The 110,553-nt window shown below is 35.0% G+C and overlaps 5 protein-coding genes across 7 annotated transcripts; 2 read left to right on the forward strand and 3 right to left on the reverse strand.

Annotated features, from left to right (window-relative positions):
* Nucleotides 1-7,128: 7,128 nt before the first annotated feature.
* On the reverse strand, nt 7,129-20,904 carry LOC127837464 (mitoguardin-like). Of its 2 annotated transcripts, none has more exons than XM_052364591.1 (14): nt 20,802-20,904; nt 19,919-20,035; nt 19,434-19,571; nt 18,378-18,554; nt 17,754-17,845; nt 16,842-17,060; nt 15,875-15,987; nt 14,510-14,582; nt 13,156-13,242; nt 11,907-12,005; nt 9,809-9,943; nt 9,126-9,179; nt 8,614-8,730; nt 7,129-8,128 (listed from the first exon to the last, which is right to left on the reverse strand). In XM_052364591.1, exons 2-14 carry the CDS (start codon nt 20,007-20,009, stop codon nt 7,982-7,984), a joined length of 1,542 nt encoding a protein of 513 aa, XP_052220551.1. In that variant the 5' UTR covers nt 20,010-20,035; nt 20,802-20,904; the 3' UTR covers nt 7,129-7,981. The 2 variants fall into 2 exon arrangements, with proteins under 2 accessions (XP_052220551.1, XP_052220552.1); XM_052364592.1 differs by having other exon boundaries at nt 20,842-20,871.
* A 4,894-nt stretch (nt 20,905-25,798) lies between these two features.
* On the reverse strand, nt 25,799-33,536 carry LOC127837465 (uncharacterized). The gene is made up of 4 exons (XM_052364593.1): nt 33,400-33,536; nt 28,126-28,547; nt 27,488-27,637; nt 25,799-27,176 (listed from the first exon to the last, which is right to left on the reverse strand). The coding sequence occupies exons 1-4, from the start codon at nt 33,426-33,428 to the stop codon at nt 26,983-26,985; spliced, it is 795 nt and encodes a 264-aa protein (XP_052220553.1). The 5' UTR covers nt 33,429-33,536; the 3' UTR covers nt 25,799-26,982.
* A 1,266-nt stretch (nt 33,537-34,802) lies between these two features.
* LOC127837463 (hepatocyte growth factor receptor-like) lies at nt 34,803-56,570 on the forward strand. Its single transcript, XM_052364590.1, has 19 exons — nt 34,803-36,193; nt 38,056-38,208; nt 38,421-38,543; nt 39,185-39,325; nt 40,243-40,382; nt 40,858-41,031; nt 41,605-41,701; nt 43,673-43,832; nt 44,200-44,321; nt 44,545-44,712; nt 44,956-45,206; nt 45,542-45,666; nt 46,086-46,187; nt 47,258-47,335; nt 48,650-48,834; nt 50,738-50,847; nt 53,367-53,526; nt 53,986-54,122; nt 55,169-56,570. Exons 1-19 carry the CDS (start codon nt 35,135-35,137, stop codon nt 55,380-55,382), a joined length of 3,699 nt encoding a protein of 1,232 aa, XP_052220550.1. The 5' UTR covers nt 34,803-35,134; the 3' UTR covers nt 55,383-56,570.
* Nucleotides 56,571-63,576: 7,006 nt separating this feature from the next.
* LOC127839064 (alpha-tubulin N-acetyltransferase 1-like) lies at nt 63,577-81,107 on the forward strand. 2 transcript variants are annotated; one of them, XM_052367230.1, is made up of 11 exons: nt 63,577-63,803; nt 65,768-65,837; nt 66,347-66,438; nt 68,107-68,278; nt 69,251-69,398; nt 69,888-69,944; nt 72,549-72,575; nt 75,371-75,573; nt 76,627-76,673; nt 78,335-78,658; nt 79,375-81,107. In XM_052367230.1, exons 1-11 carry the CDS (start codon nt 63,712-63,714, stop codon nt 79,526-79,528), a joined length of 1,386 nt encoding a protein of 461 aa, XP_052223190.1. In that variant the 5' UTR covers nt 63,577-63,711; the 3' UTR covers nt 79,529-81,107. The 2 variants fall into 2 exon arrangements, with proteins under 2 accessions (XP_052223190.1, XP_052223191.1); XM_052367231.1 differs by lacking the exon at nt 72,549-72,575.
* A 7,769-nt stretch (nt 81,108-88,876) lies between these two features.
* Nucleotides 88,877-101,890, reverse strand: LOC127839192 (calcium channel flower-like). Its single transcript, XM_052367459.1, has 5 exons — nt 101,711-101,890; nt 98,478-98,550; nt 97,538-97,663; nt 95,410-95,517; nt 88,877-92,512 (listed from the first exon to the last, which is right to left on the reverse strand). The coding sequence occupies exons 1-5, from the start codon at nt 101,805-101,807 to the stop codon at nt 92,395-92,397; spliced, it is 522 nt and encodes a 173-aa protein (XP_052223419.1). The 5' UTR covers nt 101,808-101,890; the 3' UTR covers nt 88,877-92,394.
* Between the last annotated feature and the right edge of the window lie 8,663 nt (nt 101,891-110,553).

Here is a 110,553-nt window from a genome sequence, read left to right on the forward strand (position 1 = left end):
TGACCATTTGATTTCGTTTTTGTGCTTACATACGAAAATCCACGACAGTTGGCGGCCGACGAAAACTTTAGGTTTCAGTCTATATTCATATTAATTAATAGTATAGTTATCCTGCATAATGTTTACAAACAAAAAATTGAAGAAGAACGACGAATAATATATGATGTAATATATGGCAGATTTATATTTTTAATTTTGGCAAATAATCCACGAATGTTACACCTTAGTTTTGTTTGTATACATCTCGTCATGTTTCAGAATTACGTCAAAGTTGGCCATGACGCTTCAGAACACGCTGTGCCTATTGACAGTGGTGTTGGATTTAAATAATACTCATAATGGTACTGCATTAAACAAAAAACATATTTAAAACAAGCATGTTTCCATACGGAACGGATGCCCCAACATTCCACTTTTGTCTCAAAACTCCACTAATGCGAAAAACAAAATGATGAACGCGGCATGGGGTTTCCTTTTGGTACGCTATTTTGAATAGCATCATAAATGACAAAATTACAGTCCGAACATGCTCTGTGGCTCAATTATACCTGCGTACTCTTAGTGTCACCTTCACCTTAACAAGAAGGGCGACGAGTGTTACACGCGACATGCCGTCTCCACTTGCTGGTCATTACTGGTACGTTGTTTGAGTATTTATGATGAAAGACACAGTTACAGTCCGGACACGTGTTTTATGGCCAAAAATAACAGTTGACCTCCAAATTTGACCTTGACCTTTGAGGTAAGGAGACGAGTGTCGTCGTCTGAAGATAGTTTATATTTTAAATTTGTAATTCCAGCCATAAATGGCAAAAGCTTGCAACGATTTCAAATGTTGCTCAACTATAAACCATGGTGAAGCATGATGTAGATTTTAGGTATATGCATAAAAGTTGTGCCAGAAGAATTTCATCAGCAAATAAATTCAAGATCTCGGTTAAGTAAAGAAAGAAATATACATTTGATTAATTGAATTTCCGATTTAGTTCAGGTATTTATTATAAACATAAAAACACTTTTATAAAATAATATGTTTATTACCACATATAATAAACAAATTTTTTGTTAACACTCAAACACAAATACGTAATACCCATCACCGAACATAGTTTTACATATATACATACAAAATAAATTAAATGTACAAAAACTAATTGATAACGTCTTTAAAGAAGCTTTTTTGCATTTCATTAATGTTAAACGGTTTGAGACAAACATAAAGTATCGTTCTTTATTAATCACGCCCTCGATGACCAGTGTCCATGCATGCAAGGAAGACACGTGGGGGCGATGATATCTATAGCACAAATCACCTCAATATAATATTATGACTCACAGAACTTTAAGACCATTAACCCATTTATGCCTAGCGTCTAGAAAAAAAGGCCTTGGCAAACAGCGTAGACCCAGATGAGACGTCGCATGATGCGGCGTCTCATCTGGGTCTGCGCTGTTTGCTTAAAGGAATTTCTGTAAGAAATATTCTAAATATAGAAATAAATATACTAGACATCCCTAATTTTGGAAATAAATTGATAAAATTTAGAAGGATGGGAGAGTCCACAAGGGATAAATGGGTTAGTGAATGGGCCCCGTACGCTCGGCCAACTTTAAACGGAAAGGAAATAAAAAGTAGTCGACTGAGGTAGACATATAAAGATGATAGAGTTTTCAAATATTGAAAATTAGCTTATTTGCAAATAACCATGCAATAAAATTAAGCACAGCATCACAACATCATCATATTAGCGTTCAACGTAAAATCATAACACATGGACGGATTTATAAGCGTGCATGGTTTAGCAATACAAAAACATTTAATATATATCCTTATACCATTATATACAAATAAATATCACAGATTGTGCTGGTGAGCGTATCAGTTTCAGGGATGTGAAACGTGATTAATTTCGTTATATACAAGGTACAAAAGTACAAAAGTACATATTGTAGCGAATACAATTGACATGTGGTATGTTAGTATAAATATCACATAATTTCTAACATTTTGTAAAAATCACATACACGTATGTCAAGTTAAATTTTAAAATGAAAACTTCAAAAATTGTGATAAATTATCATTAATTCTAAATATAAAAGTACCGCAGTTTCTTAACCGAATATGTATGTAAACGAAAGATGTATGCCGACAATTACAGATAATACATAAAAGATATGTCGACAATAACAAATAGTAACATAAGATGAATGTCAACAATGAAAAAAAAATAACATAAGATATACGTCAACAATAACAAATAAAAACATAACATATACGTCAACAATAACAAATAATAACATATATTATAGGATCTGGCACGATGTTGTCATATCCTACCATATTTTATTACACAAGTTCAGGAATTTGCCGAGCTTACTAACGAATTTCCTGGACGAGTTTAATAAAATATGGTATGAAATGACAACGAGTGTCAGATCTTTTTTATCACATGCTTTCAAATGAGCAAATTAAATAAATATTTACGCAAACATAATGATAAATCCCGAATGTTGTTTATATTTCGTGAAGTCATTTGACGTTGCAACGTCATTTCAGCAAAATAACAAAATGCGATTGGTCAATCGAAAGAAAATAAGCCAATGAAAACGCTTAAAAAGTATATTACACATGTGTAAGATATAAATATACGTAATGGTTATATTACATGGGAATCAGGATATGGCATGTGATAAAAAAATATACGTCAACAATAACAAATAATAACAAAAGATATATGCCAACAATAACAAATAGGGATATAAAATATAAGTGAATTATAAAAAAAAATAACATAAGATATATGTCAACAATAACAAATAGTAACATAAGATGTATGTCAACGATAACAAAAAATAACATAAGATGTACGTCAACAATAACAAAAATAAACATAAGATATATATTATGTCAACAATAACAAATAGAACAATTAGATTTATGTCAACAATAACAAATAATGATAACATAAGATATATGTCAACAATAACAAAATAATAATAACATAAGATACATGTCAAAAATAACAAATAATAATTACATAAGATATATGTCAACAATAACAAATAGTAACCTAAGATATACGTAAACAATAACAAATAATAAGATAAGATATATGTCAAAAATAACAAATAATAATAACATAAGATATATGTCAACAATAACAAATAATAATAACATTATATAAATGTCAACAATAACAACGAGCCGGGCAAACCGGTTTTATTAGCATCAAACATATTATTTTCACATTCTTACTGTACTATTCCGTAGAATCTTGCGGCTTATTATACCCCACCCACTCGCACAACCTCAGCTGTGGTCTTTTTCCATGTTATTGATCTATAAAACAAATATATAAATTGTTATCCGATGATATTGAAAAACATGTGAGGTTCAATTAACAATTTAACAGTTATTTATGTTATGAAAGACATGCCAAAACGTTAGATGTTTTAAAATCCCCTTAAAAATGAGCATTATAATTCACATTACAAAGACACGATTCTATTATAATATAATGCTTACCTCAGTATCTGTCGGCAATGCTTGCCATTTATATTGTTGACACGCTATCTGTTCCATACTTGCCATTTATATTGTTGACACGCTATCTGTTCCATACTGGTATGTTGACACGCTATCTGTTCCATACTGGTATGTTGACACGCTATCTGTTCCATACTGGTATGTTGACACGCTATCTGTTCCATACTGGTATATATTGTTGACACGCTATCTGTTCCATACTTGCCATTTATATTGTTGACACGCTATCTGTTCCATACTGGTATGTTGACACGCTATCTGTTCCATACTGGTATGTTGACACGCTATCTGTTCCATACTGGTATGTTGACACGCTATCTGTTCCATACTGGTATATATTGTTGACACGCTATCTGTTCCATGCTTGCCATTTATATTGTTGACACGCTATCTGTTCCATACTGTTGACACGCTATCTGTTCCATACTGGTATATATTGCCATTTATATTGTTGACACGCTATCTGTTCCATACTGGTATATATTGCCATTTATATTGTTGACACGCTATTTGTTCCATACTGGTATATATTGCCATTTATATTGTTGACACGCTATTTGTTCCATACTGGTATATATTGCCATTTATATTGTTGACACGCTATCTGTTCCATACTGGTATATATTGCCATTTATATTGTTGACACGCTATTTGTTCCATACTGGTATATATTGCCATTTATATTGTTGACACGCTATCTGTTCCATACTGGTATATATTGCCATTTATATTGTTGACACGCTATCTGTTCCATACTGGTATGTTGACACGCTATCTGTTCCATACTGGTATATATTGCGCTCTGCAATACCGTTTTGGTCCTGAACGCCAAGGTCCCGTCTTTGCCCGCACTTAAGCATGACGTTCGATAACAGTAAACTAGAATGCATTCGCTGTTTTCTGAACTTCCCCGTGCATTTAGGTTGACTTTACTGAAATTGAATTGGAAAAACATGTTACTATTTAATTGATCGTTTTATTCAAATGTATCGTTGATTGTTTAATAATTATTGTGTTGTTTTTTTTCTTAAAATAGTTTTCGTAATCAGTAACGTTATCAAAAAATGAACAGAACAGAACGAACAAACGAATAAACGAAAGAACAAATACATGCAGAACAGAACCGAACGAACGAACGAACGGACGGACGGACGAACGAAAAAACAAATACATGCAGAACAGAACAGAACGAACGAACGGACGGACGGACGAACGAACAAATACATGCATTAATAACAAACAAACAAACACAATAAATAAAAACAAATACCTTTTTTGAGGCCGAGTTAATCAAGTTGTTTCACACCATTTCCGTGCCCTAGAGGCCTCTGTACCATTCTGGTCGAGCGATGCCAGTAGTATGAGGTACATTTACAAGACAATAAATATATATACAAGATAGTCTGAAGCATGTACGTTCGTGACCGCGCTTGTTTGTCACGTGCATGATTGCTATTGCTTTCTATGTATTGTTTTGAGCGAAACGTGTTAAAGGCGAGCTTAAATCAGTTCAATATTTTATAAGATACCAATCTGTGAAAAACTATAATCCCCTTGTTAAAGATTATTGTCTTTGATAGTATCATAAGATACTTTTTAGGGGTGTTGAGAAGAATTAAAATATGATGAAATACTCCTGTTAACACCATTTCAAATGCAAATTCTGCCTTAATCCTCTTAAATCTTCGTGTGTATTAAAAGCGTCTGAACGATTAATTTCACGTATACATTTTTTCTCCGAAAGTTTTATTAGTCGTCCATTGTATTGCAGCGCAATGGAAATAAAATAATACAATTAAACAATTACGCGGTTGTTTAATTATATCGACAAAATGCAAGTGGCGACATAAAAACAGTCGATTTTCTATGCAGAACAAAACCGCCGCCCGACTATCAACACTTCTGATTTAGTAGGAATAAACGAGTTGTTTATTTCAACTTAAAACTGTTTCATCATGATAATGCGTTTTATTTTTGTATTTCATAAAAGTTGGGTTTATGACTCTAGACGCGACATTTTTGTTGGCGTATTTAATTTAATTTACATTTCGTTGATGTCTATGTTCTGTAGAAACAAATCTGCGTAATATGTGGTCTAGTTTTCGCAGTTTACGTATTTGAAACCAATGATTTCGTCCTTATCGAACTAAAACTGTATCATCGGTATAAAAAGTTTGATTTAGCATCGGTTTTCAAATGTACTGCTCGCCAATATGAACCTGAAAAGAGCAGTCCAATTATGGAGCGTACGTCCACGATTTCGAACGGGAATCAGATTCAATAGGTATTAGTCCCATTCTGGGAAAACGGGGCTTACTGCATGTGCGTAGTGTCGTCACAGATAAGCCTGGGACGACACTTCACGCTTTTATGATTTTTTTCCATTCTAAACGAAAATACAGTCAAGGCGGGAATTGTCGTCCCTGATTAGTCGGTGTAAACTACACAAGCTAATATGGGACGACACTTAACGCATTAAACAGAGCGGTGCTCATACATGAATAACCCATCAACTTACTAGATTTCGACGTTTTCCTGTGAAACAAGAGCTTGTCACAGCGGTTCCAATTCCCTGCGGAAATGTGTTTGCTTGTATGAAAACATTTGTTTCAGAGAGTAGAATATTTATAAAACATGGCACCTGAAAAGCTAAAATATTTACTATGAAATTCAATTAAAATAATAAATTATAAATAAATAAATAATAATATTAAAAAAATAAAGGAAGATAATTAAAAAAGTAAGGAAGATAGAGTTATGGTTCTTAGTCACTGCACTTCTCCTACTGCCATCTGTTTATATTTAAAGTTTCAAGTAAATCTCTTCAGAAGATTTCGAGTTATGCTGCAGACCAAAATTTACTTTGAAATTAAATAAAGGGAGATAATTCAAAAACCAAGGTAGATAGAGTTATGGTTCTTAGTCACTGCACTTCTCCTACTGCCATCTGTTTATATTTATAGTTTCAAGTAAATCCCTTCAGTAGATTTAAAGTCATGCTCCGGACAAAAATTTAATTTGAAATTAAATAAAGGGAGATAATACAAAAATTAAGGCTGATAGAGTTATGGTTCTTAGTCACTGCACTTCTCCTACTTGCCATCTATTTATATTTAAAGTTTCAAGTAAATCCCTTCAGTAGATTTAGAGCCATGCTCCGGACAAAAATTTAATTTGAAATTAAATAAAGGGAGATAATACAAAAACTAAGGTCGATAGAGTTATGGTTCTCAGTCACTGCACTTCTACTTGCCATCTGTTTATATTTAAAGTTTAAAGTAATTCCCTTCAGTAGATTTAGAGTTATGCTCCGGACAAAGTTTCGGACGGACAGACCGACGGGACCAATTACTATATTTTTTGGCGGGGATAACAAGGGCACGAGCAACACTGAGAGAGGATACGAAACAAGTCAGGCTTGTGATTAATGCCAATAGAGATCATATACGTCACTGTAACGTCAGGTGCGTATTGGTGAGTTATACCGGACATTAACTTCGTGCTTTCCTCAGCATCTACGTGACATATTATATACGGTTCGAAAACGCTTTGTAGACAGTTGAAAAACATTCAAGGTGAACAACCTTTATATATATTTTATTTCACGACTTCACATTACCCTGATTAAAAACAAACATTCTTGTACAGTTGGGTGTCATTGTCTTATTTTTCGTGTAACATAATATATTCACTGTAAACACTAGTATAATAACTGTAAATATATGAACGAATGATACGTTTCTATATCAAATGCATGCAAATCAAGATTAAATATAATAATAGTAAACACACTATTAAAAGCACTTCTATGTCGTTTATGACGACATTCACACACATAATAGATGTCTTGTTAATCTCTGCTGTGGTTTTTAAGTTTTTATAACACCAACTTGAAACTATACACACTTTTTGACACTTCTTTTAATTAACATACTAGTATACATTAGCAATAAGGTAGGTATTTAACATATTATGCAGTATAAAAACAGCTAAGTTTCTTCTTTTGAAATCAAGTACAGCTGCCCTTCAACCCCACTTGTGTGGGACCAACCAATAGATCATGTTCATTAAAAGACCTTAGATGACAAAAACTAAAATCAGTTGAGTTGTTCGCTTCCATAGAAACGACCACACATGAATTGTCAATGTACATTTTAAAGTAATAAAACACTGAGAAAAACTAAATATCACACGTTTTCGTATACATAGATACAAAAACATGCCACCTGTTTATTTAAAGACCCTTGCAAACAACAACAATGGAATATCACATTACAGCTTCTTTCTCAAAGAAACGAACACTTGTCAATTTAATAAAACCACACTAGAAAATAACAACGCTCGAAGATCACTTGCAGACCACTGCTTCCATAAAAAACTTGAGTTCTCCTTAATATAAAATTTAAGGTCCTACACCCCATTAACGGTTAAATATCACCTGGGGTCTGCACTGAGTTTGCTAAGGGCTTGGTCCATACGAGTGGTTGCTAGCAACAAGATGTCACTGGATAGCGCCTCAAGGGATGTATAGCGGGCCTTCTCGAAACTGAACATGTCCCGTATTAGGCCCAGGACTACGTCCTGAAAATAGGTACTCAATCATTTATTGATGACATATTGTCATGAAAATGGGCACACAAATAATCTTGCATATTTTTTATAAAGCAGTGAATTAGCATGAAGATTACCTGAACATGGATATGTTGTGAACACTCAAAAATGCAGTGATGCACTAACATGCGACAGTTATTTTCTTTTGGTCTTAATGCATGTGCCTAAAGTGTCGTCGCAGATTAGCCTGAGCAGTCCACACAAGTAAATCAGGGACGACACTCTCCACTTTTATGGTATATATAAGTCTCTTCTCAAGGAAAATCCACTTGTGTTGTCCCTTATTAGCCTATGCAGACTGCACATGCTCATCTTGGACCACTTTGTATAATGCACCTGCATTAAGCCTAGACGAACATAACTGTTGCATGTCAACGCCTAAATGCCTCCTAGAACAATGCGTATAATATATGAAGGATAATTTACACTGATGTGGAATTAAGCATTTGAATTACCTTGAAATAATAACAGAGGTCTTTCATTTTGGAATCTGGTCCCAAGAATCCCCATGCTAGGACTGGGCTTACAGACTCAGAGATGTTGTAGAAACGGCTGATAAACCCATCAGAAAACTGAAAATATAGGCTTGATACTGCTACCATGGTAACCAAAATTTGGTTTTACCAAACTCTATATCCCAATATTAATATGTCGTGAATGTTTGGAAACTTTATACAAGATTTAAATATGAAGAATTCCGCTAAAGTTTATATAATATAACAATGTCTTGAAATGGAGGAAAATTTACATAATACTTATTAGTATTTTAAATACACATGAAGTTCACAATGTTTGATATTCAACAGTATGACTTATTAGTTATTTTTTAATTTAAGCTGTGTAATTTTACAAAAGTATAGTTATACATTAGGTACAAAGAACTAGATTCTATAGTGTTCAACATAAGTGTGCACATTATAAACAGGAATGAGTTTGCAAGTTTCATAGACTCAGAACACTCACATACCTTGAGCAATCTCCGCTTGGCTTTCAATACTGACCACACTGCTGTCGACAGGGCCTGAAGTCACAAAGGGAGAGTATTAAGCCCTGTTCTGGGAAGACTGGGCTTAATGCAAATAAAGTGTTATTCCAGATAAGCCTGATCAGTCTGCACAAACTAATCAGATACGACACTTTAAGCCTGATCAGTCTGCACAAACTAATCAGATACGACACTTTCCGCCATAAGTGGATCTTTGATAAGAAGAGAAAATACCAAAAAGTGGAAAAAATCGTCCATATAAGCCTGCACAGGCTATCCCTGGGCGATACTTGACCATATGCATTTAGCTGCTTCAGGAGAGAACATATGAGCCTAATTCTGGGAATTCAGGGCTTAATGCATGTGTGCAGTATCGTGCCAAATTAGCATTAGTATGGAGTTTGCACAGGTTAATCTGGGACAACACGTTCTGCTTTTATAGATTTTTTTTACTTGAAGTCTCTTTCAAACGAAAATCCAGTTAAGGCCGACAATTGAATCCCTGATTAGCCTGTGCAGACTGCTCAGGCTAATCTGGGAGGACACTTTACGCATGTGCAATAAGCACAGAATTCCCAGAACGCCGCCCATATGTTGACAAGCATTAGAGCAATATTAAAGATGAACAAAGTACATGTTTACATGTATAAACAGCCTTTGTGTACCGTTTCTTTGAAACCATTTGACAGCCAGCGGTTATTGACAACAGCTGTCACAGTGGAGGGAGGGTTCTCCAGGTCATCAAAGGCGTCCATAAGAATGAAGTCCAACACAACATCATAGAATGTGAAGGTCTTAACCTGCAATCAGAATAAAGTCCAACACCATGTCATAGAATGTGAAGGTCTTACCCTGCAATCAGAATAAAGTCCAACACCATGTCATAGAATGTGAAGGTCTTAACCTGCAATCAGAATAAAGTCCAACACAACATCATAGAATGTGAATTGCTTAACCTGCAAGCAAAAGTATATAATACTGTAACACCTCAAAAGTGGTGGCATCCTTCAAAGATAGTGAATGTGAATATAATTATATGTTTTGCATTTAATATAGTATGATATACCAGGCATACATTTGTTTAAATAAGTACCATTCATTTAAAGAAATTCTTTCACCCATTTTGTTTAGTGAAAGAACTTAACACATTTAAAATCTTATTTATACAGATACATCTTTACCGGGTAAAGACACTTTTCAGTAACAAGGAAAATTCCATACTTATACTTTGTTTTGACTTGTTACATATATAAGATACTAGGCGCATTATTTAGATCAAACACAACAAACCACAAACTGTGTAAGTTTCCCATCTAAAATATTTACTTTACTTCTTATTTTTAAGCCAATATTTCTGCTATTATCATGAGATGATCTTGGCTTGAATACCATAACATATTTTTGTTTTGTGTGTGACCTGTTAATTCTTTCATTTTTCCTAACATTTTGATTTTAGCCTTGAAGCAGCAATATGAATTACAAACACTTTCAACATAAATGTTTTGATGATTTGTAATAAGGGACCTTGGTTTTCCAATTATTTCCCTCCACTGATAAGTCTAAGGTAGACTAAATTATAGATTTGTCAAATTATTTGGAATCCTCCATGTTTTTACTGTTTTCATTGTGATACAATTATTTGTTTATTATGTCAAATTAATTAACTTCATCATGTAGCATTATTGTTTTTTTTATAAAGATAAGTGTTTAAAGCATATATACAAATGTACTTGTAATCTAATGACTAAATACATTGCAGAGATATTGGAGATAAAAGTGCACTTTGTAGCACATAAGGTTCAATTATAAGGCATGAAAGCCCTAAGAACATGGGGAGAGCACCGGGTACATGGGAAAACAACAGATTGCAAATCAACATCAACATGGCTTACGGTGCTATGATTTCTTTAAGAGAAAAAACATTGGCATTCTAAGTATGACTATCAGCGATTTCCAAACCTTATTGTTTCGACTGTAATATGGCGGCCAGTCAGTTGTGATTGGGCTATAACAGACCCGTCTTAGTGGCACAAACACATCACATACCCCTCTACCCTTGAGTTTTTCCTCAAACACATCACATACCCCTCTTCCCTTGAGGTACAAACACATTACATACCCCTATTCCTTTGAGGTACAAACACATCACATACCCCTCTACCCTTGAGTAGTACAAACACATCACATACCCCTCTACCCTTGAGTTCTTCAAACACATCACATACCCCTCTACCATTGAGTAGTACAAACACATCACATACCCCTCTACCCTTGAGTAGTACAAACACATCACATACCCCTCTACCCTTGAGTTCTTCAAACACATCACATACCCCTCTACCCTTGAATTCTTCAAACACATCACATACCCCTCTACCCTTGAGTTCTTCAAACACATCACATACCCCTCTACCCTTGAGTTCTTCAAACACATCACATACCCCTCTACCCTTGAGTAGTACAAACACATCACATACCCCTCTACCCTTGAGTTCTTCAAACACATCACATACCCCTCTACCCTTGAGTAGTACAAACACATCACATACCCCTCTACCCTTGAGTTCTTCAAACAAATCACATACCCCTCTACCATTGAGTTCTTCAAACAAATCACATACCCCTCTACCCTTGAGTAGTACAAACACATCACATACCCCTCTACCCTTGAGTAGTACAAACACATCACATACCCCTCTACCCTTGAGATACAAACACATCACATACCCCTCTACCCTTGAGTTCTTCAAACAAATCACATACCCCTCTACCCTTTAGTTCTTCCTCCATTTTGGTCCAGTTATCTGGATTGTTCACAAAGTCCAGCATCGACGAATACGCCATAACAAAATCATCTGTATCCTATAAGAGTCATAGGAAACTGTTTGCATTATATTAAAGAGAGCCCTGTTCTGGGAAGACTGGGCTAACTGCATGTGCTAAGAGTTGTCCCATATTAGCCAGTGCAATCTGGGCTTAAAAGAGATGACACTTTCCACTTTGGCTGGATTTTAGTTTAGAAGAGGCTTCCTTTAAACAAAAAATATAAGAGTGGAATGTGTTGTCCCTGATTGGCCTGTGCAGATTTCACACATGTATTTTAGCCGAGTTTTCCCAGAAAGTTGTTCAAGGCAACATTTAATCAAAGTGAGGTATTTCTGTAGCCAAAATGCATTGTTAGTCAAAACTATCATTAATTAAATTTTGTATTTCCTGAATTGTAAATTTGTTTGGAAAAACATCACAATCACAATTTTTTTATATAAATAAAACAATGATTAAAATTGCTGGTATTTTGTTTGTAACTGTTATTCGTTAAATGTACAAACGATTCCATGAGGTCAGAGGGAATATCAACACTTCTATCAAAACACCTCTGCCAACATCATGTATACTTGGCTATCAACATAATGTACATGTTGCCAGGTGGTGATAAGTGTGTATCCAGTCCAGGACTTGAACCCAGGACCTCCCGCTCATTTGGCGAGTGAGCTAACCAGGCCGCTTACACATCTAATCACTAACCCCGCATAAGTTGTGTACAATGACATTCTTCCCTGTCAAGTTGGAACTTGTCCTCGAAATCGAGTAATATGGAAAAAGGTAAAACTAAACCCGACTAAGCCCCGTTTTAAAAGAATAAACAAAAGGCAAAGGCCCTATGGCCTCTTAAAACATACTGGAACCATTTTTTGCTTGGCTGAGATATCATTAGGAAAAAGTTCTAAGCAAATTTCATAAACATTGGAGAAACAAATGTGACTAACTTTCCCCAACACCTGACGGCCACATGTTTTAATGGATGATTTTGTTTTCCTTCAGATATGATAAGAAAACATATTATGAGCAAGCATGATAAGTGGACAAAACTTGGACTTCTAGTCAGTTCCCAAGCTTTACCTTTAATTTTACCTAGTGACCTAATTTTGGACCCCAAGTGACCCACTTTCGAACTCAATGAAGATATCATTTGAAAAAATGATTTGACCACTCTTTTTCCATGGCAACTTACTCTTTCTGCCTGCAGAAGAAGGCTGCTGATGATTTTCTTGCCCATATCAGCAAAATATTCTCGGTTTTCTTGTACCGAAAAGATTTCCTGAAGGGAATACATAAACACATCAATCACTTTATGGCAATGTGGAGTTTTGAATTTCTGTTTTGAGCATGATCTGCAATTTCCGATTCTTTGAAATACTTTAGCATGAGGAATAGATAAAGATTCAAAATTGCAAATATACTCTGGTCAATTATGCAAATATCAAATAAAGAAAATAAATATTAGTAAATAACACATAACATTCATTAAATCCTCTTTTAAAGACAAAAAAGAGTCAAAAGTATTCTTCAGTCTTTACTTCAAGTCTTATCAGGGCTGTCCCAAGATTGCATGCTCAAATACATGTATTCCTTCATTTTGATAGCTTAATGTCAGTCACCTTATATACTGACCACACAGACAAATTTGATATTTAATATATATATAGCAGTTGTATAGTGCATGGAAACAAAAAGATGAATATTAATAAACTAAACAAATAAATGTGACCCTGCCAAAACACCATATTTTAAATGTTTTACCAAGAAATGTGATTACGCCAATTGAGAAATAAGATTTTCAAAAATTTGCCAAATAAATGAGTATGTAAATAAAATTAATTTAGCAATCAATGTCAGCATATAAGCTACATGTACCTACACCTGGTTACAGCACGAAACCTCCCTCTAGACTTAAGTTATTGAGCACAAACAATACTTCTATTTTAAGTCACAGTGACCCAGACCCAACTGACCCAAAATGCAATTCCAACCTCGGTCTGCAAGTACGCTACATACAGACACAATAAAAGCATAATAACTCCATCCAAACTCAAGTAAATGAGTTGAAACCGTTTTAATATTTTTTTGTAACAAAGACCTTGACCACATTGGTTCCAAATGCGATCCCAACATATATCTGCATGTAACCTATCTACACACAATTACAGAAAAATACATTGATCCAAACTTAAGTTATTGATCGGAAATTCTTTACATATTCTTAGTGACATTGAACAAATTGTCAGCAAATTCAGCATGTTAAATACCAACACAAAATTTCAGCACAAAATCTCCATCCTAACATAAGTTAATTAATGTAAGTGAATAAATATGTTTAGCAAAAGTGTTAGATAATGCCATCAAATGAAATTTACATAACATTAAACTTCTGAGATCCATTTGGCTAAATTATTGGCGGATAGATGGAGGAAAATAAGAAAAAAACACTTTAATATATAATCAATTGAGTGTGCAGAACTAATAATCTGACCTCAAAACTAAGCAGTTTGATCTGTAAATGTATCCATTATAATTTAAATACTTACATTCATGGCAAGCCGAATGCAATGCAGTTTGGCTAAAAATTCTGTATCAGACATGCACTGGGTCATCTCTGATCTGCAATGACACAACAGTCTTCACTAATAGTTGCTTCATTAAACAGTATTTTTCATTTGATTGATTACCAGTTTTCGAAGGGACAAAATGTTTAAGAGCAAGCATCAGCAACCACGATGTCAGCTTACATTCAGTCTATTATTGATCATGAAATCAATATGGGCCGTGCTCTGTAAAAAGGGGGTTTAATGCATGTGCGTAAAGTGTCAACCCAGATTAGCCTGTGCAGTCCGCACGGGCCAGACAGGGACAACACTTTAAGCCTAAACTGAATTTTTGCTAAGAAGAGACTTTCTTTAAACAGAAAATATCATACAAGGGTAAAGTGTCTTCCCTGATAGGCCTGTGTGGACTGCACAGGCTAATCTGGGACGACACTTTACGCACATGGATTAAACCTTCTTTTTACAGAGCACGGCCAATATTGATTTGTTTTTGTTTGTCATCAGTCTTTACCTGATGTTTATAGGATAAACCTTTCAATATAATATTTTACTTTATTTATATCACATGTAATTCTCTTTTACATCAGCTATTCTCTGTTCTTCACATTTGCCAGACTGGGACATATCAAATACTCATTTGTGTATCCATTATACAATAAAGGAGCCCTGCTCTACGAAAACGGGTTTAAATGCATGTGCATAAGTGTTTTCAAGTTAGAATGTGCAGTATACAAAGGCTTATCAGAGACAACTATCCACTTTTATGGTATTGTTCATTTAAAGAGAGACTCTTTTTAACTGCAAATCCTGTTTAATGGGAAAGTGCTGTCCCTGATAAGCCTATTCTAACTGCACAGGCTACTTTGTGATAACACTTTTACGCACATGCATTAAACCATGTTTCCTCAGAGCAAGACTAAAATATAACATGTCAAAATAATTACTAAATGCACATACTGTTCTATATACTACATTGAACCCAGATGTAAATCACATACATGCCATTATATTGGTCGTCACAATTACTAACCTGAGTGTTCTACACGGCACGGACCCATACTTCAGCTCCATAAGTCCAGACTCATACAGGTACATGTCATTATACTGGTTGTCACAGTTACTGATCTGAGTGTTCTACACGACACAGACCCATACTTCACCTCCATAAGTCCAGACTCATACAGGTACAGGTTACTGACCTGAGTGTTCTACATGGCATAGACCCATACTTCAGCTCCATAAGTCCAGAATCAGACAGGTACAGGTTACTGACCTGAGTGTTCTACACGTCACAGACCCATACTTCAGTTCCATAAGTCCAGACTCATACAGGTACAAGTTACTGACCTGAGTGTTCTACACGGCACAGACCCATACTTCAGCTCCATAAGTCCAGACTCATACAGGTACAGATTCTTGAACAGCTCCCTGTGCTGGTCCAGGTCAGACAAATCTGCAAGCTACAAAAAATGAACAACATGCCTAAGAGAGGAGCATCCAAGGACTCCTAACTATTTACACATGTAACCATTAGGGTAATTGCAGCTGTGAAAGTGTTAAAGGTTTGAAGAGTTAACAAAGAAGTTATAGCTGAGTTGAAAACACACAATTTTGTGACTTTTATATATAATGGGGGAAAAAAACAATTCCATTATTCCTTCAAAAATTGCCACAACCTCAATTCCTAACTTTGGGATCATCTACAAATTAAGGGTATTCAACTAAGAAAGTTTCAAGAAGATCCTCCCAGAAGGTAAAGATGATTTGAAAACACAGGTTTAGAGACAAAGACACATACTGACATACATACAGATGGACTAGCACAATGCTTAATGCCTCCCATTCCCTGGAGAGCATTAAAATTCAGCCACCTTTTAAACTACAGAACCAGTTGCTTAAAGTAGCACAAGTCAAACAGTCCTGCCTTTGAAAATCTATATTCAGATTTGATTAGATTCTCAGTTTTTAACAGCATGCTTGTGAAATTGTCTTGGCCTCAAGTATTTATATAAGAATTCAGGAAAGCTCAATCAAACTGCTACTCTTGATGATTTCAGACTAATAAAAGAACAACTCTGAGAAAACTGGACTGAATGCATGTGTGCAAAGGCTTATCAGGGACAACACTTTCCGCTTTAATGGAATCTTTGGTTTAAAGGAGGTTCCTTTTGAACGAAAATCCAGTTTGAACAGAAAGTGCAGTCCCTGATGAGCCTGCGTGGATTACACAGGAAAATATAGGAAAATACCTTACATACATGCACTAAGCCCCGTTTTCCCAGAACAAGGCTAAAATACTGGTTAGAACACTTACGTCAGTTGCTGACACAAATGACTCCAGATCTGAGGAAGATCCCATACTCATGGTGCGAGACCTCGCTGCATTCTCTGCCTCCGTGAATGCTGCCAATGCGGTGTCAAACACCATGTGGTCTGTGGCCCGCACCACGTCCCGCTCGTACGAGTCCTGCATGTGGTACGCCATCTCCAGCAGGTGCTCTAGACGATGTTGAAGCGACGCTGTGTCTGGATCCTGGGGGAACATTTTGTTTGAATAGTAGAATAAGAACTCACAGTTCAAATAAAATCTTAACTCTTTACCACTTAGATACACATTTTGACGTGTTTGTAGTCAATTAGAAAATCAAATTAAATCAAAGACCTTTCTTAATAGATTCAAATTTAAGGGCTTCATATCCAACCTTAACGCATTGATGAGCAGCATACAGCTTAAAACCTGAACAGCCTGGAAGTTTCTTGCGGGCTGTTCTGGTTTTATGCTGAATGCATATAGCTGTTTTAAATTTGCTTATGAGCTGAAAAGTTTAATGCAAGAAATAGGCTCTTTTGTACCCAATACCTATAAATATTCAAGAAATGTGTATTTATAAAATGTATGCTCATGAGTATTTGCTAAATATATACAAACAAACAAAGACACAATCATTCAAGCAAAAAATAGGCTCTATGTAACCAATATCTACAAATATGAAAGGTACATTGTATTTGTGTCTATTTAATTAATTGACATGAAAATTTGGTACATCAATACACACAAACAGTCACTTAAATGATACAAATGGAATTTCTAACAAAAATGGCTTGCATTTACTCAGTGAAAGACTTATGTCTATGTAATGACTTTAGCCACCATTTGTTCACTCTTTGTCTATAATATTTTTAATACTTTCATTCAGTTGAGAAAATTGTCAAAAGGTCTGCTCACAGTAATTGCAGGTACAGGATTGTCATCAAGGTAGCCCATCTTCATCACAGCGTCTTCCCAGTAGCTGACAGCCTGGCTCAAGGTCTCAAGGCCTAAAACAGAGGATATAGTGTGGCCTTACAAATGAGTCTTGTTCAGGGAAAAATGGGCTTAATGCATGTGTGTCACAGTCCGCACAGGTTAATTGGGGATGAAACTTTCTACATTTATAGTATTTTTGTTTAATGTAAGTCTCCTCTAAATGAAAACTCAGTTTAGGAACAAAGTGTTGTTCCTAATTATTGGACTGCATCTGCATTAGCCAAGTTTTCCTAGAACAAGGATCAAATATTCAGTTTGGCTTTAATTCTGCTGAAAAAATGGTTTAAAATACTGATAAATGACAGTGTTTTTAACTGAAGCAGAATCACGTTTTTTTTAAGCAGGCATTAAGTTCTTATCCCTTTTTGACTCCAGCAAAAAATCTGCCTCCCCAAAAAGCTTACTTAGAAGGAACTATTAATTTGTAAATAAAAACAAGCTGTACTTGTTTGTCAATATCTGACTACAAATCTGAATTCCAGCTTCAACTAAAAGATTCAAGCAGTTGGTCATTTGACTACTGATTTTCAAAATCAGACTTACCCAGGTCACACAACTGCAGTGGAGTCATATCAGTAGTATCCACAGTAGATGTTGGATGTATGATGGTTGATGTGGTGCTGGTGGAGACTGCCCCTAGACTTGCAGTCGACCCAGACAGGGACTTCTCTCTAAGAAGGGATCTAAGGGAGCTGGGACTGCGACTTCTGTAGGGGAGCTCTAACAACGGAAATGTATTAATAGATTTAATCAAGCCTTTGTCCTATTATGCAACGATGAACAATTTGGAATTTAACATGTGTCACTGACCAAACCTAAGTGGGATAAGTGAGTTGCTGTGTAAGAGGCCCGCTTAGCACTTGCCTTTTAAGCAGGACCGAAGTCCCGGGTTTGAGTACCAGTCTTGCTGCACACAGCGACAATGGCGTCTAATGTGGGACCAATTCACTTCAGTTCTCCATGGAACATGCCTGTGGGTTTATCAGGATCAGTTATAAACTGTTCCATGTGACTCAAATTCAAGGAGGAATTCCAATTTGGTAAGAGAGAATGTCACAGTTCCGAACTTAAGTGAGGTTGGTTATAAACTGTGTAGACAGCCCCGTTAGCTGACTTGATAGAGCACTTGCTTGGTAAGTGGAAGTTCCCAGGTTCAAGTCTATTTCTGGCTACACACTTTTTATTCCCCCCCCACCCCCTTGCACAAAATATGTAAACAACAATAGTTATCTTTACAATATCAAAAGATAGGTCTGCTTCAAAGTTTTGATAAGAACACAAAATACATGGAAAAGTGTCTAAGAGATTTTCATAATTACATTAGTTATTTTAAGATATTGCAATTTTTACTGGAATGTTAAAAGGCTTTAGTTATCTTTTTTTAAAGATATATCGTTATATCAAAATAATATTTGATGACAAATTAAACATGGTAAAAAACAAGTCAAAATTGCTTTGTTATGACTTCAAATAGCTCTTGGATTTGATAGTAGAAATTAAGTTCTGTAACAATTTTACATAAAAATTTCACAGTAAGTAACTTTTTGCACCATTTGAAGACCTTACATTATTGTCATTGATTATGAGAAGTATATTCACCTCCATTAGGGCTTGTAGCAGTAAGTGGTATTCTTCCACTACGGTTCCTTTGCTTATTGTGAGCCCCTGTGCTTTTCTTGCTAGACTTAGCACGTTGTCGACGCAATAAGGAAGTTAACAGCCATAGAAATGAAAAGCCTAAAAAAGGAAATGAAAAGTTAATAATTTATTTAAAATCTTAACAAAGCGAAATATCAGTAAAAACTAAATCAAAACTATAAGGTCCATCTTTAATAACATGTGACTAATGGTTGAATTTGGACACATGACAAAAACACTTATAAATCAAACTGGAGCCACTGCCTTGGATTTTGGAATGGTCTAAAACATACCTTTACAATTTGTATTCAGAATCCATTATATAGCAGAATCAGTCAGCATTTTAATTGTATGAACAGGTAATGAAAATTGAGCTACACAAGTTTGCAGCATAAGATTTGCTACTTTTTCAGCAAAATATGTATGTTTATACTCAAGTGTCATACCAGCTGTAATTCCAACCGTGATTAATTTAGTTCTCTGAGAGACGGATGCAAGCTGTGGTAAAGCAGGAAATATCCCTGTCAGTTTGTCCATCCTTATGTTTTGGTTTTACATTTGGTCTACAACAATAATGCAAACTGTAATATGGAGTGAGTTTGCCACATACTTAGATAAATTGAAAAATTTAACATGTACAAAGGTGACAAACAATAAAAGAATCAACTTAGTTAAACATTTCCATTTTTTAGATCAGGGGCTTTTATCTGATTTTGGGGAAAGGACCTGGCCTTTTTTTGAGGTGAAAAAAATTGCGTGAAATGCCTGATTTTGGGGAAAAATAAGGAGTCTTAAATAATCAATTTAATATATTTTACTGTTTTTAAAACAAGTTTAATTCAACGGATAATTTAATTATGAAATATTTGTCTATTTTCTACACTGGATCAGGTTCTCTGATATATAGTTAAATGTTTAAAATTATTTTTTTATATATCATTGTTTTGGGGAAAATCTTTGTAAGAGGGGAAAAAATCGTCTAGGGGAAAGCCGAAAGGGCCGATATTTGGCGGGTGTCAAAGAAGGTAATAAGACACGGGCCTGATCCCTGTAGATTGATGTTAAACCACAAAATAAATCAGTGCTACAGAAAGAGATAAAGCTTAAGATTTCTACAAGTCAAAACAAATCAATAACAAGATATAGTGACTGTGTACTTTTTAAAATACTAAATATATATCCGAATATTCATTATATCCGATTTTACTACCAGTATGAACTATGTTACGATTTATTATTAATCTTTATACTATTTATTATAAGAGTGATATTGTGTAAATATCCATAAAAATGATTATATTTTAAAGACATATGAATAATTCCATTTACCCTTTTTATGCTAAAACAATAGAAAGTTTGAAGGTCTAACTTTTTATTTATCGGAGGTTTGTGTTGTTGTTGTTGTTGTTATTAAACATGGTTACGAACCACTTACCGGTACATTTAAAAAGGCCCCAATTCCTAAAGAATGTTTCACAATGCTCGAACCCTTGTAATTTTAAGGTGAATATGTCTTACCTAGGTTTGAAATTGTATCAACAGCCAATCAAATGTTGGAGCCATGTCCCCCTACAGTAGAAACGAATTCTACTACTGCATGTGCGCATTTGAAAATTATAGTGATGCTTCATTTGGTACAACGATGCTTGCCGAACGTTGAACGTGAAGTTATTATATTTCATAGAAATAAAGAGCGGGTACAGTTGTTTTACACTCATCTCTCCACATCAATAGATCGTGTGCGTGTTCCACGTGAATACTTAGAAGCTGTTTTCTAACTTTTAACAATCATTTTCGAGTTTATTGTTTGCAGTTATAGCCTATGTTTTAGATGATATGAGTCACTATTTTAGACTAGAATTAAGCTTTATTGTTATCTAAATAAATTTATATATAAATCAATATTGACAAACAATTATGTTAAATTATTGGTTTATGCCAGGGACCTATACAAACTGTTTGTATAGGTCCCTGGTTATGCATAAGCCATTGTTTATGTAAAGGATATCAAGGTTACTCTCTGGAAATCGTCTCTGAACGCCAAATAGGCTACCGAGATTTGCCCATTTTTTTATATGAATAAACACAGACTGATATGATTTTGTAACGATAACATACGACAGAGCTCGACTCTTTCGTCATATCGGCAGCCAACCGATTATGGACATTTAAGTTACTTGAGGCGCCAGTGGCGTAGGTAGGCCGTGCTCCAGTTGTTCGAACATATAATACAGAGACGTAATTTGATTGTTTGATTGATTAACGATGCACTTGAATTGTTAAAAAAATAGTTGGGTAGGTAGGTATCATGGTGGCAGATTTCAGTCATTTTGCCCTGACGTATTAAGTGGTTTGAGGGGCGATATGGCAGAATTAAATCATTCATCCATAAAGTGACTAAAGTCAGAGCTCACAAGGTACCAAGTAAGTTCTAAGTAGTGGAGACTTCGAAGACGCCCCGGCCTGTCCCAGAGGTCTTTTAGTACGAATTGTAAAGCATCTAGTACACTTTTCGGTAAAACGTCTCATGCGAAGGACGAGTTCGAAGGTTATGTTTTCAAAGATTGCATCTTGCACACCATGCACGTGAACGGACACACTGTTACGCGTTTAGAAAAGACCTTTTAACCAGGTCGCGAATATGAACTTCGTTTTCTATGCAAGATTTAGGGAGTTATTCTCGCGATAAAAGCACGAGATGGTCGCACAATGGCTTTTATGCAACGTTTCCACTTTGACACCACCTAAGCAAGACATTTGTATGTTGAAAGAGTTCAGCTAGATAGTATAGCGATCTGCGTACGAAATCTATTCCACAATAAACAAGTTGAAAAAGTGTGACCGATTGTCCGTACCGCACATGCATAAAGACGCGTGTATTCCAGTTTCGAATTCTATTTTTACCGGTGACATGTATACTTGTATTGAATATTATACAAAAGGTTTGAATAGCATAACCCAAATGTACGACCATCGTTTAACAGTGCTTGTAAGCAATCTGGTTAGGAAAAATGTAGTATCACCCGTTAAACAATAGGATGCATACGCGTCAGAAAAGCCTCTAATATCCTCTCCGCGTGTGGGCGACTTTCAATTGTCAAAACGAGAGAGTAAAACTAGTTTTTCCATTTGTGTACCTCAGACGTAACGGTCGTTCGTGTTTGTATGTTGTAGGGTACCGATACGACACATCGCTCCAGACGACAGGCTTAATTAATTGCGCCGATACAAAAACTATGCCTATCTATGCCTATGGTATTTTTTTTTTCTACACCAACAGTATGAGAACGACGATTTTATGCGACGATTAGAAATAGAGGATATTTGTTCATGTCAGTGTAAGTTCGTTTGTTATGACACGAGTGATCATAAAAAAAAATCTATGATCACGAGTGAAATAACAAACGATCTTACACTGACATGAACACATTTTCTGTTTCTTTTCTGTCCCGTTTTCAAGAAAATAATTAACAGCTGTTTCCTTTTCGCTGAAAAGTTACCCTTTCTCCCATCGCGTGCCTCAATACATTTCAGTACACAAAATGACGTCATTATACCAGGGAAATTCTCCGGTTAAACACTTTTACAATGTAAATAAACGGTGAAAAAAAAGCATAAAATAAAAAGGAAATTTGTTGGACTCGATGGAATATCGTTTTAAATTCACTTGTGATCATAAAAAATTTATATATAAATCGTTAAGTAAATCTTGATATGTTAATCTCAAAATAGAAAAAGTAGTTCCGAAAATGTGTTATTTTCACCGGTGAAAATAACAATTTATTTATTTTCACTGCTGTTATTTCACTGCAGAAATGTCATATTTAATCATTAGGTATGAAAGATAAATATTATATTTGCAGCACACCGTTCAGTTAGGTAACGTTCGCAAACCGTTGTTAACGTACGTAAACATTCGCTTTTACTGAACGCACAACTATTGTCCCTGCGTGTTGTCGTACTGGAGCCCTTCAAACCCGCAACAGACAAGAGAGATATAGCCAAAGCAACAACCATTCTTCTCTACTTTTATTAAAATTCCATTTAATTAAGCCCCGTACAAAATGAAGAGCACATTTCGAACGTCATATATATTAAACTAGGGCTGCATGCACAGACGGAAATTTGAACATTTAATACATATAACCAAGAATTGTTGCTGATGTCAGCAGATAAATTGAGCACGTACATCTTGTTAGAAATTGGAAGCAACAGACGAAATAGTTAAAACAATTTATTGCAATGCCCAAAAAATCCTTACACAAATATCTGATAAAGAAAAACAATCTATTAAATTTCGTACAATCAATAATAACTTGCAAAATAATGATAAAACAATACACAATAGTTTTGTTTGACAAAACATCTACCAATATATATATATGACTGCCTAAAAATAAGCTTAATTAAATTACCTATCCCACTGAATAACCAACAGTGACCGTAACTATGGCATTAACAGTGGCTTATAGCTTAAGCAACAAAATAACAATTATAAAAGCATAGACTTGGTATCAATTGCTTTGACTCTGAACAATGTGCACCTCGCTGATCATTCTTATCATTTAACGTCAAGATCTAAATGTTAAATTATTTTTTTTTTTGAATAAGCTTTGGACAACCAGTGTTAGTTTAAAAAATAGTTTACATACGAAATGATTTGACCTTAGAATATGACATTGTCCTAAACCATGCAAGCGAATGTCGTGTTCTTGACCTTTGAAATAAGCATGTTTGATGCAATAGCATGTTTTTCGATAATGGTAAATAATATTCTGAATTTGAATAAGAATCTCTCTGAGTACTCTGAAGTTAACTTACACGATCGTGCGACCTTGATTTATAACAATAAGTTATACATTGATTTTGTTTGAGAAACATCGTATACATGCGTATAGTAAATAAAAATAATAATAACAAAGAGTAATATTTTAATAATTCCTGTCAGAAGTTATATAAGTGTAAACGCAATACAAATACAAGTTAAATAACACTATGTGATGTTAATTTGTAACCTTGACCTTTGACATAAAAACACTAGACAACTACTCTGCAAATCTTCAAGGGATGGTGAAATAAACTCTGAATTAGCGGTAACATGATTTCACTAATCAGTTATGTTAGCGGATAGTAAATAGAAACTGATTTACACCTGACCATGAAATGTTGCATTGACCTTTGATGTTAACATACAAGTTAAACTCACATATAATTTTTCCTGTCTCGAAAAATAACAAGCTCAAGTTATATACATTTGAATACCTCCGACATGGACGGATGCAGCAACGAAATAGCGCGATCACCATGTAGACCACTATTTAAACCCCACTTGGAAAAATAAATAGTTTGCTATTGAAGGTTCTGTTGATCACACTAATCGACTAACCAATTATCCGTTAACCTACTTTAACACTGACCCATACTGTTACCCCCACATACCGCTTTGGTATATATGTAGGGCAATAAGTTGGCGTGTTTTGGTGACCTTTGACCTGAAGTATGACCTAGAGCTTTACGGTAGTCAACGTCCATGTGCTTGTATCTTGTATCATACAGGTTAACATCTGTGCACACTTGAAACATAGTCTCGCAATAACGTGCAATAGTTTGAATTTTTGACCTGGTGAAATTTGACCACGACCTTGAAGTTGGTGGTTACCGCACGAGACGCATATTTTTATCGTGTTAAACATGTGCCAAGTTATTTAAAAATCGTTCAATATAAAATACATTAGTTGGTTAGTCAAACATCCCTGCTTCCGCATTAAGTGTCTTATTTTCACCTTTGACCTCTTGCTTAAATTTGACACTTTAGTTAGCCCAGCAGTTTCTGGAGCATGAATTGGAGCACATTTGCTCATGTATAACACAAGCTGGTTCGATATTCTTAAATTATTGGATAATAATATATGGGGATCCAATTAGCAAACAAAGTGTTGAAGCTCTAGTTTTACGTTTGTCAAAATACTAGCTTTAAAGTAGTTACGTGGTTTTTGCACTTGATACACCATACCTTCTAAAATCCTTCAATGCAGAGCTTAGTTAAAGTACAGACAAACACTTAATCAACAATAAATTGGTGCATTTGACCTTTGATTTCAATCTAAGACCATAATGATAAACGTCATGGCAAAGATTTAGTTATAAGGCGTGATACATGTGAATTAGACCAATGCATATGTAAGATATAGGCGCACATGTAAGATTGTGGACAGAACGACGGTCTATAAGACTCTTTATGAGTTAGTGCTTTTCTGTGGTGTATATGGAAATATTAGTGGTTTGAAACAACAACTACCGACAAAAAATCAGTAACAAAATAACAATACATAATTATTAATGTATTTCTCTTGGTTACATCGAATGACGTTGTTTTTATTAGTCCCGCAAAATTGTTTTTTTTTAATGTTTTAAAATGAAAATTAAGTGTGGAAAAAGCATCAAATGAAACAAATACTTTGTTGGCTTTTCGGTTGATTATCGATCACTATGCACAAGTGTTCATAGAAAATAAATATTTCCCCCCGTGGGCACTTCTTTTATTAAAGTATCATTTAATCTGAAAACTCATGCTTTGAAATCGAATATCTACCGAACCCAACTCATATACTTTAAATATCCACATTAACTCTTGTTAGTATGAGTACAAACAAACTATTTTAAACCTTATATACATAAATATGCAATATTTATCTAAATTATTTCTTAAATTCCAACAATATATTCTGTAGAACTATCTTTGATGGACAACTCATAAAAAGGTCACGCAGTTACCATTTACATTTGCAACATGTAAAATGTAAGATTTAAAAAATGTTATTTGAATAGCAAATGCCTAAAACATTATACAAATCAATTCAATGTCAATATGATGACAATGTAGCTTTTCAACTTAGCCACTGAACAACTAAAATTTGCACTATTGTGATAACTGTCATTAAGATAAGTTTTTTTTTCATGGCGTAAACAATAATAAAGGCATTGCCAGTATTCACTAATCTCAATTATACTACTTAACGTTAATTGCATTTCCCAATTAACTCCCTTTTATCGATGTTTTATATAGAGTTTTTTATACAAAAATATACAAAAATATATTTGGCTGAGGTTTTATAAAAGCGAGACCAATTTGTAATTAAAAGTATCAAACTAGTGAATAGCTAATTAGTAAAGCATGATCATAGGCATTTTGACCATATAAGATATGATTACATTTCTGACCATAAATTAAAAAAAAACCCTCATAAGCACAGTATGTTAAAAATATCCAAGGAAATGTTCTCATCTGATCACTAAACATTATCAAACTTGGTAAAATAAATACACATTATCATATTTTGGTAAATTAAATAAACATTATCAAATTTGGTAAATTAACTAAACATTATCAAATTTAGTAAATTAACTAAACATTATCAAATGTTAATTAAAACCTACGAATCAAAATATTTAAAGAATTGAGATTTGTAAATACAGAATAAGGCAAACGAGTGCAGCGCGCACGCGCCCTCTAAGGGGCCGGTCTCTTCCACGTGTAACACGCGGCAGGCCTGACAGGGGTTTGACACTCTTCCCTCTGCCACGCGTAGTGGTCCCGTCCCCACGTGCTCGACTTTTTCTGTTCACATATGTAGTCTTCTCTCTGCCAAACGTAGGGGTTTGCCTGCCAATGAAAGGCGTCTATCTGGATGCCACGGAACCGAGCTGAAATTTCGAAAGGTCTATATGTTATAAGCGGTATTTACGCACTGTAATATTTCGCATTTAGCACAATAAAAATGCACATAATATATCTACAGCTAACAAAGTGTTTTAAATGGGTAACGAATGCATTTAACTCCTAAACTTGAATGTAAATACGAGTTCACGTTTATTTTTTTAAATTTATTACTTGTATATTAGACATATTTTAAGAGTACATGTATGACACTGTCATGCGCAACAGTTTTACTCGAAAATACATACATGTTAGGGATACCATTTAAATATGTACATGGAATGTTTGTGACTCATACCTGCAACTGTTAGGCGCAACTTGAGGCGGGCTCGCTTGGCGGGAGGCTCGTCCGCTACTTCCGGCGCTCCTTCGTCGGAGAGGGAGCTGCTATGGCGCTTACGCCCAAACCTTCTGTGAGCGAGAACGGGATAATCATTTGACGCGCCCTCTGATGGATTGAAAAAGAAAGTTATCAGTTATGATTTTTAATACTTATATCCAAAACAAATAACAGGGGATAAAGGTCCATACGAAAAACACAACACCGTTATATGTGTTTCGTGAATTGTGAAGGTAGCTTAACTAAAATGATATTTTAAGTAATTATATATTTGATAGACATGTACACACCATGAAAATTATTTGTTACTAGACGAATGCTTATACTCAGAACAAAAACAAAGGAAAACGGGCCAAATAAAAAAGGGCAGAATTTTGTTAACTTATGAAACGTTTTATGTTAAACTATGTATGACAAATGCATAAAGAGCACATGGAATTTATTGTTGTCTGCTTATTATTTAATTTGTAATACGCCATGTGTTCAGTGTTTTAGAATTACAAGTAACACTGAAGTAAAACTGTAAGCACATACAGGAAACTTCGTGAAAAATAGAAGTAGAATAGAAATGTTAAGGTCAGAATGAAGGCAGAAACCTGTGAGACGCGCGGAAGCCATAGGCACCATGATGGCACGTGACAAAGTGTGAGCCGGCACGAGAGATGACAGATAAGAGAGAATGGATGAACCGTTTCCCATAACCACACCACCCAGCTGGCGTCTCAGCTGATAAAAGACGGCGGCAATTCGCTGAAACCGAATGTTGGTTGACTGAGACATGGATTGCGCGCGCATCTCATTGAGACATTGGCGCAAGTCACCAGTCTGACCAACATAGCATCCGGTTTCAGAGCGTGGAGTGGCGTCTTCCACAGAACTGCCGGCCCGCGAGCGCCTCGCATTGAGGACGTTGCGGAGGTCGCCGGTGGGTTTTGAGACGACCACCCTTGTGTCGCCACCTGACGACTGCACGACCTGCCGCCGAAAGCCGTCAGAGACGGAGATCTGGAGATTCAGGCTGGAGAGAATAGAAAGAAGATAGCAGATAAAGAAATATTTAGAAAATTATTATAAAATACCAGTACGTATTGAAATCTTGGTATTGAACAGAAGAAAATGTCTATAGTAGATATTGAACTACGTAGAGAAATAATAACAATAATGAAAGTAAACATGAACAGAGTATTGGAGAGCCAAAATCAACTCTATAGGTAGATATCTACCGATATATAGAGATTCTGATCAAGATCACGTGATTCAGGCTTAAGAAAGCTTAAGTAATTCCAGAGAACTTTGCAGGCAGGAAAGTAAGAGAGTATAATGTATACATAACTTGCAATCAACACGAAATTCTGTATCAAAGGAAGATGCGCATATAGTAAACTGAAAATACTGTTTAAGAGGCTTCAACGAAAGTAAAACAGAGGATGTTTGTTAGTTTCGGCAGCCTGCACATAAGCTATTGAGAGCACTTGTACGGGTTGTCGTGTTATGTAATCAACGTATACAATGAACTACTTGCCCTTCCATATAAATTTAAACTACTATTTTTTCAGTTCATTTGTCTCAGGCTCCGGGCAAGCGGGTTAGCGAGAAGACTGATTCGGTAGATGATCCATTTTAATCAACGGATAATCAAATGAATAAATACTTTTCAAAAACAAAACATTGTTTTATTATGTAATGTTTTTCCAGCGTTGTTTACATTTTTAAACGAGAATTAAAGCGTATTAGTCGTTATATAACGACATCAGTTTACAATTAAAAATTATTGATTGTTTCATAGTTACGCATTGTCTAGAACAGTAAATTTCTAGCTTAAAATCATTTATTTTACACTAAAATACACATGAAAGCATAGGATAAATTTAAATGTACACGTTTAATTTTATGGTATTGAATCGATGATTGTACGAAAACAAAACATGCGAGCACGAGCCAGAAGGATGTAACATGCCGACATACGTAAGGGCATAAAGTTTCCGAATTAAATAAGCACATGTTTGTTTTGCGGTTGTTTTTATTAACTGTGCGCATTGGTTTGTTTTATTAAAACAAAAAATATTGTCGCTTCCCTTTTTGTGTAAGTGTAATGCTTCCCGCTTTTATTTAGAATATTTTTTACAGGAATTCCTTTAAGCAAACAGCGCAGACCCTGATGAGACGCCGCATGATCATGTTATATCAATCGTAGAAGAGCTACATGCTCTACAGTTTAATGACATCACATTTATTAAACTAAAACTTTAAGAAAATAAATCACGCAACATAATTACTCAACGTCCAAAAGTGGTATTCATCGAACGCTCTACATTTTGTCGTTGTATACAATTTTAGTTTCATGTATTGATGAATACAGTAATAAAACGCCGAAAAGAAAAGAAAACATATTCCGTTAAGGAAAATGTCACCCCACCCGGCAATGCATATTTCTATTATTGAAAAAAGCACCAACAGAACGGACTTTTTTATGTATTTTTTTTTACATAAATGCGCTTTAAATTATGTACCGTTTGTTTTCATATCTTTCTTGAGCCATTACTGATGCAGTATGCTTTGTTTTCTGTTTGTTTTTACGGAGCTCGTTACTGCGTTGTCTTTTGTTAGCGTTTGCTATAAACATTTTACGTCACAAGCGGTGTCTTGACGTGACGTCAAAAATATAAAACATCCGGGTACGTTTTGGCGGAAAAAGGATATCTTTAAATAATACAAAATATGTAAGCATCTTATACTAAATGTCTTTAATATTAATGCATCAGTCAGTAATGGCGTGCGAAAAACGCAAGGTTCAGACTGGCGGAAATTTGGAGAACCCGTCATAAATGTATTTTAATGTAAAACTGTTCCACTTTTTTAAATATTTTTAAACGGGAATAACTGCATAGTGATAATAATATTACGACATCAGTTTTCAGGGAAACTTATCGATTGTTTGCAGTGTTATTTATTATTTGGAACAGTAAATGTCCAGTCTTCAGTCATTAAAATTCACCAAAATAAACTGAAAAAATAGGATAAATTAAAATGTACACGCATAATATTTTTTTAATGAATCGATGATTGTACAAAAGCAGACATAGAGGCAATTCGTGTGGATCGACTGATTTACGTACAGTCAGACAGTAACAAACACGCGGACATACGTTAGATTAGAATATTACCTAAAAAGATAGGCACACTTTTGTGTTGCTGTTGTTTTATTTCTTTGTGTGCATTTGGGTTTTATTTGCTTAAATAATTGTATTTGTTATTGCGTCCTTTGATGGTAAGCGTCATGCTTCCCGCTTTTAATTTTCATCTCATCTCATCTTCGCATGTGGTCCCGCCAACCAGCTTCCTCCAGGTGTCTCGGTTCTGGACGAGTCTCTCCAGCTGCCCCCATGATTGGCCCATCTGCTTAGCATCTGCATCCAGGTCACGGCGCCAGGTGTTTCTAGGCCGCCTTTTCTTGTTTTTTGCCTTGAGGGTTACAGGTGAGGTATTTCCGTGTTGCATTGGATACATGCTTGAGCCAGAGTGTGGCCTACACTGTATCTACCCCCAATATCTCTAAAGGATATCTTCTTCAACTGACTGCTGCTTTATTATTCTCCATCGTTCTTTGTTGGAGGTCTTGTATGGTCAATGGATTTCGAAGATCTTCACGAGGCAGGTGTTGATTAAGACCTGTATTTTCTATATGGTGGTGACAGTGGTTGACATACAGGGGCAAATCAACCCCAGGGATTGTTCCAGAATGATGCGCAGGGTTGCTATCTGATCCGTGCACGATCTCTCCTTTCGAAAGCCGGCTTGTTGGGTTCAGCAGGATGCTATTAAACACCTTTCCTGGGATGGATAACAGCAAGGTTCCTCGGTAGTTGGAGCAGGAACTGAGGTCGTCTTTCTTGGGTAACTTGATGAGGTATCCCTCTTTCCACTCTTGGAATTTCTTCTTTTTCCCATATCTTGCTAAAGAGCGGGTATAGTAGCTACACGTCTCGACGTCAGCCTTAAGCGCTTCTGCGGGAATGCTGTCAGGTCTTGCAGAATCGCCGTTCTTCAATTGTTTGATGGCGTTGCCGATCTCTTCCTTTGTAGGAATGTGGCTTGAATGGCAGATCGCTTGCAGCTGGCGAATCCCCGGTGAGTTCGCAGGAGCTGGGATGTTGAGTAACTCCTGGAAGTGCTCAACCCACCTCTTCTTCTGCCCTTCGTCATCTGCTATTACTTCTCCATTTTTATCACCTACTGTCTCTCTTGCTTGGCAAACTTTCCTGCCAATCTTTTGGTGATGGAGTACAGATCCATGGTTCTGTTCTGATAGGTTTCCTCTCCTGCCTTTATTGCAAGCGTCGCTAGGTAGCTCCGATTGTAGAGACACTTGACTGTTTGCTAAATTAAATTCAACGTCTAGTTGCTATTATTGTAATCAGTTGTATCAGTAACTGTCTTTTCGCTAAGAATAGGCTTGCTTTAAACGAAAAGGTCCATAATGCGGACAATGTCGTCCGTGATAAGAATGTGCGGACTGCACAGGCTAATCTGAGACGATACTTTACGAGCATACATTAAGACCCATTTAATTAGGGCTTGGTGAGATTGAATTGGTTTACATGAATATCGATTCCTCGTAAAATAAACAGTACACACAAAGTGCACTTAAAATCATATTTTAAAAATACGCGACGTACGGAGCGGAGCGTAAGAAATTTAATTGCGCACGGAATCTTCTACACAACGTGGCAAAAGTATTGTGGGCTGGATTGCACTTAACCGGTACGCAGTTGTTTACCACTATCGAAAAGCGGGGGTTTGGGGGCGGTAGCACCCGATACAAAGGAAATATATAGGATAAAAATGATTATTAGGTGTTGCGTAAGTTGTTAGGTGTTGCGGGTTAGGGTACGCTTTTCTGTTCTTTTTATCGTACCGGTAAAGTGCAATTGCCCCGTATTATGTTTTAATAATTACTGTTACCAATCGATCTTTGGAAGTACACATTGTCCCATCCTTTATGAAGAATACTCTTAGATCTACATTTCATGAGATTTATTCTCTCTTTCAGTTAGTTTCTTCATTTCTACAGATTCGAGCGACTCACTATTTGGCATAGTAAAGATAAAACTTTATTTATTTATCTTTATTTAGAAGTATTCAATCGCATAGATGTTTTTTTTTTGTTTTAAAACGCGTACATTTTTATTTTGTTTGGAAAAAATATAATTTTGGTAAAACTTATCCAATTTAAAGACACATGTTGTGCAAATGCAAATTCTTTTAATAATATTCCTTATAGATAGTACGTTGGTGTTTATTAGTTTAGAACAAACGTTCATGATTATATAAAACATTATAACAAATTTTGAGTACTTTTCTACAAAAATGATGACTGAAAGGAGTGATAGGAAAGATCAATCAAATCGGGATTGCTAGGGTTTGTTTCAACAATTGGCTTGTTACAATATATAAAATATGTTGTCTTTTTTGTTGTTAGGATAAAAGAAACTAATCACATACGTGTATCTTACTTTTGTTGAAATTGTTATTATTCAGTATGGAAAGTAAAATATATCTTAAGTGGTCGAATATAAAGGGAAAGAGGCCGAATACAACATACAGAAAAGCAAATCACGCAACATAATTACTCCATGTTAAAAAGCGGTACTCATCGAATGCTCTGAACTTTGTCGTTTTGGACGCCTATGATTTTAGCTTAAAATATTAATGTGAACAGTAATACAAAGCCAAAAAGAACAGAAGTTATATACCGTTTTCAAGGAAAACGTCACCCCACCCGCCAATGCTTATTTCTATGACTGAAAACAACACCAAAATTAACGTACATTTCTTACAATTTCGAGGTAAATGCATTTGAAAATATTTACCTTTTGTTTTTATAAATTTCTTGAGCCATATTTGACGCAATATACTTCGTTTTCTGTATTTATTCACGGAGCTCGTTACTGCGTTGTCGGTTGTTAGCGTTAGCTATAAACAACTGACGTCACAAACGTCGTCTTGACGTGACGTTATTAGTTCAAACCATCCGGGTGCGTTTTGGCGAAAAGGCAACTTAATCTAATAAGAAAGTATTTCAGCATCGAGTTCTAACTATCATAAACGTTAATGCATCTACTTGCGCAAATTACAAAGGGCTTTAGACTTAAGAAACATTGGTATTCGAGAGAAGACCCCGTTCCGAAACAACGTTTGAAGATTATCAAAATAAGTACAAGGACCATCAAAAAAGCTGTGAAGCAGCTAAATGTTTTTTTATTCAATTTTTAATTTAAAGGCAATCATATAAGCCTTCGATATTCATTTTTTCATGTGTGGCTTAATGGGCCACATTGTTCCGAAAATACATTGCATGATATTTTATGAAAATTGACAGTTGAACGGAACAATTATACCAAGGACGACACTCTCCGCCTTAATTAACTGGAGTTTCGTTTAGATGAGACTTCCTTTACACGGAAAATTACATAAAAGCGGAGCGTGTCGTCCCTGAATAGCCTGTGAGGACGGGACTGGCTATTTTGGGACGAGACTTTACGAACATGCATTAAGACCACTTTTCACAGAACGAGCTTCAAATAATGTTGGGTTGTGTGTTGTATTTCGACGTAAAATAGTATGCCAAGGGTGTTATTCCAGACGCATCTTAAGTTAAAATTTATTTTTATCCTTAAATTGGGAATTTTTCTTAATTGTTTTATTTCATACTGCAATAGTTAGGCATTGAAAACGACATCAAAATAACATCATTATGTCAATGTGATTTAAGGAATACCAAAAAACAACATGCATGTCATTATTTAGTAAAGAAATGCAAAACATTGTAAGTTTGAACTTAAGTGAAAATATTTAAGAAATGACTTAAGATGTTTCTGGAATACGACCCCAGTCCAGGATCTTCTCAACTCGAGTTTCATCCAAAAATATCCCAAACAGGATGCAATTCAGCTTTGTATCACACGAAGCTCTCAATGCACGATTCACCATTGTCGCACACGGGATTATCTTACGGTACTCAAACCAACCGACAACTTTATAAGTACGCAAAAGCGCGTTCGCACTTCAGTCACAACAAAGTTGTCCTTGTTTCCGCGCACAAAGACCCCAGTGATAAGTCTTTTCTACGCACTCAATAGCATTGCTTCCGGAAAGACAAGGGGTTAACAGTTTATGGAGATGTTTTCATTTTCGATCTGCTGCTGAATCTGGGGTTCCTTTTATGTATTTATTTATTTTTCATTTATTTATTTTTTAGTGTTTGATTTTACTTTTAATAGGTGTTTCCCACAGATCAGCATATGAACAATTATCTTGCAAATTTGTGTGTGTTGAAGAACGAAACAAACAAGTAGCTGTTAATTCACTTTGAGAGCCACTTGATGAAAAAGTGTAGTCAGTGACTTCGCCACTTTTCTATCTAACCCACACTGTCGAGTTTAGCTTGAAACGAAAGTGTTTTCACTTCGCACTATTGAGTTCACAAATTAGTTGTATTTTTACACGTTAGTGTAACATTGTGTTTCCTTTTCACTAGCCGAAGGATTATTTTGTGTGTGTGTAAATATTCAAACGAAAGTCACATGAAAAGACGACTCCTAAAATATGACTTGTTTTAGCATTTTTATGTTTATTGTGTCAATGGTTCTCAATGAAACTACGTGTGCGTCGGTCACTTCGTACGTTGCCCAGGATGTTATTGCCACTGCTTTGTTCAATACAAATGACGGGACGCTCATCATTGGGCATGCAAATGTTGTCAGTATATTGACGGCCGACTTAAAGTTAATCACAAACGTATCGCTTGGCAATCGGACTGAAATGGAAGAATGTCAATATCCAGAGTTTAAACCGTGTGATAATTACAACAACAGCATAACTCTTTTGTTGCAGTTGACTACGGAACCACAACGCACATTCGTAGTTTGTTTAGCGCGTGGGCAGACTATTTGCTATACGCTGTCAGTAGATACTGGAAATAATATAACAACGAGACGAATGGCAGGACATATGGGTGAATTCAACGGCACCAACGCACGATCGGTTTATTATTCCTTCCAAAATTCTTCATCAGAATTCGATATGGTTTTGGCCAAAGACGTTGACCTTTCGTCTTTCTCTTCTGGCAGAGAATCAGTGGTTTTTGAAAAACGAAACATCCTTTATCATCCAAATGACAACAGTTTGGCAGCGACTATTTCAGAAAGGTCGCCACAAAGGTTGCTATTGAAATTGCACGCATCGTTCGATTTCAAAGTTTTAAATAGTTTTAGCGAAGATAAAAACATTTTCGTTTTAGTGAAATACCGAACAAAAGTATATGTATTGGACATGTGGGTGTTTTCTTTTATACAATTAAACGCAACAACGGGGAGTCTTTACGAGATGCCAATTGCTGTAGAGCACGGAGTCACGTTAGAGAAAGCACACGTGTTAGTTGAAAATACCAAACGGATACTATACATCTTGGGAAGTCGTGCGCTTCAGGGCAAACAACAAGGTTTTATTGTATACAAAATGGAGGTCGAACATTTGGAAACGGAGTTGAATATGATCGGATATCGTTGTCGCCAAGAACCGTTCAGTGGCTCTTCGCCATATTGGATTGACAAAATTCCAGCCTGCACAATTAGTACGACACATGTTTGCACATGCATGTTGCTGGTAAGACATTGATGTGTTTTCCATTGTCACATAACAATAATAATAATAATAATAATAATAATAATAATAATAATAATAATAATAATAATAATAATAATAATAACTTTATTTCACGAGGATAACACATTAAGAAATAGCATATCTTTTTTACAATGTGGTCTTCAAAAACACACTATGTGAAAATATAACTCAACAATGTCTATCATACTGCAATCAGCCTTAAAATAATTTCTAAAGCATCATATAATGAAAATAATAATACTAAAACAAATAATATTAATAATATAAAATAATAGTAATATAATTACAATAATAATAATAATAATAATAATAATAATAATAATAATAATAATAATAATAATAATAATAATAATAATAATAATAATAATAATTATTATTATTATTATTATTATAATAATAATGGTTATTTCATTATTTCATAACAACAGACAATCACAAAGCAAAAAGAAGAAGAATAAAATACCCAAAGGCGGTATTTTAATCCATACAGCCCACAATATCAAAAAAGGTTTTGCGTTTGTAGCAAATGATTTTTAAGGTGCCGTTTAAAGGAAATAATTGTAGGTGCTTGTCTTATATTATTTGGAATAAGGTTCCATATATTTCTCGCACAAAAGGAAAAAGTACGCTTTCCGTACTTCGTTTTAAATGCAACATACGATAAATCGTTGTGGGTGGTGGACCTAAGGAAATATGTATTGTTATTTGATACAAAAATAACGTCATCAAAATAAGGAAACATTGAGCCATCTAAAACTTTGTACACTATAGTCCCAACAAGAAATTTACACCTATTTTCAAATGACAACCAGCCCAGTTCATTGAAAATCGGAATTGAAGGAGAGTAAAACGGCTTATTCATTATTATTTTTGCAGCACGTTTCTGTATCGAAATTACCTTCTTTAAATTTGATCTTGTGGCTGAGCACCATATTGTACAACAATAGTCCATATGTGGTAAGATGTATGAATTATAAAACAACTTCATTGTTTCATTATTTATATAGGGTTTAATGCGTTTTAATAAGGCTAGCTTTGAGTTGAGCTTTCGACAGACGTTATTTATATGCAGTTTCCAAGTGAGATGTTTGTCAACAGTTATACCAAGTAAAGTAACTTGATCAATAACAATGTTGTTGATTTTAAGTAATAAGGTGTTTGCAGACTTATTAGCACTGGATAATAGCATGCATATACTTTTGTTTGGATGTATTAACATATTGTTAAAAGAGCACCAATTTGATATTATATCTAAGCCATTTTGCAAAGTACTTTGAATACTTTTAATGTCAACATCAGCTACATGTAAGGTAGAGTCATCTGCATAGAGATCTAACGCTCCCTTTTGAAGGAAAAACGGCATGTCAATAATATATATAAGGAAAAGAAGAGGGCCGAGAATAGATCCTTGAGGTACCCCGGCTTTTATAGTTTGAAAAGCTGATTGTTGTGTTCCGACTTTGACGCATTGTTGTCTGTAAGATAGGTACGACTGCATCAAGGTAAGCACACTCTCAGAGAAATGATACATAGAAAGTTTTTTAAGTAAAATATCATGATCTACTAAATCACAGGCTTTTCTAAGGTCAAGGTATACTGTCCCTACAATTTTTCCAGAATCTATGTTTTGTAGCCAAGAATCTATAAGTCGAATCAATGATAACAATTAATTGTTCTGCTGAGTCTACTGTATGATCGCTGAACGTTGACGTAATACTCAACAGAATACTTAAAACCATAAAACGAATGGACATTTTAATATTTTAATCCCAATATTGTTGAAATGGTGTGTTTTTATGGTTGAATTGTTTTAAAACTAGCAAAATTAAAATTCATTTCAGCGGGAGCACACATTGGTGACGTCACCTCGTTTGCTGGATCTTCAACCGGTTACGTTTCCGTTCACACTCAGTGATGGCGTTTTTGATTTCATTTGTAGCGTTCAGCGCGAGATAGTCGTTATGTTCATACTTGGAAAAAACACTATTCAGAAGGTAAGCATGTTGATACTGCATTTTATCAAATGAAAGTAATCATAATGTGTGTATTATTGAAACAAATAGAATAATAAAAAAAATCAAATATTAATCCGCATGAGTTCATTTGATCCATTTGTGTTCAATTAATCGTGGTAACCTGACATATCGGAAGAATGAATTGCAAACAATATTGTCTATTTCATACTCGGAATTATCTTCACATCCAGATGACGCTCGGGTTATTCCCCGATAGTATTGCTACGTATAGCTTGCGCAATACGGGAGTTTCCCAAGGAAGGAGTTTCATTTGGGCGTTGCAGGACAGGCTTTATGTCCGCCAGAGTTCTGAGGTAAGAGATCACGAGCAGAACCACTGGGCAGTAGCCATTATGAATATAAGCGGACTGTTGCGCCAGTGCATTGGATTTTGTTTTGTCGTATCCGCCCCTCGTGTGACGGAGGCAAAAGCGCAAGCAATGCTTTTGCATACTCTTGCGTAATATTCTATTTAATATACCTTCCCATACGTTTATTTTCTGAAAATGTGTTCAGGTGCATTAGATATCATATCTCATCCCATCTATCAGTCCAAAATTAATTTTATTCCTTTTCTTAGTACCTTCTTGTTGGCCAAAACTCTCAACACAACAAGTATTTATTAATGCTTAACATAAAATAAATGGTTATTGTAAATAACTTATGTATTGAACCTACCTGCGCTCCGTTCCATTTAACGTCTAGTCGTTGTAATATGATTATGATACGTCTAAGTACAAGTAATTAGACGTGATCTACCGATGTATATCGACCTCATATTTGTAGGAATAGAGACCTCTTCAATGGAAAAGAATTAATATAGCGTTGCTTATGCTTGTTTTAAATCCGGTTTGAATTATGCACTGTAAATGGGTAATGGCAGACCATGCTACAATTGTCATTATAAATAAATACGTTTAAAATTTGCTAAAACGGTAAGTCGTTATCGTTTCAGATCTCCATATTGAACACAACAACTTGCGGACACAATGAAAACATCGAGTCTTGTTTACGCGATACTAATGGTTGTGTCTGGTGTATGCCGGGACAATGTGCGACCAGGACAGCGTGTAGGCTTGAGTCCATCATCGAACATGTAACGTGACATATTGATGCTACGCAATTTTACACCTAATTTTCTGTTTAAAAAAATATTTTTAAAACCCGAGTTGAATATATTTTACTTGTTATCTTAAACCTATTTTCTGAAATTTAATTTAGATATTTTCTGAAAAATAATAATAAATATTTTTTGCAAATTATTCAAGACGACAATTACAATTTTATGGCAACGTTCAGTTCTAGTTTAAGGGATGTGTGCCCGTCCACGATATATTCAAAACAGAGTTATGATTCATTATGAAATATTTTATCTTTATCTTTATCTATTCTATCAGCTGACTTACCAACGGTATTGTTTCCTACACATACGTGTATTGTTCAATGCGCTGACCCCAGTCAGATGCTTGTACAGAGGGATATACTTAAAGGGATTTGAATGGAGTTCCAATAATGAAGTCTTCGACAAGGCCTTTAAAAAATCTATGCAGCAATGTCAAAAATTACCAACTGAAAGGAAAGCTCCATACAACCTTAGCACACTAGATTATTTAAGAGCAAGGAAATATCAATGCAACAAACTGTAATCTCCAGAGAAAAATACGTATCTTGAAGGACAACGACTTTAACACGGTCATAAACTTATAAGATATGTAAACGTAGTCTAAACATACTAAATATGAGTCGTATTTTGAGAAAACGTTGCTTCATGCATGTGCGTAAAGTGTCGTCCCAGATTAGCCTGTGCAGTCCGCACAGGCTAATCAAGGACGACACTTTACGCATAAACTTGATTTTCGGTAAGGACGGACTTCATTTAAACTAAAAATTCCATAAAAGCGGAAAGTGTCGTCCCTGATTAGCCTGTGTGGACTGCACATGCTAATCTGGAACGACACTTTCGCACATGCATTATGCCCAGTTTTCTCAGAACACGACTCATATTTATTGAAGGGTACGCCGCCACAGGTCTCTGCAATCGTATGTCCACATTCCCTGATGTCCGGAGCTCTTGTAGTTGTACATGGACAGAATCTTGACATGGCAAGAAATATAACCGTCACAGTAGCGGACCGACATTGTCAAATGAAGAGGTTTGTTATGCTGAAACAGAACTTAATAATGTGTTAAAGACAGTAAAAATCACAATTGATTAAACGTTTTTTCGCCACAAAGATTATTATTTATAGTTTAAATAAATATTAGTTATTAGCAATACTTTTGGGTATTTATTATCACAAAAAATGCTTAGCACGAAGCTTTAATACACTGTCTTTTGTTATTAAATGCTTAACTTTATTCTTTTGGATTTTCAAATCGATCGAATACAGAGACCTATCACGTGATCGTATACAAGTTTTACTGCCTATGAGTCAGTAGTCTTCTATGCGCAATTATAGTTTAACACAGTATATGATGTACGATATTAATGAAGTACAGATGTAATCACAATATAGAATCCCGATTTTGAATAAACAGACACCCTTACAATACACGTTTTTATGGTATTAATTTTTCATCTGTTAAGAAATATCGAAGGTCTAATGTTTCATTTACTTTTTGTTTCAGAGAAAGTCTTAGCTCAACTAAAGTGATGTTTGTTGTTCAAGACGTCATATTCACCACAATGCCTGAGTTGGTGGCTGTGCAGGCTTACGTTGACGAAGTTACTTTTAATACCAGTTGTAACGCCTTCGCCGGCAGCGTAACAATATCCAACAAAAATCTGGCGTCTATAGCAAGGTAACTTCCTCCTAAAACTTTATAGTGTATTGTAGTATTGTGTCAAAGTAAATAAGTTTTAGTATTTTATTTCAGTGAAGTATTTTTTTGCATTTAGTACAATCAGCAAAACAGTATCCGTCATTACCGTCGATCACATATAATTATAGTTACTGTTATTATTAGTACTGTATGAGTTTATTATAATACATGTAAACAAATAATACGTATAATAAACATGTGCATGGACGTTTGTATGTACAAGTAATCCGACGTGTGACATTAAATTTAATTGCTACTAAAAATGCGGATGACCAAATTCACTGTTTGCGGTCTGACAAAACATCAACGCCGTCAATATTATGTTATTTCTGTGTTGATATAGATGTTGTTTTTGTTAAACAGAATATATAACGCGCCATATAGAATTCAAGGTTCGTCATCATATGTGCAAGGTTTAATAACGAACTGCGAGAATCTTTCCGCGAACTTTTTTATTACTCATTGTATTAAATAATCATACCACAAAGTAAATAATTATTAACAGGCATAGTGTTGTGAGAAAAGTGCAAGAGCTATGTTTTAATATTTTAGCGGCGGTACACTTCTGAATATTTCTGGCGATCAAGTGGAAACCTTGGACGGTGTATACCCCATATACATTGATCAGAACGGCAATGTTGTGGCAAAGGTATTCAGGTTGAACACAGTTCTGGTGCTATCTTTCATACATGGTATTGTGGTATTGCATCGAACACCCCACTATTTAACACTTTTACAATGAGAATTAAAGGGATCTTTTCACGCTTTGGTAAATTGACAAAATTGAAAAAAGTTGTTTCACATTCGCAAATTTTCGTTTTAGTTATGATATTTGTGAGGAAACAGTAATACTGAACATTTACCATGGTCTAATATAGCCATGATATGCATCTTTTGACGATTTTAAAACCTAAAAATTATAAAGCGTTGCAACGCGAAACGATTGAATAATTTGGAGAGTTCTGTTTTTGTCGTTAAATTTTGTGAAACTACGAAGATTGCTTATATAAGGTATAAAATACTTTGCGTATATGTACTCGGCGGAATAGCTCAGTAGGCTAAAGCGTTTTTACTTCAGGACTCTGGCAAAACTCCAGGGGTCAGTGGTTCGAAACCTGGTCCGGGCAATGTTCTTTTCCTTTTTTTAATTTTATTCTTGATTTTTTACTGGAGCTTTTACGATCCAATGTTTACATTTATCGATATAAAGCATTTAATGAATAAGTTTAAAAATGCCAAAATCTGTGAAAAGGCCCCTTTAATATGCATTGTTTAATCAATTCTTTAAAAAAAAGACTGGCGATTTTATATTATTTGAATACCAAAACGGTAAAGTGTCTGTATATGTCGTGTTGTATCATACTGTTCATTTGATAGTTTCATGTAGTGTTTTGAACGCATGCCTTAGCTTCATTACCTTCATATGAGTATCTTGTGAGTGGGTGATGAATTATGATTCGATGTTTATTTAAAAGCATGTAATATAAGTTGCAGCAAATTTGAATTTTAACTTACCACCTCTCTATAACAACGACTCCAATATATTATATCGCACGGAACATTCCATAATGAACCTAATAATGTAATACTAGCATGTCAAAGACAATACTTATCAACTCTGTATTTGTTTTTTTTCCATCAATTGCACTATTGCACTAAAATTTTGAACTATAAGGACAGAAGCTCGCGTATTTATATATAATTGAGTTATTGAAAAATGCATTTTTTAAACGATTTAAAATTTTCAAAATGAGATATATTCAATAAAAATACAAAAGCGGTATAAAGATATTTGGATGGAGAATATGTAACAATGCTTGTACATGCGCCTCGCTTATTTGGGACGACGCTGAACGCACATGCATTCCCAGAGCACGGCTCATGTGTCTGTTCGATGCTTCGTTAATACATACGATAACACATAGTTTAGGAAACAGGCTTAAAGGGATCTTTTCACGCTTTGGTAAATTGACAAAATTGAAAAAATTTGTTACATATTCGCACATTTTCGTTTTAGTTATGATATTTGTGAGGAAACAGTAATACTGAACATTTACCATGGTCTAATATAGCCATTATATGCATCTTTTGACGATTTTAAAACCTAAAAATTATAAAGCGTTGCAACGCGAAACGATTGAATAATTTGGAGAGTTCTGTTTTTGTCGTTAAATTTTGTGAAACTACGAAGATTGCTTATATAAGGTATAAAATACGTCATAAATGTGTACTCGGCGGAATAGCTCAGTAGGCTAAAGCGTTTTTACTTCAGGACTCTGGCAGGACTCCAGGGGTCACTGGTTCGAAACCTGCACCGGGCAATGTTCTTTTCCTTTTTTTATTTTATTCTTGACTTTTTACTGGAGCTTTTACGATCCAATGTTTACATTTATCAATATAAAGCATTTAATGAATAAGTTAAAAAAATGCCAAAATCTGTGAAAAGGCCCCTTTAATACAAGGTCATTCTAGTCAATTCCGGATAACCCCTTGTACTGACGGATTGAAAACGTATTTTCCTATTCCGACCCTACGTCAGAAAACCCCAACATCTTCTTGGATATTTAAGCAACATTTTGTATGGCATACTTGTCAATACACATTTTCCTGTTGATTCTAGGGGTATAAGCCATGTAGTTCGTCGTATACGGGCGTCCTCTATTGCCGATCTCCGCAAGCACAGATGCGAAGTCAGTTACAGTTGCTTATTGACTACTCATCATTAACTGTCCGATTTACTTCTGAATCCGTGTTATCTGCCCATATAAGCCTGCTTCAAGGTAAGTTGGTGTTGATGATAGAAAACTCAACCTTGAAAACAGATAGAAAAAGTTAAAGGTTGGCAAAATAAACACTGGTTGGTCGGGTTACAACATGTTTACACCTCATGTTTACATATACTACTGTTATATGACGTATCTCATTTATTTATTGAAATATAATTATGACACCACATTAGAGAAACAAAGTATGACACGAACATTCACAGTGAAGACCACACTGAAATAAAAAGTTGGGTATAAGTACATCTACTCTTGAAAAACGAACAGACCAGACACTCTAAATATGTAATACAAATCGACTCCATTGGCTATATATAAATTCTGTTCTGAGACATTCTAAGAAAATGCGGTGTTTTATGAACAGATGTTAGAACGGAGGTCAACATTCTCGAAGACCCTGTCGTTCATGGATTCCAAGGGCCGGACGGACTGACGGTGACCGCGCACATTGCAATCGACACAACGACAGCAGTGTTTATTTTACAGGTACAGATATTTGTACGGCATACTAGCAATAAAAAACAGGCTTTGTACGGGTCAAAATGTTTTCCATAATTCAATTTTGGTGTTTAACGATTTTTTTGGACAGTTTCGAATTGGTTTTAGATACGTGATTGCCCCGTGGATTTTGTTAGTAGTGATACACAATTAACCAATCATTCAAACAAATACTAATTTATTACACGGACTCACACAAGTGTGTTTGCAGGGACGAGGATTTCAAAATGTGGACTTCAGTGAAATAAAAGTTATGATGTACAAGATCGGGGCAGCCAATTGTTCTTTGGTAACGGACGCCATCATAAACTGTTCCTTAGCAACGCATTTGTTGCGGGCATTTGATAGGCACTCGGTCCTTGAAAAGATTTATGTCACGGTAAGCTTTTTGCTCAATGTTACACACTCCTTTTTTGTTCATGAAAAAATATAATTATTATAAAATACTAAGATATTAGTTTTGTTACACATTTTTGTATAAAGCCATGGTACTAATTTAGTTTAATAATGTTCTTACTGTATTTTAAATAATACTGTCATCTTAGTGTTTGGCTTTAATTAAACATAATGCAATTATACATTCGTGTGGTTTTTCATTTCTCAATTTATGCAATTATTTCAGGTTTCGATAGGCGACAACCTTATTTTCCATCCCGGATATCTGCATACCTACGACGGTCGCCACTCGACCACGACTGTTTTACCGCCTTCTTATGCTGATGTGAACGTCTCGACCGCAGAGATCCTGACGCCTGAGGGTCAATCAAGCAAAGGCGTAGTCGCCGCAGTTGTTGTAGTGGCTACAGTTGTTTTTATCACGGGCATTATGGTTTTGGTAGTGCGTCGATTGATCCGTAATAAGAAGCAGTTCATGTAAGTATTAATATATTCGAAGTACTGCATTAATCTTTGGACGAATTTAAATAGCTTTATAATTAAATAATCGACCAAATTCATAGGAAATTTTAATGAAATGTCATCTACTTTATGCGGCGAAGCAATTTATAACTGCGTTTTATTATTGAAGAAGCAGCTTATTTTGCTTTATGAAGTTCATTTTCATAAGAACCCTTAAGGATGAAACAAACAATTCTATAATAACTTAACTACACTATTTCCTGACATTTGATGTTGACGACGACCTTGATGCTACGAGGCACCTCACCGCGCCACACATTACATACGTACGTGCTCTTGCATTCCTACAGACCAGGTCTGGACAGGGAACGCTCGTCTGTGGTGAGTTACCGAGGTGCGCGCGTATACATCGGTGACGTCAGCGGTCAGTTCTCGTCCAGCATCTCCGAGAGTTCAGTGGAGGATAATCTTCTAAGTGCGTACAATAATTTAGTCATTCCCCTTTCATTTATCGCCAATACATTGATAAGAAAATGTGGCAAATAAGCACAGCAGGGGGAAATCACTGAAACCTGTTTTACGGAAGTTAACAACTAATGTTCAACTATATACTTCAAGTACTGCGTATCCGTGGGTACGACGTATCGATGTAATCCGAAACATGCCAAATATCTGCCCCATAACTTTTTAGTGCCGGTACCGATTGTTTACAAGTTTTTCCCACGGTGCCACAAATGCTTTCATAAAGTACAGAATTTAAATTTAAACGAATGTCAACCACACGAAAGTTTGCAACTTTAAATCCAGGCAAAAAAAGCACGCATTAAGCAAGTAAAAAGATAGTGTGTTAAAAACAACTTCTGCAATAACTTTTCGAAAGCACATACATTAAAGGTACACGTGATGAGACGACCGCGGGTCTGCTGCAGAGGTTTGAAGACGATGGGCTGCTCGTGAAGAGAAGCATCCTATCGCTGGAGAAGATGCTTGGAAAAGGTATGACACGTGGTGCCAGTGATGAGATGCCAAACAACGTAGGTTGTAAATGTATTAATTACACACAGTTTAACCCATTTATGCCTAGCGTCTAGAAAAAAGGCCTTGGCAAACAGCGTAGACCCATATGAGACGCCGCATATTGCGGCGTCTCATCAGGGTCTGCGCTGTTTGCTTCAAGGAATTTCTGTAAGAAATATTCTAAATATAGTAATAAATGTGCTAGACATTCCTAATTTTGGAAATAAATTGATCCAATTTAGAAGGATGGGAGAGTCCACTAGGCATTAATGGGTTAATGTACTCCCCTTTGTGTAGTATCTGATTGTATCTGGATTGCGAAAAAGACGCAGGACGTGGTTTACGTTGGATATTAATGTCGTATTTGCATACAGTTACTCAGTCTTAAAAAAATTAAATCGCGGATCGGTCAACCCACGAAATCACCGAAAATTGATGTTTCAAGAATAGTAATGAATCCACAGTAGTATGTATTTTTAATAAAATTAACAAAATGAGAGACTTTAGCTGTACCCGCAGGAGAAACACTTTTATTCTACAATGCGGTTCTTTGTTAATGGCAAGGAACCATTAGCCAGACAGTGAGACACAAACAAATGCACAAGGCGACGTACATATGTGCTAAACAAATGCAATCAAGAACAAAACTCTGTTCACTGCATTGTTACGGTCAATAAAAAAAAACACTGGGGGTTTAAGCGGTTTTGAGGAGCTCTAAACCTCACACTTATTCCAGAACTATTCGCATAACTTTTTTTTTTAATAAAAATTAACCTCAAAGCGTCACGATTCAAATTAAACACCATTAAACATATTTTGCCCTTTACATGGATCTCGTTAAGTCAAATATGTATACATGTAATGTGTAATAACTTTTAAATCCTTTTCTCCAGTCTTAACTTCCATTCAAAGACCTATTAAATGTACATGTCGTCCGACACACCTGCCTGACATGCAATGCCGTATGACATAATATGGTTCAGAACAAATAATAATTACATAGCTGTAAACGTATAATGATATTTAAAGATTATATGTGTTATTGTCAGGCCATTTCGGCTCGGTGTTCAAAGGCTCGATGCTTGTTGGTGAAGAGAAAATTCCCGTTGCAGTAAAGACTCTAAACAGTAAGTTACTGATCCTGTTGTGTTTGAGATAAAATAACCCAATACCCTATTTCCAAACAGAATTGCCTTTGGGGGATGCACGTTTATTGTAGCATACATAACATGTAACGCTTTTCGTCCGTTCTGGAACATGCATTTCAAACTAAAGATAACAATGATGCTTTTAGTAGGTAGACACTAAGCAGACAAAAGTTGCACTGTCATGTTAATACTAAGGTGATGAAACATACAATTGTGTATTATGATTGTCCGTATATTTGTTAAAAATATATTTTATAAGCAAGATATAACGCAAAAAGTTATTTTCCGATGTAAACACAAATAACTAGTATATATCTTTCATATACAGTTCCACATTTTATTTAAATATTATTTCAGATAAATAGATGTTATGGTCGTACACATGCATTTATTCTTTTAATGATGCTAAGTCACAGATTGGGAAAATTATAAAAATTTAACTTGCGTTTAACATTCAAGAAAACAAGATACAATTAAATACAACTGGATGAGATAAGATTGTTGACTCATCATAAAAGTTCCAAACTACTTGGTTTTAGTCATTTGAACACACTTTTTGCGGCCAACGTCAACAGCGTCTCAAGAATCCAACTATTTATAAGTGTCAGGGGGCACAACTAATCAATCAATTTCAAGTCTGGAAGCCCCATTTTGAAAAAAAAACACAACAAAACGTTAAATATTATGATTTGTTTTCAACGTGAATGAGTTTAGTGTAATGGTGAAAGCATCCGTCTCTCACGCAGGCGACCCTGATTTAATGTTCATATATTATTTATTGTTTTCAATGGTAGTCAAATATTTGCCATTTATGTCCCAATTAGTTGTAAATTTGAGATGTATCAATCAATTAACAGAAATAAAAATTGCACCACCCTTACGTTCAATGAGCAATTAAGTTGAATTTTTGCATTACGGCTAACATATCAATTAACCCGTACCGAACAGTCCTAGTCTATTTTGAGAAGGGCTTTTCCTAAAATGTCGTTCAGTCCAATAGTATTGGAATAATATATATATATATATATATATATATATATATATATATATATATATATATATATATATATATATATATATATATATATATATATATATATATATATATATATTGAAAGGCGCTTTAGACAATCCGGGACGTATGGCATGTATGGAGCCTGATTCACTGTCGGGCCGCCAGACTGCATTGCATGAGTAACTTATTCCTGAGATATCAAACAAGTTTGTTTGGCATAACTTATATGCAATTCTCTACTTGTGACGTAACATCGTCAATAAACTTTTGTATAACAGAAAACGATAACAGAGACATGGACGTCCCGCAGTTTCTCAAAGAGGCGTACGTGATGACGAACTTTTACCATGACAACGTGATGCGGTTGCTAGGCATCTGCATGGACCGCGAGGAGACGCCACTCGTCATCCTTCCGTACATGCAGCACGGCGACCTATTGTCCTACTTACGCGAAGAGAAACATGTATGTGACTGTGTGTGTTTCGTATATTTGTTTTGAAATATGAACGATTTAATCATTCAAATGTATCTCATGAGTGAAATTGGATACAAGGTTCTTACTTTTTAACGCACCGACAAAAATAACGACATGCATACTTTTTTCAAGATCCTAGTTGTATTCATTATCTTGTCTACATCCAAAGCTGTTCATACTCCCACACAGGCCCATACAAGGCCCATACAATTTTAATTTTTGGTATGTAATATTATTTTTGCGGTCACCTACAGCATTTGTTAAATTACATCCCTGGGGGCAAAACTGGCAACGCTCAAGAGTCACATTTTCCCTTTGCACCACTTTCTAAATATCACGACATGCGGTGTTGTGAGGTACTCGTATCAACTATTACAAGCTCTAGTTTATTCTAATTTCGTATGTCCACGAACTGTTGATTTCTAGATACCAACAGTAAAGAATTTTGATGGCAAATTGCATTTGTTTTCTAGATAACAACAGTGAAGAGTTGGTGACGTTAATTGGCTTTTTTCTCTAAATAACAATAATTAAGAGTAGGTGTTGATGAATTGCTATTGTTTTGTAGATCACAACAATGAAGAGATGGTAATGATAAATCACTATTGTTTTCTTAATCCCAAAAGTGATCAGTTGGTGTTGTTAAATTACTATTGTTTTGTAGGTCAAAACAGTGAATAGTTGGTGATGATAAATTGCTTTTGTTTTCAAGATCCTACCACTAACAGAAAAGAGTTTTGATATTAAATTGCTATTGATTTCTAGATCTCAACAATGACGAGTTGGTGATAATAGATTGCTATTGTTTTGCATGCTAATGGGTTTTAGATGCCACTATTGAATGACTTCGTTACTTTTGCACGCTTATTATATTTTTAGATCCCAACATTGAATTACTAAGTGAGGTTCAAATGCTAATGGTTTTTAGATCCCAACAGTGAATGACTAAGTGACGTTTAAATGCTAATGGTTTTAAGATCACAACATTGAATGACTAAGTGACGTTCAAATGCTAATGGTTTTTAGATCCCAACATTGAATGACATAGTGACGTTCAAATGCTAATGGTTTTATGATTCCAACATTGAATAACTAAGCGACGTTAACATGCTAATGGTTTTAAGATCACAACATTGAATGACTTCGTGACGTTCAAATACTAATGGTTTTTAGATCCCAACATTGATAGTCTTAGTGACGTCTACATGCTATTAAATTTAAGATCCCAACATTGAATTACTTAGTGACGTTCACATGCTAATGGTTTTTAGATCCTAGCATTGATAGTCTTAGTGACGTCTACATGCTAATGGTTTTTAGATTACAACATGGATAGTCTTAGTGACGTCTACATGCTAATTGTTTTTACATCACAACATTGAATGACTAAGTGACGTTCAAATGCTAATGGTTTTAAGATCCCAATATTGAATTACTTAGTGACGTTCAAATGCTAATGGTTTTAAGATCCCAATATTGAATTACTTAGTGACGTTCAAATGCTAATGGTTTTAAGATCCCAATATTGAATTACTTAGTGACGTTCAAATGCTAATGGTTTTAAGATCCTAATATTGAATTCATTAGTGAAGTTCATGTGCTAATGGTTTTCAGATCACAACAGTGACGTTCACATGCTAATGATTTTAAGATCCTAACATTGAATGACATAGTGTCGTTCACATGCTATTGGTTTTTAGATCCCAATATTGAATTACTTAGTGACATTTACATGCTATTGTTTAGATCCCAAAGCAATTTACTTAGTGAAATTTACATGCTATTGTTTTTTAGATCCCAAAGCAAATTACTTAGTGACGTTCACAAGCTATTGTTTTTAGATCCCAAAGCAAATTACTTAGTAACGTTGATGTGCTATTGGTTTTTTAAGATCCCAACGGTGAAGGACTTAGTGATGTTCGGCCTTGACATTGCGCAGGGTATGGAATACCTAGCGGAGTTGAAGTTCGTACACAGGGACTTGGCCGCCAGAAACTGCATGTACGTAATACATGTGAGCCTCGCTCTGTGAAATGAGACGTAATACATGTGCGTAAAGTGTCATCCCAAATAAGCCTGTCTGTGCAGTCCGCAGAGGATAATTAGAGAAGACACTTTTCGCATCTACAGGGCTCGAAATTTACTTTTTTTCTACTTGCAAAACATAGCGAGCAGCTTTAATACCAACTCGCAAAATCAAAAACAGTCTCGCAAATTTTGCAGGAAACATAAAAAAGTTTGGACATTAATTTAGTACTATTAAAACAAAATAAAAGTACTTTACATGCACATTTCATTTCTGCAATCATACAAAGATATCAGTTCCTTGGACCATAAGGGTATTGTTTTCAAATATTAGTGTGTCGTGTTCACTCAGAAAACAAAGTTTAAGTGTCAATTTGGGATATTTTTAATGGGTTTTCAAATATTAAAAAAAAAATCAGCTATGACATCGTGTGTTGAGTGCGACATCACCAAAATACAAATCTACGGTAAACTTTGCTTTATCTTTCGTATTTTTATTTCCGTCTGTAGGCAAAAAGACACTAATTATGTTTGGCTTCGACGTCATGTCTTTTCAAGTTCAATGAACAAATGTGAATAGTCGACTGTTTCACGTTCTGTGTACTAGTACTATCCACGTATCTGTACTATAAGTATACCAGTCTTCATACAAGGTGCGCGCTTCCGCATACAGGTATTCAGACGTTCTATAAATTCACGAGTCGAGTGCATTTATATTACTTTTTTTTTCTCCACTATTTCTTTACTCGCAAAAAAATACTAGTGGCTTAAAACTCGCAATCAGCATTTTTCACTCGCATTTTGCGAGTATGCGAGTGCTAATTTCGAGCCCTGATCTATGCTTTTGAATAAGTATGTGTTAAACAAAAATCCAGTCTGGGTGGTAAGTGTCTTCTCTGACAAGCCTGTGCGGACTGCACAGGCTAATCTGGAATGACACTTTGCGCATTGGAACAGCCTATGTTACCGTTTAAAATAGGGATGGCATCGAATACCCATATCGGTATTCGAATGTTCGCAAATTCATTCAATCGAATATTCGCATAAAACGGCTGGATTGATTTTACCTTGTTATGTGTTAATTTCCATTGGTTTGTAAATTATATCCGTTTGCTAAATAGGAGGCTGTTTATTAACGTTGCTATCGAATTATTGTATCGCTGTTGACTAATACTATGACCGATACTGTGATCGGGCACAAATAGAATGAAAAACATCGTAACTTAGAATTTTATTTTTTAATGATTCCACAGATTTGTAGCAGGCCGCGCATATGTAAAACTAAGTTTACACACATTACACGTTGCGGTCTTCTTATCCACAGACCGTGTAAAGTATTCCATACTGCAGAAGGGGCTGGTGGCATTTTCAGATTTGAATTATGATTCCTTGATGATTGTTTAATTTATATCATCTGTAACTTTTGAGAAATTAACATATTTAAATGTCTGTTCAAACTGTGATCACAAAAACTAAATTAGTATTCGCAAGTAAATTGAAGCTCTTAATTGGTACCAAACAACAGTTCGGGCCCTTTCTTATAGTAAGTATATTGCATTGCGCGATTTGAGTAATTCACACATTTTAATGGGTGTACATACTGTGATCACAAAACTTAATTTTTATTCGCCAGTCAATTGAAACCGTGAATTGGCACCCCATTGGCAAACAACAGTCGGGGCCTTTCTTAGAGCTTGTATATTGCATTGCGCAATCAACACTGATACGGGCCGCGTTATCAGTTTGACACGAAGAACGTCACGTCAAACATGTTACTCCCAGGTGATTTCGGTTGCTTTTTAGTAAGCGGTTCGCAGGTCATTAAATATTGGTGAAATTACGTTTGGAAAAAAATGCGAATATGCGAATATCATTTTTATTATTCGAATGCTGACCATTCAATCGAATATTCGAATAATTTCGCCATCCCTAGTTTAAATAGCTTTGGTATAATGGTCATTAAATATCATTAAAATCATCTCCAGTCCGAACTTGCCATATTATTCGCTTACTGCATCTTATGACTTCAAATAAGGGGTAACGTCAGATGGCCGTTTATAGTACAAGATAGTTCTACTTTGTTACCACACCTGGGTCACTTATATCTAGTTTATAATCACTTATTGTTATATGACCGAGTTGTTAAGGTAATAGCCCTTTTAATTCGAAGGACACTGGTTCGAACTCCGCTGGGACTAACATTTTTATTTCTTTCTTAGATTATATTTTGTTATTATAATCGATCGCTACAGTTCCGTGGTTTAAATGCAGTTATTTAAGTCATTTAATGGAACACTTCAAACAATGCCGCGATCTTTGAACACCTACCTTTACAGAATAATTAACGAATAATTATGTATTGCGAAAAAAACTGGTTAAAGAAGGCATCTGCGGCGTCATGCGTCTCCTTTTCGATCGAACCAATTAAACCGGACTATTGCTTGGTGACTTGACGCACTTGGGCTATTGTAACAACCAGTCCTATCTCGTAACAGGCTTGACAACCGTACAGTGAAGGTTGCAGATTTCGGTTTGTCCCGTGACATTTACGAGTCTACGTACTACAGCAGCCAGACGAAGGGAACCAAGCTTCCCGTGAAATGGATGGCTCTAGAAAGTATCGCCACCGGAGTGTTCAACGAGAAAACAGACGTGGTCAGTAAAAAAATAACCATACATGTTCCATACATGTTTTTTGAAAGAACAGAAAAACAACAACAAATATTATGTTTTCTAAAGTCTGATTTTGGACAGTATTGTGGCAGCTAATTGATTTCATGTAATTGCAAGATTTTGTGTAAACTTACGTGTGTTCTATATATTTGCATATAGAACCTGGAATTAGCATTGTGATGATATGCATGAAGTATTCTGAAATTTTCATCAATGCAGAACAATTCTTATGGTTATTTCCGCTAAGACTGGATTTTCATTAAGAAGAGATTCCTTTAAACGCAAAATTACTTACGAGCTGAATGTTTCGTCCCTGATTAGCCTTGCAGACTGCACATGTTGATATGCGACGGAACATTACGCACGTGCATTACACCCCGTTTTCTCACAGCGAGGCATTTATACATTGCTTGAACTTGTACTGTGTGTCCGCTCTTCCAGTGGTCATTCGGGGTGACCCTTTGGGAGCTGATGACGCGAGGCGTTCTGCCGTACGCCACCGTGGACAACTGGGACATGGAGCGGTACCTAAAGTCTGGCCGTCGACTCCCTCAACCTATGTATTCCCCTACGCAATTGTAAGTCATAGGCACTTGTGATTGTGAAGTGAGTTAACCTTTTCAGCTCAGATACGCATTTTGACGATTTTGTAGTCTTTCAGAAATCACATTTAATTTAAGATGTTTCTTACTAGATTTAAGTTGTAAACGCTTTATTTTCAATCCTAAAATAATGGTGAGCAGTAATCACTCGCAGGTTGTTCTGGTTTATGCTGGTTTCACATAGCCATTTCACTTTGCTTTTGAGCGGAAAAGGGTTTAAAGGCAATTTGCAACTATAATAACATATTTAATAATTATGAATACCACCACGCGTTGATTATTGAAGTGATATATAGTTGTAAAATTATTATAACAAAGGCAATGACAGTTATACTAGCCAGTTGAGGCAGTTATAGCATTTATGATGTATTTATAAAGACCTATACGTTCATGGTTGTGGTGTCATTTAGTTGTCAAGTTATTCACAAATTGAAAAAAAATCGATGATTAAAGAGTCATTCAGATGGTAGTTGTAAAGTTATAAACAGTTGTAAGATTATTGACAATGGTAAATGTGTTGCCAGTTGTAAAGTAAAATGAATTTGTAAAGTCATTGGTCGTTAACCCCCCATTTACAGTTGTTATCGCATTAGCAGATGTACTGTTTTAGCCAACTTTACAATCACATATTTTTTAGTAATGGATAGCTAGATGCATGAAATAGTTACGGTAATATGTGATGACATGGCAAAATAAAGTCATATGAAATATATATGATCCGCGATTGATAGATGTGCGTAAAATGTCGTCTCAGATTACCGGTAGCCTGTGCAGTTCGCATTGGCTAATAAGGGACAACGCTTTCCGCTTTTAATGAATGTTTCGTTTAGTGGAAGTCTTTTCTCAACGAAAATCCAGTCAACGCGAAAAGCGTCGTCCTTGGTAAGACTGTGCGGACTGAGCAGGCTTATATTGGACGAAACTATACGCACATCTATAAACCATGTTTGTACAGAGCGAGGCTTATTGTGAATACATGTATATAGAAATCGCACTGCAAAACCTTCCTTTGACCGTTACAGATTCCGCCTGATGCGCAGATGCTGGCTGGTTGACCCCCAGGACAGGCCGAGCTTTAGCGAGCTTCGTGAGTGCATCGCCGCCATGCTGGAGAGGGTGCACCTACAGCTGGGGAGGGCGGACCGGATGAACATTGCCACGTTGTACGTCAACGTGTCCATGGGCACAGAGTGTCTCTACGAGAACCAGGACATGTTTGAGAGGACCATGCAGTGACATCTTGTATTCAAGTTAATCAAGAAAGTCATGCTCTTGGACAACGGTGCTAAATGCATGTGCGTAAAGTGTCGTCCCAGATTAGCCTGCCCAGTCCGCACACAGGGTTACCAGGGACACCACTTTCCGTCTTAACTGGATATTTGCTAAGAAGAAACTTCCTTGACAGGAAAAATACAATAAAAGCGGAAAGTGTCGTCCCTGATTAGCATGTGCGGACTGCACATGGAACGATATTTTACGCATATGCATTAAGTCCTGTTTTCCAAGACCGAGGCTCAGTTATATTCTATTGCGGAGACATGCGAAAATCCGTATGTCAAAGTGTAAGCATCTTGTTAGAAAGTGGAGCCCAGTGTGGTTAGACAGTGATCACGAGGATCTGGCAAAGCGGCCAATATGATCAACGGGAAAGTCTCAAATGCTTAAAATATAAGTGTGTTTGAATATGCATATATGTTGCATCGGATAGTAAAACGAACAAATCCTGAATGTGGATAAGCACAAAATAGTATGTTGTACTAGACAGTTGGTTCAATAGCATCGAAGTAACGCTATAACAACGACAACGAACGACGAATAACATTTACAAGTGGAAACCCGATTGTAATTAACATGCTACAAGGGCTTTATACCATGACTTGAACTCAATATGGAAAACGTATATCCATATGGCCGTGTAAAAATAACTTAAAACTAGTTAAACTGAGCGATAGAAAATACAATGCACGTGTATACTGTCATTATGTTTATTAAAGCTTAAACACGGATGTTAAATTATAATTACGTTCTCATCGATATGTTTTATTAGATCTGGATAACTTATTGATCATCAAATTGATATGCCATCAAATATGAAGAGCCTTTGATGACAAATGAAGCACTTGCATTGCCTTTAATGACATTTCAAAGGCCTTTGATCGACTATTGAAAATGGCTTAGTTTTAAATGTCGACAATATATTATATATCGATATATAATATCTTAATGTGGCTTTCTACCTATTTATCTGGCCGCATATGGCATAAGACCCATTTTCGCATGAGTCGACGCAGGTCATATGTAGAAAACATAGTTTTAATGTTTGTACAGGCATGTATACGAGAGTAAACATGTCTATTTCATATTTTTATTTTAAAAATCTTACTGTTAAGCATATTTAACCGTCGTAATAAAATTATAATTACATGTATTACTTTTTTTGCGCGGCATATGGCAGCGGCGTCATAATGTGATGAGCTCGGCCAGAAGCATATTGGGGTACCGGTAATATTTATCGTGCGTTAACAAACATTTAAACATATAAAAATACATTGACGCGGTGAAATTCACACAACGCGTTACATCAAAATTTAACGATGTTTTGATCTGTAACTGAGCATTTGGTTAGCATTTAACAAAACGTAAGGGATCTAATTTGACATTTATCTAAACCTGAAAGATCTTAATTAAAATTGTACTCAACCCGGAGGACCTTATTTAACATTTTACCAATCCTGTTGAATATTATTGAAAATTTTCCTAAACCTGGGTGATCTAGTTAAAAAATTTACTAAATCTGGGGATCTAATTTCACATTTTACTAAACCTGAAGGATCTCATTTTAAAATGAAAAGCATGACAAATACAATTACTTAGTATGGCTAATACTAATTCCTAATTCTATAAACGAATTTTCACACAATACCGACATCCATCTAGCATGAACACTTCTTAAAAAGGATTCGAGTAAGCATACCATATACAGGCATCCGGTAATCAACTCTAAGACACTCATTTTATCTGCGTATTCATTTAAGCCAAATGACATATATGACACGTAATGTAAACACGTCGAATTAAACCATATAGTAGTCAAGTACAGCCATAAAATGACAATTATGTGAGACATGTTTTTAGTATAAGTAAAGAAAAAATAAAACAGAATAAACATGTAAGCTTGTCGTAAGGTCATCCGTGTTGCAGCATACTTATTTTTATAATTAAAATATACTTAACATACATACCTGTAAATATAGGGACACAATTGCGGTACTATTTCAATGTCTATCCAAAATTTTGTGAGTCTAGTAGGTTACTTGGATAGGAGTGATATGACCTACCGTATTCCGGAGCCTTACATAACGCAGACTTAGACGCGGAAGGACATAGAAATCCACCTTCGAAATACACACAGGGAAAAATAATTATGTGATTTAAAATGTGTGTAGGTTTGGTTTCTGTTATTATTATCAAACGGATTCATGGCCAACGCAAGGTGGATGGTTATACAGTATAGTTGCTGTCTTTAGCATTATTAAAGGTCACATAACCCCAAACCGGAACTCCTGTTTACAGGGTTACATGCAGTCAATTTGATATATAGCACACATTGTTCAGTGAATGCTTCCTAGGATTTGTAAAATAGAATGCAAATGGTTGTTTGTGGTATTAATTTGAAGGTATATTTGTAAGCAATAAGAAACAAGAAATATCTTTTAAAAAGATATACGGCGTTGATTGTGGTCGATGTTTATGAACGATCAAAAGTTATCCCTATGAGATAAAAAGTAGCGGATGCCTTTTTTCTGCGCAGTTCTTAGCTACATCATAAGCAAATCAATTACGGGGTGTTGCGCCAGATTTCGTGGCTTATTTTGCTTTATGTGATATTATTACTCAGATATCTATATTTACAGAATAGAAAAACACAAGAAACATGAATAAACGAGTGCATATAGGTCAGCCGGCAATACTAGAATCTTATTTAATTGCATAATTATAGTATAGTGAATTATTGTGCTCAAGCTTAATAAACTGGTCTAAATGGATAAATATTTCTAATTAATTTTATCAAAATTGGTCCTTATCATGCAAATGTTGAAACCATATTAAAAATCGATGATTGACATACCACAATAATATCGCCGAATATCTTTATTTAGTATCTTTCTGATCAAAACAGACTTCAAGTGCACAAAGTTTACGAGACGGCGTTTATATAAAGATTTCTGCAACTGACCGCAAACTGACCTTGATACCTTGCGGATTGGAATGCAATGCATAACAGTCACTACGTTATTGTCAGTAAGACCGGTGTAACACAATGATCGCAACCCCTTCTGCGAACTCCGGTGATGAACTGTATATAAACTCTGACTTTCACAAATGGCCGCGAATTGACCCGAAACCTCGCGAGTTGAAATGCAATGCAAGTAAGTACTTAATATGACAACATAGCCTTTAGTATAAACGCTTTTGTGATGGTAATTCTCTGAAAATAAAAGGTGAACGCACAAACTGTATTTATGTCGAAAATTGATTGTAAAACTGTTCTATATATTGAGCCTTTTCATTAGAGATAAAATTGTTTCATTCAGTAAAACAGTGTTACAAAGACGCGGATATGTTTCCAATGTTCTGGTGTTATACTCAAATCAGCCAATGGAATAAATGAAGTGTATTCATTCGTACCTAGCCGCGGGAAATTTTATCTGAGTATTATTGGACACTTACAAAGGTCAAGTCAAGGTGAAAAGCTGGCGTAATACAGCTTACGCCGAAAAAGCCATTTGTGTGCTCTACTTTTTCTGCAGATGGTTCCCGGCTTTGAAAGTAGGTCATACTATTTGAGCCCAAAATGGTCGCCTGCACAGCTGTCGAAACCGGTTTGCCTATTCTAAGGTGAATATTTTCAGTTACAACGTATAGAATTTAATGACATCCATTTTTTTCAAAAAATTATGCAGTTATCTTCCTAATGATGTATGATGATATAGTGGGTCATTGCTTGATCATGGTAAAAATTGATATCGAACATCAACTATTTTATATGTAATATAGAAGGAAATAAATTGCGCATGCGTAACCATTAAGCATCACATACATCGGTTCTCTTTAATACCGAAATACACTCATGTGTTCAGAGATAATATGAGCTAAACGAGGTGTACAGAGGTGTACATGCCCGAGTATCATCATGCATGACGCTTCCGCATACTTGAAAATGTATCAATGATGAATAACGTTTTGCTCCGAAGAAGCTTTTACCTTCGCCCACCAGTCCGACCGCCAATCCGCCCACTGGCGGCGTCCACCATAAAATGTCACGATGTTATTCAAACGGGCGAGAAACAAATGCCAAGAAAGACATTTTGAGCAATTACAAATGCTTGTATTCCTAGTAATTTTGGCTCCTTGTCTTGTTCGACTTTACAAGATGGACATCTGTGAAACCTCTCGCAGCAAAAATATTTGTATAACTACTTTAACTAAAACAAACTTCTAAATGAGTATAAGTCCGCTTTTTGGCATGGCTTTCTATTACATGCCAACATATTGGTGTATACAATCAAATGTGTGAAGGATTTGACGCAAACAAAGAATGTGCGTGGTCTTTCCTTACATTTCAAATGATTTAGATCGAGTCTGGCATAAAGGGCGTATTTATAAACTTCGACAGTATGGTATATTGGGAAATATGGTTATGTTGCTTTTGAACTATTTAGCTAACATTTCAATTACGTCCAATGACCATAGATTTATTGACATTATTCTTAATAATCTTTTAATGCATACTAACAACTAGGTAAAACAACGACTTATTACTTTTAACCCTTTAACGAAATTTTCCTTTATCACTATCGGATATAACAAAGCCACAATTACTATTTAATTAAAACCCTTTATCTTTTGTTGAAGCCTACACGCCCCTACCAGGTAAGTATTTTATTTAGCCATGATCGCCTTTGCCATAAACACTTTCATAATATTCTAAATAGAGCATCCAAAATATTAGCATTCATGAGAATGTGTAAGTTAAGGCAAAAACGCCAAATTTTAAACCAAATTAACGAATCGTACTTACGCCCCATATTAGAATATGCATCAATTGTCTTGGACACGTGTACGCGATAAAAATATAAGAAAAACTTCAATATTTTGCAGAAAGAGTTGTTAGTGGATTAACACGATCTTTTTCAATAAATACTCTTTGAATGGAAATCTGTTAGGTTTCATTGGAACAAAGACATAACATTCAAAAGCTGCTATTTGTTCATAAACATATACATTGCATATTCCCTTAGTATCTTTGTGATACATCTTTCCTACATCAGTCCACGAACATGCTGAATACAATTTACGAAATGTTGGTAATCTCGCACTACCTAAGCGTCTTGAAATTTTCTCAAACTCGGTTATACCATCAGCTTTTCCTTTATGGAACGACATTAATTCTAATACACTAAACTCCCAAACATTAAATACAAATTTAACGAAAACTATAAGACACCATTTGTGCCGGCGTATTACCCACACGGAGAGAGAATGTATCCCCTGGCCTATGCTAGAATCAGGTCTAAATGTAGTGATCTGAAAGCACATCTCTGTGAAGATCACTTAATTTACTCACTTAATTGTAGTTGTGGTTTCAACGCTGAGGATGCAGATCAATATTTTGTCCCCTACCGGTTTCACCGGAGGGGACTTATGGTTTTTGCTCTGTGCGTCTGTGAGTCTGTCTGTCTGTCTATCTGTCACACTTTTCTGGATCCTGCGATAACTTTAAAAGTTCTTTATATTTATCCCCACGCTTTTTGAAAAAAAGGTGGGGATATTGTGGTTATCTCCGCCGTCCGTCCGTCTGTCTGTCCGTCCGTCCTGGCCACTATCTCCTCCTACACTAAAAGCACTAGAACCTTGAAACTTACACACATGGTAGCTATGAGCATATGTGCGACCCTGCACTATTTGGAATTTTGATCTGACCCCTGGGTCAAAAGTTATAGCGGTTGGGGTGGGGCCGCGTCAGAAATTATCACTCATTTTTTTAGGTTATTTTACATTTACTTCTTTATTTCTACACCGATTCACTTCAAATTGATACTGGACCTCTCTTATGACAATACGGTCAATCTCAACCATGCATGGCCCCATTCCCAACCCTGGGGCGCCCCGCCCACATAGGCCACACCCACCAAAAATTTCCATTTACTATAATTTTTTCATTTCTACACGGATTCACTTCAAATTGATACTGAACTTTTGTTATGACATTAGGGTCAATCTCAACTATGCATGGCCCCAATCCCAACCCTGGGGCGCCCGCCCACATAGGCCACACCCACCAAAAAATTCCATTTACTATAATTTTTTCATTTCTACACGGATTCACTTCAAATTGATACTGAACTTCTCTTATGACATTAGGGTCAATCTCAACTATGCATGGCCCCATAACCAACCCTGGGGCCCCGCCCACATAGACCACACCCACCCAAAATTGCCTTTACTATAATTTCTTCATTTCTACACAGATTCACTTCAAATTGATATTGAACTTCTCTTATGACAATACAGTCAATCTCAACTATGCATGGCCCCATTACCAACCCTGGGGCGCCCCGCCCACATAGACCACACCCACCCAAAATTGCCTTTTACTATAATTTCTTCATTTCTACACCGATTCACTTCAAATTGATACTGAACCTCTCTTATGACTATACGGTCAATCTCAACTATGCATGGCCCCATTACCAACCCTGGGGCCCCGCCCACATAGACCACACCCACCCAAAATTGCCTTTTACTATAATTTCTTCATTTCTACACCGATTCACTTCAAATTGATACTGAACTTCTCTTATGACAATACGGTCAATCTCAACTATGCATGGCACAATTACCAACGCTGGGGCGCCCTGCCCACATATGTCACACCCACCCAAAATTTCCTTTTACTATAACTTCTTCATTTCTACACCAATTCACTTCTAATTGATGATGAACTTCTCTTATGACAATACGGTCAATCTCAGCTATGCATGGCCCCATTACCAACCCTGGGGCACACCTAGGTCAAACATTCGGCGTGGGGATACGCGTCGGCCTCTGCCGCGCCATTTCTAGTTTTTCATGAAATTTGACACATGGATAGATGGCAATATGGACATTATGCACGTCATTTCATTTTGTTCCTACGTAAAAAAATATGGTTGCTATGGCAACAAATAGACTAGAAATACTGCTTAAAATGGTAGTTTTCTGGATCCTGCGATAACTTTGAAAGTTCTTCATATTTTTGTTCACGAAACTTGTAACATGGATAGATGGCAATATGGACATTATGCACGTCATTTCATTTTGTTCCTACGTCAAAAATTATGGTTGCTATGGAAACAAATATATAAAAAAAATCTGACAATGGTGGAATTTCTGACAATGGTGGAGCCGGTAGGGGACATATATTGCTTAGCAATAGTCTTGTTTTAATTGCCTCTACTACCGAAATGACCGCGTTTACACACTTTTAGAAACACTAGTACTTTCCACCCACTGAATGCTAGGAAACTCTTGTTCGGTTAACCAACTCTTAATTAAAAAAATAACGATAAGCTTTTCGATAAAATCCTAGCTGTTTATTAAAGAAGCAAAACGATTTAATAACTGATCAATCTTCATCTTAGAGCACCCAGCTGTAAACTATCACTGGTGCATGTTATTATTTTCGGAATGCAAAAATAATGCTGGGCAGGTCAGGAGATGATGAAAGAAAAAATATTTGTACTTTTTATGATATTTCTTTGTTTTACTTCTTTTTGGTTGGTTTGTTCTTTTTAAATGTTTGTTTGTTTGTTTTGTTATTGTAATGGAAATGACCCGTATCCAAATTATATCCATACACTCTGTGGAAGAATGTTGTCTTTTACATCTTGCTAATCTTTGTAATATCGTTGTCATACTAGACAGTTCCCTTTGATGACATTGACATACATGTAGGCTCAATCATTTGTATACATGTACATAATTGTCTTCAATGCCACTGTAGCATAAATATATATGTATAAAAAATAAAATGTGTTTAAACTAACGGGCCCGGAAAAAAGAAATACTACCTTATTGACAAGCATAGAGAGCAACGCGATGTGTCACGATTATGCCAACGACCATGCAAGTATCAAAGTCACACGAATGCATCAGACAAAACTACATTTCAAAACTTCAAAGCATCAACTTTTCTATTACTATTCTCATGGCATGACAACAGCACACAAATTAAAATGCAAAGAGATCTTCAATTAAATGACCATACATGAAATTCGTATACATTTACAATACAACTTCGAGCTATTCAACAAGTTTAATTAAAAGTGGTAAGTAGCCTAGTCAAAAAGCCCATAGCGATGGTAATTTTCGCTCCGGTATACTTCATTGCGGCACTGGTTTGTTGTGCTTGGAGAAGTTAAACATGGAGTTATTTTGGTTGAATTTGGACGTTTGACCCTTTTTAACATAAAATATATGACCAGCATGGTGCTATTTATATCGACTGATTCAACAACTTAACATGGAGTTCAGTTTTAACGTCAATCACTTACTGTCGGAAACGATTACGAAGTTAGACTGTAATATTACACCTGCCAGGAGAAATGCAGAAGGGTTTGTATCTAAATAATAAATTGTTGCACCGAGTCGTAACAGTTATCGCAGACGATGTAGTAAACATATTTAATAAAATAACTGACATTCCTGGTAATTGATACAAGTTTTCTGCTGTTCACAAATTAACAAGGTTTATATATAAAATTGTGTTCTGTAGTGAATATGATCATTTCAATCAGCCAAACAAGCTTTCCAGTGACAGTATGCATTTTGAAGTAAAACAATGCCAGCTGTGGTTACTGCCTTTATGGGTGACATCAGTTACAGGAGTACTCAGTAGAATAAGTCTTATTCAAATGATATATCAAGGTTCGACACTAAGGCACGTCCGACAGACTTTGACTAGTAAGATCGGTGGTCGGGCAGTAAAACTGCGGGCTAGCTTGTCCGTCTGATCATACATAAAAAATCTATACTGATTCATAGAACTATAACTAACTGCTGTAAAAACCTTTTTTCTTAATGTGTAAAATTACTCTCATATTCGTTATTTACATCAGAACAAAACTAGTGTATATAAATAAACGCGGAGCATTCACATGATTCATCATTATTTTTAGACGCGAAGGAGGGCTTCCCGCAGAAATTGCTTTTTTCCATTGGTCAAGTTTTCATGAAAATTAATGATTTTCTGCAGTGTAGTAAAACTTAACAGCATGTTTTTACCACTTCTATCGAAAATCGGTATCGTCAATGTGAACATTTTGGCGTAGCGGTAATGAGACTGTTTAGTAATACTAGGTAAGAATCCTTAATCGAGAGAATGTTATTAAAAGAATGGCTTTGTTCAAGTTCGGATTTATCAGTTGATAAAGAAGAATCCGACGGTCAAACTGACAGGAAATGTAAATATTAAGAAAAACGAAAATGTCAATTTTTGTCCTAAAATTGAGTTCCCATTGCTTGAACTTGACAAAGAAAATCAAAAACTGTTTACTCTATGCATCAAAATAACTTTCTGGTGTTCCCTGATTATTAACTAATAAATCCTGATTAAACAGTTACATGACACAATTGTGTTCATTTGCTATGTCATTTATGGTGTAGTAGACATCAGATTCGGCTAGTACATTTTAAGAGAAGCTGGTCCGATGGTCTTGCTGTAAAAAAAGTTAATGTCGAACCCTGTATATTGACTGGGGTTTGGGGTGGGGCTGAAGCCCCAGAAAATTCAGAAAAACTATTAGTACTACAGACAAGAACAGAAGTTTTGAGTGGGTCAAATATTTATTAATAAAGTTAATGAAGATTGGTCCTACTGACCAACATACTTTTATTGACTCTATCCTATATCATCTGTGCAGCAAACTTGTTTCATAGTAATACTGCTCTATTATATATTTCATGTTTGAATTTTGTTTGTGGATTTTATTTTTACCATCACGGTCCTAAATACATCCAGAAGTGTTTGACAATACCAGCTTTCTTTGCTCATGCCATGGATGACAACATGTTTTCACTGACATGTTTTCACTGACATGTTTTCACTGAAGCCATGAAGTATTTTAAATAAGACAACTAATATGAAATCATAACACAATCTTTCACTGAAATCCACACATATCCTTAATAGGTTTTGCTTTTAATTTGTGTTCACTGATATATCAGTCGTATAAGAAACGGGATAGATTTAAATTTGGGATAGTAGAAAAATACCAGATGCTTGCCTGACAGGGCAAATGTTTTTTTATGGACTGTTCAAATAAATACGATGCAAAAATCATTTTGTTATGGCTATAATGACCCAAAATTTAAGGATTCTAGGGCAATCCTTATACAAACCATGGTTTTATATATATTTTGATTTACTTATAAGAAACTGATGATTTATTCATATTAATACCTTGTAAAGTCCAGGCATATTTAACCAATTCAGGCGAAGGACTTTTCTTATAAATTTGCCCAAACTTGCAATGCTTGGAAGAACTTGAAGCGAAGACTGCTATTCTAATATATTTCAGATATAGCCACCAGGTGCTTCGGTCTCAGCTCTTGGAGGTTATTGATCGGATGGGTGATGCATCATCCAAGGTAAGGTCACACTGACAGAGAGTTCTTTTGACTATTGCATTTTGTTTACGACATGATAAATTAAAATGATTCAGCCCAAGACAAAGCCAGTAAAACTGCACAAGTTCCAGATACAAATTCAGGAATACTGATGTAAAGAGTTCAGGCCATTGAAGTCCCAAGTTGTTGTTGAGCTGCCAGTCAATAGAAATTCGGACCAGTAAAAAGAGATTGATCGTCTTTGATTTCTTTCAAACAGAGAATTTACTGCCACAATATGTGAAATTTCTGATCACTGTTTATTCATGATCTGTGTTCATTAACTTTAATCAGCAGCTTTTGTGTAAAAACTCATTCAAACATTATTGCACAGTGATTACTTGCACAAAAGGAGGAGTATTTTACAACCTTGATTATATATTTTTGCATCAATATTAAATAGGTACACATATACCTGTTATATATATATACTTCCAATTTGAAACTTGGAAGTTTCATATTTGTTCATGTATTCATTGTACTTTTTGTAGGCACAAGGTCTGTACACAGTGATCACGACTGGCCGTAAGCTACAGCTCTCTGACCACATACTCTTCATCATGAAGGATGCCTCAGGAAATGGGTAGGTCATGCTGTTAGTTATGCTGTTAGAGTAAAAAAAAAGGTATAAAAAGTTTCGTTTTTTAAAACTAAAAAGCACGATTACATTCTTTTTAAATGTTACAGTTCTATTGTTCAATTATTTGTTGTTGTTAATATACCATAAAGGATTTTAGTAGAAACAAACAAATGCTTTTTTTTCAAATTGCCATTTTTTCTCATTGATTATGAGCAAATCATTGATCTGAAACAAGTTTTGTCACCGAGAATTTCGCCATTTGACCACTTCAAGTGATGACTATTTACTGTATTCACAAAGACCCTGAAGACAGGTTTAGCAGTGATAAAAATTAGACTTTCATGATTGCACCTGAATTTTCAAAATTACCATTAACTTTTTTATTGGTTTTTTGAAATGTTTATTAGGTGTACGTCAGTTTAATTGCAGATTGGAATCTTAGTTTCACAATGTTGAACATATTGTGAAAAGTGCGAGTTTCCTGATTTGTTTTTCATTAATTTCATATTATCCAACTGTAAATAAATCAAGTTTGGTCTGGATTTTTGCATTCTTTCACATACACGCTTCGTTGAGGGACTTAATATACCTCGACAAAATCAGCTTTCATATTGTATGCCGCAAATGGCAACATTTTTTTAAAAGGACACCCTTTTGCATGGTTAGTTTTTACAATTACTGCAAAATATGTCTAAGACAACCCATCTGCAAAATGGATGCCTCATTTTACCGTTATCTGTTATGAAACTTTTATACAAAGGTAATGATCACAATGTTATCTTTGCTACACTTTTTACTCAAGGATACTGCAACATTGCACATGTTAGCATATTGGCGGGCTTTTATAGCAGAACAAATAATTTAATTTATTTGTGTGTATATCAATTAACCCTTTACCACTTAGATTCGTATTTTGACGTGTTTGTAGTCCCTAAGAAAGTAAATTTAATTAAAGACCTTTCTTACTAGATTCAAGTTGTAAAGCCTTCATTTCCAACCCTTAGATACTGAAGAGCAGCAAACAGCATAAAACCTGAACAGACTGTGAGTTACTCGCAGGCTGTTCTGGTTTTATGCTGTTTGCACCTAGCCATTTTCACTTTGCTTCTGAGTGGGAAAGGGGTTAAACATAGTGGTTACGAAACACGAACATTAAAATTAAGATTAACGCTTATGAGGTAAATTGATAATACACAGTCAAATTGCAATGAATAATATTATTTAAGTTTGTATGCTTCTTTTGTAGAAATAATTTATCGAACAAATAGGCTAGTAAAGTGCTGCCTTTTTGAATGCAAGGCAAAAAATGAATTGTAATTTAACTAGTTTCTTATTAATTCATATTTGTTTTATATACAGTTATCAGTACAAATAGAAAAAAAAAGAAAAATAAAAGTTTTGCTATTTTTAGATAATTGAAAATCCACTTGCAAACTTTTGCGAGTACAAATGTCTGTTAATTTTGCAAACCATGGTTTTTAGTTTCCCATGCCTCCCTAAATAAACAGTTTTTGTGATTAACACAATCCTATTGTTCTCTATACCATTATAATTACCTTATTGATTTACAATGAAATGTCCTCAGACTAACAGTATTTTAGGATTCTTACCTAGTATTATTAAACAGTCTCATTACCGCTTAATACCACATTCTCTTTCTGCCGCATACAGAGGCCGTGGAACTGCTGTTGGCATTTTGAAAATCGGACGCAAGAAGTTGTTTGTCTACAGCCACCATGGCGCAGTGCACGAGATGGAGCCACTTTGTGTGCTTGACTTTTATGTGCATGAGTCACGACAGAGGATGGGGTGTGGGCGAAAACTCTTTGACTTCATGCTTCAGGTTTGTCAATTATTTGCCTTTTAAATTGTACAATTAAATGTGTATTTAAATACATTTTCTTGAATCAGCTGTTTGAATACTAATGAAAATAGGTAAACATTTGCACATGAAAAAACACTTATTAACAGCAGTTGCACAATGCATGTTTGTGATTTAAGTAAAAGAATGCATTGACATCCGTCAAATATTTTAGTAATAATTATACATACAGTTTCTTCACCACAGAAGTGTGCATCATTTCTATGGAGTAAAAAGAGTAACACTACATGCGTGCTAGACATACAAAGCATAATTTCCATTCACAGTGCTTTCAAACATAGAATTTTTGTTGTTGAAATGAATAAAAAAAATTCTCATTAGAACTTATTCAAATAATGCACGTGTTTGATAGTTTTCAGTAGACAGGGGCTTTTGACCTTGGGTGATACAAAATTACTGTATAAAATCAACTAAGTCATGGAAATTCAGAAACAGTTTTAACATGTCATATCAGTTTATTTCAAAATGAAACAAAAAACATATACAATATAGAAAGGAACCAGAGTTCAAGTAATATTACTGTTGATAAGTTACGAAATATATTAAACTACATAAGTAAAAGGATAATATCACACATAGATGTCCATCCCAAGATTTGGCCAATCTTAAACATGTGTTTGTTTGCCATACCCTACCCAGGTTTGCTGATAATAGGAAGTTAGGTAGGCATTTTTATTTTTCAAACAAATTTCATGTTCAAGCCAATTTTAAAGGATTGTCTAGAACACACCTTACAATATATTTGTAAATTAGCTAGAAAAAATGGTCTGTTTAAACAAAAATATTAAAAAGGGACAATTTTGTTTGGTAGGTAGGCAGTATCAATATATATATTTTCATTGTTGGCCTTATATAAAAGCTGTCTCATTTTTTCACTGACATGTCTTTAAATTTTTTTCACTCGAATTCAGTTAATGTTATTAACTGTTACAGGATACAGGTGTAAAACCGGTCCATTTAGCGATTGACAAGCCATCGTTCAAATTTAGCCAGTTCCTGGCAAAACACTTCAACCTTAGGGCCGAAATCCCTCAAGTGAACAACTTTGTGGTCTTTGAAGGATTTTTTGTTAATAGGCCAGGTGAGTTTACACTACAATTCTAGAACATAATTATAGAGTACTTTATGAAAAAAAAAACTTACTGAAAATATTACATAAAGCTTTCAATTTCCTATTTACATGAAAGCTTTAAGATGATGATACATTCTCTGTATTCTCTTATATTGATTTTCCACGTACAGTTTCATAGCTGTTAGATGTACCATTTAACTTTTTGTTGAATTATGTTGTTCATGAAGTTTCATGCTTGATATTTTAGCTGAATTTCTAATGGTATATTTATTAAAAACTACCAAAATGATTTGTGTAAAATATTGCAGAGTTTTGGTCACCCCCTACCCTTTGTTGGTTTGGTATTTGTTCTTAAAGTTTCAGATACCACACAGATAATGTTGTATGATTTCCCTTCCCTAATTAATAATGCTGAGTTAAGATGGCATCTGATAATTTGACTTTAAGGAACTTAAAGTTAGTAGGTATGTTTGTCAGGGAATATATGTCTATTTTCAGAATCAACATCCCGCAGAAGGTCGGGTCAAGGGAGACCACCACTTCCAAGAAGACGAGGTAATTAAATGAGCTTCATTTTGGGATAACAGGGTTTAATGCATGTGTGTAAAGTGTGGTCTCAGGTTAGCCTGTGTAGTCGGAAGGCTTATCAAGGACAACACGTTTTGCTTTTATAGAATTTTTCGTTTAAGGGGTGTTGCGGCAGTTTATTTAACCGAGGGTATATTTATAGCAACACCGATGCTATTATCACAACCCAATAGTTTTGTTATCAGAATCATCACAAATTAATCACCTAGTAGGTTCATAATAGGTACTCAGTGGTTCGATCCCAGGGGCGGTTAACTTTGTTTAATTCTTTTTTTCTTTCTTTTAATTCATTCTTGTTTTTTTCCTGGAGCTCTTTAGTAATGTTGTTTACATTAATCAATTTAAAGCATGTAATCACAAACTTCAAAACATGCCGAAATCTGTCAACAAGTCCCTGTTTTTGATGATTAAGGTCGAGTTTGATACTGTTTGGTCTTATGTTTGTGATTAAATATTGTATTAGTGTTGTGTTTTTTAGTAAGCCTTTGTGATCCCAATTAAGATTGTAAACACTATATAATGTTTATGCATATCTCTAACAGTCTATTAACCGGTACTTGAGTTTCGCCTAATTGCTGTATTGTAGGAAATTCGACATAGACGGTAGGATAGTTAAACAAAAAAATCTCTGTTAAAAGTGCAGTGACCCCCTTTTTTTATTTTTGTTTAATGATAACAATACGTAGATGAACATATTTGAGCAGTTTCGCAAAAAGTTATTAGATATAACTTTTTTAAATTCCATTTTTGTGGTTAAAATAGTAAAAATTTGACTTATTTTTGGGTGACATAAAAATTATAAAAATCAAATTTCTTTAAATTTAACTTGTGTTCTCCATTTTTTTGGTAGTTTGTGGTTAAATTAAATGGTATATGATATATATTAGCTTATATAATATCTACATGTTGCCAATTTTATAGGTTATTAATCATTTTAATGCAATTAGAGATTTTTCAGTTTTAATGAAAAAGTACATGTTATATTATGGCGAATAAAATCAAAACAAGGCCGGTGACCCTATGTTTTTATTTCATTTTTCATATAGTATTTGTATGTAGTACTTGAATATAAATTTTGAGCAAAAGTTATAAGATGGGAAAAAAATCAGCAAAACTGCAGCAACACCCCTTAAAAGAAGTCTCTTATAAATCAAAATCCAGTTTAGGTGGAAAGTGTTGTCCGTGATTATCTTGTGCTAATCAGTGACAACACCACGCACATGCATTAAGCCAAGTTTACCCAGAATAATGTAGTTCAATAATGATAATCACAATGATGTGATGGATACCCCGGTACATGATAGGGTCTGCCTTGGGACTGGGAAGTCCGAGGTTTGATCCCTACTCACAGAGTTTCATTAAGATCTTTCATAAAACACTAAGTACTTGTTCCACCCAGCAAACAGACCTGACAGTGTCATTGGAAGCCAAAGGCTCAAGGCTTTTGTGCAATCAAGCTTAAATAAAGAGGGTCATATTACTGATAATATTGTTTTTGTTTGGTTTAAGGTGGGCTGTTTACTAGATAGATCTGTAGCTGAGCACATGTTTATGAAGTTGCTTACACTGCTTGGTAGGTGTAAAGTATTTAGTGTTTGTTTACACTCAATCCAAGAAGTTATGCCCCTGTCCTTATTTTATTTACCACAAGCCAGAAATGTGGTATGCTTATAGTCAATGTATATTCAGTGTTTAAAGTGGTTATAGCTGAATATTTCTTATAGCATTCATTTGTTACCTCAGTTCTGAAGGAAAGGTTTTGCTTTAAACTTTCACCATCAGGAGACGAATTGGACATGAGTTGTGCGACATTAGTAAAAGTATTCAATCATGACTGAAAATATCACTTGACATTTAACAGACTTGTTTGCAGGTAAGTTTCTTATTGTTGGTTTTGAAATATTTTGTATATTAACTTATGATAACTTTTTCTAATTTTTGCATTATATTATTTCCCAAACAGTTTGTCTTTTCTATATCGTTCATTGTGTAATTATAGTTGTGTTTATAAATAAGCTGCCTATTTAAATCAATCAATATTTATGCATATGTAAATATTGTTCATTCAGATCTTTTTTTTTTTTGTGAACAACACAGCAGACGGTAGATTATTAACTATTGTAATTTTTTTAATGACTTCATACAGGTGTTCACTATTTGTTTTTACCTGGATATTTTAATGTTTTTTTTCAAACCAATTTTATATTCTGTACGTTGTTTTTAAAAAAAATCTTCAATGTTAAAAGGACAACAACTTATTTGTGCCAATTTCAAATAAAGCTAATAATTTAAGTATGAATTGGCACTAAGTATTTTATATGTTTGATACATTTCAATGTTTAATAATTAAAATAGGGCTGAGAAGTTTTGCATAAATAATAATTGCATTTGTAAATATTTCAACATGTGTTTTTCATACAAATTCAGTGATGCCAAAAAGTAAACAAATATATGTTTTTCTTATGGGGAAAAAGAAAGCTTTGCCTGTTAGTGTTACTGGTTGAGAAGTAGTACAAGAACTTGAAAGTAATTATATAAAAAGAAACATAATTTGTTTTTGTTTTTCTTAAGACCCAAGGCTGAATTATCTACTTGATGGTAAGCATTACTGTAGAGACCTAACAACCCAAGCTATACTCCTGTTTTAAAAAGTGCCCACTTTATGAGTCTGAGAGAGCACTGTAGCTGAAAGGCTGGTAGGTCTGCGGCAGGAAATGTTTGTTCACAACATAACTGTATCCATCATGGATGGATGTACAAATTACTTGCCATAAGTGATCAAATAGATAAAACTGAGTGTTGCCCAAGAACCAGGTCCATTATTATTGTCACAAGTTAAAGTTAAAGGGTCAATTCATGTATATTAGGAAGCATGTATGGATTTTCATACAACTTGTCAGAAGTGAACATCATTATGAGACACATTGTTGCAGAGAAGAACCATGTAATTAAATGCAAGATCATATTAACAATTTAAGGTAAAATGGCATATAAGGCAGTTTGTAAGTTAAATGTACGTTAAAATGGTCTCTGGCTTTAGGAAAATCCAGAACGTTCTTTACGACCTTCTATGTCAAACATGAGTGTGGTTCAGCTTGTTTAATAATCACACTGATTAGCATTATTTGCAATTGTCTTGACATTGCAGTTAGCTATCTAGCTAGTTTTGGTCTTTATTTTGACAATATACTTAAGACGTGGTAGAAAACAAAATAAAATCATTTTACATTAATTGCAACTCTTGAATACGCAAGTTCAGCTGTAAGAATAATATCTAAACAATTAAAAGTTACATTTGCTAACCTTTGTGCACTGTGCTGTTTTGCAAACAAGAAATTGGGAAACAATAACAAAATGATGTAACATTTTTAGCTCGACTATTATATATGGAATATATATAGTAGAGCTATCCTACTCACCCCGGCGTCAGCGTTGCTGTGTCCGTTTGCATGCAAATGTAAAAGTTTGCGTACTACCCCAAATTTTTTCAATGTCCCTTGACATATTGCTTTCATTTTTTGCATACTTGTTTACCATCATGACCCCAACCTACAAACAAGAGCAGACAACTGTATCAAGCATTTTGACAGAATTATTGCCCCTTTATGCATATTATTGATAAATCTATGTTAAAGTTTGCGTACTACCCCAAATATTTCCTGTGTCCCTTGACATATTGCTTTCATATTTTGCATACTTGTTTACCAACATGACCCCAACCTATAAACAAGAGCAGACAACTGTATCAAGCATTTTGACAGAATTATGGCCCCTTTTATACTTAGATAATTGAACATTTTGCTTAAATTGGCGTAACTTCTTTATTTATGATCAGATATTATTAATACTTTGACAAAACAACACTTACCTGAATACCACAATTGATTCCACCCAAACAAAACTCCACGCCCCAAACCAGAATCCCTGCCCCCCCATCCCCCCCCCCAAATTAATTTTTTTCCTTTATTTTTATTTTTGAAAGATCATCTTATAAATGACCCACTTTATACCCCCCTCTCACCCCCCTCTACCCCCCCCCCCCCCCCCCAATTTTTTTTTGTTTTTGAAAGATCATCTTATAAATTATTGAATATGAACAATTTCCAGCTGATGGCTTACGTTATACTGTCAAGCACTTGAATAGTCGAGCGCGCTGTCCTCTGACAGCTCTTGTTTAAATTTCTATTAAACTTAACAGTGTTTTTGTTTTTTAACTCTGTTCTATTTGATACTTACACTAGTTGGGCTGGGTAGCTTAGTTGATAGAGAGCTGGCTACAAATCTGAGCATCACAGGTTCAATCCCTGGCCACATCACTTGTGGTGGAACTGGTCATGAGATCTTTTCTACAGTCATTCACCCCACCCCCTACCCGTGATTCAAGTAGGGCAGTTGTCATTTTTGGCATAAATATGAATGTGCTCTTAGTACTGGTTAACCAGCTAACTCTGGACAAGTGTGAGTTGTTTTACCCTTTACCACTTAGATACGTATTTTCATGCATTGTAGTCCCTTAGATAGTTATGTTTATTGTAAGACTTTTCTTACTAGATTCAAGTTTGGCTTCATTTCCAGACCTTAAATACTGATGAGCAGCAAACAGCATAAAACCTGAACAGACTGTGAGTTACTTGTAGGATGTTCTGGTTTTATGCTGTTTGCACATAGCCATTTTCACTTTTTCTTGTAAGTGTGAGTTGTTAAATTGACCGATGTAATATGACTGAAACTGTGATGAAAACGGCCAAATATCTAAATGATAGGAAAAAAGTTACTTACATCTAGTTGTGTTGAAAGTCAGGAACTAGAAAAAATGCTTTAACCCTTTACCATTTAGATACGTATTTTGACGCATTTGTAGTCCCATAGAAAGTTAAATTTAATTAAATACCTTTCTTACTAAATTCAAGTGTTTTAGGCTTCATTTCCAAACCTTATTTACTGATGAGCAGCAAACAGCATATAACCTAAACAGACTGGGAGTTACTCACAGGCTGTTCTGGTTTTATGCTGTTTGTGCATAGCCATTTTCACTTGCCTCTAATGGGAAATGAGATAAGCAGTGACATTTGTAATAGGAACCCTGTGTACCTCTGTATATTATATATGTTATTTAAAAAAGCAACAAAATACCACTTGTCATGGAAAAGGAATCGGCACTTCTGCAAAAATATTCTTGTGACTAATGTATTTTCCGAAACTTGTTGCATATTAATTTTTTTAAATTCTATAATTGTCTCTTATTTACTGTCTTGATTGAATACGATACTGAGAGAAATGTCAGTACAACAACAACAAGTCAAGGAGGGCTACATGGATACTTATATCAGGAGGACTACATTGATACTTATATCAGGAACTCACAAAATCATCATCCAACTATTCCATTTCAGACAATCTCCTAGATGAAGAGTTGCCACGGTCGAAGACCTACAGTGGTTATAATGGCTATGGCCTTCCACCCCTGCCACCCACCAATCAGGGCCTGGGTCAAGGGTCAAGCAATCAGAACAATGGGCTGGGCAGTAGACCACCATCTGGTTCCTCGGTGAAAATGAGAAGTCCCAGTGTTCTTTCTACTCCGAGAAGAGAAAATGTATGATCAAACAATTGTATTTACTTTTAGGAGAATAAAATACTTTAAATGTCATTTACAAGAAGGTACACATTGGTAAAGGTAGACTTTACAGTCTACTGGTGTATGTTAACATTTATTATCCCCCGCCATAGGCGGAGGGATATTGTTTTGGCGTTGTCCGTCCATCCGTTTTTCCATCCGTCCGTTCGGAGCAATATCTTGGAAGTGCTTTGGCGGATTTTATTGAAACTTGGTATGAGTATATACATGAATAAGAGGATGATGCACGCCAAATGGCATTATAGACCATCTGTTAATAGCGGAGTTATGGCCCTTTGTATCTTGAAAAAATGCTTTTTTGAGTGTCAAATATAACACTTTTATGTCCAGAAGCATATTGGCGGGGGATATCAATTCAACGAATTTGCTTGTTAACCTTTTTATTTAGGATAGATTTGGGTACATTAGGTTAGTCTGGAAACATCAGTCAAATGAGTTTGTAGAACAACGTTTCAGTTTTTACAAATGTTCAAGTTACTTATTTAGAAGAGTGCTGATGAGGGAAAATAAATGTTTAAAAAAGCATGCCATGTGTAATTCATTTCCTTTTGCAAAGAGATTGTTTTGGGAGAAAACTATTGACCTTGTCTGATATATTCTAAATTTAAAAAATAGTGTCCAAAGTTTTCCAATTTATAATAGCAGAAGCTGTTCTGTCTGTAGTTTATTAACCCTATGAACTAACACCACTTTGGGTAATCATATTGTAGTAATATCTATTAAAGTTAGATAATTGGACGCGGAAGTTTTGAATTCCCTGAGTTTGTCATCAGTTTATGCTGATATACTACAGAGCCTTACACAGCTCATTGCTACAGGGGAGGGGGTCATTTTCTGAACCAGGTATACCATGTGTGAAACAATAGTATTTAAAGAATACAATGTCTCTAACAACACTAATATCTAATCTAATCACAATTTTATGTTAACAAACTGCAGGTTGATTGGCAGGACCATAGGATTGTCAGTTTGAAAGAAGTGGTGGTGAACGCTGTTGTTTTTGTGTTTCAGGGGGAATTTGCTAAGATTGGGCAACTGAAGCCACTTGCCATCGAAGAGTATGTCAATGTTTTTATGTTTTTTGTGTTTGTTATATTTTATTGGCCATGTTTTTTGTGTTTGTTATATTTGAATGGTTTGTCTGACATTGTGACGAGAAACGTTGAACTTGTTTTCATTTTGTTACTCGTCTCTATAGCTGGCCAATAGTAACCTGACACAAACCTTTATGCATGAATACATTAAAATATTCTCATGACTAATGCATTAGTTTCAAATGTGAAATCCAGTTTGAAACAATAAGATTATTTTGAAATGAATGTACAGTATATATAATAATAAATTACATCATTAAAGTAACCCATACACAAACAAAAGCAAATGCAAATATAAGAGACCATTCAATCATGTAATTTATGCTAAGAGAGTTCACAAGTGTTTATGTAGGCAAGTTACAACTATAAGTAACATTTCAAGACTGGTTAATTGTAGTTACCTTCGTTTAAGTGCTGTAAATAAAGTGTCCATTATGATTATATAACATTACTCAACAACAAGTGTAGATAATTTCTAATAGATGTTATTCGGAACTCTCCAGTCTGGGTTTTTCCGTTATTTGAGCACCCGCGATAGGTACAAACAAAAGCTGACTAACATATTTGAAAAGAGAGTGAATCAATAATTTCTCTTATCGCTGAATAGTAAACACCACTTTTTCTGCTAAAACGTTTGTTTTAGTTGATAAAAATACCACGATTTAATCATTTTTCTTTGGATGAACTTATCTCAATCGTGTTTATTTGGTAAGAATACTATGTAACACGATATAATGCTGCATGTACATGTAAATAGCTCCGGTCACGAAACAATGTCATTGTATATACTGTGCGTAGGCCTGGGCATTCAGTTTTTATGAAAGTTTGTCAACGAAACTACCAAGACATTGACTCCATTGTATATATATTATACTATTCAAAAATATTTTTAATCATATAGACAAGTACCAAACAACAAAAACCTTACTATCCTCAGTCCATTCGTAGTACTAGAACTAATATATCATTCCATATCAGTTGGATATTTATATGTCTATTGATATAGCTCTATTGTGATGCTTTTCTTTAATCTAATCTGAAAAGTAAAGAAAATTATTCGCTAAAGACTAAGACCTTAAGATTGGAAGGCACATCACTAACGAGCTTTACCATACATCATTTTTATTTTCTATATCTATAAAGCAAGCAGAAAAAACATGAACACAAATAATGTTGTTTAGAAGAAATATTGCATGTCACGCTGTTTGCATAGGTTCCATCATTACCATACAGCTGACAAAGTCTGTTTTTCATGTCTTTTAAGGATGTTAGCTACTGGACCCATTTGTATAGGCAGCTGTACATCTGAACGGCGTATTTAGACTTTAATCCTGTATTAAACATCTGACATACATGTATATCAGTGTTAGATTTGTTATGTGTAATTATTTATAATAATAGTTATAACAACAAAAGACTTGAATTTTGACATTTCCTAAAAGAAACACTACTGTCGTTTAAACTCTTATTATCCACTACTGAATGAGAAGCAAATCGGATATGGACGTTACTGGTCATAACTGTATTAATGACAATGTTTGTACCTCCCGCGCGTGCTCAGAAATCAGAAAAACCCACAGCGCGCAAGTTCCGAATTAAATCTATTTGCCACGTCTATTTTCTAGTATCGAGCTTCCAAATGAGACTCAGAGTGGCAGCCTGCAGGAAATTATGTCAAGTAGATCACAGAACCAAAGTCGATTCAGAAAGACAAATGAATCCCCCATCGGTGGTGCACAGGGGTCGCGGCCTAACAGTAGCAATATTACAGCAACCAATGGAATCAATGGAAATGGTGAACACAACCGGAACAATAATTCTTTCTTTAGTGATGGGTTGTTGTTGAAAAGGGGAGCCTCTGCACATGATGCTGGTCTGAATCTGCACCAGGAGTACCAGGGGCGTAGGGGCCACTTGAGAACTAGGCCTACTCTAGAAATGCCAATAAGGTACGTTGTGCAGTCATTCTGTCCCACTTTACTCACTTTATTAATTCTATTATCTCATTCTTCACAAACCTTTTCCATATTCAGTCCCATATTCAGTTATTTTCTGATTTGTTTTTACACAGAACCATCTTGTTCCTAAATTCAATTATTCCATCCCATTTTTTTTACTATTGAGTCCCATTTTCTATAACTTGAGCATTGTTTTGGGAAAACTGGGCCTAAAGCATGTGCATAAAGTGTCCTCCCAGATTAGCTTGTACAGTCCTCACATGATTATCAGCGATGGCTCAGCTTTTATGGAATATTTTGTTTACAAAAGTATATTCTAGAAGAACATCCAGTTTAGGTGGAAAGTGTTCTAGCCTGTACAAACTGCACTGTCTAATATGTGACAACAACACACATGAAATAAGCCCAATATTCCCAGAGAGAGGCATATTTGTGTCTTGTTCTGTTTAAATTGGGTAAAATGCATGTGCGTAAAGTGTTGTCCCAGATCAGCCTGTGCAGTCCGCACAGGCTAATCAGGGACGACACTTTCCGCTTTAATGGTGTTTTTTGTTTAAAGGAAGTCCCTTTTAACTGAAAATCTAGTTTAAGCGGAAAGTGTCGTCCCTGATTAGCCGGTGCGAACTGCACAGGCTAATATGGGATCACACTTTAGGCACATGCATTAAGCCCAGTTTTCTCAGAACGCGACTCATTTTGTTCTACAGAAACCCCTTTCTATCGAGGGAGGAGGAGGTGAAGAGTGCAGTGGCCAATGGCTGGAAACCGGCCGCCGACCAACGCAGCTGGACAGTGTTTGACAATGATCCCACCTACCTGTCTATAGCCTCCCGCAACTACACTCACACACGACTGTGGTGATCTATGCGTGCATAGGGAGTGTTAGTGATGTTGGAATGTCTCTTTGTTTGGCTCAAGGAATGGCCTATGTTGATTGAAGGACATCATACAAGTTGAGTGGTGGCAAAATCTTATATTGTATCTTATTTACTTGTATCTTTTTTTCTTATTTAAATGCTGCTATTCAACTTAATTATATTAACCACACTCTGGGTATACTAGGCTTAATGCATGTGCAAAAGTGGCTATTATTTAGAAAAGATCAGGAAATTTGTTTATGCGTTTATACATGCTCTGAGATGCCTAGGTTAATATCAACAATTTATTGTGCCACCCTGCTCACTGAAAGGAAAGATTTCCAGAAGACTGAATAGCTGATGTTAAGAAATATACTTGAAAACATAAAAAAATAACGCCTGTCTGTTTTTTTCGAGTACATTAATGGATCTAATTTTATCTGTGCCCGTTCCTATGTACGTACGCATGCCCCTTGCATAAACCTTTTGCGGCATAAATACCTTGGTGGTATTTGATTTATGTTGACAATAGCTAGGTCCTTTTAAAATTCTGTGTTAATTCTTTTCATTATTATTAAAAATATGCTTATAATCAAGTGTTTGTACAACAGTTTATGTATTTAGGCGTTTTGCAAATAAGCATATAGGGTTAAACATGTTCAATTAATTTAAGTGCTCTATGACTTCCAGTTGCAGGTTACAAATCCTTTTCTGGAAAGTATTGATACTGTCTACATAGTTTTGTCAGAATTATATTGGAAAATACAATGTATATGCTATTACAATCAGTTTGGTAACATTACATGTTTGTTTCTATTCATCTTCAATTGTAAAGAATAATCAACAATTGCCAATTAAAAACTGCCTGCATCTTGATGTTATTTTGTTCATTGTTTTCATTTTTTTTATGATAAAAACAACAAATATTTTTAAACTTCAAAGTCATGTGTTTTGTAACTTTAAGAATCAAGATTACTATTTTCAAGGAAATGTATATTTTATTTATGGAACTAATATCCTGTAACAAACTAATTTGTGCATGTTAACAGACACAATAATTTGCTTATTAGATGAATACTTTTAGGGGTAAACACTTAGTATAAATGTTAATATGTAACTAAGATTTTAATTGGACGGAAGTTTTTTATTCATTGCTTAAGAAAAAACATGTTTTTTTCTTGCCATGGTTTGTATGTTAAATATAAACCTGTTGTTGAAAGTAATGCACTATATATGTATATATCCAGTAATGACTTCTGTATATATGATTTCATAGTTTAACATTAATATACAAGATTTTAAATTATTTAAGCCTGTGATATGTTAATATCAAAATGATGTCAGCAATATTGTTTTGTGCTATATGTGTGTCATTATAAAATGAACCTTTTTATTGAAAATGTAGTTTAATTTGTAATAAATTATACAACACTAGGTTGTAATGCTTTTAGAACTAACAATGCCAGTAGTTGTTTTCAGTACAAATCATATGGGTGCTGAGCATGAAACTAGTATTTTTATATGGAAATATGAAGCAGAGATATAATGGTTTCATGTTCAACTCTGAAAATTGAGTATACCTTTGAGATTTGAAGAGATTTGTTCAAAAAACAGATTTAGTCCGTAATTAAACATCAAGTATAAAGTTAGTTGATTTTGAATGTCAGTCACCTGTGTTTGAAGTTTTTGAGTTGATTTTTGGTAAGCTCATCTAGCCAAACATGCAAATGGTGAGCTTCTTTGATTGCCTTTTGTCCGTCCTGCCCCGTCAAAAATCATCTCTGAAAGCACATGTCCCAGAGCTTTGATATTGTGTATGTAACATAAGATAGAGGTCCTGTTCATAGTTTTCTTTTTCAAATCATGCCCCTGGGGTCAAACCTGGGAATTCCCAGGGTTCACATGCTTATACAGACTTACAGTAAATTTAAACATTTTTGAAACCCGATGTCCTGGACTTAGATATTTGGTATGTATTTCAGACAATGGTTATGTACTAATTGAGTGTAGATCATGCTCCTTGGTTAAACATTGGCCTTGCTCCAGGGGTTACATGATTTGTATAGACTCATTCAGTATGATAACTTCTGTAAAACCATTCAGCCCACAGCTTTGATATTTGGTGTGTGGTATCAGAACGTGGTCCTCAGCACATATTGTTCAAATCATGAGTTCACGGTAAAGGGGCACATAGTTTATAAGACTTATATACTAAAATAGCTTCTTCTCTGAGACAACAATGCAAATAAGTGTAATATTTGGCACGGGACAGCATAGCTTACCCATACGAAAAATAATCTCTGAAACCAAAAAGCTTTAATATTTGGTATGTTACATCTGATCAGATAGTGGTTCTCTTCAAAAACGTCCTAATCATGCCCATGGGTATAAAAATACCCCTGTCTCAGTACACAGGTGAACAATCTAGATTAAAGGCCCTGTTGGCCCTCCTTTTTTCATTGGATTTTTATACTTATTTCTTTTTTTTATGCCAACATTCATCCAATGACATGTATTTGATAGTGTTTCTTTAAAATTGTGTTCCCTTGGTTTAGATTGTTGATTTGTATTATATATTCATTATACATTATGTTAAATGTTTCATTTGTTACTTAGCACCCACCTTTTTCAATATAAGGTCTTTTCTGTCAGACATTTTAATTGAAAAGAATCTACTTCAATGATTACTCAAAAAGAACATTTTTGCTATGCTAAATAACAAAAGTGTAATAACTTACACATACAGGACAGCTTAGTTATACAGCTTATATTGATACCTTGTTTCCCAGATTTATTTATTTTTGCCAATCGACAAAAGATTCTGATTTTCAACAGCTGTTTTGGCGTGCTTGCTTAATAAGTTTTAAATGAATGTGTTTATGCTACTAGGTGTAAGGGGATTAAAAAATAACTAACCAATCATGCAGGGCTTTATTTTACCCCCATTATGGGACAACTGGATGCATTTGCGTAGAGTGTCGTCTCAGATTAGCCTGTGCTGTCTGCTGTCTGTGTCAAGGAAATGCTTTCTCAACCCAGTCAAAGGGGACTTTAAAGGCTTATCTGGGACAACACTTTATGCATTTAGAACAGTTTTCCCAGAAGCTGATTGGGGCCTTTTTATGGCTGCTGTTGTTGGGACAAACTGTGTGTGTGTCAGTTGACGTCCATTGGAGGACACAGGCCTGTGTTGTATACACGAGAATGTTTATAACTATCATTGAAGTTAGCAAATAATTTTTAGATTACGAGTAGAAATACAAGGTACTTACTGATTAAATCAACAGAAAGACTTAATAATGGAAAACGCTTCCAGTTTGCTCAACCACACTGTTATATAATCTTTGCATTGATTGTTTTGGAAAGGTGTGAAGTCGTGGTGTGTACATTTATTAAGGAACATAAACACTTAATTGTAGGTCCCTGATTTATTTCAGAATTTGAATTTGAAAGTGATTTTCGATTGTAATTGATTCAGAACTGATGGATGCGAGTATTTTTTAGCTCACATGAGCTTAACGTGCTCATGGTGAGCTTTTGTGATCGCCTTTTGTCCGTCGTCCGTTGTGCGTTGTGCGGCATCAACATTTGCCTTGTTAACTCTCTAGAGGCCACATTTATTGCCAATATTCATGAAATTTGGTCAGAAGATTGGTCTCAATGATAGCTTGAATGAGTTCGAAAATGGTTACGTTTGCTTAATAAAAATGGCTGCCAAGGGGCGGGGCATTTTTCCTTATATGGCTATATATGGCTATAGTAAAATCTTGTTAACACTCTAGAGGCCACATTTATTGTCTGATCTTCATGAAACTTGGTCAGAAGATTCATCCCAATAATATCTTGGACGAGTTCGAAAATGATGCCGGTTGGTTGAAAAACATGGCCGCCAGGGGGCGGGGCATTTTTCCTTTAATGGCTATAGTAAAACCTTGTTAACACTCTAGAGGTCACATTTATTTTCCGATCATCATGAAACTTGGTCAGAAGATTTTTCCCAATGATATTTTGGATGAGTTTGAAAATGGTTTTGGTTGCTTTAAAAACATGGCCACCAGGGGCGGGGCATTTTTCCTTATATGGCTATAGTGAAACCTTGTTTACACTCTAGAGGCCACATTTATTGTCCAATATTCATGAAATTTATTCAGAAGATTGGTCTCAATGACATCTTGGATGACTTTGAAAATAATTATGTTTGCTTGAAAAACATGGCTTTCTAGGGGCGGGGCATTTTTCCTTATATGGCAATAGTAAAATCTTGTTAACACTCTAGAGGCCACATTTACTGTCCGATCTTCATGAAACTTGGTCAGAAGATTCATCCCGATAATATCTTGGACGAGTTCAAAAATGATGCCGGTTGGTTGAAAAACATGGCTGCCAGGAGGCGGGCATTTTTCCTTATATGGCTATAAGTAAAACCTTGTTAACACTCTAGAGGCCACATTTATTTTCCGATCTTCATGAAACTTGGTCAGAAGATTTGTCCCAATAATATCTTGTTATCTCAGGTGAGCGACTTTGGGCCTTTCAGGCCCTGTTGTTTTAAAGTGCCATGTACATTTAAAGAGAACATGCATACTTGAATCAGATTAAGCATTTATAAAAACATTCTAAAGCTAAATGAAATAAAAATATCTTTAACTCATTTATTTTAGTGATGCTGGTGAAACTAGCTCTTGTAACATTCTTACACTCATAAGTTTTTTTTTAATGACAGTAAAATTAATAAAACGTAAATATTTTTCATTAATATTTCCTAAAGTTAATAATTTCACTTCAGCAATGTTGTTTAATGTCATGGAAGTAATATTCAGTCATAGCTATCATAAATGCATTCAAGTTTCATTAACTAAAATCTGTTGCATGTACAACCATTATGAAAGTTCACTTTTTATTCTATAATAATAATATTCTCTTGAAAAGGTCTAAGCATTGTGCTTTCTGATAAACTAATATTCACATCTGTGTGCAAGTGAAATAATTATAATGGCATATGCTTACACAGAATGTTGGTCAATATCCCTTATACCTGAATTAAGGGTTTTCTGCGTACGCCTGTGAAATGGCTGTTTTTATTATCTCACATATTGGAATTATTTATGCATATCTATATATCAATTTAAAATAAAATTTTATTTATTTTCTTCTTGTTGTTTTTAAGTGCAGAGACCGCAGATTTATTCATCAAATGTAAAGCATTATAGCTTCATATGTTGTTTGCGGCTTTGTTTTTTAGCTCACCTGAGAACAATGTGCTCATGGTGAGCTTTTGAGATCACCGTTTGTCCGTCGTGGGTTGTTCGTCGTGCGGCATCAACATTTGCCTTATTAACACTCTAGAGGCCACATTTATTGTCCAATCTTCATGAAATTTGGTCAGAACATTAATCTCAATGATATCTTGGATGAGTTCGAAAATGGTTACGTTTGCTTGAAAAACATGGCTGCCAAGGGGCGGGGCATTTTTCCTTATATGGCTATATTTGGCTATACAGTAAAACCTTTGTTAACACTCTCAAGGCCACATTATTTTATTGTCCGATCTTCATGAAACTTGGTCAGAAGATTCATCCCAATAATATCTTGGAGGATATCAAAAATGATGTTTGTTGCTTTAAAAACATGGCCACCAGGGGCGGGGCATTTTTCCTTATATGGCTATAGTAAAACCTTGTTAACACTCTAGAGGCCACATTTATTTTCCGATCTTCTTGAAACATTTAATGGTCAGAAAATTTGTCCCAATTATATCTTGATGTTCGAAAATGATTTCGGTTGCTTTAGAAACATGTCCACGAGGGGGCAGGGAATTTTTCCTTATATGGCTATATATTGCTTTAGTAAAACCTTTTTAACACTCTAGAGGCCACATTTATTGTCCAATCTTCATGAAATTTGGTCAGAACATTAATCTCAATGGTATCTTGGATGAGTTAGAAAATGGTTACGTTTGCTTGAAAAACATGGCTGCCAAGGGGCGGGGCATATTTCTTTATATAGCTATAGTAAAATCTTGTTAACACTCTAGAGGCCACATTTATTGTCCGATATTCATGAAACATGGTCAGAAGATTCCTGCCAATAATATCTTGGACACGTTTAATAATGATGCCGGTTGGTTGAAAAACATGGCCGCCAGGGGGCGGGGCATTTTTCCTTATGTAAAACCTTGTTAATACTCTATAGGCCACATTTTTTTTCCGATCTTCATGTAACTTGGTCAGGAGATCACCCAATGATATCTTGGATGAGTTCCAAAATGGTTTTGGTTGCTTTAAAAACATGGACACCATGGGGCGGGGCATTTTTCCTAATATGGCTTTACATTGCTTTAGTTACTAAAACCTTATTAACACTCGAGAGGCCACATTTATTGTCCGATCATCATGCAACTTGGTCAGACGATTTTTCCCTATGATATCTTGGATGAGGTTGAAAATGGTTCCGGTTGGTGGAAAAACATGGCCGCCAAGGGGGCGTGGCATCTTTCTTTATATTGTAATGCCGGTCCGTCTGGTGGCCGTCGGACGGTGCCAACATCACAAATTTCCTACTGAATAAAGAAAATAAAAGACTGCATAAATTAAAATATCGCTTTTTATTAACATAAAAGTCATTTCTCAAGTTTCATATTTCTGTTTTCTGATGTTATTCGTTTCTAAGCCTAAAAGAAAAAATCAAGTCATCTAACCTCGTTATCCATGACCCTTTCCAATGAGTGCCAAAACGCAACTGAAACCAAACGACAGTTTGGCCCTATTTATACTCGTAGTAAAGTGACGTCATACGCATGTTTCAATGAATGACGTCACATGACTAAGCAAATCTTCAATGAATGACATATGATTTAGCACAATTTCAATGAATGACGTCATATAATAGTAAACATTCAAGATGGCGGAAAAGAGAAAATACCGCGAAATACTTGCGAGTTAAATGTAATTTATGACAAAGGTAATCATTATAATATGATGAATTAATAAATAATATGCAAAGAACTTATCAATATATCATTATATTGATTATATTAGTATAACATTTAATAATTATAGAATAAACAATGATTTACTCATGACATTGACAATCGTACTATGTGTACATCGTAACTGACTATTTTTTTAAAGGTAATAATAGGCATTGACATAGGTCATAGCAATATAGCTATAGTAAAACCTTGTTAACACTCTAGAAGCCATATGTATTGTCCGATCATCATGAAACTTGCTTAGAAGATTTGTCCCAATGATATCTTGGACAAGTTCGAAAATGGTTCCAGTTGCTTGAAAAACATGGCCACCAGGGGGTGGGGTATTTTATCTTATATGGACTTATGAATCTTCAGAATATTTGTTTAAATGATATTTTGGATGTGTATGAAAATGGTTCTGGTCTGTTGAAAAACGTGGCTGCAAGGGTGTTCACTAGTCATGAAAGTTGGTAAGAACATTTTGGTCTAATGACCTCTTGGGCTGCACAGAACAGGTCAGTTCCTTTGAATCTCAGGTGAGCGACTTTGGGCCTTTCAGGCTCTCTTGTTATATTAAAAGTACAGTAAAAGGTTCCATCCCTGTTCCTTGAAGCACCAATGGTACCCATACCAGACAGGTGGGGTTTGACCTCCAGGTTTCTTGACTCCCCCACACACAACACATAACCACACCAAATTAAGAATATTTCAGTAACAACTAGAAAAAGCTGGAAATTTCAGCTATAATTAAAAAGATTTGTCCCAACTTTCGTGAGTCTAATAAGTTAGTTTGCAGTACTGAGACATTCTCCGAGGTGACAAATAATGCAAGGGAGACAGACTTCGTAATCTTCAAAATACACACAATGTTCATGCACTGGTAACAATTTAAACAAGAATTGTCATTCAAGTTTAAAAAAAATAAAATCAAAACAGTATAACCCGAATATTCTCCTTGTATGTTTCAATTAAACTCAGACTTTCTTAGAATAAATGTTCTGTGATTATACTTCACTGCATCTGACAGCTTAATATGATATTTAAAACTGTCAAATCAAAATAATATAGTACACTGTTAGTAACTGATGGTGTATTGGATATACAAACTCAGTAATTTCAAACCATGCAAGATATTGATAATGATTATATATAAACCGACTACTCGATTACTCGGGGTGTATGGCAATTACTCGGGGTGTATGGAAAATACACCATGGGCACGTGACTGCTCTAAGCCAACCGGATTAGGTAATTTTTGTAGGAGGTGAGATATGACACATTACCTGTATATAAATATTACAAACTGATGACATGTTTCTACTCGTAAAATATCCAGCCTGTTGTGAATAATCCTTGTAATAATTAAGCTAACTGCACCATGAATGGTTACCTTTGGCCTTTCCTGTGACTTTGAGCTTAGCCCAAGGGGTCGCACCTCTACGTGTTGGACATCTGTGAAGTTATTTTAAAATTGCACGATGAATGACAAAGTTACAGGCTGGACAAACTGTTGTATAGGAAAATTTGAACTTTGACCTCTAAGTGTGACCTTGACCTTTGAGGTAGGGAGACTGAAGTTTCATCCATCACGCTGCATCCTCATGTAAGTAATTATAAAATAGCATGATCAATTCCAAAGTTAAAGACAGGACAAGCTTTTCATTTCCAAATATGACCTTTTGACCTCTAGGTGTGATCACTTTTTAGGTGTCTTATAATGGTGAATATTTCTATTATAAGTTATTATAAAATTGCATAATGAAATGCAAAGTTAAATTGCCAACAAGGGTTTGACAAAAACTTTAACTGAATCACCAATAAATTTTGGAAAGGGAAATGACCGTATTTATACCATAGAAAACAGCCTAATTTTGGTTACCAAATTTCGGCAGATTAATGGGCCGTTGTATTACAAGAAACTACATACATCTTTAAATATTTATTGCACATATGAAACATTGTATTTAAAACATGAACATCACAAATAAATCCTTGCACCCAAACAACGCCATTTAAACAAGCAACCATAATATAAACCCCATCATGCCAAAATGGGTCTTATGCCATATTTGGTCACTGAAGCCTGTACATCAGCGCAAATTGGTCAAGAGGTAATACGTCCGCCAATGAAACCACAAAACCTTGAGTGATTTTATATCCTACAATGTAGCTCCTGACAAGTCTAAGTGATTGCCCAAGCTGGTCTGTAGCTCCTCTGGCCACATATGGCATCAGACCTTTTTGTGCTTGTAGTGGCACATTTTAATATTCTAAGCATGTTCCTGTTAAAGAATGCAAACATTTCAGTAAAGACTACATTTCTCAAACAATTCTCAAAATGTAAGAGCCAGTTTCACAGGTCTGTTTAATTATCGTTGGAGTAAAAACATGACATCAATATTAGTTTTCTTAAGTCTGTTTTATCTGGATTAGTTTACTGGGAAGCTTTATTTTTTTTCAATTGCATGATTTGCATTTCAGTGTGAAATATTGTCTGGTTAAAACATTATAACTTTAAAAAAATATATGAGATATGAAGAAAATAATTTATATTTTGAACAACACCAAGAACATTTAATCAGTAATATCTATAAATGAAAGTAGTTGCAATAATTCAACTCTCAGCTTTATAACCCAAAGGGTTGCTGAGAGTCGTCATAGCAAAAATTATCAAAGGCTCTGGGAGTCTTTTTGTATGGACTTTTAATGAAGGAAGCAACTGAATAATTGTTATTTACAGGGGTTTCACTAGCCCCAAAAAAGTAAATTTTATAAAACTGAGATAATTGTTTACCTAACCTATTGACATATCAACTTTCACAACACAAGCCAATGTAATACATACAATTATACAGAAGCAAATATACTGAACCAAAGAAGAAACTTAAGTTTAGTTTGAATGTATATAACATTTTAATGTTTAAATAAATTAAGACAGTTCTTCTTGTGTCTGTTGCGTGGTTCACCTTGCATTAATTTGTCAATTTTGTTAAGTATTGAACAATTATACAATAACAACAAGAGATGTGTTTGTCAGAAACACAATGCCCCCTACTGCACTGCTTTGAAGCCATATATTTGACCTTGAAGGATGACCTTGACCTTTCACCACTCAAAATGTGCAGTTCCATGAGATACACATGCATGCCAAATATACACTTGCTATCTTCAATATTGCAAAAGTTATGGGAAATGTTAAAGTTTTCGGACGGAGGGAAAGACTGAGTGATGGACAGACAGACGGACATACTGATGAAATTTAAAAAAACTATATGCCACCCTCGGGGAATATAAAAATGGATTTATGTATTAACATCTCTTAGAATCAATTAACACTGCCATATATCATTATATGAAGATTCATTTAAATATCTTCAATACTAGAACAGTTTGTGATCCACACACAAAACAGACGTTACATAAATATGCTAAGTGAAATAACTCCAAAAAATCTGACAAATAGTTGAGGTACTTGTACTTGTAAGGTCATCTCTATGAATGTCTTAAGTGTTACTTAATACCTTAAACTAAGTGACTGATGCCAAACATAATTTACTTAAGGGCAATAACTCTCTACATCCCAAAAAGATTTATTTTCCTTTTACTCTGAACTTTCCCTTAGAGCCCTTATCATAGTATGAAGTTCAAATTGAATCCCTTCAATAGTTCCTGAGATTTGCTTTACACAAGAAGCGAGACAGACAGACAGACGGAAAGACACACATATGACGCCTTTAATATCTACCCTTTTCAGGCGCACATTAGAACTTTAAGATAATGAAAAGCTTCATTACATATCAGCTTATACATACATGTACACGTGTTAAGTCTTGTAATGAATCAAATACCTTACACATATTACTATTTTATATTAATAATGTAAACTCTGAAAACAAAGATATCACATAAAGCTATTAATGAACTATTAAACATATGGATTTCAGCTATCTTTTGTTCGCAAAAGTTTCCCCACTCCCGACATAAATGATATACTTTATTTATTCTCAATGGACTCTTATAACCAACTAAGCTCTCATGATTAAACTTAGTAACACACTTATATTTCTATGACAACCTGGCAGGAAATTTAACACAATTCTGTCAACATATAAAATCAGACAGTATATCAGTAAATATTGTGGCATAGGATCTAGTTGTGTATGATGAATGTTAATTAAGAAATTTCTTTATCTAAAATATAATAACAATAATTTGAATACACACCTAATCTTATTGCAAAACAAACATCATTGCATAATTGACATTTCTTAAGAAATACTCACATGGAATTTGACTCAACATTTTTAGATTATTCATAGCCAAATGTGTTTTTCTGTCATTATGTTATTGTAATGCAATTAAAACAATGTCTGAACGCGCATGATGAATTGGACATACAGGATAATCTTATTGGACCCATCTGACATAAACAATACAGTTAAATTTTGTTGCATACGCATAAATTCATTTATCACATGCCATACCCTGTTTCCCATGTAATATAACCATTACGAATATATTTATCTTACACGTGTGTAATATACTTTTTAAGCATTTTCATTGGCTTATTTTCGTTTGATTGACCAATCTCATTTTGCTATTTTGCTGAATTGACGTTGCAATGTCAAATGACGTCACGAAATGTAAACAACATTCGGGATTTATCATTTTGTTTGCGTACATATTTATTTAATTTGCTCATTTAAAAGCATGTGATAAAAAAAATCTGACACTCGTAATTTCATACCATATTTTATTAAACTCGTCCAGGAAATTCGTTAGTAAGCTCGCCAAAGGCTCACTAACTAACAAAAATCCGAACTCGTTGAATAAAATATGGTATGATATGACAACTCGCCAGATCCTATATGTATAAAAACTGTTAAAATGTACACATGGCTAACCACAATACACTGGGCATGATGACAATATTTTCACCTTGAGCACTGTATTCTCTGATGAGCTTAAAATCATTACAGATCTTAGGACTAAAGCATGAATATAAAGCATATGTATTCATCTGATAAAGAACCACTCAATGTCAACAATGGAAAGCCAACAAACATGGATAACATAGCATAACATGAAATACAATATGTACTTACAATTTGGCATATATATATATATATACTAACACTAAGCCTCATACTATTTAAGATAGGTATAATGAATCTAACAGACTCTTGATTAACCTTCTCAGCAGTTCATTTTTTGTACAACCCAAATGTGGACATCATATGAAACATATATTCCTTATAAATAAACAAGTTCACATTCAGAATATTAGTAAAATAAGATCTGATAAATTGTCATTCTTACATCTATTCTGATAAATTAACAAAGTGAACCTGAATAAACTTAGATCATAGAAATGTTTATTTATTCCAAATGAATAACTATTTTCCGTTCAAACAAAATTTCACATAAAATAGAAATTCAAAAGTACCTAAATGGTTTAATATACAATATTAAATACGAAGCAGTATGACTAATTTATTTAGAAGCTATTGTAATTTTATCACAAAAATTGTTTTTACCCATCAAAATCAAGTGTACAAAGAATTTTTAATGGATTTACAGTTTCTGAAAATTTATTCCTAACGCTGAATATCTCCACACAAAGTGGTATATTAAAAATGTAACACACAGTCACTCTAGTCTGGAAATCCTCCAATAATAATAAGCCATGTTTCAGTAGCATCTGCTTATCCCTTACATTTACATAGTGTGTCCAAAATCAACACAGAATTCAACAAGGAATGGTCAAAGTGTTGAACAAACATAAGAGAACTATGAGAGCATTTTTCTCAACGTAATGTTCACTTGATATAGAGTAGGCCACTTGATATAGAGTTGGTCACTTGATAGGAGAGTTGGTCACTTGATAGGAGAGTTGGTCACTTGATAGGAGAGTTGGGCACATGGAGGTTGACCTGTTCATGGCTGACCAGGCCAGCGTTCATCTCCAGACTGTCTTGAGACCTCACCCTCGCCAGCATCTCCTGTCTACTGGCCCTGAAATGTGTTTGTGCATACATTTACCACTCTCAATATATGAGTCGTGCGCTGAGAAAACTGGGCTTAATGCATGTGCGTAAAGTGTCGTCCCAGATTAGCCTGTACAGTCCGCACAGGCTAATCAGGGATGACACTTTCCGCTTTTATGACATTTTTCGTTTAAATGAAGTCTCTTCTTAGCAAAAATCCAATTTTAGCGGAAAGTGTCGTCCCTGATTAGCCTGTGCAGACTGCACAGGCTAATCTGGGACGACACTTTACGCACATGAATTAATCCCAGTTTTCTCAGAACACGACTCATATGCATTTTGATGTGTTTGTTGCTGAATCAATATATGTTTATCAACTGTATCCTTAATTAATGACACAAACAGGACCATATTGTATCAAGTTGTCGTAAAACTCACATAACCTTTTCCTGCTCAAGAGTAAAGTGTAGATAGCTATATATAGCCCGGTATGCAACCAGTATTATTAAAGACTAGAACAGCCTGCTAGTAACTCACAGTCTCTTCAGAATTAATGCTATTTGTTGCTCATCAGTACATGTATCTTATGATTGGAAATAAAGCTTTAAAAACTTTTATTTAGCAAGAAAGGTCTTTAATTCAAATTGATTTCTTAAGAAAACCTGAAACATGTCACATGTTATTTGCTAATACAATGTTGTCATTTTGTAATGCATATTTATATTTTTTAAACAACCATGGCAACTTCGCCCCCTTGGTGCAAAAACGTTCCATGTGACATTGAAATTAGAAGGCACATGGCACCATATCGCACCAATGGGGCGATTTGTAAAACAAATATGCCAGTTTAAAGGTCATGGTGACATTGATCAAGCTTATATATGATTAAAAAAGAGATGTCTTCGTCAGAAACAGAATGCCCCCTACAGCGCCGCTTTGAAATAAAATTTCTATTTAGCATTTGGCAGGTATAGAAATCATCTCCCTTTAAAGCTTATTACTTCCATTGGATTTAGTCCAATCCAACCGCGGGCGGGGGGGGGGGGGGGGGGGGGGGGGGGGGGGCAAAAATGACCAAGTCAGACATCACTGACAACCAAGGCCTGTGGTTTATCAAAGAGATCATAGCCAGAGTTCATCATGTATCTATGTACATAAGTCCACAGGTATGTAATGAACCCTACCAGTCACAAATTAGTACAGGAAATAAAAGATAATTATATCATTTATATCATTTAAAAAAAACCTTTGACAAATCAATCATTTGAGTTATAAATAATCAAAATAAAAAATCTGTACAGTAACTGTGAAAAGAACTTAAATTCTTGGTTAGGAAATATATAATCTGAGATTTATAATTATATAAATTACTTCCCTTGAAAATAATTGACTCTAACAAATCTCTATTTTTAGTAGCAAATAATTTAAAGCCACTACCGTGACTGTAGATTCACCACTCACACTGTGCAGCTCCATGAGATACACATGCATGCCAAATATCAAGTTGCTATGTTCAATATTGAATAATTCTCTCCCTTTAAAGCTTAATACTTCCCTTGGATTTGTATTTTTGACCTTAGACTTTGAAGGATGACCTTGACCTTTTACCCCGATGTGTTTGTCAGAAACACAATGCCGCCTACTGCGCCGCTTTGATTTATTTAACAAAAATATATAATTTGGCAGGTCAGATAACTATGTCCATTTAAAGCGTTTTACTTCCCTTGGATTTGTTTTTTCGTCCCGTGACCTAGTTTTTGACCCGGCATGACCCATATTCGAACTTGACCTAGATATTGTCTAGATACAACTTCTGACCAAGTTTCGTAAAGATCGGATGAAAACTATTTGAATTAGAGAGCGGACACGAAAAGTGTGACAGACTGAAAGGGCGCATAAAAAATAGAAACACTGAGCTTACATTATTAGAAAATTTCAAGCTTGATTGAAACGATTTGATTAAAACAATCTGAAAGTGAGAGCGGACACAGTAGTTTTGGCAAATATTGGATTATTCCATTGCCTTAATTCATAAGTGCGTACGGCAATATGGCTGGTTATCATACTTTGCACAGATTTGATTCCCTCACACATTGTAAAAAAGTTTGATGATGATTAAAACTTGTTTAGTTAAATGGAGGACAAGGTTAATATGGTGCAGTTTTATAATTCACAAACCAAAATTCCTAAGATCTTTAGGTGATCTGGCTGGTTATCCAACATGACAAAGATCATAAGCCCACACATATTAATCAACAAATTTCATGTTGATCTGATTTCAATTGTTTTCGTCACATTGTGGACATGATGAACAAGCGTTTTTTAAATTCAAGGGCCATAATTTAAAAGCACTTCATGCAATCTTGCTGGTTATCAAACTTTGATGAGATATTATTGCCACTATCATTTTATCACAAAAATTAATGATGATTGGATTTAAACTGTTTGAGCTAGGAAGTGGACAAGGTTAATTTAGCTTTTTTTTATTCAAATGTTATTATTTCTAAAAGGTTTATTTGATCTACCTGAAAATCAAACTTTGTCAACATATTACGATCATTATGACAAAGTTTAATGATGATCAGTTTTGAAGCGTATGATTTTGGGAGTGGACAAGATTGATTTGGCATTTTTTACAATTAAAGGGCCATAATTCAGAGGTGCTTCATGAATTCTCGCTGGTCATAACACTTGGCCGTGATATAAGGCCCATAAAACATACTATCAAGTTTTATGATGTTCAAATTTGAACTGTTTTAGTAAATGAGCAGAAATATTACCCCTGGACACCTCCTGCCACAGGTGTTCCAATAAACTCCTCGTTTTCAAAATCAATTAATACAAATTTCCAATTTAAATTATTCAACATAATTTTTAGACATTTTCCATTTACAGTAAAGTTCATTATGCAGCCTGTTGACTTACTTTTTACCCAGCGCCATCATCCCGTATAGAACTCCAGTCCCAAACACAAGGGCGCTGCCCAGGACAGTGGTTGTTGAAAAACACAGTATAATTGGTAGAAGGGATGAACTGAAACAGAAAGGGAAATGATCTGGAAAACTTTCTAATTCCAAATGTTAATAGCAAGAATATTAGCCAGACTCTAGGAAGATGGGAATTAATGTGTGTGCTTCATCCGAAATTTGCCTGTGCAGTACTCACAGGCTTATCAGCAACAACACTTTCCGCTTTTATGGAATTTTTCGTTTAAAGGAAGTCTCTTGTTAACAAAAATCCAGTCTAGGTGAAGTGTCATCCCTAATTAGATTGTGGGGACTGCGCAGGTTAATCTGGGACGACACTTACGGTAATGCACATGCATTAAAATCGGTTTACTAGGGAAATAAATGTTACAGCAGCAGTGTGATCATGGTTAAGCTTGGAATTAGGAAACTATGGAGTTAAAATATTTTTTAATACATGGAAGACACAATGTCTCTCATATTAATGAAAAATTAAAATTTTAAACAATAATTAGTCCGTTCTTTAATTGAATAATTGCTTACTGTTATGTGTAGGGATGCAAAAGGTTAACCAGTTAACCTACCGAAACGTTCAGTTAACCAGTTACATTTTCGTGAAAAGGTTAACATGAACAAAAATAATTTAGTATGCTTTTTTCTTGGGATAATTTGTTCTCTTTTTCATAATACAATTCGTACGATTGTACATTTTGTGCGCGACATACTTCCAATTTGCGATGGCGACTAGTAAGAACAACATGCCACACCATGGACAGTAGTAAATAACGTGTCAACAAACAAGGCAATAAAGCAATAAATCAGTACCTTTGTGGTAACAAACAATCGGTACGTTTTGATAATTGGCACTTTTGTTTTATTTAACTCACAAAAATTTAACTAGCTAACTGCGGGGAGTGGGGGCTTTTAGCGAAGACGTAATTGACACGTTTATTGAACTTGCGATACAATTCAGTTGAGACATTGAATGGCTTATTTTGATGCTTTGTTAACCAATGTCCATCACTGATTGCCTGTGAAAATCAAGTATTTATAATTAACAGTTTTATCAAGAATTGCATTCGTAGTTAAAATCTTGTCGAGTAATTGTCTTATTTGTTCTATCAGAAATTAAAACCATTGTTAGTAATTTACGTCATCCACGATGCCACCACTACTGGATGAGGCAAGTTTTATTTAAGAAAGCAAATAATTAAACTAATTTAATAAATAAACATTAATAATAAAATTAAAACAGAATAAACAAACGAACACACCATTTGTGAGCGATAAGACGAGAACATAATGTAAGCGACCCAACCAAAAATAAGCTAATGACACTTGAAAATGAACATTGTGTAATTCTTTAATTTTTACTCATCTTCTTTTACGCAGGAAAAATAAATTTCATATACAGCAAACATTTACAAAATTATTAAAATAAATGTTACAATACATTTTATTAAGCAACAGACATGTTATCAACGCAAGCGATCTCAAATTACTTTCGTTTATATGGAGAGTACAGGTACGAGCAGTATGATATTGTTTACGTATACTTTAACCTTTAAACTACTTGAGGTGTTTCAGTTAACCGGTTACTAATCGGTTACAGCAAAAGGTTTACCGGTTAATGATTTTTGTAACCTCTTGTATCCCTAGTTATGTGTGCATGTGTATCCCATATAACAAGCAAGATTAAAGCACACATTTTAGGATATGAACCTCATGCATGTGTGTAAAGTGTGGTCCCAGATAAGCCTGTGCTGTTCACACTAGCTAATCAGGGATGGCACTTTCCAATGTTATGGTATTTTTTGTTTGCAGGAAGTCTCTTCTTAGCATAAATACAGATAAAGGTTGAAATTGATGTCCCAGATTAGCCTGTGTTGACTGCGCAGGCTTATCTGGAAAGACACTTTATGAACTTGCATTAAGCACAGTTTTCCCAGAACGAGGCTCTTACAACTGAGTTGTAAGAGCCTCGTTCTGGGAAAACTGTGCTTAATGCAAGTCAATGATTACTCTGTAGCTGCTTTGCTGAATACAATCATTGACACTCACACTGTATTTAAGTCATTGACACTCACACTGTATATAAAGCACCTTTCTGCCAAAATGGCCGAGACTCTGAGAATTTTCCAATCTTGTCAATGAAGTCCAGGAACGGACAGCAACATGGGGCCTCTAACACAACAACCATGAAGCCTAGGAACCTGGAAATTAGAGGTTAACCCTTGGCATGCTGGGAAATTTGTCGTCAGCAAAAATGTCGTCTGCTGAATTTCTAAAATAAGCATTTTCTTCGAATTTTTTCTAAAGAATATTATCAAAATAGCAAACAGTTTGGATCCTGGTTAGATGCCACGTTCTGTGGCGTCTCATCTGGATCCAATCTGTTTGCAAAGGCCTTCAAAATTCGGTTCCAGCACTGAAAGAGTTAAGACAAATCTAGCTGTCGCAATTGCTTTGAGTAATTTAAATGCAAATGCACAATCATGTATCAAAAAGAATGGAATCAAGACAATAATTAGTATTAAGTTAAACATAATTAACATATATTTGTATTTCAATATGGAATACATTCAAGGTAAGAAACAATCAGATTATCTGTGATTTAAGATGAACATTCAGCTGATTATTTAACAACCAACTAGTAGTCTGAACTCCCAGACATTTATAAATTAACTTTGGTTAAGTCTAACAAAAAACATAATTATAATTTTTTCTACATTAATTTTAAACAAATATATGTTTTACTTTTAATTAATTATTTAAAAAAACTTCAAGTTATGTTCCCTAAACTTTCACTATCAAGTTGTTTTTCTCCATTTATATATTATAAGTATTGTTATTATTTATCCAATGTTTCTTGTAACAAAAAATTGCAAAAATTCAGACATAATGTGAAATATGGTGATGTATATTAAGTTCACATCTGATTGTCATGTAAAAATCAGTAAACTGATCTCCATATTTTTTAAACATATAAACTTGCACTGAAGAAATTCTTTGGCGTTTTATACTCACAGTTCCAGTATTCCACCTACTAGACACAGAGGGGTGAATGTTAAACATCGAACGATACCCAGTATCATTGCCACTGAAAGAAAGACACACATCGAGTATTGAGAAAAAATCTTTGGTAAGACATTGAGTGGAATGTGAATCATTAAACGATGCACAGTATAGAGACCACTGAAAGAAAATGCATATGCTTTGACGTTGTCAAAGTGCTGCATCATCATAATGGAGTTTCAATTAAAAAACAACAACAGGAGATATGATGGACACTTGCCGGTTATATTAAGCGCTATGCATTATCCCTATGTGCAACTACAACAACAATGATGTTTGTATTTCATGTTTTGCTAACATATTTGCATGGCATTTAAATGAAAACCTACATGTACCACAAATAAAATGTCATTTGTTGGCAGTTATGGTGCCCTTTTAAACACAACAGAATGACACAAAAGTCAGATTTGTACCATCGCTGTGTGTACTTGATGTTTCGGGTTGGTGTGGCCCTTCAAACATAATTGTAAATTATGGTAAAATGAAACCACCATACCTTTGAATTGATAGTTATCCATTATTTTACCATGATTGTTATCGACTACTGAAAACCATCAAATTTCGTGTGGTATCAATTTTCATGGATTTCATTGGTCCGCTGAACCACGAATTCAAGTACCAACGATAATATATACATTTTTAATCCGAAATCGGTGATTTCGGAATGTCATGTCCCATCTTTACAGGCATTTTTGGAAAAACGCTGTTTTATGACCCTCATTGCTTTTGAACCTGATATTCTCATAAAAATTGAAATATTATTGAAAAACACACAATATGAAAGTTTAAGCTAATAAAATTTCCTTTCCTGTGGTGTAAACTGTATGTTTCTACCTTAATTTATTGGTCAGTTATAGTCATGCAAAGTTGACAGTTGTGTGTTTTACTGCGTTTCAATGCAAATCTACCTCTTTGGAAACGCAACCGTCATTGCCTTTAAACCTGATTTCTCATAAAAGTTGAAATATTATTGAAAAACACTCAATATGAAAGTTTTAGCTAATAAGTTTTAGCTAATAAAATTTCCTTTCCTGTGGTGTAAACTTATGTTTCTACATTATTTTATTCATCAGTTATAGTCATGTAAAGTTGACCGTTGTGTGTTTTACTGGGTTTAAATGCAAATCTCTTTCTAGCTCATATAGAAACTTTGCGAAGTTGGTGTGTTGAATCAAATACAAATAATTATATTTTGGAATATTATTTTTTTTTCTTAATTTCCAAACTACAATTCTTCTTTCTTGAAGATTTTTTTATTTTATCAATTCATTCTGCAAGCCTCAAAATTCATGTAAATTCTTATAAATAACTATAGAAAAACACAGAGTTTCTCAAACAACTTCATGCATTTTCAAAATCAATTGTATTATTTCTTATAAAATTCGTACAGTACTTGGTATTTCTATTACATTAATTCACCAAATGGTTTATAAACATTTATAGATACCGGTAACAATTTAATTGGATGTTGCATAATGTGCCATGAATATTCATATCATTAATTTGCATTTTGCATTTTATTACCGATCGAAATCCGGCAATGTCGGCGTCTTCAATAAGTCTTCAGTTCGTGTATTTATTTGCAAAATTCCAATTTTAAGCGGCTACTTTATTATCGAATACTCCAGTTTGTTATCTGATCGCCGACATATAACTTTATAACCCAGAAGTCGCCGACAAACCCGTGTATTCGTGTACCAAATTACAAAACGCCGAGGTAACATGGCACACGTGCCAACGTCATCTGAAGACTACTGCTGCGTCCGGTAAACATGTTTATTCAAAGTGTCTAGAACCCGTGTTTCTTATCCCTAAATGTAAGATTAGCACGTGCGCTATTAATTATTATTTTGGTCAGTTCAAAGGCATATTGAAGACCGCCGACTGCGTCTTTGTTTTATTGCCCAATCAAGCACCGATAATCCAATATCCTGTGTATTACGAAACACAAACTTTAGATAAGCACGTGTCATTTGTAAAAACATTTGAGTGTACATGCCATTTAACATATCGATGTAATTCTCGTATATGATCTCGGAAACAAACATTTACGATATAATGGAATCAAACTTAACAACAATAAGAATGAAATCGATTTACACCCAAATCATATTATATCCCTATGGAACGTGTTTATTTTTGCGACATTTTTAACGAGTTATTAATAATTTTTCGGAAAATGTCCAAATTAAATACGGTTCGAGAATAGCAACTATTTTAGGACGTTACGAAATGCCCGAAGCGCGCACATCCCGGAACGTGATTTACGCATGTCAAATGGTAAACCCTCGTCTTGATTGGTCGCCAATTGCATCATAACTTTAAATAGCAACATTACCGGATGTTTACTCGACAGTTTAGAAAAATGATGAACGCAGGTGTATATGCATTTCTGTTACACTTAAAACGTCATTTTAAGCATTTAAATAGCAAATTAAATCGTGCCGCGTAAAAACGCGTATATATCAGGTAATAGATAGGGTAGTAGAAATGCGTAGATAACAGGGAATTGATACAGGCGTAGATACGCGTATTTGACAGGGAATCGATAGGGTTGTAGAAACGCGTACCTGACAAGGAAAGGGTTAAAAGAGACATAACGGTTTTCACACGTGTATTTTATTTTTACTCAATTGTTACCACTAGGGGACCGATTGTGCTGAGAATTTCAAATATTGTCAAAACAAAACTGATGGCAATAAGCGAGCTGGTACCAACAGATGCGCTGCTTTATCGCTCTTATCGACAATTATAGGCAACACTTTCATGCTTCAGTGCACATTAACCTTAAGTCTTGCTGTCAACACAGATTAGCAGATTATGCTTTATTATTACTCTGGTTGTTTTAATAAAAGTTTATTTTTTTATATTATGACGGTCAGTCTTCCCCGAAAATTTGAAATCCACAAAATTACGTATCAACGAATTAGATGTTTTTTATTTGAAATCCACGAAATTACGTGTCAACGAATTAGTTGTTTTTTATTTAACCACGAAATTTCATACCGACGAATTTCTATACATTTACAGTATTAAGCAAACACGATATATTTTTCGCCACATATCAGATTTAACCCATTTTGTAACTGTTAACATGTTTGCAAACACAAAGACCATATAAGTGTAGCCTAACCGATCAATATATCAAAAATGGCATCGCGAAATCATGTAATTATAAAATATACCTATTCCACCGACAGTTCCGAGACCTCTAGCTAAGAGTTTGAACCACCAAGAGACTTGGTCGTCTTGTAGTGGCATTGGGTTGTTTCCTGGTTGCATTTTAATGTTATTTTGTAGACATAAGCTACAGTTACTTACAGTCTTGCGAAAATGACAAATACGTGGATGTTTATCAACCTCGTTCTGGATCCCTGACAGACTTGCGGGAAAAGGGAGGTAACTCAGTCAAATTGGTCACAAATAAAATCGGTCGAATTGATTTTTTTTACTATGATGAATGAAAAAAAAAGTGTATAGATCCTGCAGCAATCAGTAACTGACAAACGTAACCGGTATATATTTGTGGTATAGTAACGTTTGTAATGTGATGTAAATGAGAGCTCACTGAGTAAGCCTTCATTTTTATAGAGCATAATATGATTATAGGTGCTACCTAATTTACGGGCAAAAGCTTTTAAAGTTTTTTTGATAACCATGTATTTTTAATAAATATATGGACATGATTGTGTTCAAAATATGATAATTGTTGCAATAATTGAGTAATGCATAAAAAAAATCAATCTTAAAACGAGTTACATGTTCCAAGCTTAAAGATCTAGCATCTTATATATTTTTTTGTTTTCTAAATTCTAGCCACAGGAATTTATAGCTGGTTCGGTGTCTGTGGTATAGTGGATGGGGTGTCTGCTAACTGGCTTAGTCACTGGGAGGTCTCTGTATTGATCCTTTAAGTGGGAGCATTCTTTAGATAACCCTAAAGACATACTATGGCGTACAATTTGGGTTGAAAGTCAAGAAGACCTACACGTTAAAAAGAGAAATGTACGTCTAAGTACAATAATTGTACGTCGACATGAATATAAAATACACTTCGAAGTATATATTTGTACGTCAAAGTACAATTTGTACTTCGACATACATGTTTGTACTTCTACGTACACATTTTCTGAACAGCCAATCAAAACACTAGTCTCTTGAGCCGCTTTTCCTTCAGATTTATTCATAATAAATGTTTAAAATCTCTTTTTTAGTTGAGGACAAAATGAATAAAAATATCAGAATGGCAAAAAAAAACAACACAGAAGTTTCAAGTATTTAATGCATTGAAATAGATTATATACAAATTTGAAGAAGATTCAATTGTTACCCTTTTAAAATTAAAATTATTCAGCATATTGTGTGTATGAAATGATCATGCGGGGCGGAGTATCACGACCGTCCAGCACATTACTGTTTAGGAAATTCCCAACGGTAACCAGTTACCAAGCATTAATGGGGTAAATAATGTATTATAAACTCCCCGTTGGTCGTAATTTGTGATAACCATAACTAGCATAAGTCAGAGGTTAATTCCGCCACGCCAGGTCAATAAATACGCACAATATCTATGAGTTAGCGGTCGATAGTCGCATAATTTGGTATAAATAATAATAATAATAATAATGTTTAATAAATACGCACAATATCTATGAATAAGCGGTCGATAGTCGCATAATTCGGTATAAATAATAATAATAATAATGTTCAATGTCAAAAATCTCTAAAAGCAACAGACGTAAGGTGTCTTCTGATTGGCTAACACTCAAGTGTCGGTGAAAATTGTACGTCGAAGTACATTTCTCGTTCTACTTAGCAGGTCTTGTACTCTTTCGACGTCATGGTACGTCATATAGACACTAAGTACTGGTCCTACCCAGGAAACAGTTTGTTTCATCAAATGTCTCAATTCAACTTGACAGCTTGCTAAAGCAGTTGCATTTAGCATACAGAACACTGATTTAACATAATAAAAATCATGTGATGTGTCAAATCAATTTTGATTGACAACTTTGACAGGATTTTTTTTTAATCCAATAAGTTTTAGACTGTCAAATAAACACACACTACGTATTGAAAGCCATACCTGGAGCTTTCGTCTGTATATCACTGACTTCATCAGAAGAATGATTTCTACTGTTGGGAAACGTTAACACCACTAATTGTCTTCTTATTTATTATCAATGTATAATTATGTGTAACAGCATAACAACATACTTGATTCGCAATTAAAATATTTAATAAATACAGGTATCTTGCAGGTTTCTAATTTTCTTTCCCAAACTATTGTTGAATAGTTTAAATTTTGTCGCCACTAGAAAACTAGCCATTTTGTAGCAATTCTAAAATCACAGTCTAAACTGCATACACTTAGCTCTATAGTTACAATTTGAATGCAAATATTAGAATGCATCATGTTATATCATCCATATTTTTTTAATTAAACATTCAAATAACACATAACACAGTACATATATGAAAAGGTATGTGGTATTGTGTGGAGATACAAAACACTTCACATCATTTATTTGCACATAAAATAATAGTTACAAAATAAGTAAAACTAAAACACTGTCATCAACCTACATTTCAAGAATATTTACGTATATGAAATTACAAAGTGGTGTTATTGTATTACCTTTTACTAAATAACATTGCTGGTTTTGTACTAGCCATAAAATATTTATGGATTAACAAGTAACAACCAATTTATTAATTACACAATAGAACGGAAATCATATTAATTGCATTATGCATTTACTAAACAAGCTATTTGCTACTGTTTAGAATTACACTATCTTACTAAAAATGATCACAGGTACTTAGTGCTTTTACATACTTGTGGTAAGTTTTGTATTACTAGTTTGACAATTATCGGCAGACACTTGTTGATATACAGACAAAATTTGCATGGGAACTCTCATATTTTTTTCAGCTTAATTGCCTTCAAATTGTTAATTTAACAACCCTTTGACATTGTTTGCACATCTGATCTTATTATACAATAGCTGATTTTTGTTTATAGATAGACATATATAGACTTTTCAAATGTCTATAAAAGTTCACACATGTACCATCCAAGTAAACAAACAGAACCAATAAAGATCACCACAGATAATAAGTGTGTGTATAACTTGGAAATTTGATAGTTCAGGAATCCCTCCGTTGATTTCTGTAAACCAAAACTGTCAGTTTTGCTGGATAGAATGGCTTGTATGATGCCCAGCTCTTGCCTTCACAGAACATCTTCTAAAAACGGAAAACCAACAAATATCTTAAAATTTGATCAATGATGCAGACAATTTATAAATGTCTTGTTTTTTGTTGATTTCGAATCTGGGAGATTTTTTACGTAAGATTGTGGAACGAAAATCCAACGGTATCGGATTTTGTGGTTTTAGGCCTAAACTTATTATAGTGATATGTAACCTTTCGGGGATATCGGTAAAGTGCGAGCAGACGAGGTGTAAATACGTTAAAAATGAAAGCTAAAAGACTAAAAAGTTAGATCGGAATATCTTTAAATTTCGTGAATAAATGTGTTTCTGGTGGATAACAACGACAACAGCACGCTGGGATTCCTCCGCAGAAAACGAAAGGAAACAGCACGCTGGGATTCCTCCGCAGAAATCTAAGGATTGGCAACGAGAATGTAAAAAGTGCTGCCTACTTTTCACTCGTCCGTCCACACCTGGAATACTGCAGCACGGTCTGGAACCCATACCAGAAGGACCAGATTCACGATCTGGAGATGGTCCAGAGAAGGGCAGCCAGGTATGTGACGAACCGCTACCATAACACTAGCAGCGTCACATCCATGCTTGATCACCTGCAATGGGAAACCCTGGAGTCACGGAGGACAAAGGCCCAGCTGACGATGATCTACAAGATATCAAACAATCTCATAGACATCCCAGCAGCAAAATACCTCTCCCCAGGCTCAAGCAGAACCCGATCAAGCCATGACATCAAGTTCCTGCCTATCTCCACATCGACATCCTACTACAGGCATAGCTTTTTCCCCGGTATTATACCGACCTGGAACAGCCTACCAGCCGCTGTTGCAGAATCCCCTGACTTGGTATCCTTCAAGCAGGGACTAGCAAACTTAAGTTTCTAATCAAGTCGTCAGCGCCAGCTACAAAGTAAACCCCAATGACACCTCATGGCTGTGCCGGTTGAGGTTCAATCCTCTCCGCGGCCACCGTAGCCGGAGAGGCATGAGGTAGAGGGATGAAACGTAGCTGGGGACGCATCTGTACTGTCTTTCTGACTTTTAACTATCAAACTCTTCTCACTTTACTATTTTCCCATTCTTACTTTATCTCTTCACCACCCGTCGCATAATTGTCAAGTTTGACGGCAGCGACGTACGATGTAGATGTAGATGTAGACAACTTGCCAGAATATTGCTCATGATCACACGTAAAACTTCTTTCTGAGACATTGTGTACACACCGGTCTTACTGACAATAACGAAGTGACGTTACCATCTATGTATAGAATGCTTTCTGTGAGCGAATGGAAAATGCGTCACATATTCTGACAAATAAACAGTAGGGTGTCGTTATTGAAATACCGCGAGAATACTGGAAGAATAGAGATGTCAACTATAATGTTTAAAACAAATAATCTTTTAACAAGCGTTTGTGATTTGTCAGGATAATAATAACAATAAGATATCGAAAAGATCAAAGCAAATAAATTCGACAGAAATCTGAGATTCGGCAATATATTAAAGACGGGTTATGTTTACCTAAATTGTGTTTGGTAAAGACTGTCACTATATGTAGTGAACCAGTCTTCGGCTTATACCCACTGAAGAAGAGCATTCAGGGGAGATAATTTAGTAATGACTTAATTCTGGAACGGTTGCGAAGAAAAACAAATAATGCGAGAATATTTAGTGCGATTCGCTACACAATTATGATGTCATTGATATAACTTCCTGAGGTATGTATTAACATGTGATTTAGCATATGTCAAAGTGTTTTTGATTTGTTCAAGGTCATAAATAGCATCGCGAAAATATATGTCGAGTGGCAGTTTTTTTTTAGACGTATCCATATGTGGTATTCCTATGTAATTTTATGTCTCAATTCCCATATGTATGAACGGTCAACGCCCGCTTCGCGGGCTTTTGCCCGTATAATACCTCTGTATAATACTTGGCGTTTTATAACAATAAAGACTCACGTTTAACTTGTGTCAACTGCAGTGTCTAAATTAATTGATTTAATCATTTTTCTAGCCAGCTCGATGAAAATTTTGCACCAATCGATCAGTAGGTCGGTCAGAAGATCGTTTCTTTCCGCATGATATCTAGAAACGCAGCGTCTTAATTAATTATTTTTATATTTTGCACCCCGCTCGAAGAAGTGTTTTGCACCAATCGGTCCAATGGATCGGTCCGAAGATCATTTCTTTCCGCATGATATCTAAAAAACGATTTGACATACGATCATACATATTCGTATAGTGGTTTGTTGACAGGAACATTACACCCATATTGATTACTCCTTTAAAAATTGAGATGTCGTTGACTTTCTATCATAAAATTCGTGTGCTGGTAATTTGGGAGACAAGAAAGATGCATTTGGATTTAAGTTCAAGGTCACGAGGGCCTTTGGCGCGATCAAATCAAGTGATCAGTGTTCAAGCTCTCAAGAGAATTCAATAGTTAAATATCTCTTAACAATTGAACATACATTGGGGACTTGTCTGCAAGTCATACATTTTGTACAAAGATCTTTAGTTTTAAGTGCAATGGAAAGGAATATCCATGTACTTGTTTTCCCTGCTTGATAAGATTTAAATCTTGATTTTGTGTTATTGAATATTGCATTTTTTAAATCTCACTTTATACACATTATTGATTACTTTAAGAAAGATGCGTTTTATATGCAGACTAATTTGAATAAGATGCTCGAACATACGACGTCTACGTTGTCATTAAAGACATCCTAAACATGATTGCCGACACTTCTGCAATAACAAACCCCTGTTAACGTGGTCATCGAAGACATCCTAAAAGTGAATATCGACACTCGTACACATACCGGTAACATACGCCTCTCTACGTTGTAATTGAAGACATCCTGAACGTAAATGTTGACACTCCTACTTATAACATACGCCTGTCTGTACGTTGTCATTGAAGACCTCCTTAACGTGAATGTAGACACTTCTTCACATAACATATGCTTGTTAATGTTTATCTTTAAGATATTCCAAATGTGAATTCCGACAATCAATCGCACATGTCACCAATTTAATTTTACAGAAACATCTTCATGCACACATTTAATCAGACTCTGAATGTACTTGTTATTGTTCAATATTGGTTCACACAACGTGACACGTAGATACCTAGCTCAATGTGGTTGTAAAGCGCATTAATATGGTACCAGAATGACAGTTGCGTTTTCTGCATTATGAACCAGGATTTAACATGCTGCTATTACAACAAAATTTTTTGCGTAACTCAAGGTGAACTGAGTCCTGGCGATTTCTACTGTATGCTGCATTTTTTGTTACGTTTAAACTACGATACCAAACGCACATATTCTTGCTATAGTAATACTTGTTAAGCGCTTTCTACTTCATTATTCTACGCAAGAGAAGCAGGCTATGACTGCCAAGTCATTACACTTTTGAAAGTTATGCATCGACTTAGGAGCGAATGAAAGTAAAATATTAAAATAAGGTGTGAACAAGGTTATCGGCCCGGAAATTGAAACGATACATATTTTAGTTCAGTAAATAAGGAACCAATTCATATCCGAGAAAAAGTTGGAAATAGCGTAGGCGTGTTTTGATAGATTTATTGATTTATTAGCAATAATTGATAAAAGCATATCGAACCCCAATTCTTCGGAAACTACTGTGCGACATTCAAAATTACAACAGCACCGTACATTAAATCGGCATATGTATTTTAATCTTAAAGTCTTAAATAAAAAAAAAATGCTATTAATTTTTATCAAACATAATTGCAATTAGAATTGGGTTTTAAAAATATTGTAATGACAACATTATACTGCATGAAAACAATAATATATTTGTGCTATTTTTATTTCGTTAGGTCACCCTTTTTTTTTGTATTCATTTAAATTTAATTCAAGGCATACAGAGATTAATATTGTGAAATGTGCTCCACGTATCAAGTTGTTCTTTTTTTCAGGTCAGAGGTATCACACCGTATTACGCGTCACGTCGATGGAAGAATGTTCCGTCGATGACAGATAGCTTTACTCGACCGCGTAAACAGGTAGGTTACAAATTCGTTCGATATAATTATATAAAGCAAGTAAGGCCAAAATCGTTGCTACGAACATATTGTCCATTGATTGAGAACGCCACCAGGTAATTTTGGAAACGTAGTTCAAGTTTTTAAAGAAATGTGAACGGGTTAAAAGTGACAGTTTCCGAAAAATCATTGAACATGACTGCTTTTTGTTCAAAATATCTAAAGTTTGAAATAAATGACTTGATTTCGTGTTATATACTTACGCATTTATCCCTTAAGGATACGTAAGCCAAATATCCGCCCTTTGAGTTGTTTAATGAACATGTTACAGGCGTCCAAACTGACCCCGTCGAAAAAATATTGGTGCCGTAGTTAGCAGATATGTATTTTAAATGATGCCGCTGATGGCAGAAACGCTGTAGAAAATGCTAACGTAGATGACAGATTGTCAAAAGAACTATTTTATTTATTTCTCTCTTCTTTTTGTACTTTTATACACAATTAAGAAGCGAAACTGTCCTTTGTAATATATTCTTAAGAAAAGAAGGTTATGTATGCAGTAAGTGTATGAATATTATGTTCAATAAAATTGATTATGATACCTATATAATATATATAATGATGCTATAATATAATATAATGAGGGTGTTTTTTTGTAGAAAACCGTCACCATGAAGAGGTTCAGGTGTTATTACTGTGACTCTGAGTTTGATGTCCAAAAAGACACTGTACACAACCTCATAGAACACCACGAATCTTTAACCATTAAGTACAGGGAGCTGGAACTGAATGAGAAAACGTGTCGTCAAGGCTACTGAACAAAGGATTATGATATTTATCCGGCAGAATGTTCCGTCTTAATATGTTCTAAGATATGTAACAATGACAATGAATAAGTACATGTATATTTAATGATAGTTGGAATCATATTTAGTGATATTAAAATATAAACTATGTATCGCTATCATGTAACTGTCCATACCTGTTATATAGAAAAGCTTATTTAAATTTTTCAGAGACCACTTCTTTGACACTACAGAAAGAAATCGCAAGAAGCAGAAACGAAAGAAAGGACAGATATCGGCTCCAGATCAACTTGCGCATGAACAAAGGGGCGTGAGACAATTTCATGCATGCGATGAATCCAAGATTTTAGCCCATCTCCGCAAAGGTCTTAAAGATATTCAACAACACATCACTATTCATCTGATAAAACTTTATTTAGAACTGTAACAGTAAAAACATGTAAACAAAAACATAAAATCTGCAATCTCCCTGCTACAACTGTTTTACATTATTTTCAAAACAAACGTCGAATATGGACAGTTTAACATTATTGTTACATATCATACACTATCGGGTTCGTCATTTTTCCTATATAACGTATACTGCGACTTTAAAATTCTGAGATATAAAATTACGTGTATGTTGTTAGAGACATCGTTGTTTGTGTTAGAATGGCATGTCTGTGAAAACGTATAATGTGAGAGAGGTTTAGATTGTACATCTAAATTGTTACTTCAACGAATTATTTTACTATACGTTGCATTGAGCGTCTCGTCTTTAGTCATCTGGAAACCCACCGATATAGATAAATTGAGGATTTTTTAATTTTTATCAGCGTGTTTTCGAGTCCAAAACTTTTAGTTTTACCTCTTTCGCTGGCTTTCCAGACGACTTAACAAGAAACGCCCGATGCAAAAAATAACATAATCATACGTATAAGTTACAAGTAAAACATACAAAACAAAACCTCTAGATGACTTACCATCTCCATCA

Source organism: Dreissena polymorpha, chromosome 7 (assembly GCF_020536995.1).
Source record: "Dreissena polymorpha isolate Duluth1 chromosome 7, UMN_Dpol_1.0, whole genome shotgun sequence".
Taxonomy (NCBI): Eukaryota; Metazoa; Mollusca; class Bivalvia; order Myida; family Dreissenidae; genus Dreissena; species Dreissena polymorpha.

What these genes read in the sequence shown, in the direction of transcription:
- LOC127837464 (XM_052364591.1), bottom strand. Translation starts at nt 20,009, where the DNA reads ATGGACAAACTGACAGGGATATTTCCTGCTTTACCACAGCTTGCATCC. An exon ending in TGCTACAAGCCCTAATGGAG is followed by an intron (nt 18,555 to 19,433) that starts GTGAATATACTT and finishes TTCCGTTGTTAG; the next exon opens with AGCTCCCCTACAGAAGTCGC. An exon ending in CATTTGTGTCAGCAACTGAC is followed by an intron (nt 15,988 to 16,841) that starts GTAAGTGTTCTA and finishes CATTTTTTGTAG; the next exon opens with CTTGCAGATTTGTCTGACCT.
- LOC127837465 (XM_052364593.1), bottom strand. Translation starts at nt 33,428, where the DNA reads ATGGCTCAAGAAATTTATAAAAACAAAAG. An exon ending in GAAATTTATAAAAACAAAAG is followed by an intron (nt 28,548 to 33,399) that starts GTAAATATTTTC and finishes TATTCTCTCCAG; the next exon opens with CCTGAATCTCCAGATCTCCG. An exon ending in GGCTTCCGCGCGTCTCACAG is followed by an intron (nt 27,638 to 28,125) that starts GTTTCTGCCTTC and finishes TCAATCCATCAG; the next exon opens with AGGGCGCGTCAAATGATTAT.
- LOC127837463 (XM_052364590.1), top strand. Translation starts at nt 35,135, where the DNA reads ATGACTTGTTTTAGCATTTTTATGTTTATTGTGTCAATGGTTCTCAAT. An exon ending in CGACATTGTCAAATGAAGAG is followed by an intron (nt 40,383 to 40,857) that starts GTTTGTTATGCT and finishes TTTTTGTTTCAG; the next exon opens with AGAAAGTCTTAGCTCAACTA. An exon ending in ACGGCAATGTTGTGGCAAAG is followed by an intron (nt 41,702 to 43,672) that starts GTATTCAGGTTG and finishes TGTTGATTCTAG; the next exon opens with GGGTATAAGCCATGTAGTTC.
- LOC127839064 (XM_052367230.1), top strand. Translation starts at nt 63,712, where the DNA reads ATGGAGTTCAGTTTTAACGTCAATCACTTACTGTCGGAAACGATTACG. An exon ending in GCTGAATTATCTACTTGATG is followed by an intron (nt 72,576 to 75,370) that starts GTAAGCATTACT and finishes ATTCCATTTCAG; the next exon opens with ACAATCTCCTAGATGAAGAG. An exon ending in ACTCTAGAAATGCCAATAAG is followed by an intron (nt 78,659 to 79,374) that starts GTACGTTGTGCA and finishes TTTGTTCTACAG; the next exon opens with AAACCCCTTTCTATCGAGGG.
- LOC127839192 (XM_052367459.1), bottom strand. Translation starts at nt 101,807, where the DNA reads ATGCAACCAGGAAACAACCCAATGCCACTACAAGACGACCAAGTCTCT. An exon ending in GTAGGTGGAATACTGGAACT is followed by an intron (nt 97,664 to 98,477) that starts GTGAGTATAAAA and finishes TCTAATTTCCAG; the next exon opens with GTTCCTAGGCTTCATGGTTG. An exon ending in ATGATGGCGCTGGGTAAAAA is followed by an intron (nt 92,513 to 95,409) that starts GTAAGTCAACAG and finishes AACACATTTCAG; the next exon opens with GGCCAGTAGACAGGAGATGC.